This window comes from Pseudorasbora parva, chromosome 2 (assembly GCF_024679245.1).
Source record: "Pseudorasbora parva isolate DD20220531a chromosome 2, ASM2467924v1, whole genome shotgun sequence".
NCBI classification, from domain to species: Eukaryota; Metazoa; Chordata; class Actinopteri; order Cypriniformes; family Gobionidae; genus Pseudorasbora; species Pseudorasbora parva.
Window position 1 is genome coordinate 17,642,407 of NC_090173.1, and position 125,594 is coordinate 17,768,000.

Below are 125,594 nucleotides of genomic sequence, written 5' to 3' on the forward strand. Positions count from 1 at the left end.
CTATGTATGTATGCAATATTCTGTGTTATAGATCAGCGTTGAGAATGGACATCCTGATGAGTGGACTTGTTGTTCTGGGCAAGCTGGTGGCTGCTCCAGACCTGGAAGGTCACTACGGGCCTAATTCCAGGGTGAAAGCTTCAACAAGTGACACTTCTATGGAGACGTGCATCAGATTAACTGACAATTTGTGGAAATTTACCATGATTGTGCATCTTCTCTGAGCCAATCAGAATCATCCACATTGCAGTAATGACGTGGATAGACCCTGAAAACAGTATAACTGTTGTATGTACGATAGGGCGGGGAAACGAGACAGGGAGAGAGGGAGCGCAGCCTACAAACTCCTTGTGAGACTTAAAGCTGGCTTCTGCTGTTGAAACTGCAAAATATTCTTCAGTAAAAAAATGTTTTGAATTAATTACACTCCTGGCTCTTTGTCTTCATTTTGCACTACTGGTCTTGAGGTCATAAACTGTTAACCCATAACAGAAAGTTTTCCAAAGAAGAACACTGATAAAGTACATATACTTGAAAAATAAAATACTTGGAAAGTAAAAATAGTTCTCTATACTGTCCACCTCTGCTCCTGAAGATGTTAGCAGCAGATCTTTTAAGTCCTGTAAGTTGTGACGTGGGGCCTCCATGGATTGGACTTGTTTGTTCAGCACATCCCACAGATGCTCGACTGGATTGAGATCTGAAGAATTTGGAGGCCAAGTCAACACTTCAAGCTTCTTCTTGTGCTCCTTAAACCATTCCTGAACCATTTTTGCTTCTAGCAGGGCACTAGGGTTTACATGAAAGGGTGTACATGGTCTGCAAAGATGCTTAATTATGGCAGGACCCAAGGTTTCCCAGCAGAACATTACTTAAAGCATCACACTTCCTCTGCCGGCTTGCCTTGCATTCTTCCCATAGTGCATTCTGGTGCCATGTGTTCCCCAGGTAAGTGACGCACACGCACCGGGCCATCCACGTGATGTTAAAGAAAACATGATTCATCTTCTATTGCTCATTGATCCAGTTCTGATACCCATGTGCCACTGTTGGCACTTTCAGCTGTGGACAGGGGTCAGCATGGGCACCCTGACTGGTTTGTGGCTATGCAGCCCCATATGCAACAAACTGCGATGCACTGTGTATTCTGACACCTTTCAATTTAACTTCTTAAGCAATTTGAGCTACAGTAGTTCATCTGTTTGCCCGGACCACATGGGCCAGCCTTCATTCCTACGTGCATCAATGAGCCTTGGCCGCCCCCATGACCCTGTCGCCGGTTCTCTACTGTTCCTTCCTTGGAGCACTTTTGATAGATGCTGACCACTGCAGACGTGAAACACCCCACAAGAGTTGCAGTTTTGGAGATGTTAATCTAGCAATCAAAATTTGGCCCTTGCCAAACTCACTCAAATCCTTACACTTGCCCATTTTTTACTGCTTCTAACACATTAACTTTGAGAACAAAATGTTCCCTTTCTGCCTAATATATCCCACTCACTTACAGCCAGGTGCCGTGGTGAAGAGACAATCAGTGTTATTCACTTCACCTGTCATAATGTTATGCCTGATCGGTGTATATAATTTTGTACCAATATATTATTAATAAGAAGATTAAACAGCAACAGTCTGTTATGAAATGTGTGTTTGTATACTCAAACAAAGCCTGAAGAATTTGTGAAACTCTCAATTAAAAGGAACATTTAAACTGTTCTTTATATTTTGGGCTTGAACTTTAATCAAGAAGAAAATCTGATGAGTTTGACATTTGTTTATATGTTTAAAGGAATAATGACAAAGATATTATACAATTTTGTATTATTTTGGGACAATGAAAGAAGAAATAGTCCGAATCCACGTCAAATTTAGAGTTCCAAGCAACCCCATACAATTAACACAGTTTAGTAATCACATTAATACAAAAGCGAAGAAAACATTTAATGTGTTATACACTTTGGCTATTTGTTTAGGCCAATATGGTTGTATAGTAGGCTAGGCCTATGAATAAAATAAAAAAATAATTGGTTTGTTGTTGTTGTTGTTTTTTAAGTTTGTTATTTTTATCATTACAGCCCTCAAGAGTTCTAGATGTTCCCCTTTTCCATTGTTGCACTTTGAGATTCTTGAATGAAAAGTGCGTTATAAATAAAATCTATTATTATTATTATTACATGTATCGCTCTCCGCTCTCACGTGCACTGCCGATGATGCTGCCACTGGATCAGCTGCTAAGCAACCAAAGACGCCGCCACTCACAACAGAAAGCAATTTCTGTTGACCGACAGAGACTTTATCCAATGAGGATGGAGAGCGCTAGTGACGCACAGCATTTTGACCAATCAGCATCTTCGAGAGGCGGGGAGAGTGTAAATAGATAGCAAACTTGACACAATTTACCAAAGCAACGCTGCCGGTAACGTGCGACTTAAATGATGACCGAGAGGCGACACACAAGTAACGGATTTAGTGTAACTCTACCTTGCTCACAGACATGAGAAAGCAGTTTAGATCGTTATAATCCGGTGATAATGTTCGAAAACAGACTAAACCGGGACTTGCGCACTTGTTTAGAGATAATAATAATAATTATCATTCAAACGAGCAGATCTGTGATTGACAGCATCTTATTCGTTTAAACTAACACAGTCGACGACCATGTCGACAGACATAAGCCTGCACGAGCTGGTGGATCTCTCCATCGGGACGCCTGATGTCGGATCTGTCCATTTCGGCGCTCTGCACACTTTACTACACGCCATCCTGGGACACCTGAAGATCGAGAGGGTCACAACTACCTGGAAGGAGGCGGACAACGACCATGACAGCCCGACACAGACTAAAGCCTTGCAGCTGGACAAGGCGAGCCCCTATCGAGTGATGGAGGAGAAGGTGCGGCGGATGGAGGAGCAGATGCGCGCGTTGGAGGCTCTGCCCAGCGCCTCTGAGCTCATGGGCTCCTCCGACACGGCGCTCGGCGACATGTGGACGCTCATGCAGCTCCGCAGAAAGGCGCAGGGAAACGAGGACGGGGTGTCCAAGGTAAGCCACTGCTCCGCAGGCAGGATGCAACTTACAATAGGTAAGTTACTATGGAGGGCCAAATTACTCAAAATGAAATAATTACATAAATAATGAATTCAATAAAACAACAATTAAATGTACAACGTTTATTCTGAAATAATTCAATAATTTATTAAATTATTAATTTAATAATTAAATAATTAATTCAATTAAATATTAATTTAATAATTTAATACATAAATGTATCTATTTATTTTGTAAAACTACATGAAATTGTTTAATATATCTCACAATTAGGCCTACCTCTTCCGCACACACTATTGTTATATTTAAAAATCTATTTTTTCATTATTTAATATTCTTTTTCAAAAAGACGTTTTTTCATAATAATTTGCTGCATTGACGCCTATTTGATGGATCATGCATTTCCAAAGGACGATTTTCCCAAAGATTTTGTTCATAATAATAGAGGACATTTCACAAATGCCAATCAACAGGCAGTGGGCGGAGCTTGGCGGTGATTGGTTTGAAGGCAACCTCCAGTAATCTCTCTTGAAGCCAATAAGGAAGTAATGTGAACTGTAATTCCTTAACTAGGGACAGGCTCCAGAAGGGAGCAGAATCTCATTGAGCCCCATGTTAAAATGCCCAACTTTACAGCTGAAAAAACATGTTTACAGCTGGTTCAAATTGTGGTTTTGGCCTATACAGCTCATTTTGACCTTCATGACAACTGTAAGGAGGGTGAATTTATATAAAGCCATAAAGTTCTGCATAATTAAGGGCGTGGTTACTTTGAGTGACAGGTGGATAGCCATTTATCCGCCTTCTATAGTCCGCCCACATCCCGCCTTTTTGCCCATTTTCTGTTATCCGGGAGTGACACGCGATGACTCGCTCGCAAGATGGCAACGCCCCCCTCCACCCTACTTTAAGCTTCAGAACAGCTGGAATCCTATGGGTGACGTCATGGACACTACGTACATTTTTTTTTTTTTACAGTCTATGGTTTGAAGTTGAAGAGTCGACAGACATGACATATCGATTTTTGTGTGGTGTGGTGACATCACGGAACACCAAGGGTGCTTCTCATTTCTTATTTGTGACTGAAAGTGTATTTTTACTCTATTGAATTTTCTAAAAACCTGAAAACTATGAGAACTGTGACTGTGTTTAAGGCAGTGCGTTGTTATCTTGATCAATTCCTGCCGCCACATTAATTTCCAATCAATTCCTCTATTTCCTTTTGCCACTTGCCAGACCCAGACAGAAAAAAGTAATCACAACCTCACAATCTGAACGGATTATCCAATCAACGCCAAGTTCCGCCCACTGCCTGTTGATTGGCAAATGTGAAATGTCTTCTAGTATCATGAAAAAAATCTTTGGGAAAATCGTGCTTTGGAAATGCATGATTGGTCAAATAGTTCGTAAATGCAGCATATTATTATGAAAAACAGCTTTTTGAAAAAGCGCTTTTAATAATTAAAAAATCATGATGTTATCATCATAATAATAAGCAGGGTAAAGCCTACTCGGTTCTGTGGTAGAAGTGTTGTGCCAGTCGGCTAGTACATTAGCCTGACAAGCCAGACCCACATCAAGATGTTTGGTCTGGAAACTCACCATTGACAGGGCTCAATCCGAGGGGCGGGATAAACGGTTGTCTTTCAAACTCCCTCTGCACGCGATAGGATAGAGCTACAACCAACCAGAGCAACGAAGGTTAAACAGAGCTCGTTGACAGATTAAACATTCGCCGTATCCGGTCGGCTAAACTCCGAACACATCTTCCCTTCTTAAGAATGACTTCAGTGCCGTTCTTTGTTCTTTTCTCTGAGAAAAGCTTAACTCCTAGTCTTCCAGAATCGCAGTCAAAGCTGATTCGAAAGACCGCCGTTTTCCAGCTTCTGTGTTTACTAGAAGCACGCAAGCGCAACTCGGCCGTCGTCATTATGGCCCCGTTCGCCGACTCTATACACGAAGTGATTGGCCCGTCCAGATTGAGAGGAATACAGCTCAGGAGGGTATTGAGAGTGCCTAGACGACACTTGCGGGCAGATTAAATTTGCTGCCGCTAGGGTGCGTCTAGATTTCTAGGCTACTAGTCCATGGTACTTGTACAAATACCACAGGACATAGTAGTAACTTATTGAGGACCAAATTACTCAAAATGAAGTAATTAAATAAATAACTCAATAAAACAACAATTAAAATGTACCTATTTATTCTGAAATAATTAAATAATGAATTATTTTAATAATTAAATATTAACAATTTTGGATTCCCCAAAAAAACTTTGAGCAAACAGCTCTAAAAAAAACAACAACACAACGTTACTAAAAACGAAAACGTTATTCCTTTGCGTTTATATATATATATATATATATATATATATATATATATATATATATATATATATATATATATATATATATATATATATATATATATATATTAGTGCTGTCAAACGATTAATTGCATCCAAAATAAAAGTTTGTGTTTACATAATATATTTGTGTGTATAATATGTATAATTATTATACGAATACAGTCATGCTTGTATATATTTAAGAAAAACTAAAATATCACATGGTCCTAAGTATTCAGACCCTTTGCTGTGACACTCAGCAAACTCTCAGTTTGCTGTGATATTTAACTCAGCAGATGCTGTCCATTTCTTCTGATCATCCTTGAGATGGTTCTACACCTTCATTTGAGTCCAGCTGAGTTTGATTATACTGATTGGACTTGATGAGGAAAGCCACACGCCTGTCTATATACAACCTTACAGCTCACAGTGCATGTCAGAGCAAATGAGAATCATGAGGTCAAAGGATCTGCCTGAAGAGCTCAGAGACAGAAGTGTGGAAAGGCACAGATCTGGCCAAGCTTACAAAAATTGTCTGCTGCACTTAAGGTTCCTAAGAGCACTGTGGCCACCATAATCCTTAAATGGAAGACGTTTGGGACAACCAGAAACCTTCCTAGAGTTGGCCGTCTGACCAAACTGAGCTATCAGGGGAGAAGAGCCTTGGTGAGAGAGGTAAAGAAGAACCAATAGATCACTGTGGCTGAGCTCCAGAGATACAGTCAGGAGATGGGAGAAAGTTGTAGAAAGTCAACCATCACTGCAGCCCTCCACCAGTCGAGGCTTTATGACAGAGTGGCCCGACAGAAGTTTCTCCTCAGTGCAAGACACATGAAAGTTTGCTAAAAAACACCTGAAGGACTCCAAGATGGTGAAAAATAAGATTCTCTGGTCTGATGAGACCAAGATAGAACACGTTGACCTTAATTATAAGCGGTATGTGTGGAGAAAACTAGGTACTGCTCATCACCGGTCCAATACAGTCCCAACAGTGAAGCATGGTGATGGCAGCATCATGCTGTGGGTTTTTTTTTTTTAGCTGCAGAGACAGGACGACTGGTTGCAATCGAGGGAAAGATGAATGCGGCCAAGTACAACCAGAATGCTCGACCTCAGACTGGGCCGAAGGTTCACATTCCAACAAGACAATGACCATAAGCACATATCTAAAATAATGAAGGAGTGGCTTCATGACTGTGTGGCTTCAACTCCGTGACTGTTCTTGAATGGCCCAGTCAGAGCCCTGACTTAAACCCAATTGAGCATCTCTGGAGAGACCTGAAAATGGCTGTCCACCAACGTTTACCATCCAACCTGACAGAACTAGAGAGGATCTGCAAGGAGGAATGGTAGAGGATCCCCAAATCCAGGAGTGTGAAAAACTTGTTGCATCTTTCCCAAAAAGACTCATGGCTGTATTAGATCAAAAGGGTGCTACTAAATAAATCTGCAAAAATGTCAACAATTCTGTGTTTTTCTGTCAATATGCTGTGTGTCTATTAATGAGAATTTTTTTTAACTTTAAGGATTTTAGCAAATGGCTGTAATATAACAAAGAGTGAAAAATGTAAGGGTGTCTGAATACTTTCCGTACCCACTGTATATTTATAATTTATATTATTATATTATTATATTATATAAAAATATAAATATTTTATATATAAATATAACAAACATATTTTCTTGAACAAACAAAATTCACATTGGAGGTAGAGTTTTAAACAGTGAAAGGCGTTCTGAGTTGAGTAATGATGTACAGAGCCCGGGGCCGGTGAGCTGCTGCTCTGCTGGGGGTCTGCAGGAGGCTGAATGTTTCATCAGCGTGTCTCAGCTGTAGATGACTGATGACAGACCACAGAACAATGAGCCACAGACACTGAGCTCCATTCTCAAATAACACCATCTGTGTCTCGTGTTCCACAAACTACATGTTTGTCACACTCCCCAAACCCCTGTTTCTGAGATACTGAGAGACTTAAATATCAGTGATGAATGTCAAATAACACTTCCTATTTACCATATTTCACCACTGCTGAGGGTTTATTTGAGTCAGAACACAGTTCTGCTCAGCACAGCTTGTTAACATACACACTAAATGAGGCATCATGAAATAGAGGGTAAACACTTTTTGCTTTAGGGCACAACGGGGCTAAAGATACACTTAAAGAAAAATGTACTTTTCATTACTTCCATAGTGTATGATTGCTGAAAAAATGTTTTGGAATATTTAACATTTATGAAGCAACAAATTTTGTGTTATATATTAAAATAATAGTGGAATATAATTTTAAATATTTATAATAAAATAATAAAACTAAATGAAACTATTTTCCCATCATTGACGTAATTTTCCAGCTTTCCGGGTTTTCACTGTTGGACTCTAGGGGGTGCTATCACGTATCTTCTGAAAGAGTACAGAATCTCCTCATCAAAACACAGGCGAAGAAGAAGCAGAAACAACCAATGAATGCATTGATTATGCACATTGTAGTTTTTTGGGGAAAACAAATAGATTTTCTCAGGTTTTTTCTAAATATTGCTTTTTTATGAAAGTGTGCAAAAAAAAATGCATTAAGCTAGAATAAAAAATGTTTAAAAGCAGATGATCTGATCTTTCTTTTGATATATTGCATGTTCAGATATTCATACAACAAAAATATTTGGGGGGCCATGAAAAAAAAAACACTGTCAGGAAAAGTGTTAAAGGTGCACTATGTAGTATTTTTGCAGTACAATATCCAAAAACCACTAGGCCAGTGTTATATATTTTGATCAGTTGAGTACCTACAATATCCCAAATGTTTCCAACTACCAGGACGTTTCAGCATAGCGTTTGAGGGAGTCGCCTGTCAATTGCGTCATATCTGCGTTACCCTCGGTTTCAGGTTTTATTTGGTAGGAGCGCTTTACTCTTAGCAGTGTGTGAACGCATGGAGTTACGTCATAACATCATTTTAAACACACTTAAATGTATCTAATATGATAAACAGAGCTCCATTACCTCATAATCATAACCGGAAGAGCGGATTAGTGCAGGCGCCCGGTGAATGTGTCCCGTCCCGTCATAATAAAAGTCCCGGTGTTTGCGAGGCGGGTGTTTGTTTAAAGGTGCACTATGCAACTTTGCGTCCACTGGAGGGCGCCTATTCTAAATGGCTCGTGAGTACCGGGACTTTTATTATGACGGGACGGGACACAGTTGCTGGGCGGCCGCACTTCCGCTTTTTCCGGTCAGGTAAAAATAGCTATTTTTATCATATCAGATACATTTAAGGGGCCAAGGGCTTCGGCCATCCGTCCGCTCTCTTCCCTGAACTGAAATGAAGTAGTGAAATGAAATCTGCTTTACACTACAGTAACGTTAATAACCGCATGCATGAATGTGATTTCTGCCCGAGTCCTATTTTCCACCGGCTGTGTGGTGAAGACCACATCTCCCAAGATGCTGCGCTCACACTTTGCGTCATCAAACTACGCATTTGTTTTGAATAGGCGCCCTCCAGTGGACGGAAAGTTGCATAGTGCACCTTTAAATGAGCACTAGGTAACTTTTCAACCTTCATAATATATTTTCAAGACTCTTGTGATGATACATCGACTTACAATAGGTTGATTGACACGTCTGCCAAAGCTTGATGGGGTCTATATCGTTTTAAGCTTCGGGTTTCGGGTAGTAACCCAAGAACAAAAAGAACTACATCAACTGGCCTTGGATCAACATTGGGCCAGCGTTTGCTCGTTGGCGTGAATCTGAAGGATTGCCCGACCAATGCTGACTTGGCTGTCATGCTTGTTATGGTTATTATTACCTACCAGTCAAAAATTGAATTGAAGTAGCATATTGATTCTGTAAAACGGTAATCAATACTAGACTACTATAATGACGCTGGCTTATAAACGTGAGCATCACGATCATTTGGCGTTTGAAAAAATGAAAACCCATGAAATTATATTCATGACATGCTGAAACATGCCACTGTACCTGGGATGAAGACATTTCACACGCGACGCCAGAAGAACACCTGCATGGGAAGTAAACTCCTCCTGCAGTGTTCAGGGGAACTGTTAGTGATGTGTGGGCCAGCTTTTTTTCCAACCCGTGGGTCCTGCTTTTATGAAATTATTTGGCCTGCCCCGCACCACTGTATATATTTTTACAACCCGCACCAATGTACATATTTTTACAACCCGCCCCACACCCGCGACCATTAAATAGACATACGGGGTCCACGGGTTATGAGACGACCCGCTCATCACTAGTTCAGGACTATCATGGTTGTCATGTCAACAAATGCACGCGCGCATCCCCTGATGTAGGATGACTGAGTTTACGGCAATAGTAGAGAACAATATTTTTTCCCAACTGTAGGGGGACCCCGAGAGCAAAAGTTACCCAGTGCCGCTTTAAAGGTGCACTGTGTAATTTTTAGCGGCATCTAGTGGTGAGGTTGTGAATTGCAACCGTCCATCGCTCACCCCTCCCTTTCAAAGCAAAAAGAGAAGCTATGGACACAGGACAAAGATGTCCAGTGTTGCCAAATCTGCAGTTTTCCTGTGTAATTTAACACTGTTGCTGCTGGCTGTTTTTCAAGTCCACGGGTTGAAGCGACTCCAATAATGAAATATTTATCCCTGGTAATGTACATTTTAGCTGGGGAACTCGACCAAAAAATGCAGATTTATTACTTTTTACTGGGTTACCATTTGTTTGGTTGTGAGTGATTTTCAGGTTTACATAAAACTTTATATTTACCCATCTATCTGTACATGTCTATAGTAGCACTAATAGCACCTAATGACATCCACGTCTCGCATGACACTAAGTTTGGCTTGAGCTGCGATCGCTTCTTCTCCACGTCTCTCTCCATCCACCGATAAGCCGACAGTAATTAACCTCCCGCAGAGCCGGCGCTTGTTTCACAAACACTCCGGTGACGCGGGTGCACGGGGAGGTCCTGCTCATCTTCTTAATCATTAATGTTTTGTTTGGACATGTTTGGAGTCACCCATGGTTATCCGCCGGTGCCCTCAGTAGACCCCCCCCCCCCCCCCCCCCCCCCGGACTAAATCCAGGGAAGCTGAACAGGAATGAGAAGCACGGGTGATTGCGCGGGTTCAGGAGCGGAGCCAGCGGGACACTCAGGCAATGCTGGCGTCAAAACTTGTGATCCTCACTGGGGAAACGCTGGCTCACTGGAGTGATGCGTTCAGTGAGGAACGTCAATGGGGGGTCTGGGTGGTAATGATTGACCGGTGTTTTAGAGCTGGCTGTGTGTTTGCATAAACCGACAGATCCGATGCAGGCCGCTCATCACATGAAAGAGAAGGTATTTCACACTCTTTCTCAGGTCTGATGAGGTTTGGGTGTTCCCTATTATTTTCACCTCTGTTGTTTTGACCATCAGATACTCGTAGCGACCAGTCGGAGGGTGTGGACTAGAGATGGGCTCTGTGCCCTGATACCGTGTCATGGTTACATGGTGATAAGCCGTGACGGTTTGAACTTTCCTGTGGAGATGATTCATGTCGTTAAAGAACAAACGATGGACTAAACGATGGACTAATCGCTTATATTCGCTGTGAACAGCTGGACTAGATTCTTATCATATCTAATTACCATAAACAAATGGGCTGTCGGACAAAATTTCCCTTGCATAAAGGACTGTGGCAGGATTATGGTAGCTGATGTGTTTTCTGATTATACACTCTAAACGTGTATGAATCAGAACCCATTGGATAAGGATTTTCCTCCAATAAATATGTGCTGGCCAACAAATGTATGCAATGAAATGTAATTGAGTTGGTCCAACTCAATTTGATCAAAAACTGTTTAAATGAAATTGATACATTTATAAAATAACATTTTTATGCTTGTCAAACATGTAACATTTAATTGGAAAATCAATTTTAAGCAGTTTTATTAATTATAATATATAATGTTCCAAGCGACACATAATGAGTACCTTACAAAGCAAAACCTTTCAAATAAATTAGGTTGATTAAACACAATTAAATTAAGTTGTGACAAAAAAATCATGTTACTTTAACTGATTTTTTAATGTTTTTTAAAATACATTAGAAGCAGTCACATTCAATTTGTGAAGTATTATTACGATTTACAATTTTTACGATTTGATTCTGTTTTACTACTCCCGAGTGTCACATGATTCTTCAGAAATCATTCTAATATGCTGATTTGATGCTCAAGAAACATTTTTGGATTTATTATTATCAATGTTGAAAACAGTTTAATATTTTGGAATATTAAGGAAACTGTTACATTATAAATGTCTTTACTGACACTTTTGAATGAATGAATGAGGCATTTATATAGCGCTTTCAAATGTACTACTGTACACCCAAAGCGCTTCACACTCATGTCAGGGGTCTCTCCTCAACCACCACCAGTGTGCAGCATCCACTTGGATGATGCGACGGCAGCCACAGTACAACGGCGCCAGTGCGCTCTCCACACACCAGCGATAGGTGGAGAGGAGAGAGGGGGATAGAGCCAATTCAGTGGATGAGGATTATTAGGAGGCCATGATTGGTAAGGGCCAATCGAGGGAATTTGGCCAGGACACCGGGGTTACACCCCTTCTCTTTTACGAGAAGTGCCATGGGATTTTTAATGACCACAGAGAGTCAGGACCTCTGTTTAACGTCTCATCCGAAGGACGGTGCTCTTTGTCAGTATAGTGTCCCCATCACTACACTGGGGTGTTAGGACCCACACAGACCACAGGGTGAGCACCCCCTGCTGGCCTCACTAACACCTCTACCAGCAGCTACCTGGTTTTCTCAGTTGGTCTCCCATCCAGGTACTGACCAGGCTCAGCCCTGCTTAGCTTCAGTGGGAAACCAGTCTTGGGCTACAGGGTGATATGGCTGCTGGCATCACTTTTGATTCATTTAATGCATACGTACTGAATAAAATTATTACTTTCTTAAATTTTTTTCCTCAAACTTGTAAACTATACACTGATAATAACAACTTGTAGGACTTACTTGATAAAATCTTTGTAACAATTTGCACTCTTAGTTTTCTTAGTAAATTTTACTGCTGTGAAATCAAGTACATATTACTTACCAGTATCAAGTAATATGTACTTAACTATAAATGTAACATTTGCAAAGACATTAAGTAAATGTTACTTAATTATATTTAACTTAGCAGGTTGTATTTATTAAAAGTAATCAAGTAAATTTAATTTTAAAAGGTGACATGCTTCATGCCACAATGCATTCTCGGAGCCATGGATGAGTTTTGCACAATCTAAAAAATTATTGGTAAAAAACAACCCAATGTTGGGTCAAATACGGACTGACCCAGCAACTGGGTTGTTTTAACCCAGCGATTGGGTTGTCTTAAGCAAATATTTAACCCAAATGCAGGGTGAAAACAACTCAATTGCTGGGCTAGTCCATATTTGACCCAACATTGGGTTAAAACAACCCAGCATTTTTTAGAGTGCACGATGCACCCAGAATGAGATGAAGCATGTCACCATTGTTGAGATTCATAGGCTGATTCTTAATGTCTGTGTGTGAGTAAAGCTCGCAGGAGTTCAAAGTGCTAAGTCTACAATCTGTTATAAAACATATTCAACTTCTCTGGTTAAAACCATGCTGGATCCTTTCTAGAAAAAAACAAAGTTAATAGTATATTACTCATACTCAGTCATAAGATTGGTGAATTAAGCCACTACACAATGATCATATTCTGATCATCAAGCAGCCAACAGCATCTGATTGTGTTTTCTCTTGCTTTTCTTGCCACAGCAAACCCAGATACAGCAGCCAGAGAAACACTAACGTTAAAAAGTCGTCAAACTGCCCAACTAAACAAAACACTGATCACCATAATGGTGACATAAAAAAACTCTATTAATTATCAATAAGAGCTTATGTACACGTATAAGATATAGACGTATAAGATTCTGCTTCTTATAAGATCCCTCTATCATCGGGTATCAGCTTATTAACAGCAGGTGTGCATCATAAATGCTCAATCATCACTTAATTATCTCATTAACTCCAACACTGATTCGGTGTTACCTTTTAACACTCTGAGTGTGGACTCATATGAACACCAGCAGTGTTCATTTAACACTGAGGATTTTGCTGTATATATATATCCCAATCCAATAGTTTTATGACCTGTCAAAAATACATGCATTTAGTTTGCATTTAGGCGAAGGGGCTTGCCGCCCATTGATTGCATTCAAAAGTTATCTGTTCCTGCTTTAGCTCCTAGACTGATGCACATGGTTGAAGCTACTGGTGCTAACGTCACTTTAGCCGTGAAAGGCTGTGGTCTAACGTTAGGTTTTAAAAACATTACATTTTATTTTCATTAAAAATGTGACCAGACTTTCATATCGTTAGCGCACTAAAAATAAAATGGCTGACATCATACATGCACTTGCTGCTAACGTTAAACATGAATGTTTATTTAGTATCCAAGTTCTCCTGCCATCCAAACTTTCCTTCTTTGGTGCAGACTAGCTTTGATAAATTAATTGCTGCAAAATTTTCAGTGGATATAAAAGCGACTAAACGTTTTTAAATAAGGCTAACATTAGCTAGAGGACACACACAGGCAGCCAGCCCTTAATCACGGCCATCTTAAATTATTTTGAAGTGAACCAGATTGGGTGAGTTTTTCTACAAGAATGTGGCTAACTACATTTAATCCCCTCTATATTTGACTAACTTAACCACCAGTCTCAACTTTAGAGAAGTGGATAATGCCGGCGCTTTAGCTACCGTTATTGTGATTAAAACTCACATTCAGTTAAAAGTCAAAACTTATTGAGAATAAGTCAGCCACATAAAAGAACGACCGCTGAACAAGCGGGATATTTTTGTAAAAAACAAACAAACAAACAAACAAACAAACTTTTGTGCATATTCAAACGCACTTTGCTTTTCAGATTAAAATTTACTTCATATTTTTTGGTGAATGTGCTGTGACTATAAAACATTAAAAAGTATTTGTAAATATATGATAAAATGTACTCTTTCTTCTCAGTTAATTTATTAAATGAATAAATAGTGTAAATTTACAATATAGAGTACAATTCTGACTTGTTATTCTGACTTTTTATCTTACAATTCTGACTTTCTTTTAATTGCAGGTTTATAAATCTTTTTGCAAATCTTACTTTTTTCCTTAGGATTACAGGATATAAAATTGCAATTATGTGTTATAAAGTAAGGATTGCAAGATATAAACTTGCAATTCTAATTTTCTTGCAATTGCAAGTTTATTTCTCGCAATTCTGAGAAGAAATGTCAGACACATGAGATAAAAAGTCACTATTAACTTTTTTATTTTTTTATTCTGTGGCTTTATTCCTGAGAAAAAAGTTTGAATTGCCAGTTATAAAGTCGGAATTGTGTGTTTATATCTTGCAATTCTTTATAACACACAATTGCAAGTTTATGTCCTGTAATCCTGAGCGAAAAAGTCAGAATTGCAAGAAAAAAAGTTTGTTTTATCTCAATCTTAAATCTGAATTGTGAGATAAAAAGTGACAATTATTTTTAAATTATTTTTATTCTGTGGTGGAAACAAGCTTCTTACTCTGCACACTAGTCATCCCTTCAGTCTAATAACGGTACATCCAAGATAAATTTGTTAATCTAACAGAGCCTCACAGGGAAGCAAACAGCACTAAAAGTAACACAGGTTTGACATCAGGGGTTACGCAAACATATCAGAAAGTGGGCGGACAGCAATGCCACATCCTGTTTGATTCAAGGGTGATTCCCAGGCCTGTGTATCGTCATGGCAACCTCTGTTGGGGTTAAAGGTCAGAAGTTCAGAGAGTATATTACCTACCTTTCAAAGAAAGAGACACAGAGGATGTGCTTAACTGATTCAGCTGTGCTCTTGTAGAGTTTTATCCCTCTTCAAAGTTCAGGCAAAACGGATTATGAGCTTTTTCTCTGAAGAGCATGCTGATTTCCCAGTTACTGTTGCCCAGTAGGAGGGGTATGAAATGAAACCAAGTCTATCTTCAAAGTTATTTCAAATCCTGTTTCTTTCTCAGTGTATGGACTTAATTCAAGACCTGCTGAAGGAAGTCCAGGCGCTCAAAGAGTCCAGAGATGTCCTGAGACAGGAAGTTCATGCTCTGAATGGTCAGCTCAGCCAGGTGAATGCACACTCCCACCAGTATCACTCATCAAACATTTCTGCTCATATATATCAACGCTTGATAACATGTTGTCATCTTCAGCTGAACATGAATGAGCTGGCTGACCATTTTGTGGCTATGGAGCAGTATTGCCACCGAGTGGAAGATCTGGACAACACCACGGTGAGTAAGGAACGGTCTATTGTCAAAAGTGTACCAATGTATGAAGCCCCTTGACACAGATATCACTTTACATCCAAGCAGCTTTCTGTCGGTCAGCACGCTGAATTCAAGCCAAATTTGCATAAGAATTTTTTTTATCCTCACATACAGGTCATGCAGATTCCTATTGAAATTCCGAAAATAATGCATGTATGTGTAAAATAATAAGTTGTTCAGATGTGTTTTGGTTTGGTTATTTTTTTGTTTCCCTGTCAAGTGGACAGGGAAACACAGATGTGAACAGATGTGTTCCCTGACCTAGGCTGTGTCCGAAATCGCCCCATACGCCATTTGTAGTGGTGTCCGAGACTATAGTGGACTGTAGTGCACTCATTCAATCCCACAATGCACCACAACAACAAGTCTACAATCGATGTACGTTTAACGACTAGAGAATTCCCACAATGCACTGTGAATTATTTATTGCGTTTTGCAACCTTCCGCAGTCTCTCTTGAAGTCAACATGGAAGTGACTTAAACTGCAATTCTTCGACTGTCCTCTAGAGACAGGCTCCAGAGGGGAGTCAAATCTGTGTCTCCCCCATGTTAAAATGGCCATCTTTACAGCAGAAAAAAAAACATGTTTACAGCCTGGTACAAAAAAAGTGGTTTTGGTCTACACAGCTAATTTTGCCCTTCATGACAACTGTGAGGAGGGTGAATTTTTTTATAGCTTTATTTAATTATATTAAGCCTTAAAGTTCTGCATATTATACATGACAGAGGTCAAGATCACTCTTTTCATCTTACAATGAGAGCTGCCAGTTTGCAAACAGCAAAGCACAAACTATGCAAAAGCGGCAGCCTTTCCGTCACACTCAGTGTCTGAATTCCCTCGCTCATTTTCATTCACTCCTTTAAGTGAACTATATTAGTAGGGCTTAGTAAATGAGGAGCGATTTAGAACACAGCTCTAGTTTCCTAGGCTGTGTCTGAAATCTCATACTCTCTTGAGTAGTTTCTTATTTTGAGTAAGCATTTACTTCACGTTTGGATTTGTGTAGTACGAGTATAGTCCGAACGTACTACATCTGCTATGTTCATGTAACCTGCCAGCTTGTGTTGCGCCACTTCACCTCCATTTATAAATCCTCGCCCATGGCCTCATGGGATAGTAAATCGAATGCACTCTTGAATCTCACCTGAAGTAGTAGGTCATACCGGGGCTGTTTTTCGAATACTATTTGTTTAGACATTCTACTCGGCTGGCGCACTGCTGGCGTGCTGACGTAAAGTATGCACAGCCCCAATTCACTTTTAATGTATGGAGAAGAGCAGCGTCAACATTCTGCAAAATGTCACCTTTCTTGTTCCACAGAAAAAATAAATAAAGTCATGGGTCTGGATGACTAGCCTGATGTCGTCATACTGAATTCTAGTCAGAATATGAGTCTGAAACTGCTCCACTGGGCTGTGATTATGGGGCGTGTTTCAACCGAACCAGGAAAGACATCAATTGGATAGACCTACAACCAATCAGAGCAACGAAGCGACGCATAACGTTAGTTGTCAAATGTCAACAGAACTCAACTGAGCTGTGTTGCCAAGTTTGCGGTTTTCCCGCAGGTTGTTTTCCATGTCCACGGGTTGAAGCGACCTCAATTTTGTGATATATAGACCCAGGAATGCACATTTTAGCAGGCAACCATGCCAAAATAACACACATTTTACCCCCCAAACGCCATTTTTTCTCGGAGGAACCACCCCGAAAAGCTATTGAGCTTGTTTAGGGCTAGTAGTTGGCAGGTTTTGTTGTAAGAACTTGGCAACCCTGTAATAAGTAACATTATAAAAAAAGATGAGTTTTAATGATCTTTGCCGGTGTTGTAAAAAAAAGAATTTAAGGATACACAGTTACTTACCAACACAATCATCACTTCTGAGAGAAATAGTGAAGGTGATGCATATACGAACAAGTTTTCTGTTTTAGATTAGAACAAATTCAACCCAAGCGCCTTTGATGATGTGCATGATGAAGCCCGCCCTGATGATTTCATTGGTCCGAACAGTTTCTAATGATTCCTCTATGGATCAAGTCCAGACCGAACCGCCCGAGTTCAAATGTTGTGGGCGGGGCTGAGTTCTGCTGGCATCTAGGCTACAAGATGACATGACTATTAGTAAATATAGTCAAAAGCAGAATGTTGCCTTTTATGGTAACTGTTCTTTTAAAATTATCCAATTTGTGCTAAAACCATAACAAGGACTTTAGAGACTATGTTGCCAGAGAAGGATTGTTACGTTTACCTGATCACATTGACCTGAAAACCCGAATTATATTCTTCCTCTCTCTCAGAAAGAGCTGAAGGACAAGATGGCCCTGTACCCTGTTCCAGAGGAGCTCACACAGTGTGTCACATGGGAAGTGATGCAGGCTGCGCTCATCAGCGAGAGGCAAAAGATCCAGGAGGCATGTCCAGCTGTAATCACTCAATACACAGCATGAAGTCAATTTAGTGTGTCCTGTAACCTTTCACAACCATCCTAAATCTCACAGGTTCTTATCACAGTCATTGTTTGGTTAGAGCAGGCGGCAGCTGCAGTTGAGGCAAACATTGACCTGAATGACTGATTTGCTAAATGTAAATGCATAACCAAACATCTACAAACACAAACTGAGGCCAAAAACGAAGACATTCATCTCAGCCTCAGATGGCATGAGCTGTGCTTTGTAAATTACTTTCCCTCTTACATTCCCAGGGGTTGCAGAGCACCATCTCCAACGTTAAGGACACTGTACCCGTCCACCCTTTGAACCTTGGTAGCCCGATTAAGGATGACAGACCAGGTACAGGTGGCACAGCTGGTGTAGATCTCTCTCATCAGGTTTCTACTCCACGTCAGTCCCTGTCTGACGAGGCTCTGTCCACTGCGATGAGCCGCCCTCTGTCCCGGGTCAGCATGGGGGCTGAGCGCTACCCGGAGACCGTAGAGGCTCTGAAGGAGGTGGGCCGACTGCGAGACCGGCACGAGAGTCTGGAGGCTCGCGTTGGCCAGCTGGAAGCAAACAAGGCTGATAAGACCCAGCTTCGACATCTCCTCGCTGCAATGGGTACGACATAGACATCAGGGTCACAACTGACAACATGCTTTATATGCATTATTTCTATTATTCATTGATAATTCTAATCACAGTTATTATTCATGACCACACAAAGTGGCACAGCCTCAAGAGGCTCATTGCCTTAAAAGATGCTGATGTTAAAATTAAAGAGTTAGTTAACCCATACATTTGTCGTTCGACACCCGTAAGACCTCCGTTCATCTTTGGAACACAAATGAAGATATTTTTGTTGAAATCCGATGGCTCAGAAAGGCCTTCATTGACACCAATGTCATTTCCTCTCTCAAGACCCATAAAGGCGCTAAAGACGTCGATACAAAGTCCATCTCACTACAGTGGCTCTACAATCATTTTATGAAGCGACGAGAATAGTTTTTGTGCACAAAAAAACTAAATAACGACTTGTATAGTGTTGGGCCGATTGCAAAACAAAGCTTCGAATGGTTATGAATCAGTGAATCGATTCATGATTCGGATCACGTGTCAAATTGCTGAAATCACGTGACATTGGCGAATCTGAATCCTGAAGCGATACACTGATTCATAACGTGCAAAACTTTGTTTTGAAATCGGCCCATCAATATAAGTCGTTATTTTGTATTTTTTGCGCACAAAAACTATTCTCGCCGCTTCATAAAATGATTGTAGAGCCACTGTAGTGAGATGGGCTTTGTAAAGATGTCTTTAGTGCCGTTATGGGTCTTGTAATTATTGACAGAATTTTAATTTTTGGGTGAACTAACCCTTTAAAGGTGTAGGGTAGGTAAGAATTGGTTAAAAATGTTTTTTCCAAATTTGTTTAAACTTTCTTTATATATCAATACATAATTAAAATGTAAGTACTCTGAAAAAGAAAGTATAAAAATTGAGTGTCTGTAGACCTCTCAGGACTGTTTTAAAGACAGCTCATTATTTCCATTCACTCCACCTTCTCCCTTCTGGGCTCTTTCCAAAGCCACGCCCCCAAAACACATGAACGCGCAGAAGACGCATTATTTACCTGAGACAAGCGGAGAAGAAGGAGTGGAGTGCATGTAATGCACGTAATAAAAAATCTAACTTTATCAGTATGAATATAAACAAATAAGATGTCTTTTAGTACTCACTATCAAGCTAGAATACCGATACTGGTAAAGTTTAAAATATATTTTTGTTTGATTTGGTAACGAGCTAGTGATATTTATAAGGCAAAGAAAACGGGTTGATACATGTTTTTACAATAACATCAGTTATACTGTGATATAGATGAATTTCATGTAAGATTCATAACATATACTGTGTTTTGCATGTAAGAGTTTCCATGATGAATATAAAAACAAATCAAAGGCGGAAACAAACGTGCAGGTAAAGTTCCCGGTGAACATGGTAAAAGAGTTGAGACAGCGGGTAGCTTAAGCTAACTTAGTTTTAAAAAAACGTCCTGGATGCGGTGTACTAGCTTTTACACATGCATTTTGTTATCTAAAGTAAAATTTTGCGAAATTCAACACAACAGCGATCAACTTGAACTAAGCATATTGAGTTTTTATCATCTCTACTAATTGCTAAGTGTATAACATTGTAACTTTATCCTAAGTAATGTTATGTTATGGGTCCTGTACACTGTGCGATTTTTCAAAATCCTTTGCGAATGTCCCTTGTCAGACTGTACGAAGATGATCGCTGCTGTAAGCCGTGTCACACTGTAAGATCTCAGTTGTCATTAATGTCAGACTGCACGATAGTGAAGGCGCGCTAAAAACGGACGCGCACAAGAAAACTCGTCCGGAGTTTTATATCATCAATAAATGACGTGTTTGGTGACAGTGAGCTGCATTACACGCGGGACTGAAATGCTGGCTACAAAGAAATCTCTAGTACTCGTTTTGGTCATAGTTTGTCTTGAAAAACAGAGATATAAACAGATAAAAACAGAGTCGTAGTAGGAGAAGTCACACTGCAGGATTGTGCGCCAAATCTTCTGACACTGCCAGAATTTCGTCTGAGGTTAAATTTGATCGCAGCGCTCATTAATCGGCTGCCGGTGAACATGTCAAACTAACGACCAAAGACGTCAGATTTTAGCCTAGGATCAGAGGAATCTTTTAGGATTTGCTAAATTTGTCTCAGACAACCAAATCGTGGCCAACATCGCACAGTGTGCACCCGGCTTTATCTATATTAGGCAGCTACATGTGCTCTAGTGATACATGCTTCATGAAAACATAAACCAAAAAAATGAAAGATTACCTGTCCAGCAGAAATACAGCCATCAAGGAGTCGCTTTTCAGCCCCTTTAGGTCCCTCAGTTCTCGACATCGTTGGAAAGCCGCACTGATATTTGCTCACATTTGATTTCTTTGTTTATCCAAAGACTTTTTTTGCATTGCCTTTTCTTGAACTGTCTTCCTTTTTTTTGTATTGTTTACCTTCACTGACTGCAAAACCCAGCACTGTGAATTTTGAATGCTCTTTCTCTGCCATTATTATCTCTGCCAGTATTAGTAGACTGTCTGCCTAATATCCCCTAACTCTTTTATTGTGATGGTCCTCCAGTTCTACTGACTACAAGTGACTTTTGCAACTATATGTCAACTTATCCTAACCCTAACCCTCTCTAATGAGAGTTAGTACACATGTGGGTGCAACGTTACTTATTTGACATTACTTGTCAATTGTTATTTGTCAATTGAATGGGCCCTATCATATACCTGGTATAATGCAACGGCTCGTGTTTTTTGCTAGTTTTAGCCCAACGCAGTTATCATTATCACATCCAGCACCACGTTGTTTAAATAGCAAATGCACTCGCGCCCATCTGTTCACCCCTGGGCGTGCTGGTCTGAAAACCAGGTGTGTTCAGAAGCATTGTTGGCGTGTTGCTATTTTGAGGAACTGAAAATGACCGCCATTGACCAACAAAAACCTGGCCTAAAGTCAATAGTGCAGTATTTTAGTGTTATTTAAAGGGTGTGCTAGTAATGTGCGCCTATAGGCGGGTGCACAACGCTTGTACACTCTGCTTATTACACACACATGGACGCACATCGCATTCTGGAGAAGCGTTCAGTCTTTCCGCTCGCAAATTCCTCCATGTAAATAGTGAATCCGCCATGGTGCGATCTCAACTGGCTTTTCGCAACTGGAATGGGAGATGAGACTCTGATTCGTTTATTGCACATTTCGCCCAAAAGACACCCATGACTCATAAAGAGACTAGGTACAACCCTTTAGGATCATGCGCCTGGCGCACCAATCGTTTTTTCCATCATTAAACTAGCAAAAGTGGATTCGGACATGCCTATTTCAGACCATGTGCTCAGATTGTTAAAATAGGGCCCAATGTGTTATAGGGACCATCAAAATCAAGTGAAACCAAACGGATAGTTCTGTCATTATTTACTCACCATTTCATTCCAAATGCTTGACTTTCTATATCAGTGGAACACAAGTATGTTTTGCTTGATGTTTTTTGCAGAAGAGAAGCAGATTCCCGACCACATCCCAGAGCAGCTGAATCATCTGAGGACTCTTGTGGACAGTCTTCTAGCTGATAAAGAGAAGGTATGAGAGAAAAATAATTAAACCAATTATAATTCCTACACCCTAACACATTTAAGCGTTATCCGATTAAATGAAAATCAAGTTCCTGAAAAGGTTGTTTTCATCGTTACACTTTATGTAATTAACTAAACAGAACTTCCTCTAGACTTCTATTGTTGTTAAAGGTGAAGTGTGTCATTTGTGTCAGTCAAACAGATAGTCTAACCCTAAACTCGTGCCGGTGACTGAGCAACCAATGTTGGGCTGGTCGAGATGCTCAAACAAACAATTGTATAAACGAGCAATGCATTGATTGTGCCACAACAACACAGTTTACACTTTTCAACGCAATCAATCTAACCGGAATAGTAGAATATATTCAAAGGTACATTAGGTAACTTATTATTTGTTCAAAACTAACAACATTTAAGCCAATACATCATCAATTCTTCTTCCAAAACATGTGAAGCCTATTTAAAGTGTTTATATTTTAGACCTGTCAGGATGGTTTTCGAGGGGAATTAATATTTCATAATATTACTGTTTTTACTGCATAACTGTGATCAAATAAACATAGCCTTGGTGAGCAGAAGAGATTTCTTTCAAAAACTTTACATAACCAAATTTTTTATTTTTTTATTTCTTATTTTTAGAACAGTCATGTCAGTCATGCAAATGGTAAACAAATATTAAAGGTGGCATTTCCAAATATGATTTGGAAAATTTGGTAAGTTCTGTTCCAGATTGTTGTTTTCAAGAAAATTAATACTCAATTCAATTCTGAATGACACACAGCCCATGGTTTTGTCTGATTTAGCTTACTTCTGGCCATATTTATCCATTTTATGTTGGTCAAATCCACACTCAAACTTGTTTTATATCATGTACTTATATTATATAGACATAATATTTCCACAGACATAATGGTATGTATATTGAATAAACTGTATATTCTATCCCCTAACCATAAACCCTAAACTTTCTGCATTTTTACATTTTCAAAAAAACATAATTTCTAAGTTGTCTTCCTCATTGGGACCAAAAACTGTCGGCCGTCCAAAAATGTTTTAACCCCCATAACATAGGGTTTAGCAGGAACACACACACACACACACACACACACACACACACACACACACACACACACACACACACACACACACACACACACACACACACACACACACACACACACACACAAACACACAAACACACACAGACACACAAACGTCTGGTTCACTATCTACACCGTACAAACCGTATTTTCTATTCCCCTACACTGCCTCGACCCCTAAACCTACCCATCACAGGAAACATTCTGCATTTTTACTTTCTCAAAAAAACTCATCCTGTATGATTTATAAGCCTTTTGAAAAGTGGGGACCGCTGACTGGTTCCCACAATGTAATATAAACAAGGGCACACACACACACACAGAAGCAGAAGCAGCATGTGACAGTGTAGATGACTCCTGTAGGTGTCAGAGGTGGAGAGTGTGTTGATGAACATGAGCTCAGACTCTGCAGGACGGAGCACAGGTTCAGCCAGCGATCAGGACACAGACGCCTCACAGATAGAGCAGACAACCATGCAGACATCTCACATCAGGTACTAATGATCACAATGAACCAGTCACTCATCATAGGCAATTCGTGTCCCACAATTTCACTTGGCATCAGTTTTTGAAACAGCAACATTTGCATTTGGCGGTCAAAATTGGTAATTAAAACCATGTAGGATCAGAGTACAGTGCTGGAAACCAGGTGTACAGATACAGTGGATATAAAAAGTACCCACCCTTCGGGAACCCATCTTTTCTAAACCCGGATGTAGAGACAACTGAATAGATTCAAATTAGTATTATGATTGAGAGACAAATTATCATGGGATTAACGTCACAAGGTTCGTCATTTTTCCAAGAATATGTTTCAGAATTGGGCAAAGTTTGCTCATATGAGGGAATGGCATACAGATTACTTAAAAAAAAGAGGTTTATAGGAGAAATATCTGACACTTATTGAGGGTACAGGATGATGACCTGGTGGAGAGACGCAATATAAGAGTCACTTTAATGTAGTTGATTAATAACCCTTTCACATTGTTTTTTTAATTATTCCTTTTTTGTACTTTTATTTATTTACTTATTATTTATGAATTGTTAGTTTCATCCAGATGTATTCTAGCCATCGTCATGCAATTGTAACTGACACGTGTTGGATGGGTGGCTAATATCAAAGTCTATAGATATAGAAAGACGGTTCACTCCTATTACTTTTGAATGGGAGAAACTGCAACGTCCAATATGGTGGAATATCTGTGACTGTGTTGATGTTGATGGAATAAATTCAGCAGAGAATCAGGTGGATGGTCACCAAAGGTTTATTTTATTGGCCTGAGAAAACACACGGCCAAAATGGCTGATTAGAGGCACTGCATCACCGTTGCATGAATAATCAGCAGAGAAGCATCATGAAACTGCTGGTGAATACGGAGCACCCCCCTCGATATAACGTACATGCGTACAAGTGATGCAACATCCAATGGCGAGTTTTCCCAATTTGTGCATGAATTTATCTAACATTATTTAAACCCTGTCACATATGTCCTGCCTTTAAAATAGAAGAGCCAATCACTGATTGATAAAGTCATTGCGTCACTGCAGCTGCTGTTAGAAGCTCCGGTTCCTATAGAAACCTGAGACTCGTGCTTAGGACTGCAGATGTGCATTGGCTTTTCTAGCCTGAGAAAAAAAAATGTTTTAGCACTATTTGAGCAAAATAAAAAACATTTTAGGGACAGTTCATGTTATATTTTGTTGCTGATTTGAAATATGTTATTTAATTGTGAGTTTGCCAAACAGTTTTTGAGATTTCAGGACTTCCCCATTCCTAGACTTGGATGGCCGAAATAGCTGGCCGGAGGCGTAGCAAATATGGCCTCTAAGTAACAGACTTTCCTTGAAAGAGACTTTGGTAATATGGAAGGGGTGTGACAAGATCGTGTACCATGAGATCTTGCGATATTAAAAGGTGACAAGATTTCTTGTCGAGTGAAAAGCTGTCTTGCAATATCGGGTGAAATTATCATAGAATAAGTCACCACTATGTTTACATTACATCCTCCACTGTCGTTTTGTCTCCATTATCACAGATATCTTAGGCTGTGTAGTTGTAACCACCTCTTAGCTCTGCTCTGCTCTGTTTGAATTTTGGATATTGAGAGAGTACTTTGATGATGTTTGCACTTAATTAGACTAAATAAGATAAAAAATATATTTATTTTTGTTATTTATACTGTTTTTATTGCCATGTTCAGTTCGTGGAAAGGAGTTGAATTAGGTCACACAGCCTCAGTCAGAAGTTCTGGAAGCTCATAATTCATGTACAGTAAGGTCTGAAGAGACTCGTGTGAAATCATACAGGAGAAAAGCCAGTCAGTTGAGTTTCTGGAAAAACCTTTTACAGTGCTTGTATATTGTTGTCATTCAATGCATTTGATAATTCATTCTCAGAAGTATGTACAAGATGATTAATTAAAACTAGGGCTGTCAACCGATTACATTTTTTTATATAATTAATTACACAATGTGGCGATGAATTAATCGAAATTACTCCCAGAAATAATTTAAATTAAAGTAGCTTCAGAAAGAAATATTGTGGTTGATCTATAACCTAAATGTTTGTTTTTATTAATATGGAAAAATGAAATAATTTTCACAGAAATTCTAAATAAGAAACTAAAACGGCCAGTAAATATCTTATGGAGTAAGTCATTGAGTCATTCAGGAGTGAAGTAAATGGTTTTCACTTGTTTATTTTATTAAACTGTTGTATGAGATCAGGATCGCATTTGCACTGTTTGCTATTCTGGACAGAAACTTGTGTGATATTTATTATTCTGTATATCAGTGTTAATGTAAAGTGCGTTCTTCTTCTTCTTTCGGCTGTTCCCTTCAGGGGTCACCACAGCGAATCATCTGCCTCCATCTATTTCTGTCCTCTGTATCCTCTTCTCTCAGACCAACTACCTTCATGTCCTCCTTCACTACATCCATAAACCTCCTCTTTGGTCTTCCTCTTGACCTCCTGCCTGGCAGCTCTAACCTCAGTATCCTTTTACCGATATATTCACTCTCCCTCCTCTGAACATGTCCAAACCATCTCAACCTGGCCTCTCTAACTTTGTCTCCAAAACATCTCACATGTGATGTCCCTCTGATGTACTCATTCCTGATCCTATCCATCCTCGTCACTCCCAAAGAGAACCTCAACATCTTCAGCTCTGCTACCTCTAGCTCTTCCTCCGGTCTTTTCCTCAGTGCAACTGTCTCCAACCCATACATCATCGCTGGTCTCACTACTGTCCTGTACACCTTTCCTTTCATTCTTGCTGGTACACTTTTATCACACAACAGACCTGACATTTTTCTGCACCCATTCCAACCTGCCTGCACATGCTTCTTCACCTCTTTTCCACACTCCCCATTGCTCTGGACTGTTGACCCTAAATACTTAAAATTCTGCACCTTTACCTCTTCTCCCTGTAACCTCACTGTTCCACTCGGTTCCCTCTCATTCACACACATGTATTCTGTCTTGCTGCGACTAACCTTCCTTCCTCTTTTCTCCAGAGCAAACCTCCACCTCTCTAGACTTTCCTCCACCTGCTCGCTGCTCTCACTACAGATCACAATGTCATCCGCAAACATCATAGTCTATAGAGATTCCTGTCTGACCTCATCTGTCATCCTGTCCATCACCACCGCAAACAAGAAGGGGCTCAGAGATGATCCTTGATGCAGTCCCCCCTTCACCATGAAGTCCTCTGTCTCACCTATGGCTACTGCTCTCATACATATCCTGTACCACTCTAACATACTTCTCTGCCACTCCAGACCTCCTCATACAGTATTACAGATCCTCTCTTGGCACTCTGTCATATGCTTTCTCTAAATCTACAAAGACACAATGCAGCTCTTTCTGACCCTCTCTGTACTTCTCCATTAACATTGTCAAAGCAAATAATGAATCTATAGTGCTCTTTCTTGGCATGAAACCATACTGCTGCTCACAAATGTCCACTTCTTCCCTTAGCCTTGCTTCCACTACTCTTTCCCACAACTTCATTGTATGGCTCATCAGCTTAATATCTCTGTAGTTTCCACAACTCTGCACATCTCCCTTGTTCTTAAAAATCGGCACCAAAACACTTCTCTTCCATTCCTCAGGCATCCTCTCACTCTATAAAACCTTGTTGAACAACCTACCTAGTTAAAAACTCTACTGCCATTTCTCCTAGACACTTCCATACCTCCAATGATCATCTGGATCAACTGCCTTCCTCTCTTCATCCTCTTCAAAGTTCCACGTATTTTACCCTTGCTAATACTTTTACTTCCTGGTCAACAATATTTGCATCTACAACTCTTCTCTCCCTGTCATTTTCCTCATTCATCAGTTCCTCAAAGTACTCCTTCCATCTTTCCCTCACCCTACTGTCACCTGTTAAAACATTTCCATCTCTATCTTTAATCACTCTAACCTGCTGCACCTCCTTTCCATCTCTATCCCTCTGCCTCGCCAACCGATACACGTCCCTCTGACCTTCCTTACTATCTAACCTTGCATCATGTCCTCATACGTTTTCTGTTTGGCCTTTGCTGCCTCTATCTACCTCACGCTGCATCACCCTATATTCCTGTCTACTTTCCTCCGTCTTCTCACTGTCCCACTTCTTCCTAGCTAACCTCTTCCTCTGGATACTCTCCTGGACTTCCTCATTCCATCACCAAGTCTCCTTGTCTTCTTTCCTCCATCCAGATGACACACCTAGCACCTTTCTACCAGTCTCCCTGATCGCTTTGGCTGTAGTAGTCTAGTCATCCGGAAGCCCTTCTTGACCACCTAAAGCTTATCTCAACTCCTCCCTGAAAACCACACTGCACTCGTCCTTTTCCAACTTCCACCACTTTGCCTTCTGCTCTGCCTTAACTCTCCTCATCTTCCTCACCACCAGAGTCATCTTACACACAAACATCCTATGCTGTCTAGCTACACTCTCACCTACCACTACTTTACAATCGCTAATTTCCATCAGATTACAGTGTCTACATAAGATAAAGTCCACTTGTGTGCTCCTGCCACCACTCTTATATGTCACCCTGTGTTCCTACCTCTCCTGAAAGTACGTGTTCACCACAGCCATCTCCATACTTTTAGCAAAGTCTACCAACCTCTGTCCTTCTGGGTTCCTTTCCTGAAGACCAAACCTACCCATCACTTCCTCGTCTCCACTATTCCCTTCCCCAACATGTCCATTCAAATCTGCCCCTATCACTACCCGCTCACCTCTGGGAACAGTCTGCATCACTTCCTCAAACTCACTCCAGAATCTGTCTTTCTCATCTTGCTTACAACCTACTTGTGGAGCATAGGCACTAACAACATTCAACATCACACCTTCAATTTCCAGCTTTAGACTCATCAACCTATCTGACACTCTCTTTACCTCCAGAACATTCTTCACAAACTCCTCCTTCAGGATCACGCCAACTCCCTTTTTCTTCCTGTTCACACCATTATAAAACAGTTTAAACCCTGTTCCAATGCTTCTAGCCTTGCTCCCTTTCCACCTGGTCTCCTGGACACACAGAATGTCAACTTTCCGCCTTTGCATTATATCTACCAGTTCTCTGCCTTTACCTGTCATTGTACTAACATTTAAAGTCCCTACTTTCAGTCCTAAACTCTTCTCTTTCTGCCTACGGACACGCCTTCCTCCTCTAACACACTTTCATCCTTTCCTTCTTTGACTAACAGTAGCCCAATTTCCACCAGTGCCCTGTAGGTCCATGGCACTGAAGGTGGTCGTTGTTAACCCGGGACCCAACCGATCTGGTATGGAAGTCATATTCCTGATTCGCATAATGAATTTGGCAAAAAAAATACGTCAGATGCCCTTCCTGTCACACCCCTCTCTCTTTATCAGGCTTGGGACCGGCACAAGGTACACTGGCGTGTGACCTCCTGTGGCTAGATTGTTAATGTAAAGTGCATTAAATGTGTTAATAATTTTTACCCAAACGGATTAATCTAATGAATGTGTTAAATCGACAGCCCTAGTTATAACATTTCAAAATGCACCTGCAGACTATTTTTCCAGTCATGAATTTTGTCATTTAGGATTTATTAAATGATAAGCAAAAATCTCACCTAGTCTCTCTCATTCTCATGAACCCAATCTAATGTCTCGTCTCATGAGCTAAATGTCTCGTCACACCCCTAGTTGGCATTTTCCAAATGTGTTACAAACCTACATAGGTTTGAGCAGGAAGTAAGATTTAATTTACAGGAACTACGGGTGGAAAATAGCAATTTGCTAAAACCCGGTGCAATGCATCTCTCCTTGTTATAAACAAGGCTAATGTTTTTATTGTGCACTGTCCCTGTCTCAAATAAAAGTAATAATAATAATAATTCAGGCAGTTCAGAATTGGCTCTTTCTTTCGGTTGACAGTAACTCCATTTATCTGCATTTTGATCTTTGAAATTTTGCAACCCTTTTACATTCACAAACAGCTATATTAGGCCTACACCCTTCATGCAAGATAATAGCCGAAAAAGCATAATAGGTTTGCTTTAAAATAATCCAACTGCATCAGTACTCACACCCTTTTATAATTGGGTATGTGGCTTTGTTCTACTCTATGGAATTCCAGAGCTGACATAATAATAAATAAATACATAAATAATTAAAAGAAGACGTAAAAGAAACAAAAATACGTAATATATACATAAATACATATGCAAAGAAATGTAAAAATAGATAAATATTTAAACATTTTATGTATAATTGTATGTTTTAATTTATTTATGTATATTTGTATTTGTCTACATTTATAATGCATAGCAATTGAGCTCAGAGAGGCTGTGCTAAAGCTTTGAGGCTACAGGGACACCTTGTGGTGCGACCAAGCGAAACGCAACCCGTTGCAAGTCACACAGGGAACGAATGACTTAGAGATGGGCAATATGGCCAAAATCTTACATCACGGATGAAGTCATTTAATATCACCCTACTACATGTATATTAGCCGACCATACATACTCTTTATCCTGGACATGGCGGTAAAACATCGTTTGGCCATGATTTCTAAAATGTTCTGGCATACATGAACAGAAATCACATCTTCAACAGATCTGATAACAGATACTTTGACACGGAAACGCATGAAATGATCAGCCTTGGGATTCCATACTTCTCCTCAAGCGTGAAATGGTACACATCGGTCTCAACCTGAAGATCAGCTGAGTACTGAAATTAAAATAAAGTGTCTTTAGTATTAGTTCAGGGGTGTGCGCACTTATGCAGTTAGTTATCCCACATTTTTTATGTTTTTTTTATTTTTATTTTTTTATATGCAATTGCAAAAGTTATTTTTTACATTAAAGACTTTTTATATCCACTGTACAATTATAACACTTTAAATATTTTCTTCCTTTGTGAGGATATTCTCATAGAAGCTGGGCATAATTATGCTATATCCAAATCAATTTGCTCCTCGATTTTCTGGGGGAAGTCATCCCAATGCAGCAGTTAAATTAATCCGAACCTGATTTAACTGGAAAAGAAAGCGCAATTTCCTTTCACTAGTGGACATTTTGAGCTCTCTGTACTTCACACACACTCATACAGGATTGCAGTACTGAAGCTGGATGAGAAAGTGCAGGTGCTGATGAGAGAGAAGCATGACAGAGCGGAAGAGAGAAGCAGCCAAGACAGACTCATACAAGAGCAGGTCAGACAGACAGAACTCCTTCATCCATAGAGCTGGGCCATATATCAAACCCTATATAGTTCACCCAACAATGAAACTTATCCCATAATTTAAACCCCCTCAAGTCATCCACATTTAACTAGATATTTATAAAGTAAAATATCTAGTTTCCGGTTGACCACCTTCATCGTCATCATCGTACCATTTACACTTTAAAAAAAAAAGTTGAATACGGAAGGCGGTCGGTCGAAAGCTAGATATTTTTCTTTATAAGGTGTTAAATATGGATTTTTTTCTTACACAAACCCATCGATTCCCTTCAAAAGGTCTTTATTAAGGCCAGGACATTTTTAATATAATGATGATTGTATTCGTCTAAAAAAGAAGAATGTTATATACAAATAGGATGGCTTGAGGGTGAGTAAATCATGGGGTCATTTCATTTTTTGGGTGAACTATCCCTTTAAGAGAGCATATGAAATACAAAGGGTTACAATTCATCGCAATAATCTATATATCGCCCAGCCCTGATGGTTTGATACTCTACCATTGTGTTATTCATTAACATTCTTTTAATTTATTTACGGTTCACCTGTAGTTAAACAGCCTCAGGGTTAAGATGGAGGATATGATGTCCTCATCCTCCTCCTTTCCCATCTCAAAAAGTCAACTGAAGAAGGCAGAGCTCCAAAGCTCAGGTTCAGGTCAGGGTGAGAGTTCAGGTCAGGATCAGGTTCAACAGCAGAAAGAAGCTCACAAGCTAGTCCAGGAGGTCAGTCAGTTGCCCAAGAAGGACAAGACCACTCCCCTCATGAAACGGGAACACAAGAATAAGGTACATGACAGACAGGGACAGAGAGTCTTCTTCTTCTTAAGGAATTTTAGGAAACATTCGAGACAAATTTTGCACTGAAATGAAGCTGAGTCTCCTGCGCTCCGACAGATCAGTGAAATGTTCCTTTGTGTGTGTGTGATGTTGCGAAACGTGTGATTTGTGCTAGAGCATTGATGTGGCGAGTGATGTGGAGGGAGCCTTACTGCAGCTGCAGGCCGACTGCGAGAGACTCCACGGCACATCCAGACGCCTGATGGAGGAACACAGCGAGAAACAGACCCACATCGATGTGAGTGAGAGCATCGCAGCTGGTGTCCATCAAGAAGCTATTCTACTGTCTCCCAGTGGCATTTACAGTTTATTCAGATTCAGTGACTGAATTTAATACGCAGTTATAGCAAATTATGACTTTTGAAAAGTACACTTTAGCATACTTGAAAAAACTCTTTACAGAAATAACATACTTAATATAATACTAAATTTAATGTTTTCAGACACTTAATATTTAAATTTAAAAGCAGTAATAGTAGACACTAACTAAGGTTAAAAAAGTTGAAGACTCCTTGAAACACCTCTGATATGTTTGTGATTGGCTGCATTGCTCAACGCTGCAAAGCACGCTGTAATAGAAACCTTTGATTCTTTAAAAAGCGCAAACACCAAATCTGTTTCGCAAATATGCTTTTATTATTATTAAATATGCTATATGAGGAGAAAACTGATCCTAGACTTTCCTTAACTCTCTTTAAAAGCAATCAGAAGCAGCAGCAGACATTAGCGAGCAAATTTAGTGAATCTGTGGCCTTAAATTGCAAGCCTTAAAGGAACACTCCACTTTTTTGAAAATAGCCTAATTTTCCAACTCCCCTAGAGTAATATAGGTTTCGAATCCATTCAGACAATCTCCAGGTCTGGCGGTAGCACTTTTAGCACAGCTTAGCATAAATCATTGATTCTGATTAGACTATTAGCATCTCCCCCCCAAAAAAACGACTAGAGTTTCCATATTTTTCCTATTTAGACTTTTCTGTAGTTGCATCGTGTACTAAGACCAACAGAAAATCAAAAGTTTTGATTTTCTAGGCTGATATGGCTCATGATCAAGGACCTTTGCTGCCGTACCATGGGTGCAGTGGCATAAATATATTACGCATGCCGGAAAATAGTCCCCAGCATGCTCTCTGTGTAAGCCAAGTATAGCAGGTTGTCACACTGGTTATGTTGGAGGAAGTTAGCCTGTTTTCAGGCGCTGTGTAATATCATTACATTTTAAATGGAAAAAATATCGAAACTCTTTGGTAATTGTTTGAGCGAGATGCTAATGGTCTAATCAGATTCAATGATGTATGCTGAGCTATGCTAAAAGTGAAAACCTAGAAATCTAGACGCACCCTAGCGGCAGCAAATCTAATCTGCCCGCGAGTGTCGTCTAGCAACTCTCAATACCCTTCTGAGCTGTAATCCCCAAACTCTTGTCGGGTTAATCACATCATGTATAGAGTCAGTGGGCGAGGCCATAATGACGACGGCGGAGTTGCGTTTGCGTGCTTCTAGTAAACACAGAAACTGGCGAACGGCGGTCTTTCGAATCAGCTTTGACCGCGACTCTGGAAGACTTGGAGTTAAGCTTTTCTCTGAGAAAAGAACAAAGAACGGCACTGAAGTCATTCTTAAAAAGGGAAGATGTGTTCAGAGTTTTGCCGACCGGATACGGCGAATGTTTAATCTACCAACAAGCTCTGTTTCACCTTTGTTGCTCTGGTTGGTGTAGCGCTATCCTATCGCGTGCAGAGGGAGTTTGAAAGACAAACGTTTATCCCGCCCCTCGGATTGAGCCCTGTCAATGGTGAGTTTCCAGACCAAACATCTTGATGTGGGTCTGGCTTGTCAGGCTAGGAGATCAGCTGAATTGATTCGAAACCATCAAAACTCAACTGTTTAACACACAAAAAAAGTGGAGCGTTACTTTAAGGTGAAGCCTTGCCTTACCTGAGGTCTGCCTATGACCTCAACGACGCAACATGCTATTGTTGAAGGTAAAAGGTAAAAAGTACTTACACAGAGACACATGTCATGGTAGGGACTTCCTGTTGAGCTAGATATAATTATCACACCCTTGCCCAACTCAAAAACTGTGAAAGTTTTCTGTAAAGGCACATAGACTTAAGTTGTGGCTTTTCCAGCGTCTGTACAAGGTTTTGGAGGAACTGGAAGATAAGAAAGCCGACAAGGAACTGGTGGAGATGAAGATTGAAATGGTGAGTTGTTTCTTTATAATATTTCATAAATATTTCAAGTGCATCAGCTCTCTGTGGTCCCCATCGGGCCACCACAGTCACTTTTAGTCAGTGGACATTGTCTCTTTGCTCCTCAGAAAGCAGACAAAAGGGCTCTGGAGAGCCAGGTGAGCCGCATGCAGTTTGACAGCATGACCGAGCAGCTCAATGCCATGTTACAGGAGCTGCTCAGCAAGATCAGCGGTCACGAGAAGGACTGGAACAAGGTCATCGAGAAGATCTCCAATGAAATGGACTGCAAGGTGAGAGAAGGATTGGCAGAAGCCATGATATCAGTACAATACTTCATTTAACATCTCTATGGTGTAAGAAATATTTTTAGGAACCTGTACGTCTTAAATTTCTCATGGATAGAATTGTTCTAAACCTTCCATTAATATAACAGCTTTTTTTTTTTATAAGTTCAGAGATAAGTGTGACATTATGGTCGTTTTTTTCTCATCACAGAAAGTACAGAAACAGGTATGTTTTGTAATATGTATGTAGATGAACCGGATTGAGCTGGATGCTCTGAAGAAACAGCTGGATGATCTCTGGAGGACCATCCACAAGAATCTGCAGACAATGTCGCTCCCAGACCAGGACGACGCCGCTGGACTCAGGAAGTAAGAGACCAGATTCACTTTTTCTAAAATATATAGACTTTATGTGTATAGCCACCTTTATCATTCTTCTGTTTTTGCAGAAGTTCTGTATAGTTCTATGGCATCTCTGTCAAAGAGTAATTAGCTGGTGAAGTGTATTTACGTATTGTAGGGTTAAGGAAAGTTATCTAGTGTACTGTTTGAAGCATAGACTGTAAAAAAAAGATGGATGAGGGGCTTTCACTCTCTTCTGCTGTAAGTAAGTCAACCCACCAGTGTCCAAATCATGACCATCTAGGGTCTCGGTCTGACCATCTAGGGTCTGCGCAGTAGTGAGCGCAAAGTGGAGCCGAGATATCAATTTTTGTGAAATAAGCAGTTATGGATATGTAGAGATTGAAGAGGCTATCAATCATAACGCCACACCCCCGTTTTTATAGCATCAAATAACTAAAGCAAACTTATTTAAAGAATTAACTTTTCTTCTTCTTTGGAAAACATTTATTTGAAGTGTAATTTGATTTAGTTTGTCTACATCTCATTACATTAAATGGAGAGGGCGGGGCTTATTACCTATACTAGGACCAGCCACCTGGGGGCGATCGAGGTGCTTTGGCTTCACTTTTCAGCACTTGTGTGGCACACTTGGTTTGCCGATGTCATAGCAAATGCCAGTAGCCCGGGAAAATTTCAAAATGAGCGGTTCATTCATAAGTCTACAAGATCTTACCTTCAAGCTGTGAAAAAAAAAACAACGACCCAAGGTTTTCCAGCAGAACATTGCCCAAAGCTTGCCTCCTTCCCATAGTGCATCCCATAGCTTGTTTGTTTGATCGGACCACTCGGGTCAGCCTTCGCTCCCCAGTTAAATAAGTTGCGACACCATAATTTTTTAGTCTATGTTCCTGACAAAGCGAGTGGTTATTGACCAGAATAAGCTGCAATGTGTATTTGCATCCTTGTGCATGTTTCTGAAATGTGCATGGAAACAAAGCTCACTCTTTTTCACTTTGTCAAAGACAATTAGTGGCCCGGTTTCACTGCATCTCCTGTGATCGTCCAGTGGATATGCCGACGCCAGGACAGTACGTAAACACTACACAGGACACCTGACATGACACACATGACAAATTTTTTGCCACAATCCAGTACCGGTAATTAAATTGGTTATTTAAAAATATATTACATTGTTCATACAGGTTATGACTTGAATACACATCTTCTATAATGAGATTGCTTCATTTTCTGAATAAAAAAGTAAATAAAAAAGTAATAAAAAAATCAAATAAATGTATTAATTAACTTAGTATAAATGAAATAAAAATACAAATCAAATACTAAGAAATAAAATTAATATTAGTAGAGAAAAACAAATTTGGGTTGAGTTATTATTATTATAGGATTTTGTTGTTGTTATGCAGTGTTTGGTAAGTTACTGTAAAAAAGTGATTCATTACTAGCTACTTATTTCATCTTCAACAGTGTAATTAAGTTACTGTACTAATTACTTTCTTTATAAAGTATTGCATTACTTATTACTTCCTTTCAAATCCCACATACCACATAATGTATAGTCATGCTATAGTACAGTTTTTCATGCAATAACATCAGAGGTAACTGTAATAAAATTACAGAAAAATGTATCCCTTACTTTTTCAAGGAAAAGGTATAAAAAATCATAAAAAATTAATATATATATATATATATATATATATATATATATATATATATATATATATATATATATATATATATATATATATATATATATTAATGCTGTAAAAATTGGTGATAACACATGCAATTTATTTTTTCAATTTAACACGTGAAAAATATTTAACGCAGCATCCGTTTTTTTTTTTGACAGCTGGCCACAAGTAAATATGACTTTTATTATAATGGGTTTTTTTTAAAAGATTTTTTATTTATTTACTTGAAATGTATATAGCTTTTAATAATGCTGTAATGTTGAATGTCTGCCATTAATGTTTAAAAAAAATCTATTTCAGAGACATCAATAGCAGTATCACTGATACTAGCTTTCATAAAAAGATGCCATTACAACAAACTTTCCAAATATATACTTAATTTAAGTTGTTTCTACATTCATTTGAAGAGTAACTGTGATATCATTATAATATAAAAATACTAAAAACGCAGATGTTTTAATTGCAATTAATTACTGAACATTTATTTATTTATTTATTTAAATAAGTGCTGGTCATATTATTAGAATATAATCAAAAAGTTGATTTATTTCACTAATTCCATTCAAAAATTGAAACTTGTATATTATATTCATTCATTACACACAGACTGATATGTTTCAAATGTTTATTTCTTTTAATTTTGATGATTATAACTGACAACTAAGGAAAATCCCAAATTCAGTATCTCAGAACATTAGAATATTACTTAAGACTTAATATTTACTTTTGTGACCTAGTCACTTGTTATTTTAAATAGATACTGAAAACATTTCTGCTTGTCATATTCTCAAGACATCTTTGTTTTCTGGCTGTGAACGTCTCTGAAATGTTTGCAGGCACTTGGCCACCCTGCCCTCTGCCCCAGGACTGCCCTCTCACAAGTCCAACCGGCCCTACTCCGTGTACGAGCTGGAGCAGATGCGGCAGCACTGCAGGAGGTGAGACAGACAGCTCATATCCTCACAGCTTTACCAGTGTGTGTCCAGAAGGGGGACTCAAAACCCAGACGTAAACATTCCACACAGTAAACCTGACATGAACCTCATTCATCTGCACAGCAACTTCCTGCATTCTAGGACAGTATTTGTGGAAAAGTTAGTGTTAGTGTAATATAACAAAATATCAAACCAGTGCCATTTATTTGAAAGAAAATAACATACCAACATTTCTGTGAAATGTTTTGCTGGGAAGGTGTACACCTTCCCAGCAAAACATTTCACAGAAATGTTGGTTTAAAATAATTCAAAGCTTCCACAACAAAAAGTATTCAAGTGTGCTATTAGTACTGTCTGCACAAGAGGCGTGATCAACGAGCATAGTTTAAATGACTGTATACACAATTGGATAGTCCTTCAACCAGTCAGACCAACGATCTATCGCTTCTCTGTCCATAATCGTGTTAAACCTGCCAATAGCATGCCAGGTGGATAAAGCGGTTTGTGATTGGTCCCTGCAAATTTGTAATGGAAGCAAGATTTTTAGGCAGTTTAACAATTTTTCACCTTTCATGAAAAAAGGTAAAAACTTTCACAAAAAAATTCTTTATAGTATTGTTTGTCAACTATGTTATGGTTACATTGTGCCGGCATTGTTACTCTACCTTTTTTTTTTTTTAAATGAATGCCTAAACTTATAAGTATACATAACTTGAAAAAATGTATTATTATGTTAAGTCTCAGTAAAACTACTAGAGAGTATATTATAAAGTGTACTTTTATATGTTAAAAAAGTGGACTAGAAGTATACAGGCAAGTACACTAACAGTTAAGTTGTCTTGTAGTATAGTTTACAGTATAATTGAAATACAAATACAAAAGATGCAAACTAGTTATGTACACAACGTTTTATACTGATACACTTAAAATATACTTTTATAAACCAAAAAGTGAGGCAATGTTGTCTCAAGAAGTGTTGAAATAGTACACTTACAAGTATATTACAAGCACATTTATATTAGTATGCTTACTACATTAAGTATACTAGCAAAATATACTTTATTTAATACAATTAACTCGAAGGATACTTTTTTTTATTAGGGGTTCTTTTATAGTTAAATAATGAAACAACATATTTAATTGTAGTGTACATCTCCCGATATTTGTAATCCCAGTGTAAAATACAATTGACATTACCGTATGTAAAGAAATTCTGACCACATGAGCAGTAGTCTCAGCCTGATACCAGTCACTAACCAGGATAACTTGAGGATGGTTTGTTTTGAGGCACAGGATGAGCGCAGACATGTTTTAATGTGCAGGCAGATAGATCAAGAGCCCAGTCAGATTCCTACAACAAGGACACCCAAGCTCACTTACAGCCAGGGTCTGCCAGAACTTTCATTGACCCGCTACCGGCCCACCCCGGGCCCAGGAAAGAGGATCAACCGTTCCCTGAACAAGCAGTGAGTTAGACTCGTGACACAGAGACAAGGTTTCTTAGGCAGAAGTCAGTTTACAGAACAGGTGCAGATATCTTTTTCCAGGAAATGTATCTAGTCTATAACTCTTCTGCCGTTACTCTGTTACATGTTCTGTGCACTTTCACTCTTAAAAATACCTTTAACAGCCATGGAACCTTTTCATTCCACAAAAGACTGACAGCATGAACATAATCTTAAAACAGTGGCTCCGTGTTTTTTTCTAGGCTTGGTTGTGTTTATGGGGCGCAGTATAACATGTCTTAACACTTCTTTTTTTTTTAAATGCCGTATTTTTCTTATATTTTACCTTTATTCCACACCGCTGTCTCCACTGTCCTTTGAACGGCTCGTCTGCTTCCTGCTTCTATGAAGCCCATCCCTCTGAAAAGCGCAATGGTCTTAGATTGGTTAGATGGCCAAATGTAGTTTCCTGTATTTTATTGGCTGAAGTGCCAAGCACAGGTTGTCCAGAAACGCCACGAACCTTACCATTACGGGCAGAAGTCACATCTGCGGTGACTAGTAAGAGTTTATGATGTCACCAACCCAGGAAGAAGCTCGTTTTCGTCCAAACCGGCTGTTTTTGTAGCCAATAAACTGCCATAGATTTAAAAAACAATATCTCCGTTTGCATTGAACTTTCAGCGCTGTAACTTTGCAGATACTGTTTATGCTCAAGCAGCATCATTACACACTAACTAAAGTCAAAAAAGTCAAATCGCATGCAACCACTCCTTTAAGAGTTGAATGTTGTATTCAGTGAGAGGATCCCAGAAATGGCGGATTACAGTTACCTGGCCCGTAGCTGCGGGGGCAGCCACACCCTCACCTACCCCAACCGCCGCTACACCCGCATTCAGCACATCACCCATCTGATCCAGAGTGAAGAGGAGAGTCGGCCTGTGTCCTCTGGAGCCTCCGCACAGGTCTGACACGTGACGCTCACAGAGTCATTTTCAGCTTTGAGTGTGTGTTAACCGTGAGCTCTGTTCCTCCAGGCAGAAGAAACGAACATCATGGGTTTTGACGGACAGGTCTATAAGGGCCGAAAGAACAACAGAGCAGTGAGGCTCTCCGAAACCAGATTACCCACCATCTCTCCTCGAGAAGGCAAGATCACATGTCAAAACCTCACAAATGTACATTTCAACAGCATACACTAGTGGCCAGAGGGGAAATTTACACAAAATTTGCCTTTAATAACCCTACAAGTTTAATTAAACCATCTAAATATAAGTAACATGTCACATCGGGATAAAGAAAACACTACATTTGGTTAAAGGGTTAGTTCACCCAAAAATGAAATGTATGTAATTAATGGCTTACCCTAATGTCGTTCCACACCAGTAAGACCTCCGTTCATCTTCAGACACACACTGTAAAAAATTATTTAGAAAAAAAGTTACCTGGTTGCCTTAAAATTTTGAATTCATTGAAATTAAAATTTTAAGTTAATACAATGAAAAAAATGTTGAGATTCGACAACCTTTATTAAAATATTAATAAAAGATTTTGTAAGCATATTGGGTAATTGTGTGTGTTTTATTTCTGATGACGCAGTGAAACATTTAGTTATCAAAAGTTTAACAAAAGTTATCATTTTTTTTATGTGGTTTTTGAGTTTTTATTTAAACAAATTTCCTTCATTGTATCAACTCAAACTTTTAATTTCAATAAACTCAAAATTTTAAGGCAACCAGGTTACTTACTTTTTTAAGTTAAACCAACAAAAAAAATTTTTTTTTTTACAGTGCAGTTTAAGATATTTTATTTTTAGTCTGAGAGCGTATGCAAGTGTATGCACACTATACTGTCCATGTCCAGAAAGGGAATAAAAACATCATCAAAGTAGTCCATATGTGACATCAGTTAGTTCATTAGAATCTCTTGAAGCATCGAAAATACATTTTAGCCCAAAAATAACAAAAACTACGACTTTATTCAGCATTGTCTTCTCTTCCGCATTTGTTTTCAATCCTCAAATAAAGATTCAAACAGTTATGAATCAGCGGATTGGTTCATGATTCAGATTGCATGTCAAACTGCTGAAATCACGTGAGATTGGCGATCCTAATCATGAATCAATACGCTGATTCATGACCGTTTGAATCTTTATTTGAGGAAAGAAATTATACATTGACTAAAATATGACCAGTTATCAATATTTAATTGGTTCTGCCTTGTTTTTCATTCTCCAATAAGCTTTGTGCATGTGCCATTTTCACTAAAAACCACAAAATAATGACCAGAGCTTACACTTGCCACAGTGATTGGTTGAATCGTTTAGTGGGAATTAGGGGTGTTTTATTGGTGATTACAGCTGGAAGGCAGCAGCATTTATAGTGCAAACAAAATGTAGGGCATTGTCCATCCTTTTCCAATGAGCTACTGTCATAGATGACAGAATACCTAATTCCAAGTGTAAATGTATTGTCATAAGGCGGCAGTACACACACACACACACACACACACACACACACACACACACACACACACACAGCAGCAGCAGCATCACAGTCAAACAGCACGAGTCAATTGGAAGCAAAGTTTTTTAAAAAAGTAGCCTTGGTATAGTGTTTTCTCTGCAAATCTTATGTAAAATTATAACATATCTCCCTAACATTTAAGTTTAACAACAACTAAAGTAATTTATGCCATCGTCTGTCTGAATACTCGATTCTGATTGGCTGGAAGGCATGCAATCATTTAATGCACAGGTAGTTCCAAGTCAGTTGAGTCACCATTCTACATCAATGTGTTGTTTTCATTAAAGTGTGCGCGCACACACACACACACACACACACACACACACACACACACACGTCACTCGCATACAGGGTGCGGAGATTGTCTTCCTCCAATCTTATTCTTTTCCCATTTATGTCAGCTCTCTAGATCTGGAACCGCATTGACATGAGAACAGTTGAGCGCATTAATGATTGATTCTTGTGTTGGAAACTGTTCATTGATGGTAGAAGCTTCTGTTGTGTTTGGGACAGTGTCCATACTCCTTACGGGGGCTCATACTGCACCTCCCGACTTATGTATTGTAACACATCTTAAAATGAACCCATCTGTACGCTTGGAATTGAAAATTGAGGTGAAAGGGTGAAAGGAGGGCAGTAGGGCTTGAGGCTGGATTCGGATGGGGGAAGGGGTTTTATGTTTCCTGGCTTAATAGCAGAACTGTAATGAGATAACATCTGGAAGTGACAACAGACCTGGAGAAAAAATTGTCTCAAATCTTTGCCCTTCAATGTGTTGCTGAATCAAGAAATGGCGGTTGAAAGTCAAATGAAAGACTCCAGCTTGGCAGAAGAGCCATGTCATGCTTGCCAGAGCAAAAGTTTGGCAGCTTGTCCATGTCACGCAGTAAAGAGGCGAGTCAAGTTTAAGGCCAGAAATTGTTTTCTTTTTCTTCCAACAAATCAGAAGTCACATTCTTGAAAATTCATAGAGATCAATCATATATAAACCTTCTAAGATCCACCTTTCATGAAACGGAGTGAGGTTAATTCTCGTGTTACGCAGCACGCTTGAGCTTCAGCAAACCAATGAGGTTCATTCTCGTGTTACGCAGCACGTTTGAGCTTCAGCAAGAACCAATGAGGTTCATTCTCGTGTTACGCAGCACGTTTGAGCTTCAGCAAGAACCAATGAGGTTCATTCTCGTGTTACGCAGCACGTTTGAGCTTCAGCAAGAACCAATGAGGTTCATTCTCGTGTTACGCAGCACGATTGAGCTTCAGCAAGAACCAATGAGGTTCATTGGCGTTCTGCAAGAAGTGAAAGCAGGCAGTCTTTTTTTTTGACTGGATGTAAGTTTTGTTTCTAATCAAGGTTTGTAATATCTGCAAAAGAAAAGAAAATATTACTTTTATTATATATAATTAAAATAATTATTTTTCAATTAGAAATTAAAAACAGATCATCATAAAAGAGATGTATGTGCTTTAAGTCATTGCATGTGTGAATTTAAAATGGATTTTTGAACAAATTAACAGATCCAGAAAAAAGACTTTGTGTCAGTTTCTGACTGACATCAGAAACAAAGACGACTGATAAATGTCAGGGTTGCTGTCACAGCCCTTGTGCCTAACATTTGGATTGTTGATGCTGTTGCAGGCAACTGGAAGAGCAAAGACAAGGTGAGCCGCTCGCAGTCCCAGAGGTCCAGTGGAGTGGATGCTGGCCGTGGAAGTGCCAAGAATCAGCGCAGCCGCTCAGGTGGGTTACGAGGAGCGACACACGCAAATACATGCAGAGCAGTGAAGAGCGAAACCGTTAAAGTTGGCTGTAAATGAACACAAACTATTTTAGTTACAAGGCTAACAGTGTTTAAGTGCTGGTAACACTGATGTGCTGTTCTTGACATTTGAACTTTAAATACCCTGCCTGTAGAAGCTCACAAGGTTATGGCCTGTGTGAATATCTTATCCATGCCTGAACTAACAGAGAAGTCAAAATAGTTGATGGTAAAGAAAGACACTGGGCACCAAGTCCCAGCAGCAGCATGTGTGAAATGATCAGTGGCACTTTATTTTAAATTATAATATCAGAAAGTACAGCTTTTAAAAATATACATTTCAGATCTGAAGTACACTACAAGTGCACATGCAATACAATTAAGCACACTTCTTTTTCACAAGGACCTGTTTAGTAGTTAAGTCAGTCTTACAATTTTAGGCTGGTGAACAATCAAAGAATCGTTCAATCATTCCATCAGAGAAGAGGGGAAAAAAATCATACATTTACATTGACATAATACATATCCTCAGACCAGAATATAGGCATTTAAAGGTAAGAATCAGCTAACATATATACACTATGTTGCCAAAAGTATTGGGACACCCATCCAAACAATTGAATTGAGGTGTTCAAATCACTTCCATGACCACAGGTGTGTAAATTCAAGCACCTAGGCATGCAGACGCTTCTACAAACATTTGTGAAAGAATGGGTCGCTCTCAGGAGCTCAGTGAATGCAAGCGTGGTACCGGGATCGGTCACCACCTGTGCAGTAAGTCCATTTGTGAAATGTCCTCACCACTAAATATTCCACAGTCAACTGTTAGTGGTGTTATAACAAAGTGGAAGCAATTGGGAAAACCAGTAACTCAACCACAGAAGTGGTAGGCCATGGAAAATCACAGAGTGGGGTCAGCACATGTTGATGTGCACATTGCGCAGAAGTCACCAACTTTCTGCAGAGTAAATAGCTACAGACCTCCACACTTTGCATGGCCTTCAGATTAGCTCAAGAACAGTGTGTAGAGAGCTTCGTGGAATGGGTTTCAATGGCCGAGCAGCTGCATTTCGTCTTTCAGAGGTTTGGGCTTGGCCCCTTAGTTCCAGTGAAAGGAACTCTTAATACTTCTGCATACCAAGATACTTTGGACGATTTTATGCCCCCAACTTTGTGGCAACAGTTTGGGGATGGCCCCTTCCTGTTCCAACATGACTGTGCTCCAGTGCACAAAGCAAGGTCCATTAAGACATGGATGAGCGAGATTGGTGTGGAGGAACTTGACTGGTCTGCACAGAGTCCTGACCTCAACCCGATAGAGCATCTTTGGAGAGAATTAGAGCGGAGACTGAGAGCTCGGCCTTCCCGTCCAACATCACTGCCTGAGCTCACAAATGAGTTTCTAGAAGAATGGTCAAAAATGACCATGAACACACTCCTAAACCTTGTGGAAAGCCTTCCCAGAAGAGCTGAAGCTGTTATAGCTGCAAAACAAAATAGTAAACCCTACGGATTAAGAATGGGATGCCATTAAAGTTAATTTGCAATTAAAGGCAGGCGCCCTAAAACTTTTGGCAATAGTAGTGTATTTTCTGAAAACATTTTGCCAAATTTTCCCATTCAGTAATGATTTCTGAACATTCAAATACAGGTCCTTCTAAACAAATTAGCATATTGTGATAAAGTTCATTATTTTCCATAATGTAATGATAAAAATTAAACTTTCATATATTTTAGATTCATTGCACACCAACTGAAATATTTCAGGTCTTTTATTGTTTTAATACTGATGATTTTGGCATACAGCTCATGAAAACCCAAAATTCCTGTTTCAAAAATGTAGCATATCATGAAAAGTTTCTCTAAACGAGCTATTAACCTAATCATCTGAATCAACTAATTAACTCTTAACACCTGCAAAAGATTCCTGAGGCTTTTTAAAACTCCCAGCCTGGTTCATTACTCAAAACCGCAATCATGGGTAAGACTGCCGACCTGACTGCTGTCCAGAAGGCCATCATTGACACCCTCAAGTGAGAGGGTAAGACACAGAAAGAAATTTCTGAACGAATAGGCTGTTCCCAGAGTGCTGTATCAAGGCACCTCAGTGGGAAGTCTGTGGGAAGGAAAAAGTGTGGCAAAAAATGCTGCACAACAAAAAGAGGTGATCGGACCCTGAGGAAGATTGTGGAGAAGGACCGATTCCAGACCTTGGGGGACCTGCGGAAGCAGTGGACTGAGTCTGGAGTAGAAACATCCAGAGCCACCGTGCACAGGCGTGTGCAGGAAATGGGCTACAGGTGCCACATTCCCCAGGTCAAGACACTTGGCTACAGAGAAGCAGCACTGGACTGTTTCTCAGTGGTCCAAAGTGCTTTTTTCGGATGAAAGCAAATTTTTCATGTCATTCGGAAATCAAGGTGCCAGAGTCTCGAGGAAGACTGGGGAGAAGGAAATGCCAAAATGCCTGAAGTCCAGTGTCAAGTACCCACAGTCAGTGATGGTCTGGGGTGCCATGTCAGCTGCTGGTGTTGGTCCACTGTGTTTTATCAAGGGCAGGGTCAATGCAGCTAGCTATCAGCAGATTTTGGAGCCCTTCATGCTTCCATCTGCTGAAAAGCTTTATGGAGATGAAGATTTGGTTTCTCAGCACGACCTGGCACCTGCTCACAGTGCCAAAACCACTGGTAAATGGTTTACTGACCATGGTATTACTGTGCTCAATTGGCCTGCCAACTCTCCTGACCTGAACCCCATAGAGAATCTGTGGGATATTGTGAAGAGAAAGTTGAGAGACACAAGACCCAACACTCTGGATGAGCTTAAGGCCGCTATCGAAGCATCCTGGGCCTCCGTAACACCTCAGCAGTGCCACAGGCTGATCGCCTCCATGCCACGCCGCACTGAAGCAGTCATTTCTGCAAAAGGATTCCCCACCAAGTATTGAGTGCATAACTGAACATAATTATTTGAAGGTTGACTTTTTTGTATTAAAAACACTTTTCTTTTATTGGTCGGATGAAATATGCTAATTTTTTGAGATAGGAATTTTTGGTTTTCATGAGCTGTATGCCAAAATCATCAGTATTAAAACAATAAAAGACCTGAAATATTTCAGTTGTTGTGCAATGAATCTAAAATATATGAAAGTTACATTTTTATCATTACATTATGGAAAATAATGAACTTTATCGCAATAAACGCTAATTTTTTAATAAATTTTTTTTAAACACTTAATTTCATTTTATAATTTTGAAACATCATGGGAATGTTACTTTTTAATGGTTTCAGAATGTTCTGAAAGATAACTTTGAACAAACGTTCTGTTAACGTTACTAAAAGAATGTTTGCTCATAACTTTGAGAGAAACTTGCTAGAACGTTAGACAACATTCAGAGAACATTCAACCACATAAAAATCCTTATATCATGGCGGTGACTTTACTGCACAGAAGTACAAATCTTATATATATATATAAAAATTTTTTTTTTTTTTTTTTTACGTCAGTCTGACAGATGCCTTACACGTTTGTCAGTTTACGACTTCCAGTTGTACCCGAAACAGTTGAGTGGTCTTTAACCTTTCACCTCTGCCCTCCACTCCCATAGCTTCCAGTATCTCAGTGAGAGATCGACCCCTGTCCTCCACGGACTGCCTGTCCCAGGACGTCCCGCTCCAGTCCTCATTCCATGACACCACCACAGAGCTCAACAAAGACCTCAACCAATCAGAAGATGAGCCAGTGACATCACTATAGAGCTCCTCCAATAGGAGCTGCTCCATTGTTTGAATGAAACGTTTACAGCAGGGCGAGACACAAGCTCTGTTTGTGTACAGAGTATTTATCTGTTATGTCAAGAATATGTAAAGATTTAATAAACGGTTTTATGCATACGCATTAGTCATATTGAATACATAAAATATCGTTGGTCATCCCATTATTAATAACGCTCTTACCCATTCTTAACTTTGTCGCCATGTTTATCTGAATCCGACCCAGTACTTCCAGTCGGGTCAAACCAGTATAGAGTATCTGGAGTGTCTTGTTTCACCACTGATCTACCTCTTGAAACGTCATAAAACAACACTTCTATCAGTCTGTATTACCCCTCAGTTTTAGCTGTTTATGATAATCTGTCCCACTATTGCACCAGTGTTGAAAATATGTTTCTATATGCAGTGAGTCATTGCACTGAACGTCACACATGTATAAAAATGTAAATTCAGTAAACATGCCTTATAAATATAATTGAGGTCTTGTGTTGAATTAAATGTAAAAGCTTTTTTAAGTTTTGTTTGACTAATTTGATTACCATTTGTATTTACTTTTGCTTTCAGATACATACACAGATACATATTATATTTATATATATAATCCTGGTTCTGATAGAAAGCTGTCACAATATACAGTGCATCGCAGTTTGTGTCTTATGGGGCGGCATAACCGCAGACCAGACAGGGTGCCCATGCTGACCCCTGTCCACCGCCGGAAGCGGCTACAGTGGCACGTGAAAATCAGAACTGGACAATGGAGCAATGGAAGAAGGTGGCCTGGTCTGATTAATAATTTTTATATATATATCACGTGTGCGTCGCTTACCTGGGGAACACATGGCATTAGGATGCACTATGAGAAGAAGGCAAGCCAGTGGAGGCAGTGATGCTTTGGGCAATGTTCTGCTGGGAAACCTTGGGTCCTGCCATCCACATGGATGTACTTTGACATGTACCACCTACCTAAGCGTTGTTGCAGACCATGTACACCCTTTCATGGAAACGGTATTCCCTGGTGGCTGTGGCCTCTTTCAGCAGATAATGCTCCTGCCACAAAGTAAAAATAGCGAAACCAATTGGATCATTATCATTATACAATGGGTACGGAAAGTATTCAGACACCCTTCAATTTTTCACTCTTTGTTATATTGCAACCATTTGCTTAAGTGAATTATTTTCTGATTAATTTGTTGCAGCCCATATTGACAGAAAAACACAGAATTGTTGACATTTTTGCATTTATTAAGAAAGGAAAACTGAAATATCACAAGGTCCTAAATAGTCAGACCCTTTTGCATTTCTTCTGATCATCCTTGAGATGCTTCTACACCTTCATTTACATATATATATATATATATATATATATATATATATATATATATATATATATATATATATATATATGTGTGTGTGTGTGTGTGTTTGTATGTTTGTATGTATGTGTGTGTGTATATATATATAATGATGTTTTTATATAAAGTGAATACTGCCACCAAAGAGCTGGAAAAGAACAACTTGAACGTTCCTCAAAACATCTCCTTTTGTGTTGATAAAGAGTCATGTTTGGGTGAACTAACATGATACATCAGGCTTACATCATCATATTTAACTTGCTTGCATGTGAAGTTGTGCAAGCATGTCCTAGTTTCAGTCACATGTGATAGCTGAGAGATCAGCTTGAGTGCGTTAACATACCGAGACGCTTACAGAACAAGTGTTATTATCGGAAACGGTTGCACACACTTGGTCATTTGTTAGACTTTCAAGACAAATAACACAAATCACAATAGTCATTAAATCATTTATTATGACCTTAATATAAACACAATGACCTCCAAAATGGTTTCAGATCATAGCTTTTTTTGTCAGACATATAAATACAAATCTCAACAAGGGAAAAGAACAGATAGTACAGGAGGGAAATCAATACAAAAGGTTGTTTGCCAATTAATTGGTTCTCTCTTGATGAAGGAATTGCTCATGACTCACTGTGTCTGTTGTTTATCACAGCACACAAACACAAACTGACTCATCGGCCAGTGGTGTCAGTGACATCCCGACGCTCTGAGATCTACGGCAGCCCAACTGTTCAAACAGTCAATGCTTGACTGGAGAGGATGACATTTGAGAGTACTGGCCCTGTTGCTACGAGATTTCGACAGAGCAACAGCTGAATAAAATGGAGAGCGTTTTGAACCTCAAGGCACTCGAGACACTGACATCAGAGCCACTGCCGTTGGACACTCGCATTCCTCTAAGCAGGAAATGACCTACTCTCTAGATGGCCATAGCACGTATCTTCACCGTTTGGAGACCAATATTTTAGGTTTCTTTCTACTTAGCAAACAACAGCGAAACCAATTGGAAGCCCAAACAATTATCTGCCACATCAATCTACCCATGCTTTCCAAAAACAAAGGGACTTTTCGCATTTCACATGCATTTTCTGGGCCGAAATGCAGAGGCTGGCTGATCAGCCCTCGATGATTAAATGAAAAATGGCTAATGCTCAAAATCATTCCTCAGTGGAACCAGAAAGTCAGAATTAGACACAAATGCAAATGAAGACAAAGCTGTGAGGCGAGCTGATTCACACGACAATTTAGCCATGAATGCATTTACGTACGTATACACACAACAATTTAGCCGCAAATGGATTCAAGCGCATGTATACACACACGACAGTTTAACCACGAATGGATTTAAGCTTTATGTATGCACAACAATTTAACCATGATTGCATTTGCGCATGTATACACAATTTAGCCGCAAATGGATTTACGTGCGTGTATACATACGAAAATTTAGCCGCAAATGGATTTACGTGCGTGTATACATACGAAAATTTAGCCGCAAATGGATTTACGTGCGTGTGTACATACGAAAATTTTGCCGCAAATGGATTCAACCGCGTGTATACACAAGACAATTTAGCCGCAAATGCATAACACGTGTATACGCACAAAATTTTTGCCGCAAATGGATTCAAGCACGTGTATACGCACGAAAATTTAGCCGCAGATGGATTTATGCGCATGTATACACACAACAATTTAACCATGATTGCATTTGCGCATGTATAACAATTTAGCCGCAAATGGATTCAAGCACGTGTATACACACGAAATTTTTGCCGCAAATGGATTCAAGCGCGTGTATACACACAAAATTTTTGCCGCAAATGGATTCAAGCGCATGTATACACAACACAATTTAGCCACAAATGGATTCGTGCGCATGTATACACAAGACAATTTAGCCGCAAATGCATAACACGTGTATACACAAAAAATTTTTTGCCGCAAATGGATTGAAGCGTGTATACGCACAAAATTTTTGCCGCAAATGGATTCAAGCAAGTATACAGACGAAAATTTAGCCGCAGATGGATTCAAGCGCGTGTATACACACAACAATTTAGCCGCAAATGGATTCGTGCGCATGTATACACAAGACAATTTAGCCGCAAATGGATTAAAGAGCTTGTATACAAACGAAAATGTTGCCGCAAATGGATTCAAACGCATGTATACACACAACAATTTAGCCGCAAATGGATTCAAGTGTGTATACACACAACAATTTAGCCGCAAATGGATTCAAGCGCGTGTATACACACAACAATTTAGCCGCGCAGGTATACACACAACAATTAAGCCGCAAATGGATTTACACACAACACGACAATTTAGCCGCAAATCCATTTGTTACGTACATTTTCCGCCTCACAGCCTTGTTTTCAGTCGCTTCAAATTAAACGAATGAACGAGGTTGTACTAAACCACAAATTCAAACGGCAAAAGTGATTGTCTAAGATGAACGAATGAAGGGAAGGTGACGTTCACGTGAAACTAAAGAAACAGGTCATCTCAGAATACCGCTGCCAATCAACGTTCTGATCTAAGGTCAGCCTTCCCGCTCTATGACTTTACGACACAAATGCCAATAAGTGATACTAGACCAGTCAGAGCCAAGCCGGATCGGTTTCACACAGCGCGTTCAGCAAAGAGCGTGAGGTATTCGAGGCCTCCGGCGTCGCCCTCCTCGTCCAGAGGTAGCAGGAGCTGAGCTTCACTGCGCCGGCTGTGTGGACCTCCAAACATCAGGCCGCTCATTACAAGTCAAACAGTAGTGCTAGTATTTTTAGTTTTCTGCGGGTAAAAAAAAAAAAAGACTTTTTTTTTTTTAAAGCTTGAGTCTGTATTTCTCCAGCACAGTTTTAGTTTAAACACAATAAGCTTTCCTGATTTAACTGTGTACAAGATAAAAGTTGGGAATTTACCAAACAAAAAATAACTTTGCATTTAAAGTCATCATTACTGAAAAATAAAATCAAGCGTATGTGTCATTTGAAACAATTCTGACCGGGATTATTGCAAACCGTTCCCGGTCATTTCCTGGTTTATCTTGAACAAAAAGGTTGTTTGTTTGTTTTTTTAATGATGATTCACAATAAATTCAACTCAGCATCTCAGTCCGAGGCCATATGCACTTGAAAATGTGCGTTTTGAACAAACCGTCGGTAGTCATGAAACGCAACAGAAAACTATGCCTACAGAAACGGCCTCGCGCTGCTTTCTCCCGGGATGCAGAACAGCACGCCCACCATGATATGCCGCTCAGTCTTACTGTCCGTCGGCCGTTTTATTGCCAGTGTGTGTTGCCGACACAGCGCTACAGAGGAGGAGAGAGTCCGAAGATTCACACACGACTCCGTGGCTTCCCTCCGCTGTTGGGAGAGTGAACTTCTTTGGGACTCCTTTTATTACTTCCATAATTTGTTTTCATAGTGGTTCTTCCCAGGTTTCGGCCAGAAATGAAATCGACAATAGATAAAAGAACTAAACCAGATCTCCGAGAGAAGGGAGATTGTTCATCTTTAGAAAACTGAAAGAAAGAGTACCATGTCTTTCCCCCTTGGCCATCCAAAGTCTCAGTGAGTATTCCCACCCCGTAAAACCCCAATTTACACCCTCTCTGCTTCACCACCCCCGCCCCCCTCTGCAGAGTCTCATCTCTGGCCGTGCAGGGCTGAAATGACGGGAGTCTGCTGGCCGCTGGCGGGCTGGGAGACGGGCGGCCACGTGAGCGGCTGGTGCATGTGATGGTGGTGGTGATGGAGCGCGTGGTGGCCGGTGGGAGAGGACGGGGGCAGCCAAACGGGCTGGTGGTTGGGCGGCGAGGAGGCCCAGAAAGAGCCGAAGCCCTGTGCGGAGGAGTGGGGAGGAGGAGGAGAGCAGGCCATAGACACCTGTGCAGAAGCGCCGGCTCCGCTGCCGCCACTGCCGCCGCATTCGGACGTCCGCAGCTTGGAGAACATGGTGATGGCGTCGGGGAAGTTGGGTGGCGTGGCTGGAGTGTTGCGTGGAGTGCACATCTAAACACACACACACACACACAAACAATCATCAGCTCAGTTTGTGTGCTGGGCAATCAGTCTACATGGCAAAAAGGAAGAATACGGTTTAAAAACATGCAGGGTTATTATAACTAATTGTTTTTTATAATTTCAGCTAGTTTCCAAAGGAACATTGCTCATTTTCATTTAGTTTAACTTGATGTACCAAAACTCAACAAAATTAAATGACTAAAACTTTTAAATTAGAATGAAAGTAAAATGAATCATTTAAAATATTGAAACTTTTCATGAAACATTTTAATTTATTGACTCTAGAAATGTCATATGGCGTAACCATCAAATAAAAGCAAATCATTTTCCTTGCACCATACTACCAAGATAAGAACGTTACAGGATTTACACGAACAAATATCATGAATTATAAATTTAAAGATATCACTTAAGTATTTGAACCACATTTTATTTTACAGTCTGAACTAACCTTGACTTGATATCAACAGGACAAATTCTCTGAGATTTTAAGACACTTACTGAACTTCAAATGCAGTCAAGAATTTCTGCAAGGGTCCTTTATAAAATCCTTTCCTGTTTTACGTTTCTTAACTCATGCTGGTCGCACAACATGACTGACTTTGTGGATAAACTAATAAGCAGTTTTGTTCAAATATGATAGATTTTTGTTTGAAAAATAAACTTCTTATAATCTTATTTTCCCTAAATAATTATATAAATAGTAAAATTGGTATAATTTCTAAGAAGTAGTCTCTATATCCGTCCGTCCATCTCACTGGCTGTCTATCCATTCATCCATCTCACCGACTGTCTATAAATCCATCTTTCTGTCTATCCAATCATCTCTCTCTCTTCCCATCCATCCATCCATCCGTCTATCAATCCGTCTATCCATCCATCTATCATCCATCTCACTGGCTGTCTATCCATTCATCCATCTCACCGACTGTCTATAAATCCATCTTTCTGTCTATCCAATCATCTCTCTCTCTTCCCATCCATCCATCCATCCGTCTATCCATCCATCTATCATCCATATCACTGTCTGTCTATCCATTCATCCATCTCACCGACTGTCTATAAATCCATCTTTCTGTCTATCCAATCATCTCTCTCTTCCCATCCATCCATCCATCCATCCATCCATCCATCTATCAATCCGTCTATCCATCCATCTATCATCCATATCACTGTCTGTCTATCCATTCATCCATCTCACCGACTGTCTATAAATCCATCTTTCTGTCTATCCAATCATCTCTCTCTCTTCCCATCCATCCATCCATCCATCCATCCATCTCACTGTCTGTCTATCCATTCATCCATCTCACCGACTGTCTATAAATCCATCTTTCTGTCTATCCAATCATCTCTCTCTTCCCATCCATCCATCCATCCGTCTATCAATCCGTCTATCATCCATATCACTGTCTGTCTATCCATTTATCCATCTCACCAACTGTCTATAAATCCATCTTTCTGTCTATCCCATCATCTCCCTCTTCCCATCCATCCATCCATCCATCCATCCATCAATCCGTCTATCCATCCATCTCACTGTCTGTCTGTCTATCCATTCGTCCATCTCACCAACTGTCTATAAATCCATCTTTCTGTCTATCCAATCATCTCTCTCTTCCCATCCATCCATCCATCCATCCATCCCACTGTCTATCCATCCATTAATCCCTCTGTCTGTCCATCTATCCACCCATCCCTATGCTCTCCATCTATTTTTCCGTCCATCCATCCATCACTCAAAGAAAAGGAGCATTCAAGTGAATGCAAGTATGAATTGCATTTATTTTGAATAAAATGAACAAACAAAAAAAGATTTATAAAAAAAAGTTATACTGTACCTAAGACTTCTATATATGCAAACAACCCCTATGATTGGCTATCCGTAGTATAGTGAAAGACATTTTCCCCAGCGGTCTGTAAAAGGAGGTGTGTGTTGCGTTTTAGTATGTGAACGACGTACTATATGCGGCTATGAGCCGTAAAGGCCTGATGTGAAGTTTGTAATCACATACGTCACAAATAGACGCACATGTCAGATACAGATGAGGCTTAAGGGACTCTTAAACAAAGGTATATGCTCAGTAAGCAGGGTCAGATGTTCAAACTGAACAACACTTTGCTGAGCATCAGTCCCATGATTCCCATAAAGCGTGAGTTTTGTTTGCACTGGTCTCTCTGCTGTCCCTGTGTTATAAAGAAAAGTAGGCCACATATAATCGACAGCAGTTTGAGCTCCTGATAACTGCTTCTTTAATAACCACAGAGAGAGAGAGAGAGAGAGAGAGAGAGAGAGAGAGAGAGAGAGAGAGAGAGAGAGAGAGAGAGAGAGAGAGAGAAGAGAGAGAAGAGAGAGGAGAGAGAGAGAGAGAGAGAGAGAGAGAGAGAGAGAGAGAGGAGAGAGAGAAGAGAGAGAGAGAGAAAGAGAGAGAGAGAGAGAGAGAGAGAGATCAAATGACTGATATAGAGGAAGGGTTTGTCAGCAGAGGAGTTTATGGAGTTTAATTTCAGTAGAGCAGCTATGATGAGGGTCAAAGGGACAAAAACACAGATCGGTCTGTTAAGTAGGTCATCAGTATGGACATAAACACTGAAAAAGGTCAAAACATCTTCACCCTCCTCAGGGTTCACATCAACTCTGCGAGTGGAAAAACACCGTACGGTTTTACTACACACCGATCTTACATTTTGTATTTTGCTTCATATTTTTGTCTCCAGCCATTTTCAAATTCACTCAAGTCACTAGCTAATTAGCATATTAACTGAAAGTTGTCCTGTATCTTTTTACACACTTTCAGATGGTCATTAAAGTTTATCTTGCGCTGTGACTGCTATTAAAGTGGAAGAGAAGATCAGTTAATGGGCGCTCCACTTGAGCTGCGCCAGTATAAGCCAGAGCGATCTCATGCCACAGCACCAAAGTGGTATTTATGTTTTTTAATTTTGTAATAAAATGGACGTAATTTGAAATCTGAGACTTTGTTTCATATCGAGAGAGAGAGAGAGAGACAAACTGTGTACGTTTACAGTCTCCAGTGAGTGGTTTGAACTGCGCAGGCCCGTGGAGGGTGGAGTGTTTTGCTATGAGACTCCCTTTCAAGGACAGTCATAACAGTGTGTGCCAGGCCCAGCGTAAACATGACCTGCAGACAGGATGTCAAAGGACCTGTTTGAGACCAGAGGGACTTTGTATGGGGCTCTGCACTGCCTCAAGAGAGATTCGAAGCCCTGGTGCTGCTGACAACTTACTATAATTTACAAAATATTTGTTGCTGGTAAGTCACAGGAAATGTTGGCTTAAGGAAAAATAAAAAAATCCACTTTACCATTACAGCAAATAGTTTATAGAAAACTGTACTTAATATGCACCATGTAGGATTTTTGCAGTATAATATCCCAAAACCACCAGGCCAGTGTTATATATTTTGTTCAGTTACACTATCCCAAATGTAAATTTGTAAATTGTGAGAAAATTGCCATTTTAACCAAGGAGCTGGGACGTCTGAGGGAGTCGCCTGTCAATTGCATCATATCTGCGTTACCTTCGGTTTCCGGTTTTTGAAGACCATATGTGCCAAGAGTCTGCTCTTAAACTTGACGTCATCAAACTACGCTTTTGTTTTGAATAGGCACCCTCTTAAAAAAAAAGTTACATAATGTAGCTTTAAGATAAAATGAAGTGCAAATTATTTCTTTATTTTTTTATTTTGAACAAAAACGGAAGCGATTCATAAGTACATCTGCAGCCCTCAGGAAATGAGTCCCGTGTGTTTATAAATGTCTTCTTTGTGTGACTGCATCTGTATCATATAGACACACTCACACACACTGAGCAGTAATGGCACAAACACACACAAATGCTTCTGATCCAATCAGAACCTGCTTTTGGCTTTGCTCCGCCCCTTTGTCCATATATGGTCTCCAGCTGCATGATGTAATGGCTGCTCTCAAAATAAAAACAAACACAGCTACACTTCCTGCCTCTGGCTCTCTTAAACACACTCCCTTCACATTCAGCCAGATTAAAAGAGGGAGAGAAACACACACACACACACACATATTCAGGCACGCACATGCCGTGGGTGGAGGCTGACGTTGATCTTTTAAAACGCAGCATGACTGCAAGAATCATATCGTGGCATGTCCACAGGGACTGGTTTTGTGAGAAGAAAAACTGATTGTGTAACCCTCGGCAGACTGAAGAACGGCGGTTGCAAGTCTGCTTTTGTCCGAGAGGAAACGGCTCGGCTCATGTTTCAGCCGTCTGATGAGGTTCAAAAACAGCTGCATCTGCGTGTACAGACACAGAAATCACCTCATCAATCCCCAGACCACATGCCTGATCAAACACTCAACGGCTGGCTGAGATCTGCTCCAATCGCTGAGGGTTGTGTCCAGCTCGTCTTTAAATCAGTGAGAAGACTACATCCAGGGATACGGACACATGAGGGGGAGTCACGGCCGGAAGATTTTCAGGCTGTATTAGATACTCTTTTAAAGTCACCATGAAATCATTAAAAATGGAGTATTGCTGTATTCATTATATATGACTTTATTTAAGGATCATGAGTCCTCGTAATCTTAAATCAAAATATTTTCCCCTCCCTATTGAAGCTCATCTCTTCTCTGATGATGCGTTTACTGGTGTGAGGGCGGGGCAACCTGCCACTCACATGAGATCCACCAATAGCAAACCCAAACCATCCAATCAATTCCCCATGGAGAAAAACAAGCCCCGCCCTACATTTACTCTACTCATATCCAGCAGAGAGGGAAGCGATAGTTTGTCTACTGAGACACTTAATGAAGAGTTTTTTTTATGCCGGTGCTTAAGCTAAATGTGCTTTATCTAAATGCCAAGTCTCACAGTAATCGTTAAAATCTTGATAAGTTTATCAAATACAATGGCTTGCTGTGCAGTTAATTGTACTAACAGACAGTCCAATAAGTCTGGGCTCCACTTTTTCTGGTTGAGTGAAATTCAAATATAAATGTTATTTATTCATTTTGATTAAACTTTACTGCACTCCAGAATGTGATTAGCTGTAGGATGAAACAAGCCGCCAATACCCCCGACTAGTAACCTCTATGCTACCAGTAGCATATACCATTGGCTCCTTAGCCTAAGCTAGCTTGATCACATTGAGCTAGGCGGGAGTGGTTTTAGCAACCAGGCACCTCAGCTTTACCCACATCCCGCCTCTATGCCCATATTCAGATGGGGACTAGACGTGCCGATTTTCAATAATGCGATATATCACGATAATGAATATGCACAATATGGTTATCGTGCGGACTTCAAAATACCGTGAATAATAATTTATTAACAATTACTACATTTTATATTTTTCATAATGCACTTAAGAATACTTTGCCCATCAACCGTATAAAATGCTCAACACCGCTGTATTCTGCGTACCCACGCGCTCAGATGCAAACAAGCCCGAAGGAGACGCGCTGCTGAATGAAGCGCGCGTTCACTGACAGCAGAGGGCGCTGATGAACTGCAGAATGCAGCGGTTACCCCGGAAACCCCGCAAACAAAAGCAACCTCGTCTGTGAAGTTTTTAAAACAGCCATTCGTTTTTTGTAATCACAATGTTGTTCATCACAGCACCAAATACTTAATACTAAGACTTAATAGGTTATTTATTTTCAAACTTAAACATTTTTATATTTTAATCTGGACTACATGCCCTAATGATTATACACTTTCTGATTATTTATTATTGTTCAGTAAAACTTTGAGCTTCATTTGTTAACATGTTAATTCATTATTACCAAACTGACAATGAAAAATAATTATAAAGAATTAATTATTCTAAGTAATGTTATTTTCTTAGTTACTGTTAACATTACTAAAATCAAAAGAATTTATTTAATAGACCTAAGATAAAACTAAGAATGATCAGTTGTATTTCTCAACTAACATTAACAAAAACATAACACTTTTTGTAACAAATGTTAGTTATCTTAGTTAATGCATTAAATAATCAGACCTTATTGTTATGCGGTACCTGTTGTTCTTTAATTCTTTTGCACTTTAATCTGTTTGAAATTTTGACTTTTATATATTTTTGGTGCATTGTATTATTGTATTTAAACATAAACAGAGTTATTTTTGTTATTACAAAGAGTTCTTAAAGCTGTTATACTATGACAACACTTTCTTTGCAAATTCATTGCAAAGATATCGTTTTAATATCGTGATAATAACCGTGATAAAAGCGAGACGAAACGCGCTGAAGGCGCACACAAGGAGAAGAACAGAAATTAATAATAATAATAATAATATGTATTCATAAAAAAATTATAATAAAGACCAATCCTGTAGAAACACACTAAGATTCACAACACAAAACTTCCTCCCTACTACACGCAGAACATCTAGCCTAATGAAGTGTATCTTTAATAATATTTGTGGCCCTCAGGAAGTCCAGACCCTCATTATTCTCTCAGATGCTATGTTGAGAACGGGCCGTCTGATGACAATGACAGGATGTTGAACACAGCACTGCTTTTTTCCCCTTCTCTCCCCATGCTAAACACACTTACCATCTGGTGATGACTGGGGATGTTGGATTCCTGGAAAAACGAGCTCAAAGCCGTCTGTGAAAAAAAGAGAGAGAGAAAGAGATGGGGATGAGACGGAGGAAGCGGTGTTACAACATGAATGGGCAGAGGAACTCTGGTTTGGAAGCGTCGCCCTCTCCTCCCTCCTCCCTGCCTGTGATGGCCACGGGTCAGTCAGTTCAAGCACTCTGTGATCTAAAAGAGGGTTTCTAAACCGTCACACGCAATCTGTGCAGGATTTTAAGAACTGATACACTATATGCGAGCTCAGAGCTCCAGAAAAATGTGAGATTGGAAAACACACAAACACCTTTTTTGCTTAGCAAGACAAGCATCACTATTACTACCTGTAATTGGAAATAAGTTATGTAATCAGATTACTTTTTTAAAGAAACTAGCAAAGTATTGCATCACTGTTAAATGTACAATAAAAATATCTGAGTTCCTTTTTCAAATAAGTAATGCAAGTTAGGCATTATTAATTTCACTTTTGGTATGAAATGGCCTTTACATTTGCCAAAAACAGAACTGGAAGCAACAATCAAGCCCTGCCTAGGTACTTTTCACAAAAAGTAACTAAGTAACACAAATAGTAACTTTTTTATTGTAACGCATTACTTTTAAAAGTAACTTTCCCCAACCTTGATTACACTTGAGTTTTGAAGAAAGTCTAGTGGATGATAAACGGAAAAAAAAGTTAAAGTGAAGGAGAGACCCAGGACATTCGTACCTCTTATGACTTATGACTGATAAAATGTAATTTAAAATCAGTAAATTTCCATCTTTATCAATATTTCCAAATGTATATTTTTATATGGATTTTAAAAAAAGATATTTCTCAAGATAAAAAAGTATTTAACAAATATAATTACTTATTAATTAATTAATAAATTGCAGTAAGTTGCACCATGATTTGCACCAAATCACATTTTACCTGAACTAATCATGAATTAATCATCTGATATTTTATATCGTTATCATACTCTGACATTCTTTCCTATTTAATGTTTTTTTTTCTTCTGCATGTTTCTCACATTTGATTATGCCAAAGGACTAACCAAGGTTTAAAAATGAAAGGGTTCACTCAAAAATTTAAATCCGTCATGTTCATCTTCAGAACACAAACCAAGATCTTTCCCCAAAAATAGTTACTTTACTTAATTTCTTCTCATCTGTGTCATTCTCCTACGTTGTGGACATTGTAAACGCAGTGCAGAGCTTCTGGGTTCTAGGTAAGAACGCGACTTACCATTGGCTGAAGCCAATGCATGCGTGAGATGCTGACGCAAAAGAGCCAGCCAATAGGGTTGGGCGATGTCTACAGTAAAACATCACGATAGACGATGACATGCGTTTGAGCGTTAAGCTCCGTTAATGTGGCTCGCGTATGGGGAAAGAGAGAACGCGCATAAAAGGGAGCTGACCGGGTTCGAATGAAGAGTGTTGGCTTTAGATAAAATACTATAGGATATATTGCTGAAATATCACTATTACAAACGATCATTAGCGCTTGTGGTGTGGATACTCTGCTCACTTCATTAGAAACAGGAAAATGGTGCTTCTGTTATGTTTCGCGGTTCGGATGAAAACATGTTGGGGTCCGGATGCGGACATTTAAATAGCACTGATTTAGTTACTGTAAAACATCCAGTATCCTATAATACGTTTGCACACTAAAATCTTTAGTGTTTAAATTGTGTGGATCATAAATTTATTTTTGTCTGTTTTTTGCATGATTATAACATTAAGGTTGAACCACTTAAGTCACATGGACTATTTTTTTTTACACTATTTATTTGTCTTTCCTTCCTTTCTGGGCCTTGAAAGTTGCAATGATGTTGTTGCCTATGAAGAGGGATTTAATCGAAAATATCTTCACTTGTTTTCCGAAGATGAATGAAGGTCTTACAGGTTTGGAACGACATGAGGGTGAGTAATTAATGACTGATATTTAATTTTTGGGTGAACTAACCCTTGAACCTTCTTACTTAATTATACCAAGAAAGTTGACTTATTCAAAAAGATGAATAAAAGAGAAGTCATTGGATATACAAATCTAGTTTGAATAAATGATTCATTTAGGGTGAAAACAATTATATAATGTCAAGAGTAGGGTCTTCATGTTGATGATAACTTAAATGATATGGCCTTCAAAATACTGCCCAACACGAGTGTCTGGCCTTCTCTCCCTCAACCCCTCGTTTGGTAACACTTCCCTCGCCGAGCGCCCTCTTCTCATCCCCCGCACGGCCCCTTCCCCCTCTCCAGTCTCTCTCCTGTTCTCTCGTTTTGTTTAACAACAGCCACGGCTAGTGCAGGAATGTCTGCGGCTTGACGTGACACACATATCAAGATGAACTCACCAATCCGCCATTGTTTCCGCTGCTACAGAACCACAGAGTTCTTTGTCATCAAATCTTATCCGTCCCTCCCCCAAACGCCATCATGTGTACAAAGATTGTTCTCATTTAAGTGCCGGACTATTGCTCATTTCCTACTGCACACACACGGTTACGGCTATAAACAATGCTCGCTTGTAACAGGGAGCATCTGTATTGTATTAACACTGGCACTGACTGCTAAAATAGGGTTCCTTAAATGTACAAACCTGGCATCCGAACTAGCAACACTGTCGAACACTGAGGTGAACGGCTAAATTAGATACACAGCCCAGCTAGTGATACTGGTGAGCTACCCATCCAAGATAGCATATTTGGCAGACGTGTCTGTAATCTGATTTGCTTGGATTTCTGGGAATTAGAGGTGGTAAAGGTTTTTTATTGGTCTTAAAAAATGGCTGTTACAATGAGCTTCCCAATGGAGAGGCTAATCACTGGATTTCGTATGAATGAATATTTGAAAGACATTCTGATATCAAGCTAATTTGCACATTATCTCTGCTACACCTGATTTCAGAGTTGTATAATAGTGATAAATATCACAATGCGCCAGTTGAATGGTTGGCAGCTCTTGACGAAAATGCAATGCAGACTAGGTTGAAAGGATTCATGTGTTAACCTGAATGCCTCAGCGTGCCTTAAGGCCAATTCACACTGCAATAGATGCTAACCTACGACAATAGACATGTTTGTTGGGCTGTCGGATCAGTGTGTTACCCCCTGTCGCAATCTGTTGCCATCATAGACCGTAAAAAAATAAGGACGACTCGGCATTCTCCATTTCCGCTTGCCAAATTTAAAGCTTTCAGGCGGCCTGCACGGCGCTGACATCTTGGGACCGGAGTTGCGCAGTAGAGCGCAGGAAGTAGAGCAGGAAGTACAGTCGCAATATCAAAAGCCCACCCACACTCTCGCGGCTGCAGAACAATGAATTACGTTGGTGTGAAATAAACGGTTATGGAAATGTAGAAATTAAAGCTAAAGCTCCAATCTGCTCCCAAAAATTCCAAAAAAAAAGTCTGTTACTGCCTCAGTGACAACTTCACTCAGAGAAGACATCGATCTCATCAATCATGATGTCACACCCCCTGTTTTTATAGCATCAAATAACTAACTAAAACTAAACTTATTTTAAAAACGAACACTTGAAATGAAATCATTGTGATGATAACTGCCTTCAGTGACATAAACTAACTTTGGGGAAAAAATATTTGAAGTGTAATTGTATTGTTTAGTTTGCCTCGCGGAGGGGCGGCTACACTGGGACCGGTCACCGGGGGGCGATCGAGGCGCGAAAGCTTCAGTGTCTGAGAGGGAGACTGCAGGCTTGGTTGCTATTGGTCAGTGCCTGATTTCCCCAATTAAACATGTTGAATTTGGATTTTTGTTGAGTCGTGAAATGTCTTAGAAGTGATGTACTGACTGTCTGCGTTGGTCGACATTTGTTGTGCAGTATGAATTGCCCTTAAAGGGATAGTTCACCCAAAAATGATAATTATTATATCCCCTAATAATCCCATAGCATTTAAAACTATATAAAGCAAAATATCTAGCTTCAGACAGGCCACCTTCTGTATTCAACTTACAAAAGTGTAATGCCTTTCGCAGTTCAAAATGCAACACTATGTTCATCGTCATGCGAGTTACACTTTTTCTGTAAGCTGAAAAGCCGGAAGCTAGATATTTTACTATCTAATGTGTTGTGTATATTTTTCATATATTATATATATATACTCTGATTATATTTGTCTCACAAAGAAGAAAGTCATATACACCTAGGATGGCTTGAGGGTGAGTAAAGAATGGGATAGTTTTACCTTTTGAGTGAACTATCCCTTTTAAGGCCGCCAAAAATGCTGTTTGGTTAGGTAGCAAAATTGAGATTAAGTTTAAAGCTACTATAACGCAAACTAATCGAGAAACTGTGCTGATTACAGCTTAAAGGTGCAGTCACATTTACTGTTGTTTGGCTCGAAATCCAGTCATTTCAATAGGAATCCAAGCAATTGGAAATTTGAAATAAGGACGAAAGATTTCCCAGAGTTCAAGTTGTGCACGTTTGTTTGCCACATTGGCTGACAGAAAGTTGCATGATTTGCTTCTGTGTTAGGTTGAGCCGAGCTTCATACAAATCGCTACACTTTTGACAATAGACAACGGGCTTTTTGGAATCTAAATTGAAATCATTATGAATTTGTTACACATCACATGCAAACTGCAAACAAGCGATGTGACAAATCTAGAACAATCTTGTTATAAACAATGTGGAGCAGATAACGCTCTTGTTCAAAACCAGAGAACACGAACAGTGTAAAGGCGCAATCATAAAGAAATATCACAAGCTATAAAGTCCATTTTCAAGTTTTCTGTTGGTCAGTGCTGTGAATTTGTGCGACCATCTTGAACCTGATGCAAAATCTGCGTGTGAAATTCCTTGGCCACAACAATTTGGGTATTTCGATAAATATCACTACAAAATAAGAAACTGTAAATGCCAGCACACCTGACCTTAATGGGACAGTTCACCCAAAAATCATTTACTCACCCTCATGTTGTTCCAAACCGGTATGAGTTTCTTTGTTCTGCTGAACATAAAAGATATCTTGAAGAATGTCGTTAACAAAACAGTGCCTTTTGAGTTTTTTTTTTTTGGTCTCCATTTTATTGGTTAAATTACATTTGTATTAATCAAAGAGCATGTCTAATTAATTAAAAACATAAAAAATAAAAATTTGAAATACAATTTTTAAAAAACTAACTTTTTTGTAAGGTTGCCATGAAGACCTTTGAGCCTTCATGCTTATGATGGAAGTTTTTTAAAGGATGGGCAAATTTCATGAAATTCCGCATTAGACAGTAAATTACATTTTTAGGACTGGATTCTGTCCGCGTTTTCTGCATTGCAGATATCAAAGGGCCCTACAATAATTTATACACATTTTCAATGGGGCCCAACAAATGTTTGGTTACCCATGTTCTTCAAAATATCTTCTTTTGTGTCCAATACAAGTAAAGTCATACAGGTTTGGAGCAACATTAGGGTGAGTAAAATACTTTTTTATTTGTGTGTGTTTGTGTGTGTGTGTGTGTGTGTGTGTGTGTGTGTGTGTGTGTGTGTGTCCTTTAAAGCCTGCAATCAGTGACGGCATCAGAGTAATCACAATTTTGTTGTATTTTCACGTTCCATGTATAATTTTAAGCGGAATAACTGTTTTGTAATTCATGCTAGCAGCGCCAACGCGAAGCTGTTTAGTCGTTGTCTTCCTTTACTGATGCATAAAACAGCAATAAACTAACTTAGGGTTATTCAACCAAAAAGGAAAATTCTGTCAATAATTACTCACCCTAATGTCGTTCGACAGCCGTAAGACCTCCGTTCATCTTCAGAACACAGTTAAAGATATTTTATTTTTAGACTGAGCACTTTCTGTTCCTTCACTGAATGTATAAACACTATACTGTACTTTTCCAGAAAGATAATAAAAACATCATCAAAGTAGTCCATATGTGACGTCAGTGTAGGCTTGGGTACCGAAACCCGGAGCTATACAACCGGCATGTACCGGACCAGATCAGAATGCAGATTTCGGTTCCTCATTTCGGTGCCATCAAACGCGCTTTCGCGGTTTGGCTGGCGCTTAGCCAGAGACAGACACACTCAGCGCTTGTCACATATCACAACTATTCAGTGTTTTCAACCACATTTATTTTAGCTTTCAGACATTTAAATGCACATTAGTAGCGGCAAAAGCACGCTGATGTCTATGCAAGTGGCAATAACAATCCTTTCTGACAGTTATAATTTAATGTGTTTTATTCATATCAGACACACATTATATAAGTTACAATAGTTTACTACTCTATTCTTCTCCGAGTTCACCAGTCACTTACTTTCATGTACTTCGTGAGACGAGGATGAATTTACATGATGTAAATCCGACAGATGCGATTTTTCTGAGGCGCAAACGAACATGGAGGCGCCCACCGCGCATTATAGATCAACTAACATGATCATTATGACAAAACACATTCACATACACATATTTGAACATCAGAATATCAGATAGCTCATGACATAGGTAACAACTTTGTGAATATTTTGAATAAAAAAGAAAACTAAATAAAACGATAAAGCCGAGCTGTCATACAGCACTGTGTCATGTGAGAAGCACGATGCGTTGCCATGGAAACAATAAGGCGATGCGTTCTAAACCAAAATAATGCTGAGCTGAAGCTGGTTTGGACTACAGACTATTTTACTGTTATTAGTGCTGTAATATCACTAGTATTATTGCTGTTATTTAGTGTTAAATTAGTCCTATTGTAGTTGGGTTATGTGGCTTTAGCTTTTACTGTGAATTTAAGTAAATTATGTTTTGTATCCATTTATATATTAAAGTATACTTTAAACTTTTAATAAACTGTTCAATTTAAAGAATGGAAAAAAAAAAATCAATAAAAAGCCATTATTTAATGTCATCCACCATCGTTTTGTGGCTCTTTAAAAAATAAAATAAAATAAAAAATCATATCAGTTCAGGCATCCGTACAATTTTAAAAGTACCCGTTTGGCATCAGAATCATAAAAAACCTAAACGATACCCAACCCTACATCAGTGGGTTAGTTAGAATCTCTTGAAGCATCGAAAATACCTTTTGGTCCAAAAATAACAAAAACCACGACTTTTTTTCTTCCGTGTTTGTTTTCAATCCTCGAATAAAGATTTGAACGGATATGAATCAGTGATTTGATTCATGATTCGGATCGCCAATGTCACATGATTTCAGCAGTTTGACACGCGATCCGAATCATGAATGATAAAAAGTTATTACCTTTCTGGAAAGGGACAGAGCATACCGTACATAAATTCAATGGAGGAACAGAAAAGCTCTCGGACTAAATCTAAAATATCCTAAACTGTGTTCTGAAGATGAACGGAGGTCTTACGGGTGTGGAACGACATTAGGGGGAGTCATTAATGACATCAATTTCATTTTTGGGTGAACTAACCCTTTAAATATGGTTTTTAGCTTGCTTTTGATGTGTATATCCTACATAAAGCAAACATTCTGGTAGCCCAAAAAAGTATTATAATGTAAATTGCAATCACGATTACAATTCGCACAGATATGAACATTTTTGCCGATACAGATATTTCTTTATATTTGTAAGCCAATAACCAATATATTGGCTGATAAATTTAAATCTGGATTTTTTTTATAATTTTTGAGAGCCTGATTACAAAAAACAAAAATATCCTTAAAATCCATGTCCCAAGCAGACATTTATAATGTTCTTATTATAATTTTATGTAGCTTATATGACATTTTGCACTTGTATTTTCCTTTTTTGGAGTGAATCCAATCATATTTTAAGCAAATCAAAACCAGCATGGTGAACAGTGTCCATCTGAAGTGTCTCAGCTGAAGGAAGTAATCCATTATTTATCAGCTTTAATATACCGGGGCGATAACGATATTAAAATTTAAAAATTAACACACATTGGCCAATAGCGATATGATGGCCAATATATCATGCATCCCTAATTACAATACCGAGGGAAACCATTGATAATCATGCTTACTGTCAGTTTCTAGTAGTGTCCTATCTGGTCTCTCTGCAAATGCTGCAGATTTCAGCTGTTACTCTGGTACGAAACATGCCCACGGAGAGCCATGTCACCAACGCACAGCATGCTCATCGTAATAAACCAGGTCAGTTGTGAACAGAAAGGGACAGAGACAAATAGAGAATCTACACACATGCTGCTAGAGCGACTCAAAATGCCGTCATGTGGACACTCGAAAATCTCAGGGATTCGACACTTGGTTTAATGGCTTGGCCCGAATCATACCTTAGATTTCGGTTCCAAACTTTAATACGTTTGCATGGTGAGTAACGCTGCAAATACAGATGTTTACCACTGTCGCTTGGTTATGGCTCATGGGGAGACGGCAACAGCCTCTCCGGTTTATTCAGGTTCATCCTTTGCCCTTTGGTTTTACTAACACAACACCACAGCACTTGCGTCCGCCAATGGTGCAAGAGACGCTGCGAATGTGAGATGCTCACCAAAATGAACTTTGAGGAGACACTGGGCAAGACTTTGCCCTGATATTCCTGAAACTAAAATACTTCTACAGCGTGTAAGCTTTAGCTGTCCCTGGCTGCTCTCCGCTCCTGATGTTATCACGGAACGAGATCAGAAGGTTAAGAGCAGATCTCTCTGACCCCTTCATCTGTCACCGAAGCTATACATCGTAAAAGAGCCATAGCGATCCAAAGGGGACACTTGTCCTAGACATGCACTTGGTACAATCAATCAAACCGCGACTACCCCACACCAGAGAGAGAGAGACCACCTGTTCAAACTACAGCAGCCACAACAGATTGCTCAGAAAGAGACGCGTTTGAGAAACCATCTGGACGCTGCCGATACTTCAGGAGAAATGGGGAACGTCACTGCTGAGAATGTAAACACAAGCATATCTGTTAGTGAAGGTGTGGTTGACTTCCTTTCTTTCACAATCAAAACACAGACCAGTAAAAGTTAACAAACACTAACCACAGTATATGAGGAAACCGTTATGACAACACCATGCCCTGACAAACAAGTTTAGTGTGCCCAACTATACACAGTATGCAAAGATTGTCACCCAAAATGAAAATGACTCCATGATTTACTCACCCTCAAGCCATCCTAGGTGTACATGGCTTTCTTCTTTCAGAAAAATACAATCAGTTATATTAAAAATGTTCTGGCTCTTCCCAGCTTCATAATGGGAGTGAATGGTAGCCCAAAATTTGAAGTGCCTAAAAGTGCATCCATCCATTATAAAAGTGCTCCACACAGCTCCCGGGCTTTCTGCATAAGTTGAATACAGAAGGCGGTCCGTCGGAAGCTAGATATTTTACTTTATAACGTGTTAAATATGGATATTTTTCTTACACAAATCCATTGATTCACTAAAGAAGGCCTTTATTAACCCTCGGAGCCGTGTGGAGAACTTTTATAATGGATGTAAGCACTTTTTTTGCGCAAATTTTGGGCTGCCAGTCTGAAAGAAGAAAGTCAAAAACACCTAGGATGACTTGGGGGTGAAAAAATCATGGGGTAATTTTCATTTTTGGTGAGCTATACCTTTAAGGCCAAGAAACATTAACTATAAAGACAACTACAACGATAACTATAGCTAAGTCTCAAGGTTGTGTTTGTAGGCTGCATGTCACTAAGGATGTCTTATTTAAGAAAAGTAACTAATAAAATTGACTGTTATTCCTCGATGTGTATAAAGCTTGGAAGAGGGACAAGACATTTTTATATCTCAGATTGTATTCGTTTGAAAGAAGAAAGTCATATACACCTATAGGATGACTTGAGGGTGAGTAAATCATGGAGTCAGTTTCATTTTTGGGTGATCTATCCCATTAATAGTCATACTCGTAATCTACTCAGAGAAAGTATGCAATGTTAGATGCAGTAAAACAAAGCACACTGCATGGAAACCTTTCCCACAATGCAGTGCACTCAACTTCTCAGGTCCAGTAGGATGAATGAATCGGCCCTCTTTTCTTTGCCTCCTTATTTGATTCGTCTGCCCAAAAAAAAGAAAAGAAAAAACTAGGCCTATATTATTTTTACATCAAGCAAAATAAACTGGACGCCACGTCCTAAATCAAATTTCCATGCAATAAGGTCATGTGACATCGACATAGTGTGCTAGTGTTTGTATGTTTACCGTTATCAATAAAAGCTGTTTTACATAAAAACAGGCAGCCTTCCAGTCCAAACACAGCTTGTTGTGACTAGAGTAAACTTTACCTTACTTACTAGGGTTGAGCTAAAGGGAACTGACTTGCTCATTGGCTTACAGCACGCATGTCTACTTTATAAACAATACCACATTAACTAGTCAAACCAGTGTGTGTGTGTCCTGTACTCGACCGTTCCGAACAATCAAAACAATGAACCTACTAACAAAACCCACAACAGGAACAAACACACATGTGAGAGGAAGTGAATGATTAAAGTGCGCTTGGGTTCATTTGGCTGAATTTTCTTTCACCAGGGAATGTAAATAAATAAAAAAATCTTCTCTCTCCATCTATGAGTGTGTTGCAACACTGCTGATGAGATCGTCTCTGAGGCATGTCCGTTTGTGGCAAACACTTCTTCCTTACAGGAAACACTCAAAAAAACCACACGGCACTTCAAATGTGAGCTGCCATAAAACGGTAACAATTATTACAAATAATAGATCAAAAATATAACAAATAGACATGAAATGCAACACTTATTTGTATGTACTAGGGGTGTAATGATACAAGTCACAATTTGCTTACAATGCGATACTCCAAGACGTCTGGTAAAAGGGATTTTTGTTTTGGTTTTTTTACAATTGATTAAAGAGGTGATCATTTGAGAAATACATTTTCCCTAGAGGGAAATATAAAATATATATTATCCATTTTACTTTTATGCCAAAAATCATTACGATATTAAGTAAATCTCATGTTCCATGAAGATATTTAGTAAATGTTCCTACTGTAAATACATCAAACATGTATTATTATTAGTAATATGCACTGCTAAGGACTTCATTTGAACAACTTTAAAGGTGATCTTCTGAATATGTTGATTTTTTTGCTCCCTCAGATTTTCACTATATTGTCCCATCCTAACAAACCATACATCAATGGAAAGCTTCATTATTCAGCTTTCAGGTGATGTATAGGCTACATCTCTATTTTTTTTTTTTTAATACGACCCTTATGGCTGGTTCTGTGGTCCAGGGTCACATTTGGCATTATCAGGATGCACATTATATTATTCCCCCATTGCAATACATTATATATAGTGGTTATGTTGTACTGACATATGATATACTTTTTTCCCCTCACAGTCATTTTTCATTTTGGGTAAATACTCAATATATACTGTCACTATCCACGATACATATTGTTGCCTTTTTGTGCTGTGATATATATTGTTATTGTTACACCCCTAGTATGTACCATTTTTGTACTGATCTTCCGTCATGGTTGTTTGGCAGTATTTTGACTGTTTTGCTTATCTTTGAAACAAACATCTCTGGGTGATTTTGTGTTCACGTATGCTCAGTAACTGAATGATGGTTATGTCTAGTGAGTCACATCTGTCTTATCTACCCATCTCTCTATCCATGTGTACAATCAACACCAAGGTCATCATGGGTTTGAATCCAAAAAAATGCATGGACTGATACAATGTGTATGCTGAATTCGTCCTCTAAAAGAATAAATGCAAATATATGCATCAATGTATGACCCCATCTATACATCCATTTATTCATCTCTGTACCTTCCACCCATCCACTTGCATGTTTGAATAAGTCGTCAAACCAGCACATTTCAACACTGCTTCCTCCCCGAGCACCTTTGCCTTCATTTACATAAGTATAAAACACACACATCGTGATGGTTTCCGTCAGGCAGTGTCTTTGGTCTGTATATTACACAGACAGCTAATCTCAGTGGCTTTAGTGTGGATTCAAACACAAAGCTGCTCTGCCTCAGACTGGCTATCAGGCTAACAGCCCTTAGAAAGCCATGAAAACATCACCGTATCGAGCGAGAAACGCTTTACTCATTGTTTACATGCAAACAAACGCGACGTGGCTTTCTGTAATGCGGTGAATGCATCCGGTGCGACGGGCGAACACACATAGAGAAACCAGGCGTTCATACACACTCACATAAGTGATCCGTGGTATAAAAGGCTGTTATAAAACGTTAATCTCGATTATTAATGAGCGGTTACCTCGAACTGCCAGTGCGCCGCCTGCAGAAGCTGCTTCGCCTGATCCGCCGCGCAGCCCGCAGTCAAAACAAACTGGTTAATCATCACTTGATGTCTCAGTTCGTCCATATTCACCGACATCGCCGCTATTCGCTCCTCCGCGACTCCCGTGAACGGATATCACCGTACGATGGGTGTATGTTCGTTGAAAGCGAGCGTCCCTGCCAGGCCCTTCCTTCACGCTCTCTTCTCGCTCTCCTTCCAGTAACAACAAATATTTTCATGTCATCATCATCATCATCACCAACAACAAACCCGAGCGCGGCCTCTGATTGGCCACAAAGCCAAAACAGCGAGTACACACGGGCGTCCCATTGGTCCATCGACAAATTACCAGTCGGCTAAAGTGACGTAATTTAAAGAAACGCGTCGCGCGTGGTTGGACACTGGCGATCGGCATGAGCTCCCTCATTGGTCAGAAAAGCAGGAAGGCAAAACGCAGTTATTGCTCAGATGAATACTTTCTGTTTACATTTTACTGGACACAGTCCATTACACTATAATGTGTCTTTTAAAGTCACTATGAAATCAACATAGGCAATTCTTATTTTAAAGGCACAATATGTAAGATTTGTTTGAATTAAAATATCCAAAAACCACTAGAACAATGTTATATATTTTGTTGACTTGTACACATTATCCCAAATGTTTCCAAGATTTTTTAAATCCAGAAAAATCACCAGTTTGAAACAGAACAAAGGACAAAATTATTTCAAACAAGAGCCAGAGCAAATACTTTACATTGTAGCTGCAATTTTAAATATAATCAATACAGGAACAAACTATCTGTGTAATAATGTAGTTACACTTCCATGTATATTCCGTATCATGACCATAGACTGTAGAGTCAGACCATAGTTTTCAAGAGTAGCAGTTTTGAAGAGTAAAGTCGGGTCGAGCTGGCCGTTGCCATCTTGGCAGCGCCTCATGCCCAGATAACAGAAAATGGGCAAAGAGGCGGGACCTGGGCGGAGCTGAGGTGACATGATGACTAACAGACAGTGGATAAATGGCTATCCACCTGTCACTCAAAGGGACCACGCCCTTACTTATGCAGAACTTTAAGGTTAAATATAATGTAAACGAATGAGTTCACGAAAAAATTCACCCAAATTCAAAATAAAATTAAATGAAAAGGGCAAAATTAGCCGTATAGGCCAAAACCAAAATTTGTACCAGGCTGTAAACGTGTTTTTTTTTTCGGCTGTAAAGTTGGGCATTTTAACATGGGGCTCAATGAGATTCTAGTGGCCAGTCGATTAATTGCAGTTTAAGTCATTTCCGTATTGGCTTCAACAGAAACTGGGGGACGTTGCTGCTTGATCATAACAATCAAAACTGGGGTGTGTGTGTGTGTGTGTGTGTGTGTGGGGGGGGGGGGGGGGGGGTGTTGGTGGGGGCTTTTTCACAGCAAGGCTTTTTCAGCAGCGCGCCTGGCGTTTTCAGCTGGATAAAAACGCTTTGAATAACACTGTGTTTCAAGGCACTTCAGTGGGCCTTTAAGGGAGCGTTCACACTTGTCGTTTGGTTCGTTTGGTCCGGACCAAAAAACAAAACATATAGTCCTGGTCCGCTTAGCGTTCACACTGGCAGTTTTAACAGCGAACCTAAAGTTACCGAACCAAAGGCACAGGGAGACGGTCACAACCTGATTGGTCGGCTTATATGACGTAGGAGCTTGCTTATCAAACATTCAAAACAATGCTGTGTGCGGATTAAACGCCATCATTTTATGCGTGTAAATATGGCATTATTTTTACCTGCTGAGAACTCATGAAGAGCTCATAAAATGTTCAAAACATTCAAAACAGCACCAGGATTTCCTCCGTTGTGCAGAAAAGAGGCGGCAGTTCTGTCGTCTGTACCGGATAACAATGGGCAACACAGGTCCTTTGATGAGAAGAACCAGGTATTATATATAGGTATAGAACCATCTTTTTAGCGATCCCGGTCCGCTGGTTTGGTGCGCACCAGGGTTCGGATGGCAATGTTCACATATGTTCAAATGAACCGCACTAACCGAGCAATCGCAACCAGGGAACACACCAATATCAAGTTTATAAAACCACAAGCCTAATAATAAAATCAATATTCAACTGCTAAATTTAAATGTAATAAATAAAGAAATTAATGCATCAGGTATAGCACACTTCACTGTCACAAGATCGCAAAGGCTTCAGCCAGGTGTAAATGGGGATGTCGTTAGCTGCTGCTTTAAAATGAATTCAGGAGTTTCAACCCACCCAGCAGAGAGTCTGAATAATTCAGAACGGGTGTCAGAGAAAGCCTGTTATGGAGAAGGCTATCTATAATGTAATGCAGCTGGTCGTTTCTTCTGTGATCTCTGTGTATTGAGTTGTAACAGTGGTCTGGATGCGAAAAGGGCTACAGTGACATTAGTATCAGCTGCATGCTACACATGGCCAATAGAAACCACGACACAACAGTCCGCAGACACATTAAGTCCTGCAATCCCACGAGGAGCTGAACACTGAGCTTAGTGAAGTTTCAATTATTACATAATAATTATACACATATTATAACACAAACTTTCATTTTGGAGGCGATTAATCATGATTAATTGTTTGAAGGCACTAATTGTGACGTATAGGCCTATCCCAGTGATTCGGCTTCTCAAAGAAGAGTGAATGTAGGGCGGGGCTTCCGTTTCTCCATGGGGAATTGATTGGATTGTTGTTTTGTTATTGGTGGATCTCAAGTGAGTGACAGGTTGCCCCGCCCTCATGCCAGTAAACGCATCATCAGAGATGAGATGAGCTTCAACAGGGAGGGGAAAATATTTCAATTAAAGTTTACGAAGACACATGAATAAAAAAAAAAAAATAATGTGCACATATAAATTACTTAGGCCTACTACACTGCAATATTATATCAAAAATAGGATTTGATAATGTCAAAATTCAATCACTACACCATGAGTCTACTTTCTAGGCTACTTTTTGTAATGATGATGTCATTGGTGTATCGAGAATATATGTGTCAAGAGCTATTTTCAATCCACTGTATTCTTCCTCGTGATTATCTTATTTGTGTTTTACTACTGAAAAGATAACAGATGCTGTACCTTTAGGATGATTTCTGAAGGATCTGTGACACTGCAGACTGGAGTAATGATGCTGAAAATACAGCTTTGATCCCAGGAATAAATTACATTTTGAGATATATTCAAATAGTAAACAGCTATTTTGAATTGGAATATTATTTCACGATATTACGTTTTTTTTTTTTTTACTGAATTTTATAGCCAATAAATGCAGCCTCAGTGAGAATAAGAGAACTTTTGATTGCCAGTCAGTATAGTTTTCAAACTGTATTGTTCTTGAGGCTTAAATAGATGATTCACCTGTTATTTTATATTAGCTACTTTACATATTAATTTTTTTAATGGTTTTTGTATAGTATTTTGGTCCTTTTTGAAGTCTGACGGATGTTAACTCATCACTGGCTGTCTCTGTTGTGTCTTCACTTCGCTAGAGGACCATGTTTGTACATCTTTTTATCTCCATGATCTTGACCTGTTTTGGGGACCTTGGGATGCACTTCATTGACTCCTGATTCATTTGTTTTTTCAGGAGCTTTTCACTCATCACTGTCTGTGAATGCTTGGTGGTCAAAGTGAAACCGAGGGGACGTTGGGTCTTCAGAGAGCTGATGCTCTTTCCTTGTCGTTTTTCTCCTGTGCACAGGCTTCATATTTACTGTATGGCCATTCAGAGCAGATGCTTTACAGTGGCCCCCAAAGTATCACAACATTTAAGCCACAATTTAAAAATCCACGGGGTCACCGCATTACAAAGTAGACTAGCAATGCATTTTAATTTTTAAGTAAAAGGACAAAGTTAGTTTACACATGATGTGCTATCTAGTGTAGTAAATAGTATGTTTATTTGGAATGAAAGATTTTTTTTTAACTATAAATGTTTTAACGTTCATTGTTTTAAATAAAACGCTATTTAGACTGATATAACGTAATGAGTTCCGAAATTTGTGTGTGCACAATAACCAATAGGCTATTAACCTTATACTAATTATTGTTAGCATCTATAAAAACAGAAAAGATAAGTATGATAGATTTAAGTAAATAGCCTAAATGAATCGTTTCAATCAGTAGATAAATATGACAACACGTGACTCAGTTGTGACCAGCTTTATGCTCGCGCCCTCTTGTGGTTAAAATCGATCTGAAAACATTAGCATTATTAGCATTTGGCATTTATACTAATAACATTAAGTATAAAGTTAAATTTAGATTTATATGTCAACGACGAATAGCAATTAGACACAGCTTTTGTTTTTAGGCAAAAAGAATGAAAAAAGAATAAAAAAAAGACAAAGAAAAATTGATTCAAGCAGACTAATAGTTAACTAAAATTAGAAACGACCACAACCATAACTGCAAAAAAATAAACTTATTTCTGACAGAAACAAGATTTAAAAAATAAACTATATTATTTTTCTTACCCAATTGGCATATATTTTGTTAGCTACTTGAAAAGAAGAGGATAAATAAAAAAAATAAAAAACGAATATTTAAAAAAAAAAAAAAAAAAATTCAGATAGTTACCAAAGCAGCATTTTACCAATGCATACAATCTTTATACATATTTTTTAAAAATCTTTTAATTTATAATATATTTTTTTATTGAAAACCATGTAAGATAACAAGAAAATACCCCAAAACTATTTTATTCAATACAATCTATAATAGTATCCACTAGTACAAACACACTCACAGAAATCCAGTTCTTGATATTAAAATAATTACATTTCTACTACTAAAACCTATTATTCTTGATAGCTGTAACTGCATTTCACCTGTAGAAATTGCCACTGATGTGTCATAAGCCACCTGTTGTATACTTGAAGAGGAAGAACAGGTGTAAAATTGTCTTGAACAATCAGATCAGACCAAAAACAAAAATGTCGGGGTCAAACAATAAGGAATGTGTTTAAAGTGATTTCACGCATGACTGGCACCGAGGCAAGAGAGGAAAGGGCTTCAGGAACTGACTCTTTACTCTCAATACAATGCCTGTTAATGGGAGCGGGACGGTCTGCAGCCTCTCCACAAGAGTTCAGGCGTCAGACTGCATTCAACAGCACTGTATGTATCACGTATTAGCATTGTTTCCACAGTCATTGATGTGGTTAAATGAACGCAACTGACAGTTAAAGGGATGAACCTCAAACTCGACTTGCTCCCAAGACAGATTTAAGGCGATAAGTGTTAGTTTGAGTGCATCTAAAGGGGTTGTTTTTTGAAGGAATGCACTTTTTGTTGGTAACATAGAGGGACTAAATGGAGGATAAAAAGATACAAGAGGGATTGTCCTCTTGAGCGCTCTGTTGGTGTGGCTGAGTGGCTTCCTGCAAAAGAAACTCCACAAAAGCAACCATAGCAATAAAAGCTTGAGCATCTCTTGAGCTCGGCACCTCTTCAAGCCCCTTCTACTTCACATGTGACAACTGCCAATCAGCAGGTCAGCAGATGGGCTCTGGATGAGAGAGAAAGAAGCAAATCACCATTATTAAAACAAATAGATCCTCACACATCAGACCGAACTCACCATGGTAATTCAAAAGCAGTGCTGAAACCTTAAAAAGGGTCAGGTGTTATAACCTTTCATGTGGTAACATCAAATGAACCAGTTTATTCATGTCAAAAATATTACGAATGAATGAGCCTGACAATATTCATGACTAAACAGTAAGCATGGTTCAACTATGATTTTTGCAGTTAACTACAAACCATGGTTTTACCACATTAGCCAATCATGGTTCAACCATGATTTTTGCAGATAAACTATAAAAAAATAATTTATTTAATGCAAAAACTATAGTTGAACCATGCTTAACCGGTTAGTTTATGGTTTAAAAGGAAAAATCATAGTTGAATCATGTGGTAAAACTGGTTATTTTTGTAACTATATGGTTATACTACAAAAGTAGCCTAATTGTTGAATGCTTACTGTGGTAGAACCATGGTTTATGGTTTTACTGCAAAAAAAGTTGAGTCATGCTTACTGTAGTAAAACCATGGTTATTTTTGTAGTTACTATATGGTTTTAGGGCAAAATTCATAGGTGAACCATGCTCAGTAAACCATAGCCCATAGTTGCTACAAAAATAACCAGTTTTACCACAGTATGACTCAACTATGACTTTTGCAGTAAAACCGTAATTTACCAAGTTTTACCACAGTAAGCATGGTTCAACTGGGATTTTTGCAGTAAAACCATAAACTAACCATGGTTTTACCATAGTAAACATGGTTTAAGTAGGCTATAATTTTTGCACTTAAACCATGAAACATGGTTTTGCCATAGGCTAGTTTTGCAGTAAAACCATATAATACCTAAAAAAATAACCATGTTTTTACTACAGTCATTCATTGTTACAGTTTTACTATAGTAAAACCATGATTAATGAGCTGACAATTACGAGAGACATTTTTTTTTTTAAATCAAATTTTTTTTGTGACGAACTGTAGCCAAATGAAAATTCACTTCTAGGCTTTAATCTCGACACCAACCCAGAATTTAAAAAGTAAAAATAAAATAAAAAAAATATTTACATATATGACATTATAGCCTACTTTACATTCATACATTTGACTTGAAATGCTATTATAAACTCTCAATAATTTGTATGTTATTAAAAGCTTACTACTAGGGGTAATTTTAGAAAAGTAGAAATAACTTTTTAAAATAACTACACATTTTATGTGTAACGTTAGCTATTATTATATATTTTTTAATGACATCAAACAATGAAAAAAACTAAAATAATAAAAACCCAAAATCATTCTGCACATTGTGTTCAAAAGTGTACAGGTGACTGAAATGTGCATTTCACTTTATTTTCGTTTGCCATTTCATTATTATTTCATGCAAGGAATTATTTATACAATCTCATTGTAAACGACATAATAATGTCGTGTTTTTCCTCGTTTCGCGCTTTCTCTCCGCCAGTCAGGACGAGAACTTACGTTCACGAACCTGTGCACTCGCGATTATTAGCCCAGTCACCATAACAACCGCCCGACCAATAGAAGAACGGGAAGCTGTTTACAAGGGGGGTGCGCGGTTGCTGGGGTGACCGGACAAACGTCCTGCAGCAGCAGGTATTAAACTGGCCCCGGAGCTTCTGCTGCCCTGGAGACCTTGAACTGAGACGCGCAGAGGCACATTCTCCAGCAGCTGCACGTCTGGAAGTCATTTCGACCTAATCGGATAAACTTTTCCTTTCTTGAGCTATTGGATGTTATTTCCCTGCCACTTAAGGCTCCTCTCGCTAACAGGTGAGTTGATGCAAGTTTACTTTACTTCGAGTAGACGTGACAAACGTTATCATCTCAAAAATATGTGGTCACACTTTATTTTAAGATGTCCGTGTTACAGTGTAAATATCAATTTAAGTAAGTTACTGAGCAATAACAACCAACTACATGTACTTACTATAGGGCAGGATTAGGGGGTTGGTTTAGGGTTAGTTGTATGTAATTATGCATCATTTATATATATAGGCTATATATATATATACAGAGCCGGCCCTAGACCTTTGGGGGCCCTAAGCAAAATTTGGTTGGAGGCCCTTGACCGTTTTAAGTAAGGCCTAAAGAAAAGCAATGACTACCTTATAACTATACTGTACATATATCTACTATGTTACTTTAGAATTTTGTAGTCTATTAAATTTGGTTTTAATTATTCTAATTAGCCTACTGTATGATAATTATCTTTTTTTTACGCTGCTGGTCCTGAGTACGTATTTCGTTCTTATGTGGTAACATGTACAGAACGTCAATAAAAGACCTTGAGTTCTTGAGTTAAGTTCCATGTTTGATGTCTAACAGGAAAATTATGATACCACTGAGCTGAATGGCAGCGCAGTGCAATGAACACACACGGATGAACTTGCTGAATAAAAAGACTGATAAAGTGATTTTCACTGACCATCAAAGAAACATTTTTAATTGACGCCAGAGTTTAAAAGGCAAAAACAGCACACAATAACAAATTTTGCTGGACAATAAATTGGTCAAGAAATTATTGCGATAAATGATAAGATTTTTCGTTCTAAACCCATTTTCATTTAAAATAATGATAATGGCATAATAATGCAGGTACACCTTTTTTAAAGATCAATAAACTTTTATCTCTAAAGACTCTGATACGGAAAACATTTTAAATATCCACAATAAATTAACAAAACAACCAAAAAACAAGAAAAGCAATGGACTCAGTCTGTTAACAAAAAATACACTTGAATAAATACCAAAAGCAATAAATAAAATGGATGAAAACTGCTTTAGGTACACATTAGGGGTGGCACGGTTCACAAAAGCCACGGTTCGGTTCGTATCACGGCTTTAGGGTCACGGTTTTTAAGTTCTGTACGGTTGTTGTTGTTGTTTTTGCTTTTACTTGTTAACACTCCAGAAATTTACTTCAGCATAATATGATATATAGCTTACTTATCCACAATTCAGGATATAGTATTAACACAATTGTTATATCATGTAATCATGCACAAACTGAACTTGACTATCTCTGAGGAAAGCTAGGTGAGATTTTGATACAGCAAGAGAAAGACATTGATGACATGCTTTCATTTATTTGGCAAAAAAAAAAAGAGGAGAATGTGTATTGCTATCTCTACAGGAACTTATGTGCCTTTTTTAGACACAAATATTGAACTGAAGAATTAACTTGCATTTATCAAACGGCCAACTTCAGTGTAGCTTTAAGCCTTGTTTATACTTGACGCGTCCGCACGTGCACGGCAAAAATTGCGTCAACGAGGAGTGCGCGAGACCCAATTTCGCTTGGCGGTGTGCACGTCAAATTTTGTAACTTTGCGTGCGGCCCCGCAACCGAAGAAGCTCGAGGCGAATCTGGCCGAGCATGACGTCTCATCACGCCTGCACCCAGTCTGCGCTTCGAGTATAATAAACACCTCCCCAAACAGATGAGGCGAGGTGCGTGCGCTCTCTAGGGGGCCCTCTGCAGGCCACGGGGCCCTTTGCAATTGCAAGGGTCGCTTAGTGGCTGGGCCGGCTCTGTATATATATATATATATATATATATATATATATATATATATATATATATATATATATATATATATATATATAGTAACACTGTAACAATGACACCTTAAAATAAAATGTAACCGGCTAGAGTTAGTTAGTTCACTTTATTTTAGTGTCCTTGTTACACGTTACACATAGTTACAAAATAAATAACTATAAATTATGCATAATTACATGCAACCAAACCAAACCCTAAATCCTACAGTAAAGTACATGTAATAATACAATTACAAATATTACACTGTAACAAATAAAGTGTAACCTTGCTGTTATTGTTAGATAGTTAGTACATGTAACGTGCCAACCATGCCAACAAAATATTTTGTGAGCGTCCTGATGCACCTGCCGTGCCGAGGAATGTTAGTGGTTTGGGATCTGCTCTATTGTGTATCCAGTTATGAGATGTCGTAAAGAGTGACCTGTGAAGTTTCCGGAAAGTTCTATGACCTCTATAAGCTGGAGAATCCAAATAAAGCACTACACTGTAAAATAGGGAACTAAAATAGGGAACACTGTTAACATTTTCTAGTGACTGATCACATCAAAATTTTTTAGTTGGCCAAACTGAATTTCTGTGAATTGATGCAATTTAATTCACAGAAATTCAATTTGGCCAATTAAAAAAATGTAGATGTGACCAGTCTCTAGAAAATGTTCAATTTTGGCCTGAATAGTTTTTTCCAGTGTATAATGGAAACAAACAGCTCTACTAAACGTTATTGTCTCCTCAGGATTTGGCTGGGAAAGGACCATGCTGTCCATGAGTTACGCGAACGACCCCTGGCCGGAGGGCTCGGTGGGGCTGGAGGAGGAGGTGGTTACGGCCGCTGCTCAGGCCGAGCATTTGGACCGCGGTTCAGTCGAGTGCAACAGCAGCAGCTGCAGCTCCGACAATCTGGACGACAGCCTGACCAGCCTCCAGTGGCTGCAGGAGTTCTCCATTCTCAACGCCAGCGCGTCCCAAACCAGCCACCACCAGGGCCAGTTTTTCGGGAGCCGAGTGGGCTCGGATGCTCCCGCGTCTCCTTTAGCCGGAGACCCGGCGTCCATGGGAATGCCGCTGACCCCGGGCAAACCCACGGCGGCGTCTTTCCACAGGGTGCTGTCCTTTTCGGGTCTACCCAGCCTGGTTGCCCACGGACACTGTCCAGATGAAGTCGATTACAAGACAAACCCTCATATCAAGCCACCGTACTCATACGCGACTCTCATCTGCATGGCCATGCAGGCTAGTAAGAAAACCAAAATCACCCTCTCATGCATCTACAAATGGATCACGGACAACTTCTGCTACTTCCGCCATGCAGACCCCACTTGGCAGGTAATACGCAATACCGTCAAACCTTACAGCTGTTACCAAATGCATTTACACTTAAAAGATGCACCTAATAAATGGCTCACCCCGAGACATGCATCATTTGCATAGCTGGCAGATGCCAAAGAGGGTGTTTTGCTATTGTTCGAGCAGACTGGAAAGAGAGAAAGCCTTCTTAGCACCTGCTGAAGGAGGTTGTGTATTGGAGAGAGACCCACAGAAACCTTTTTTGAGAGCTTTTGCTGAGAGTTGTGTATGGCTAATGTGCTCAGATGTAAGTGTAATCCTAGCTGACAACCGTAAGGTGTCCTGCAAAAAAGGATGCATTTGTCCCCTTTTGAAACATGTTCATTAGGCAAGGAGGAAGAATGAGCTCTTAAGTTGGATATTAACACACAAAAAGGGGGATTTCTAAAAAGATTGTTGTTGGTGAATTATTAATTAACCCCTTAGCCATAACCTCCTTTCTCTAAAGAAAACGCAGACATTCGCTCAGTTTTTAGATATTTTAACTCAAAGCAATGGTTAACCAGGGTTAGGAAGTCAGGGCTTCGTTTAAACATAATTAGATTGTGGTGGCTGGCCAAAATATAGACACACAATGGAGGTCTATAAAATTGGACATTTGTGGTCATTAGTGGCTAGTTTTATTATATTTGCGGTCCTGCAATACTTAAAGCTGGCAGAATTTTCAAATAGTTCTGCAGTTTTGCTCTTCTAGGAAAAAGTTCACAAAAATCAGTGAGGCATTTTGAACTCATTTGCATAGCTAAATATTTGTCCAATCAAATGTTCTCCAGAATGTCCCTCCCTGTAATACCACCTAGCAAATGAGGTGACACTTTACAGAGTGGTTCAGTTTGTTAACATAGTTAATGCATTAGTTATTAAGAAATATATTTTTTAAAGAATTTATTACTTTTATATTTATTAACTCTTTGCCCGCCAGCGTTTTTTTTTTTACGAAATATGTGTACATTTCTCTAAAAAACAACATTTTGAGCAAAAAGCTGAGAAAATTTTCAAAATTGGATCTGATTCAGAATGATGATCAAAACACAGATTGAGTAGATGAAGTCTATCAACACCCCCAAAGCTTCACAGTCCTAGAGCTTGGCAAGTGTGCATGAAAATCTTAAACTGGATGCGAAAAGTGGAAATTTTTCGCCCTTTCACAAATTCCCGTTTCGCAGATGTTTATTGAAATTACTAGATTTTGCCTGCAACATTTGGTTTAGTAACAGTAAATGTGTAAATGTAAATGCACCTTTAATACATTTATACTAGTGCTATCAAACAATTAATCGCAATTAATCACGATTAATCACATCAAAAATAAAAGTTTGTTTATGTAATATATGTGTATAATTATTATGCATATTTAAATACACACACGCATGTATATATTTAAGAAACATATATATATATATATATATATATATATATATATATATATATATATAAATTATATATTAACTTAAATTATATAAATATATATGCAGTATATACATGCAAATATTACATGAATAAGTGTGTATTCAAATATACATAATAATTATACACAGTATACACACATATATTATGTAAACACAAACTTATAGCCGATATTTATTTTTTGATGTGATTAATCGTTTGACAGCCCTAATTTTTACTAATTGCACTTTTTGTATACATGTTAAAAGTGTTCAAATATTAAAACATTTATTAGTATTTGTAGAAATTAACATAACCTAGAATGATAAAGTATGTAAAAGTATTGTTTGCTGTTTGATACAATGTAAACATTTTATTAAAAAATTAATAATAAAAAAATATTATTTAAGTATGATTATTTACTATTTTAGTCTTTCTACTTTAAGATTTCATATTTAATTTTGATGTGTTAAAGCCCATTCACACCAAGGACGATAACTATAACAATATTGTTAGAGCTATAACAGCATAGTATAGAATAAAACAGGACGCAAAGTGGGAGAGAGAAGAGGACATGATCAGGAAAGGTAGTATAGTATGCTAGTCACCATAGTTCTCCTTATTTCAGTTTCTTTGTAAATATTTGTAAAATATAGTTAAAATTTCTGATACCAATATTCAGTGTACTTAATGGATTAACTAAGATTAACAAATTGAACCTTCTTGTAAAGTTTAAGGCCCTTTCACACTGGACGCGATTTTGATGGGTGAATATTTCGATGGTTTTATATTTTGATCAGCTGTTTGTGTAATGAATGCTTCCACACCGAACGTGAATGTGCTGAGGCGAAAAAACAACATTTATTTTTTCCGATTCAATGTCGATTTTTTTTTTTTACTCTAGCGGCGACAGAAACGGCTTCAACCAAAGGAAACAAAGGTGACGAAATGTCCTGTTGATGTCACGAGCTATTCACTCAACATTAACCTTTGCCAAGTGTGGCGTTTCTCATGAGATTACAGCTGTAGGTCTAGTAATAGCTGTAAAGCTGTAACTGTGTTTACTAATGTGTTTACAGACAGCACAACTTAATAAATCGTTGATTTTTTTATTTCTAAACCTTGTGTCCGTGATTATGGAAAGTATATATGTTGCCCTCAGTCTGTGGCACTTAAATGTTTCAATTGTGACTCAACTGGACACATCTGCTCCGGATCGATCAATTGATTCCCTGAAGTGTGTGTTAGCCTCGTCAGATGCACTGCTATTCTGTCTCTGGAGGAGATCCTCAAATTGTCCCACAGACTTCAGAAAGTAAATGCAGAACCGGCCATGATAAAGTTTTAGCTACTGTACATGATTAGCAGACTCCCCTTTAGACTCTCTGTTCTTTTACGACTGGCTGCACCCAAAACCTTCTTTTCGGTCTTTTAAATAAAATGAAAAGCTCGTCTTCACTGAATGATGAAGTGTCCGTGTTTTCTCAGCTGTCATTGCGAATGTTTTGGAATTTTGGAGCTCTAAAACGTCGCAAATTCGTGTCATGGCTGATGAATGGTTTTGACGTTAAATATTTGCATGCAAAATATTCGCTTATTCGCTTCGCTTTTTCGTTACGCGTCCGGTGTGAAAGGGCCTTTACATGGAAACTAAAGCCTATAATCAGAAAAACCCTACGATATGTCCCTCCCAAAGTTCTTGTTTCAATAAGAAACACGTCCACACTGCGCTGTTTATTTTTAGTTCACCCAAGAATTTCAAATTCAAATTAATTCGAAATTACAAATTAGTAGTAATTTAAATTAAAGTCAATAATTACTTACCCTAATGTTGTTTGACACCCGTAAGACCTCCGTTCATCTTTGGAACACAAATGAAGATATTTTTGTTGAAATCTGATGGCTCAGAAAGGCCTTCATTGACACCAATGTCATTTCCTCTCTCAAGACCCATAAAGGCACTAAAGACGTCGTTACAAAGTCCATCTCACTACAGTGGCTCTACAATCATTTTATGAAGTGACGAGAATAGTTTTTATGTGCAAAAAAAACTAAATAACGACTTGTGGAGTGATGGGCCTATTTCAAAACAAAGTTTCGAACGTTATGAATCAGCGTATCATCACTATATCAGGGCCCATCAGTATATAAGTCATTATTTAGTTTTTTTGAGCACAAAAAGATTCTCGTCGCTTCATAAAATGATTGTAGAGCCACTGTAGTGAGATGGACTTTGTATCGACGTCTTTAGTGCCTTTATGGGTCTTGAGAGAGGAAATGACATTGGTGTCAATGAAGGCCTTTCTGAGCCATCGGATTTCAACACAAATATCTTCATCAGTGTTCTGAAGATGAACGAAGGTCTTACTGGTGTCGAACGACATAGGGTAAGTAATAAATGACAGAAATTTCATTTTTGGGGGAACTAACCCTTTAATGCTCGACTTCCATGTGTTTAAGTGCATCATGCCAGCACACAAGTGAACTATAGATTAGTAATTGAATACTTTCTTTTAAATTCATCATTGCAGAATTCCATCCGCCACAATCTGTCGTTGAACAAATGCTTCATAAAGGTCCCGAGACAAAAGGATGAGCCAGGCAAAGGTGGGTTCTGGAAGATCGACCCCCAGTACGCAGAGCGTCTCCTCAACGGTGCCTACAAGAAGCGCAGGATGCCTCCCGTGCAAATCAACCCAGCTCTTCAGAATCGCCTCAGGATGAGCTCTCACGTCGGACAGGCAGTAGCCAATGCAGGAATGGCCAGAAGCCTTTGCGTGAGTCCCGAGTCCCAGCAACTCCTGAAAGAGTTTGAGGAGGCCACAGGAGCAGATCAGAACTGGGACCCTCGTTTGGCTGAAGCCACCATGTTGAGTTGTTGGGTTTCAGGGAAGGGCGCCAAGAGGAAACCGCCGTACAACCACAGGACTGGCGGGAGCAAACCTCCACGACGCTCAAGCTCCCCATTGCTGGCCATGGAGGAGCACGAGGACTTAAGCTCCCTGAAAGGCAACTTTGATTGGGACGCCCTGCTGGACTCGGCCCTGAATGGAGAATTGAGCTTGAACGAAGGGGGTCCGTTGAGCCCCATACCACAAGATGAGGACTTGATGGTTAGGGGCACCCATATCAGCCCCCTAGAAGCTCCTGGAGGTGTCGTTGAGAGCCACGTGTTGATGGAAACCCAGAGGAGCAGCGAAGTAGACTTTGATGAGGAAACCTTCCTGGCCACGGCGTTTCTGCAGAGTCCCTGGTCTGAGGTGGACGAGGGCAACCGTCCCGACTTCCTCTGTAGCTCGACGGTCAGCATTGATCAACTCTTTGACCTGGGAGACTCTCTCGGAGGGGACTTAAGCAGTAAGATTGAGTCTCTCCTTTGAAGAGCCACCTGAGATACATTCGGTCCTTTGGAGACACAAACAAGTCACAGAACAAAGAGGGTTTGGACTGTTTAGCCCCAAAGATTTCATACTGGATTCCATGAACTCCACGTGAAGATGTATTTTTAAAAGCATATCTATTTCTAATACTGATTTTTATGATTATGTTTTTTTTTTTTTTTGTATTTGACATGTTATCTACCTGCATTAAAGTTAATCTAATCAAGTTCCTTAGCGAGTCCTTAAAATCATGTGGATTCGGTGACCGGACGCCAACCATGAACTGGAAGTAAGAACGTGCGCAAGGTTGTTGTTTACAAAAGAAAGAGTTTCATTTAAGAAATGAACTGTTGCATCATGTCCAAACAAATTCTGTTGTACAAAATCAAATGTGCAAATTAAATTACACACAAACAATGTGCTTTCAGTGAATCTAACGCTGTTTTAGAGCAGTTGTTCTCAGGAAGTCCCCATGTAGGGCGACACATTTTGGAAGTCCCACCTGATTTGTATCCATCATCTCACTGGCGGAGCCTCCAAGACCTGAACTGGAAGTGTCAGATAAAGCAGTGCCGGACGGCGATTGAAGACCATTGCTTTAAAATCTTTTGGTTGAACTGGAATTGTTTAGGTTTATAGTCACAACATGAGCTGTTTTTTTGCTGATGTGATGGAACCAGTGTATTCTGTAATTTAATGAATGGGATCTAGGGGTTCCTGACCGTGTCGGATTATTTGGTAGGTGAAATGTATGTGCCAAATGTTCTCTTTTGCAGCTGAATTCTAGCTCTGATGCACATCTAACCACTTTCATCCACATATTGTGTTAAGAGTGTTATGCAGACATCATACAAACGATATTTTACACCAAGACTACTTTTATCTTCTTATTTAGATTGTTAGTACTAAGTAAATTTAAATGGGATGAGTTAATCACTTGGGAAGAAATGTCATTAAAGCAAATAATAAAAAGGCACTAATATAACTTTTTTGGGGTTTGTTGGTTTTTGGGAATGTGAGAGAATACACCTTAAAACTCATCTGGTTTCAGTCTAACCTTTGTGTTGTAAGTGTGAAGGGAAATGAGGGAGCACTTTATTTTAAGGTAAGAGTTATATACTTAATATAGTGATAATAGTAAATTATGCATTATTAAAGAAACTAACCCTAAACCAATTTCTAACCCTAACCCTGTATTAAATGGATAGTTCACCTAAAAGTGAAAATTACCTCATGATTTACTCACCCTCAAGTCATCCTAGGTGTATATGACTTTCTTCTTACGGACAAATATAATAAGTTAAAATGTCCTGGCTCTTCCAAGATTCACAATGGCAGTGAATGACAGCCCAATATTGGAATCCCATAAAAGTGCATCCAGCCATTATAAAAGTCCTCCACAGGGCTCCGAGGGCTAATAAAGGCCTGCTGAAGTGGGGAAAAAAGTTTTATTTGTAAGGAAAATATAATTATTTAACATATAAGTAAAATATAGTAAAATATCTAGCTTCTTGCAGACCGCCTTCCGCATTCAACTTGGAAAAGCGTAACTACCGCGACAATGATGTAGGATGTAAAGGGTGTTACACTTTTTTTGTAAGATGAATTCGGAAAGTGGTCCGCCGGAAGCTATATTTTACTTTATAAAGTTTTTAATGGATATTTTTCTTCAAATGGCTTAACAATTTCACCTGCAATAATAATCCTTGGATTAGCCAGGACATTCTTTTTAATATAACTCTATGATTGTATTTGTTTGACAGAAGAAAGTCATATACATGTGCGAGTCATTTTTGGGTGAACTATCCCTTTAAGTACTAGTAGTTTATTACTTTGTGTAATTACACTGTAACAATGTGATCATAAAGTGTAACCAAAAATATTTAGCTGAACAGTAATATTGTTGTGAGCAAATGCGTTGTCAAGTTACCTGTTTGTGTTCAAATTTTGGTAATGCACCTTTATGTATATACACTCACCTAAAGGATTATTAGGAACACCATACTAATACTGTGTTTGACCCCTTTCTCCTTCAGAACTGCTTTAATTCTATGTGGCATTGATTCAACAAGGTGCTGAAAGCATTCTTTAGAAATGTTGGCCCATATTGATAGGATAGCATCTTGCAGTTGATGGAGATTTTTGGTATGCACATCCAGGGCACGAAGCTCCCTTTCCACCACATCCCGAAGATGCTCTATTGGGTTGAGATCTGGTGACTGTGGGGGCCATTTTAGTACAGTGAACTCATTGTCATGTTCAAGAAACCAATTTGAAATGATTTGAGCTTTGTGACATGGTGCATTATCCTGCTGGAAGTAGCCATCAGAGGATGGGTTCATGGTGGTCATAAAGGAATGGACATGGTCAGAAACAATGCTCAGATAGGCCGTGGCATTTAAACGATGCCCAATTGGCATAAGGGGCCTAAAGTGTGCCAAAAACATCCCCCACACCATTACACCACCACCACCAGCCTGTACAGTGGTAACAAGGCATGATGGATCCATGTTCTCATTCTGTTTACGCCAAATTCTGAATCTATCATATTCGAGAAATCGAGACTCATCAGACTAGGCAACATTTTTCCAGTCTTCAACTGTCCAATTTTGGTGAGCTCATGCAAATTGTAGCCTGTTTTTCCTACTTGTAGTGGAGATGAGTGGTAGCCGGTGGGGTCTTCTGCTGTTGTAGCCCATCCGCCTCAAGGTTGTGCGTGTTGTGACTTCAAAAATGCTTTGCTGCATACCTCGGTTGTAACGAGTGGTTATTTCAGTCAAAGTTGCTCTTCTATCGGCTTGAATCAGTCGGCCCATTCTCCTCTGACCTCTAGCATCAACAAGGCATTTTCGCCCACAGGACTGCTGCATACTGGATGTTTTTCCCTTTTCACACCATTCTTTGCAAACCATAGAAATGGTTGTGTGTGAAAATCCCAGTAACTGAGCAGATTGTGAAATACTCAGACCGGCCCGTCTGGCACCAACAACCATGCCACGCTCAAAATTGCTTAAATCACTTTTCTTTCCCATTCTGACATTCAGATTGGAGTTCAGGAGATTGTCTTTACCAGGACCACACCCCTAAAGGCATTGAAGCAACTGCCATGTGATTAGTTGATTAGATAATTGTATTAATGAGAAATTGAACAGGTGTTCCTAATAATCATTTATGTGAGTGTAAATCAAATAACTGATTATTAACAAAACTTTTTTTGTAAAAGATACTAGTGGGTCAGTTTTTGTTCTGTAGGTTTTACATATTTAATTTGGTCTCTGACTGTTGCTTAAAAGGATAGTACACCCCAAAATTAAAATTCTGTCATCATTTACTCACCCTCATGTTTGGGACAAATTGTGGATGAATAAAGAATGAAAGATTTTTTATTTTTGGGTGAACTATCCCTTTTTTCCTTCATTGACAAGGGTACAAAATTAGTCCCGCACCGCACCTGTTTTCCTTCCTTCATAGATTGACACCTTAACCTCACCCATCATACTTTTAATGGGCATATTGTACAAATTAATATACAATATAGATATCTGATTTTGTGTGTGTGTTATGTAAAAGGCCTATCTAAAACCGATTCACCCTCTCAAAGCAACATCTCTAACTCAGTTCATGCTTGATTCCGCTCCATTTGTGCTCTTGCTTTTCTTATGCGGTGGGAGGGACGTCAAATAGAGCAGGACAGTGTGTGTGTGTGATTTACACAAGCCTCTCTGCTTGTCTTATTTTGGGGGTGACACTCTCTCTGTGTGTGGGGGGTGTGTTAGGGCTTTGTTTGTGCTCAGTGAGATTCTCGTACCCCCCAGAGTTCCAGTCAGGCCTGCCCTCACTCGGCCCATGTGGGGTCTGACGGGGACGACGTCCCACGCCCTCATATATCACTGTGGAATACTGGGAAGCACTTGGTTTGTACCTCATAAAATGTTAAAATGTCATTTGTTAGGAGAATCTCACAAAACCTGTCAACAACACGGATTTGATCAAATTCCACAAAAAGGAGAACAAATTAATATTTTGCACTTTTACTTTTTTTTTTTTTTTTATTCGGATGAATGTGACCTGGGTATTATTTCATGATAATGAAATTTTGGCAGTTTTGTACAATTATTATTTACTCACCTGCAATACAAAATTTATCACCACCTCTCTGTTAAAAGAATATTCCGGATCAAATGCTGTAAAAAATATTTTAATAAATACATATGTTTAAAAAATATGTTATAATATAAATAACTAAAATGTAAAAATGTTCAGTCTCAGTAAGAATCTCCAGTCACGTCACTGTTGCATGTCACTTTTGCACTACATTTCCCACAATCTCTCCTGGCTCCCACCTGCACACACTTAGAGCTGTCCTCTGTGGTATATCTTGATAATGAACTACTACTAGGGCTGGGTATTGTTAGGAATTTCACAATTCGATTTGATTTCGATTCTTGAGGCTTCGATTCGATCCGATATTGATTTATTAGCTTCGATATTGATTCATTAATATAAATACACAAGTTATTAAGTACCTGAATATATTTTTAAATAATGTTTGCAGTATTACCAATGTTTAAGAACAAAATGACCACAGCATGTTTCCTGTCATGGTTTTTTTAGCAGAACAAACTGTACAATACTGTACATGTGTACAGTACTGTACAGTACAAACCACAAAATAGGTAAGCACAAAATGTGCATACTCATAAAAAAAATTACAACCATTGATATTATAACATTACAAAGTGCTATTTTGTCAACACAATACAGTGTTTCCCACAGATTCGAAAGCAAATAACTTTATAGTGAAGTGAAGCTGTTGTCTGTCTGCTTAGGCCATTCAAAAGTGTTTTACAACTATTGAGAGCGCCATGATCTACGTGACCGTGCGTGCTGCCGATGCACCGTGTGTGTGTGTGTGCGTGCGTGAGACTGTTTTCTAGCTCTGAAAACAGTGTGAGGGGGATAGAAAACATGGTTTGTACGGTATAAAAACCATTATGTCTATGGAGAGTCCCTGAAAACCACATAGACCAACGTGTGTGTGTGTGTGTGTGTGTGTGTGTGTGTGTGTGTGTGTGTGTGTGTGTGTGTGTGTGTGTGTGTGTGTGTGTGAACGAATACGCTGCATATGTGTTTTAAAAAGTGTTTAAAAAAATAATGACGAAATGCTGCCCACAGCGTCGCTACTGTATAATTGATATAACAGAAACAAATAATTCCAATGCATTGATAAATCGATATTTTTACCCAGCCCTAACTACTACTAATTATTTTTCATGGAGGCTTATTAGCCACTGTACTGATGCCAAGATCTGCACTTTGTAGCGATGGATTCTCTATGCTCACCTGCAAGTCAATCCACTTCCAAAACCCCCCTTCTCCTTCCTGTAGTTCCCTAACCTATTCCTGAGAATAACATTTCTGAATGTGTTCCTGATGCCAAAGTTTCCGAGCCAGTTCCTGAAAATATAATCTCCAAATCTGTTCTATTCCAAGGAGTAATTTCCCTGTGTCTGTTCCAGAGAATATAATCCCTGATTCTGTTCCAGGGAGGAAAAAACCCAAGTCAGTTCCAAAGAGTGAAATCCCCAAATCTTGAGTTAATTTCAGTAAATGAAATTCCAGAGTCCGTGCCAGAGAATTAAATTCCAGAGCCTGTTCCAGTGAGGGAAATTCAAAGAGCCTGACCCAGAGAAAGCTGTTTCAGAGTCTGCTCTTCCTTTCTATTCTGATGTGACAGAGGAGGTGGTCCTTTCTTTATACAGTTCTGCTTCCATTTGTGTCTGGGCCACACACACAACCAGCCCCCTCCAGTCCATGAGTTTGTTCCAGAGTCAGTTCAAGCCCCAGAGCTTAGTCATGAGCCCCCTCCAGCCCATGAGTGTGTTCCAGAATAGTTCAATCCCCAGAGCTTAGTCATGAGCCCCCTCCAGTCCACGAGTGTGTTCCAGAATAGTTCAATCCAGAGAGCTTAGTCATGAGCCCCCTCCAGCCCATGAGTGGGTTCCAGAGTCAGTTCAATCCCCAGAGCTTAGTCACGAGCCCCCTCCAGTCCATGAGTTTGTTCCAGAGTCAGTTCAAGCCCCAGAGCTTAGTCATGAGCCCCCTCCAGCCCATGAGTGTGTTCCAGAATAGTTCAATCCCCAGAGCTTAGTCATGAGCCCCCTCCAGTCCACGAGTGTGTTCCAGAATAGTTCAATCCAGAGAGCTTAGTCATGAGCCCCCTCCAGCCCATGAGTGGGTTCCAGAGTCAGTTCAATCCCCAGAGCTTAGCCACATGCCCACTACAGTCCATGAGTGTGTTCCAGAGTCAGTTCAAGCCCCAGAGCTTAGCCACATGCCCACTACAGTCCATGAGTGTGTTCCAGAGTCAGTTCAAGCCCCAGAGCTTAGCCACATGCCCACTACAGTCCATGAGTGGGTTCCAGAGTCAGTTCAAGCCCCAGAGCTTAGCCACATGCCCGCTACAGTCCATGAGTGTGTTCCAGAGTCAGTTCAAGCCCCAGAGCTTAGCCACATGCCCACTACAGTCCATGAGTGGGTTCCAGAGTCAGTTCAAGCCCCAGAGCTTAGCCACATGCCCACTACAGTCCATGAGTGGGTTCCAGAGTCAGTTCAATCCCCAGAGCTTAGCCACATGCCCACTACAGTCCATGAGTGGGTTCCAGAGTCAGTTCAATCCCCAGAGCTTAGCCACATGCCCACTACAGTCCATGAGTGGGTTCCAGAGTCAGTTCAAGCCCCAGAGCTTAGCCACATGCCCACTACAGTCCATGAGTGGGTTCCAGAGTCAGTTCAATCCCCAGAGCTTAGCCACATGCCCACTACAGTCCATGAGTGGGTTCCAGAGTCAGTTCAAGCCCCAGAGCTTAGCCGCATGCCCACTACAGTCCATGAGTGGGTTCCATTGTCAGTTTAAGCCCCAGAGCTTAGTCACGAGCCCCCTCCAGTCCATGAGTGTGTTCCAGAGTCAGTTCAAGACCCAGAGCTTAGTCACGAGCCCCCTCCAGTCCACGAGTGTGTTCCAGAGTCAGTTCAAGCCCCAGAGCTTAGCCACATGCCCGCTACAGTCCATGAGTGTGTTCCAGAGTCAGTTCAAGCCCCAGAGCTTAGCCACATGCCCACTACAGTCCATGAGTGTGTTCCAGAGTCAGTTCAAGCCCCAGAGCTTAGTCATGAGCCCGCTCCAGTCCATGAGTGGGTTCCAGAGTCAGTTCAATCCCCAGAGCTTAGCCGCATGCCCACTACAGTCCATGAGTGTGTTCCAGAGTCAGTTCAAGCCCCAGAGCTTAGCCACATGCCCACTACAGTCCATGAGTGGGTTCCAGAGTCAGTTCAAGCCCCAGAGCTTAGCCACATGCCCACTACAGTCCATGAGTGGGTTCCAGAGTCAGTTCAAGCCCCAGAGCTTAGCCGCATGCCCACTACAGTCCATGAGTGGGTTCCATTGTCAGTTTAAGCCCCAGAGCTTAGCCACATGCCCGCTCCAGAGTCCTCTCCAGCCTCAGAAGTCAGTTGTGGGCCCGCTCTAGCCCCAAAGCTCAGTCACAAGCCCCCTCCAGCAATTGAGTCTGCTCCAGAGTCCTCTCCAGCCTCTCGAAGTGCATAACCCTGCAGCTGCTCCCAAATAAATACTTTTTGGGGGGGCTGGCATGACCATGAAAGATGTTCCTAGCCCCAGTGATTTAAGCTTCAGTGCCCACCCTCGTCATGGATGGAGAGACTTCTCCTTCCTGGCTTTCTGCACCACCTGCATCTCCCTGGCTCCCTGTATCGCCGGTGCCACCCTGAAGACCCTGGTCACCTGTCCTCTGCCTGTCACTCTCCCTTCTCAGATTGGACTCAGTTTGGCACTACATTTCCCACAATCCCCCTTGGCTCTCACCTGTACACACTCCGCAAACATCCACACCTGCCATCATTAACCCTCATCAGCTCCCCTCCATTTAGGCCTGCTCCACACACTCATCAGGTTCTGACCTACGACCAGGACTCTGCCAAACACTGCAAGGGTTACTTACCTGAAGTTACCTACCCGAGTGTGTTCCCTCGTCTCCACATTCTCCGGGTATCATCTCCTGTCTCCAATTCCTCCAGTGTTCTTCTCCCACGACCTGTAAGACTTTCATTTAAAAAAATACAGCAACAATCACCACTAAGTGTGTGCAACTTACCAGGCCTATTGACCATATCATCATCTGCTCAATTGTCTGCAAAAGCCTTTAACTCACGTTTGTTCAGTAATAAACCTCAACCTTGTGTTTTACCGTATTTCTATGAGTCTGTGTTTCCTGACACATACATGCTGACAAATATAGAACATGGATTAGATAGATAGATAGATAGATAGATAGATAGATAGATAGATAGATAGATAGATAGATAGATAGATAGATAGATAGATAGATAGATAGATAGATAGATAGATAGATAGATAGATAGATAGATAGATAGATAGATAGATAGATGGGTTCGTAGACAGACACGTGTATTTTGTTATCACCCCTGGGATAACCAATCCATGCTGCAATAGTCTTTTCAGGTGAAGTGTACTCGTAATTATAATGTGGTGGCTTGGTCAGATGAGAGGCCCTGTAACCAGATACAGGTATTATCCTGCAGTCTTGCTGATAGCTACAGGTAAGGAGAGCACACTGATGAAATGCTAAACCTCTCGCTTGTTTTCTTTCACTCTAACAATGTTCAAAACTAAAAGTGTCAAATAAGCAAGAGCCAATGTAACCCAAAAAAACCACAACTAAGCAGCAATCTTTAGGGGGGAAAAACAGGGCCTTGTTGTTTAGTATCAGGGTTGTAGTTCAAACTGAGCTGAGAATGCACGTCTTAAAGAAGTGGACTTAAAATGGAACGAAATTAAGAAATATTAATTTTTCATTATAAATTACCTGCAAACATCATAAAACATGGCATATTTCCAGAAATATTTCCATATGCTATTAATTTATACACAACCGTTCAAAAGTTTGGGGTCAGCATTAAATGTTCAAAGAAATGAATACTTTTATTCAGCAAAGTTGCATTAAATTGGACAAAACAGTAAAGACTTTTACACAAAAACGTATCCGAAATAAATTTTGAACTGTCACAGTTGCCAGAACTTGCCAAACATGAATATATGAAAATATGATGCAGCGCAACTGTGTACAACATTGATAATAATAATAAATGTTTAGTGAGCATCGAATTATAAAATATTAATAAGAATGGTTTATGAAGGAGTATGTGACAGTGAAGACTGGAGTGGTGATGCTGAACATTCAGCTTTGATCACAGGAATAAATTACGTTTGACAATATATTCAAAATGGAAAACAGTTATTTTGAATTGTAATAATATTCATAAAATTACTGTTTTTTCTCTATTTTTTCATAAAATAAATGCATATAAATGTTTTTGCAATAACAAAAAAATCTTACAAGGTCAATATAATATATGCATATTATAGTTTTCATTAAATGTAATATTTTTTTGTTTAAAAATAAATAAATAAAAATAGTAGTATCTGTAAAATGTTGTATTGCATTTCATATATGTAGTTTATCATTATTTGTCTTTATTTATTTTAACTATTTTCAACTGCAGTTCAACATCCAGTGTGTCATGCACCATGGTGACCTAAAAATGGCATCTAAATAAATTGGTTTATTCAAGCTAAACATTTCATTTAACATCACTGAATCAACTTAAATACATCAATGTATACCAACAAAACGTATTTCAATGGGTTAAATCAGGTAGCAAGAGGGCTTTGTCCAATTCAAATTCACACTGATTGAAATGGAGCCAATTCTCAAATTCTGCATTTCTCTCAAGCCCGTTTGACGTCACATCAGCAAAGTGTTGTTCAATTAAAGAAAGCACTGAGAAAGGAGAGTAAATATCAAAGAGGTCAGTCTTTTACTGTAATGGGAGGCCGTTTATCAGGCAGTCGAGTCAGACGTCAGACTCTGGGATGAGGCGGGCGGTCCTACTACATTCATGTGAATATGAGCCATTGGGCAAGCTGTGGCTTCAGGATGGGGTTTGCACCGTTTCCCGCACAACTCCATTGGTATTCTGCCTCTGTGTCCCACAAGAAGAGCCGAAAGCTACTAATGTCTCAGACAGCCCTCATGTGCTTAACCGATCCCCATGATCCAGACACAAGAGATGAGGGTGGAGCGTTAAGGAAAGGGGGAGAGGAGCAGGGAATACATCTTTTTTATCACACGGGCTGTGAAAGGCCAGTCTCCTGGGTAACTACTGGTGCTATTGTCATGAGGGCCGAGGACAAAATGGGCAAGGGTCCATAACAGTGTCTGCAGCCAGAGGTGGGGGTTTGATTAGGGAAGGCTAGCAGGATGCATTAGAGGGGGTCTGGCGGCCACTGAGATTTATTAAGGTGATGGCGTATGTCTTTGTGAAAGTGCACTTACCTTCCAAAAGTAAAGCCTAAAAAGGGAAACATGTTATTTCTTTCTCTCCAGGGGTTTAAGGCCCTGATATACTCACAGTGAAGTTTTCTGTATTCTTTGCTTAGGGGTAAAAAGAAGTTGAAAATACCTTTGCAGCGATATACTGTTAAAGCAACATGTCCTCCAACCAATACACCTATATAGCTCGTTTGTCACTTCCTTGAAATACGACCCATAGGAGCATTTACTAAAGTTGCGCCCCTATCGACAATATTTTAATTAATTAAATACGACGCACAGGAGCGTTTTCTTAAACTATGCTACTATTGACAGAAGGACACTTTCATTTTAAAGCATTTTCCCCTTTTATCTGCTTAACATTTTAGATTTTGCATAGCTCAGTTGGTAAAGCATTGCACTATACAACAACAACAACAACATGTGATCATGCGATTGTGAAGTTCGATCCCAGGAAACACGTGCTCATAAAATGTGTATGCACTATAATAGGGATGGGGTGGGTGTAGTTGTAAATTAAAAAAATATCTTTGCTAAATGGAAATATGACAAATGGTGGTAAAAAGTCCAGACATTGCATTAAACTTACCATTTTGGTTGGTTGGTAACGACAGTTAGATGTAACACGACACTGTCATTATTTTTACGCCAGCTAGAGGGCGCATGACTTTAAAACGTAAATATAGGTCGTAATAAGGTGCTTGAAAAACAACCTATAGAGTCGTATTTTTTTGGAGGACAGGTTGTGTTAAAGGGTTAGTTCACCCAAAAATGAAATTTCTTAAATTAATGACTTACCCTAATGTCGTTCCACACCCGTAAGACCTCCGTTCATCTTCAGAACACAGTTTAAGATATTTTAGATTTAGTCCGAGGGCTTTCTGTCCTTTGAATGTAAGTGTATACACACTTTGCTGTCCACGTCCAGAGAGGTAATGAAAACATCATCAATTTAGTCCATATGTGACATCAGTTGGTTAGTGAGACTCTTTTGAAGCATCGGAAATATATTTTGGTCTAAAATTAACAAAAACTACGACTTTATTCAGCATTGTCTTCTCTTCGGTGTTCCTCAAATAAAGAATCAAACGGTTCATGAATCAGCATATTGATTCATGATTTGGATCGTGTGTCAAACTGGCAAACTGCTGAAATCACGTGACATTGGGTGAGTCATTAATGAAAGAAATTTCATTTTTGGGTGAACTAACCCTTTAACGGACATCCCAACGCTGTCCACGCAACTGACGTTTAGATGAATATGTAAATATTTGCTGTGCTCTTTCCACTCAATAATAAAATAAACACACAAAACTGACAGCGGTGAGAAAGCAGTAGCATCTGATTATTGCGAAATGGATATGTTTGCATGAGCTCTGCAATTCGGACCCTCCAGTTAAAGTGTATTTATTTATATAGAGCTTTATACAATGGAATGCTTTAAAGCGAGCAGCTAAAGTAAGTTAAAGGTGCTGTATGTCATTGTGGCGAGGTGGAGCAAGCGAGACGGGCGTCTCGAGTCTTCTTATAAGGGAGCTTGGAGGCATATGAGGATGAGAGACACAGTGAAAGACGAGAGAGGACCAGGCCTGGACTTTACATTATGTTGTGCGATTTACAGTGAAAGAGTAACCCCTGATGTAATGTATGATGTAGGATGTTGGAGTAGTGTAAGCTTTGATGCCTCTCGTCGTTTAAACAAATAGGGCTGGGCAACAAATTCAACCTTCTCTTCACCTATATCGGAATCCTCCAATTTTGTCTTTAGAAATGATCATTTTAGACTTCTAATTTGTGACTGGTGTTTTGTCCTGTATCTTCTGCACTTCCCATTCTTCCATAAGCCATGCATCAGGTCAGAGGTCACTCTTTCACCGTAAATCGATACTTAAGGCCGTCACCAGAAGCCAGAGATTATAGTTTATAAATATGGATTTTTTTATGGATTCAAGCTGATAGAAGAGCAACTTTGACTGAAATAACTACTCGTTACAACCGAGGTGTGCAGCAAAGCATTTGTGAAACCACAACACGCACAACATTGAGGCGGATGGGCTACAAAAGCAGAAGACCCCACCGGGTACCACTCATCTCCACTACAAGTAGGAAAAAGAGGCTACAATTTGCACAAGCTCACCAAAATTGGACGGTTGAAGACTGGAAAAATGTTGTCTAGTCTGATGGGTCTTGATTTCTGTTGAGACATTCAGATGGTAGAGTCAGAATTTGGCGTAAACAGAACAAGAACATGGATCCATCATGCCTTGTTACCACTGTGCAGGCTGGTGGTGGTGGTGGTGTGATGGTGTGGGGGATGTTTTTTTGGCACACTTTAGGTCCCTTAGTGCCAGTTGGACATCGTTTAAATGCCACGGCCTATCTGATCATTGTTTCTGACCATGTCCATCCCTTTATGACCACCATGTACCCATCCTCTAATGGCTACTTCCAGCAGGATAATGCACCATGTCACAAAGCTCAAATCCTTTCAAATTGGTTTCTTGAACATGTCAATAAGTTCACTGAACTAAAATGGCCGCCACGGTCACCAGATCTCAACCCAATAGAGCATCTTTGGGATGTGGTGGAACGGGAGCTTCATGCCCTGGATGTGCATCCCACAAATCTCCATCAACTGCAAGATGCTATCCTATCAATATGGGCCAACATTTTTTTTAAAGAATGCTTTCAGCACCTTGAATCAATGCCATGTAGAATTAAGGCAGGACTAAAGGAGAAAGGGCGTCAAATACAGTATTAATATGGTGTTTCTAATAATCCTTTAGGTGAGTATACATAAAGGTGCATTACCAAAACCCAAACCCAAACAGAACCCAAACAGGTCACTTGACTACGCATTTGCTCACAACAGTATTACTGTTCTCCTAGTATGGTGTTACTTATAATCCTTTAGGTGAGTGTATATATATATATATATATATATATATATATATATATATATATATAAATAAATAAAATAAAGTCCTTACAGAATACACTGAAAAATATATTATGTAAATAAAATGGTTGGTGTTTTATGTCGACTTTACTTTGATTTACATTACATGGAAATAGAGCCATGTGACATGTTGTTTCTGATAATAAGTAATAATGTCACGGCCAATAAACCATCAGCTCACTGTGTGTTCGGTTTTATTAATATAAATGATGTACTGTTGCACAGTAGACAGGGGGTATTGCAGTTATTCTTCAGAAATCATCAAGTCTACACAATGAAAGCGCAGGCCGCATGATTAGCACATGAGCGCTGATATCAGAGATGTGGAGGTCAGGGAAGCAGTGGGCCATGGCATGCTGGGCTGTATCTGGACGGTGTGTGTGTGTGTGTGTGTGTGGTGTGTGTTCTCAGAGCCAGCGTCTCTTTGTTAGTGAGACACTAGTGGCTGAGTAATCCGACATCCATCACCAGCTTAGAGAGCAATACACACAGTGAGCGAGCATAGGGAAAACAATACGTAGTGAAACGGTGGGAGGCCCTTTGTTCATTACACAGGCCTGTGATGCTCTTTTTTAGGTGTTTGGGGGTGGAGGTGAGCCTGCAAAAGAGCCCCATGACAAAGCCATTTCCTGCTGTTTGGACTGCTCATTGTAATCATCTCTAATAATGCTGTTTATCGTGTTGCTAATGAGTAGAGATGCTAATGTGTCAGCAAGCCGAGTTTGATTGAAGTTTTTATTTTAAAGAACAGAAAGGAATTTTTAGAAACATTGTTTGTTGTAAAAGACATGCATTTTTCTGATCTTTGGACACATTACAAACTGACATTACGTCCTATGTTAAAGATCTGAGCGCATGTATGAAGCGCATGGTGCAGGTGCTCTAAGGGCGAGTCCTAATCCACTTTTACTTGTTTAACGATGGGGAATGTGGTCTGTGTGCCAGGCACATTGTCTCTTGTATCTTAATGAGTCATGGGTGTGTTTTGGGCGTAACATGCAATAAACCAATCAGAGTCTCATCTCCCTTTCCCTTTAAAAGCCAGTTGCGCTCACACCATGGAGGATTCACTATTTACATGGCGTAATATAGACACCCTCAACCTGACAAGTAAGTTATATACACGTTTATATAGCCATGATTGGTTAAATAAGTAGCCAATTTCATTCGTCATTACTGCAAATAGATAATTCTGATACATGTAATGACTATCCATTATGGCATTTTTATCTTTATGTACACGATAATAATCTTTAACATTTTATTTTGTGTGTGTATTAATGTTAAAATGAGTGTACTCAAGCCAATAGGCACATATTACTAACAAACCCTTTACATTTTTTTGTACAAATATTGACTTTAGACCCAAGTTTTTGGTGGTCAATGGCGCAGTCTTTGTCAGTTCCTGAATATAGCAATGCGCCAACAATGCGCCTGAACAGAAAAGGCTTTTAAAATGACTGACAATAAAAAAATTAAAAAATTCTAAACACCATGTAGGTTTGTATGTGCATATGTATGTATATTTTGTAACTGACCTGAACATCCAAAACAAAGCTGGGCTCTGGGCTAAATGCGCTCGCTCTATGTTCGTAGCTACATATGATGGTATTTTGACCAGCTGAGAACTCATATAGAGATTATAAAATGTGTAAAGGAGTCAAAACATCGTCAGGAATCCCTCCGTCACACACAAATCGGGATCTGACTGAGGAGACGCGGTTCTGACGCCTGTAGCAGTTGGCGAATCTTAGGGATGCATCTTATAACATAATGTCTTGTTTTTTGTTTGTTTTTTACTTTTATGTATTTGCTTCGTCTTGCATTCATATTTTAGTCAAACTGCACCAGAGTTTGTTTAGAAGTGGACTGAGACCATCTTTTCAGTGGTCTCAGTCCTCATGTTTGATGCACACCAGGGTTCAGACCATATACTGTAAAAATGGCAGTGTTCACACTTATTCAAATGAACCGCACTAACAGAGCAATCACATCAGTGTTCGTTTTAATCCAACCACACATGCCAAGTGTGACCACATCCTAAAATTGTGAATTTTACCTGTCCGGCCAAGTCATGTCTTGAGCCTGTATCCTTTTCCTGTATCCAACAATAAAAATCTCAGAATCTATTTAACTGATATTGAATTACATGTACCAAAAGCTTTTATTGTCACGGGCTGTTGCAAGGAAGCACATGACGAAGAAGAATAACAGGAAATAGACTTTAATCTAACAATGAAAGCAAAACACAGCGAAACAATCTCTTAGTACTTAGACAGGACAAAGAATGGAACAAATCAGGGGAACTAATGAGTTAATTAATGAATAACAGGTGAACTAAATGACACTGACAAAGACTAGAAAGTATAAGTCAAAACAGGAACAAACACAACCAAACAGAGCATACTCTGTCCTGACAATTACAGGCTGTGTTATATTTTACAGTATGTTTAGTTACAGTTAACTTATACAATAGTTAAAATAAACTTACCCAAAAGTTAACATCATGGACTTACCATGGGTTAAGGTTAGGATTAGTTGTTACTATTTATAACCTAGTTATTTCACAGTTATTATAATTACTATAGTCATGCAGCCTTCGGGTCATATTGTGTTCATCAGAGTGTTCATCGGAGTTGTCCAAGACCGTAGGACTTTATTTTGCACTTAAAGGTGCAGTGTGTAGTATTTATGAGGATCTATTGACAGAAATGCAAAACAAGACACATAACTATGTTTTCAGTGGTGTATAAAGACCTTCAGTGGTGAAAAAAGAAAAAAAGCATACGTACTGTTACTTGTCTAAAAATGTAGTTCTACTAGAGTAAAAGTACCTGTCCTAAATACGACTCAAAGTAGGAGTAAAAAGTAGCCCTTTTAAAAGTACTCAAGAGAAGTGAGTATTATGCTATGAATGTTATACCACTTTATACCCTGCACATTAAAAATGTAGCTTACTCTTTTATGGATGATTCTCACTAAGAACAAACGTTTCATTGACTTTTTAATTTTGGCTGCTAGCACTAAAAATGCAGCCATGTTAAATTTGAGAAAGCTACCTGGTAACATTTATGACAACCCTTCTGTAGAGGTTTACTAAAAAGAATACACTTAAGAAATCAGAATTGAGTTACTCACAGTTTTCACCACTGATTATTTTTGCTTGCAATTAAAAAAAATATACCTTATTTAAATATACAGCTGATGTTTTACGAAAGTTATTTGCTATAGGCCTATACATGGACTACAATTTAAAATCGTCACATGAGAACACATTACATTAAAATGTCCACTTTAATATACTGACAGAAAGCAGGTTTATGCGTTTACATTGTTAAAGGGGGGATGAAACACTCAGTTTCAGTCAATCTCATGTCAATCTTGAGTACCTATAGAGTAGTATTGCATCCTTCATAGCTCCGAAAAGTCTTTCGTTTTATTATATTTTTATAATAAATATGGGCTGTACCGAGTCTTTCCGGAAAAAACCGAGCGCCTGGAGGCGTATCGTGTGGGCGGAGCTAAAGAATGACATATGCGCAAAGCGGTGACGTCCTCAAGCGTGGAGAAACCCATCTATCTCAGCTAATAGATATATGATCCAGAATCTAATTCGGAGGCTGAAATAGAAACAGCAACAGCAGGACGTCCGTCTCTGTGGTAAGTACTGTATTTAGAGGCCTGTCAACATGACATGATTCGGTTTATGGACTATTGTATGCGACCAAACCTTAGTAGCAAGCAAAACGGTTTTGCACGTCAGAGTAGTGTAACGTTATAAGTTACATAGAACAGCAATGAAGTCCGTTAGTGCATTTGAATGACGAAGCACGCGATCGTGTCGTTTACTGATGTTTACATACACGACGATAAGCACAGCACAGACATTTGAAGCAGTTTTACTTACCGGCTGCTTCCAAATCAGGATCGAACCTTTATCGCTGGGACGGCTCCGTCAAAAACACACTTCTTGGAGTGTGGAGATCCACTTTGCGATGCGACTGAAGCATTTCTGCGTTCAAATCGGTTCAAATGCAGCGCTGCCTTCCCGGAATGCTGTGCTGAAGCGTTGAAGTCGCTTAATGTCAAAGTGGAGGAATGAAGTGGAGCGCGGCGCGGACTATAACCGACATTAGTGTTCACGGACGACTGGATCTGCAGCTGAGAGCAGTTTACTGTTTACAGCGTGCATGTCCTCTCTCTCGCTCTAGTGACGCGCGCGCGCACCCTACCGGGAGAAGAGCCCGTACGGCCCATACAAGGACCTTCCGATCTATTTAACGTCAAGTAGACCCATACTCGAAAAAAACTCTCCGAAACTTGTGAGAAACCGGAAGGAGTATTTTTGACACAGAAATACTCCATCAAACGTCCAACATTAGTTTTTGAAACTTTGTCTATGTTTAGGATGGGAATCCAAGTCTTTAACAGCGTAAAAAGCTCAGTATGCATGAAACAGCATTTCACCCCCCCTTTAAACGATATCGACGTAAGGGACAAAAATCTAGCAGTGATGATCGGTTAATGCCTAATGCACGCTGAAGCCTGGCAAACAATCAAACTAATTGAAGTGTTTCCAGCAGATGGCACCGCGAGCTTGAGCAGCGCTAACAGAATACGGACCATGTGTGCGTGAATTAGAAAATGTAATATTCTGCGGTCAATTTTTTGTAACTTGTTCAGGCAATTTTCCGATTTCAGTCATTATACAGTAACCAGCAACCCAATTTCATAAAGTGCATGTGCTCTCACTCTGGGGTGGTCGCTATGGTTGATTTGACGTGAGTCACGCATAACGCATGGAGACTCAGGACTGATTCATAGCCAATCACGTTGACAGGAGAAGAAAAAAACATAATATAGCGACGGCAGGTTTGGGGAAAATAGCGCAGTATTTTTCCGTACCGATACAGCACGTACTCAAGTAGTAAAAGTACACAGTTTTTAAACTACTTAAAAAAGTAAAATTCCTGAGAAAATCTACTCAATTACAGTAACAAGATTATTTGTAATTCGTTACCTTACACCACTGAAGACCTTAAATAATGAACGAAATAATGAACCTTAAATTATGTTTTTATTAATATAACGCATAATATTAGAATAAGCCATATCTATCTTCACACACTGTGTGTCTCCTTACAGTTAAGTCGCCGTTTTGTGCTGTCACGTTTCTACAGTAGCCCTAAATGGACAAACTGCTCTCATCAGTGCTAGCTACTCTCTGCTGTCTCAGACGACCACAACACATTTGTGGACAGTGGGTGGTTGCAATTCACAACCTCACCACTAGATGCTGCTAAAATATTTTCACATTACACCTTTAAACCACGAATATGCACACACACATACAACAACAACAAAAATACCAAAAAAATTCTGGATCCAAAGTTTATGTGGTTGAAAATAAAATAAAAATATTTTCCTCGCAGGTCAATTTGACCCCTGTGGGAATGAATGTAATGCTTCAGTACATAGAAAAACCTAAAAAAGGCACCAAATTAAAACTTAACTTTAAAGTTAATATCTACATGTGTATCTGAATGCAACCTGAAGGGAAATTACTCTAGGACCCAAAGGAACATCTCATTTGCTCCATATAGAGGTCATCTAGATGGCAAGAGTCATGAAATATGTTTTTTGTTTTTTTTTCACAAAAAATTTCTGAGCTGAGTTAAGAGGGCTATGCATGAAATGTTGAGTTATTTTGAATTTTGAATGTGAAGAATGTAAATCGATAAAATCTAGTAATTTAAAGGTAAATTACATTTTTTAAAATATATATTATAAATATTATATAAGGTAAAAAAGGGGGCTTGATCAGTCGAGGTACTGATTTGTTATAAGTGAGAGAGACGAATGAGCGTTAATTACTGGAATTTATCAATAACTAAACACTTGGTCCTTGTTAATACATTTATGTTTATTTATTTATTTATTTAGATAGGGACAGTGCACATTAATGAACATAATTACAAGTTCACAATATAAATATGCCAGTTAGCACCACAGAAAATGTTCATCTATATGTCATCATTGAGTGACAACCTAATTTAACAAAAAAAAAAGTATGAATAGCATAATAATTTATGAGGAAATTTTGGATTTTCTTGTTTTTCTTTAAAAATTGTGTAGATTAAACATTAAAAATAAAAGATCTTTATTAGCATTGATGATACCACGAAGAGTATTTAACAGCCATGTAATCTTTTCATTCCACAAAGATTATTTATAGTGAAAAAAGCTTCTTTAGTTTATTTAAATATTCTTCACACTAAGAAAAAAAAGAACCCTTTTGGAACCTTTACTATTATGATATTGGAGCATTTATGCTACATTTTGTGTTGTTAAGTTATTATGTATTGCATTATTTTAATGTCATGTACTTTATCTTACACGGACGGTAAACTTGAATTGTCTTAATATTTACAGAAACCTTTCAATTGGTCAAGTTGGATACTGAGATGGAGTATATTAAATGGTATTTACATACACAGTTTCACCAGTTTGATGAAATAAACCTGGAATTATTGCTATTTCTTATTATTTTGGACTATAAGGTCACCTCCCATGAATTCACAGGGATTATGAAGTAATTAAATGTGTTGTAAAACTAAATTAGCCTGTAGGGTATTGTTTTCTAAGAACATTCCTAGCCTGTGTGACTACCGTAGTCACAAAGGTACCGTGCTTTCATTTTCTACAAGAGAACTATGCATCTCATTCATTTTGCATTGTACTAGTCTAACCTTCCCATCGCGACAATAGCAACAATCAGTCACACGTAAGCAAGGGTAGCTTAAATGAAATGAGCAATTTGTGGCAGTTCGTGCTCTGAATGGCACCTTCAAGTACGGGTTTGTCAGCTCGAGGTTATCCAATCTCAAAGGTGTCAAGGATGAAGCTTCTGTTGTGGCGACCATGAAACAATATAGCCGCTAAACGGGACGAGTTTATCACATACAAAAGCCGGAAGAGGAGAGCTCACCTGACACCTGATCTCAAGAGAGACCTGAAGAGTGTCCCTGAGAGAGGGAATTACAGTGACAGCGCGAAAAAAACAAACATAAACAAGGCCCACGGTAGCCAGGGAAAGACTGGCGGACGCGGCTCGACCTTCAACTGGCAAGTCCGGACCTGCCTTTGAATGCTGGGTGGGAGACGCACCAAGCCGACTGCAGGACTTGGCTACACTCAATGAAAATGAAAAAAGCCTACTTTAAGCAAACAAGAGCATAGTAAACTCTTTCACCCTACTCCATTTTCGCATTTATTTATTTATTTCCCTGCCGCCTCTTCATTGGCGTCCCGCACATGGCTCTGCCAGGGTCTTTTACTATGGCTACTCATGGAAGATACTCTTTTTTTCCCCCTTGTTTTTTTCCCAGAATAAACCTTGATTTGATTTCTTTATTTCTTTGTTTGTTTCCCAGTGGAGCAAAGACTTCAAAACGATGCTGCTTTACATATCTGAGGCGCTCCCTTCAATAGGTGAGCTGCCGTGGTGACAAAATCCTGACAAAAGCCCCAATGCTGGATCCAAATTGGGACCCCCTCATAGACTGGCTCGGCCAAGGCTTTCTCCAATGCCACTCTCAGTTTTCCACCCCCAGCAATGGGACCCGCCGTTAGTGGCTGCCTCTCCCATTAAATGACTTGATTGGAACAGATGGAGGATGAAGTGAAACACAGACTTCTCAAGCAATTTCCCACAGCCCTTCCTTTTCCAATCAACACTGATACTGTTTTTGAAAGGCGAAGTGTGTAATTCTTTTACTACTAGTGGCTCTAAGCGGGATTGCGTCTGTTTGTTTGAGAGGCCAGACTGGGTCAGACATAACAACACTGGGACGTGCTTAGAATAGCACACAATTTCTGCAATATATAGTGTTGTGTATAGCAATGTTGGAGAAAGTTACTTTCAAAAGGATTGTGTTATACTCCCTAAAAAGTAACTAACTGAATTACCAAGTTACTTTTAAAGGAAAGTAATGGATTACAATTAGGTTTTGACATAAACACCCGACAAGTTGATTTGTATAATACAAACATTTTTAATTTAATGAAATAGGCAAGTCATTTAAGTGCATGTCGTGTTGTCAAAAATATAGATTTTTCGATACTTATCGATACTGAAATATTTGAAACACTTCCAATACTAATTTTCCACAGAATAGACACTGTGGCAAGCAGCGTGGCGAGGGACCATGAGAGCGGGCCGGTGACGAGTGCTAATGAGTGCCAGCTGCGCGCCACACCGGCCTCGTCTCGCGGCCGAGTGACGGGAGCATAAAAGGAGGAGCGAAGGCAGCGGAAGACGAGAGAGGACCAGGCCTGGACTTTACGTTGTTTTGTTTACGTTTTGCTGCGTGTGCGCGGGCAGTCGTCCGTGAGGGGCTGCCCGCGTTTTATTATGTGTGTGTGGGCAGTCATCCGTGAGGGGCTGCCTGTGTTACTTTCGTTTTGTTTATTTATTTAAATTAAAGTTTGTTGAATGTTCGCCGGTTCCCACCTCCTTCCTTCCATCAAAGAACCTTGTTACAGACACATACCAGATGCTCTCTCTCTCTCTCTCTCTCTCTCTCTCTCTCTCTCTCTCTCTCTCTCTCTCTCTCTCTCTCTCTCTCTCTCTCTCTCTCTCTCTCTCTCTCTCTCTCTCTCTCTCTCTCTCTCTCTCTCTCTCTCTCTCTCTCTCTCTCTCCAGATTTTGTTCCCACACATAAAGCCGCCTTTCTTGGAATTCACAGATCATCGCCCTCTAGCGGAGAACTATTGAAATTTCAAAAAGTTTCGAAACAGTTATGATGCAACAAAGCCTCGTTTACTGAAATCACGTACGACTTTTGCATTTTCGCTCCGAACCACTGATTCGAATCAAGAGAATCACATTTTTGCTGCTTATTTCGCTTAAACAGGCATTTAGACACAATGTAATACATAATGTGTGACACGTTATGTGACACGTTATGTAACACAGTGTAACACTTAATGCTGTTCATTTAAACAGTCAGGTCGGTTTTACGTGAATGTAAACAGTTGAAAAAGAAAACGAAGCCTAAAATACCTGCTGCCAAATTATGAGTTAATATTAAAATATCTGTCTTTTTCCCATGGTATCAATGTCAAAATTGTGGCCAGTAAAAATGCTGAGTGGCCAGTAACTTTGGAAAACCACTAACTACAGTAGCTGGTGAGTAAAAACGTTAATAGTAGGCTAAGCCCTGGTTACGTTACTTTTGCATTACTTTTTCCTCATCTGTGCTGGGTCTAATTGTTTTTTAATAAGAAAAAAATTCTACTTTTGTAAAGGCCCTTTCAGCCTCAGGCTGTAGGAAATGCAAATTCATACCTGTCCAGTAGAGGGCGCCGCTCACACAAACCATTCAGCTGTGTTGCCATTCTGGATCGCAGAAGAATAGGACACCATCAATAAATGGGGGGGGGGGGGTACTTTTTCTTACTTGGAAAAAGTAACTGATATTTTGTTGTAAATATAAAAGTACTGTGCTACTAATTAGAAAAGTAATCTGATTACTTAACTCACGTTATTTGTAATGTTGTACCCCCAACAGTTTTTGAATGTTCCCTGGTACTTTAACCAAAATGTGCAGCTTATAACGTTAGGATTATGTGAGGATGTATCCCACAATGCAATGTACTCCATTGAAAAGAAAAAAAAAGAATAAAAAACCTACATGGATGCCAAATAAATGGATTAAACATGCAAATGATGAGGTCATGTAACAAATGTAGTGACAACTAGGCCTATGTATCATACATTGTTTTAAACTCTTGGCAGTATATACTCTATGCTGTGCTTAATGCTTGTTTGGTGCCAGTTTAGGTAGAACATGTTTTTAAAGTCTCCATACACGAGAGTCACAAGTCAAGAAACTTGTGGAGACCGAAACACAACATACAGTAAGCTGGCCTTTTGAACAGGGTTGGAAGCTGAACGTACAGTCAAAGTGAACGCATGTGTGTGTGTGTGTGTGTGCTGGCATGCAGACAGGTCACGTGACCCTCTGCGGTAGATCTGATCTGTGCGGGTCCCCCGGATATTATCATGGTTAATGGATGAGCTGAAGCTCCATGAAATTTATGACACTCATTAGCTTAGCGTCCCTCTCGCTGGCTCTTTCACAGCGAGGCGTGGGAGGGGCCGTGTGTTTTCGTGGGGTGATCTTTAGCCCCTGCTCTGGGATCAGACAAACACTTATTAACTGAGAGGAATGCAAACAAGCCAAGACTTTCAGGCTGAACACACCGGAGAGAGAGGGGAAGAATCTACCCCCATCCACACACACACACACCTCATACATAACAAAATTAGCCATGCAGGGAATCAGCTAGAACATTCGAGAAGCGTGGAATCTCCCCGAGGGTGAATGAGGAGAACACTGTGACCTTGAGGAGGAAAGTAAGGAGTGTGCTGCCCATATGCCACACACACACACACACACACACACACACACACACACACACACACACACACACACACACACACACACACACACACACACACACACACACACACACACACACACACACAAATCAGCTCATATCTGTAGTCACTAGAAGTTTATGAACACTGACTACAACAATAATCGTTCTGCCTTGACAAAGCCCGCATAATGTTGTTGCACAAATGTGACTTTCTGACTACAACCCCTGCTAGAGCTTACAAGTTGTATTGTATCAACCAAACATTTCACTTTATTTTAAGGTGTCCGTTTTACAGTCTAATCATATATTTAACTACTGAGTAATAATAATTAACTTACTACACAAGTAAATGTTACTACACATACTAACAGATGTAATTACTATAGGGTTAGAGTTAAGGGTAAAATGAAGTTACTACATGTACTTACTATAGGATTAGGATAGGGTTAGTTGCATGTAATTATTCATCATTTACTGTTACTACTATGGTATAACATATGCAACAAGACCACTGTAAAATAAAGTGTAACAAAATAAAGAGTAACCGAATATACTTCAAATCAGTGTCATTTTTCCATTCACTTAATTGTACGTTAATTGCAATTAAATAAAAATGTATTAGTTAAAATGTTAATAAATTAAGTAGGACTTAAATTATAAGTAATAAATTAAGTACATCTGTATATGTAATTTGCATATTTTACTTGTCTTTGAAATACGGTTAGTTACTGCTGAATGAACTGACAAGCATTTATGGTAAACTAAAATATAGAATATATTTTTATTGACACATGGGATGTGTATAAATGTAATTACATTTATAATGATAAAGTTACATGTTTAAAAGATTCATTGATTTGTAAATGTGGTATTAAGTTGAAATTATAATCAAGCACCTAACATGTGCTTTAGTATGTTAGTCAAGACATCAAAATAAGTGCACTTCTTTAAATCACGACAAAAGATTAATATAACATAGATTTAAAATGTACTTTGAAGTAAAACTTTAAATGTGACATTATTACAAAGTGCATTTTTTTAAACTGTACTTAAGTGTCATGTCATGAAACTGATCTGCAAGTAGTTTTTTAAATAGACAATCAATATTTGAAGAACACTACAAGTGCACATTCAGTACAATGAAGCGAGGCGTGTGAGTGGACCTCTTTTTCACAATTGATTGAATTGATAAAATTTTCTTGATTTTGAATCTGTCTGTCAATGCTCAAACTGCCGGCCATAGCAATAACCTCAAAACATCACACAGCTTACAACCTCTAATATTCTGTCTTATTAAAACATTAATAAGATTATTAAAAACTTCTACACATATCTTTATCATACAAGTCTTCTTTTGTTTAGTAGACTTGATCAGCTGGACTGAAACTCATTTTTTTTATCATACAGTAGCACACTAGAGGCTCCGGAAACATATTTTTCGGGGGTGTTTGAGTAGGACTACTGGTTACATGTGGCATTATTGCGCCGAGTGGCATCCCTGAAAGTGCAGGAGTGTAAACGAAGAACTTAAGGCAGATTAACAGTTTAGTGCTGAAGGAAGCAAAGCTACCGGATGAGTCTGTGATGCTATGAAGGTAAATGATTTGTCCTCAGCGTGGCTTTGTTTGCTAATAGTTTCAATGGTGTCAGCTTCTGCACCGCAGACCTGTTTGCACAGGATCGACCCTTTAAAGGGACTGACTACTCTTTGATTTTCACAACTGAGAGGTTTCCTTTGCCGCCTTTCAACTTTTTGTGTTGAAAAAGATGGAGGAAACTCACAGAAATAAACAAGAGGTCAACTATATTATTTGTTTTAAATTGATATAGATTCAGCCCCATCAGATGGCAGCAGTATTTGAATCACTGACTGTTTGTTTTTGTACCCAGAGAGCTTGCAAAAATAGGCAAGAATAATCCAGAATGAAGTGGATATTTTTTCCCCTTAAACTTGAGATATAAACTCGTAATTGAAAGAAAAAGGTTAAAAGCGAAAAAAATAAAGTCAGAATTGTGAGATATAAAGTCAGAATTGCAAGATATAAAGTCAGAAATGTGAGATATAAAGTCAGAATTGTGAGATATAAAGTCAGAATTGAGAGATATTAAGTCAGAATTGAGAGATATAAAGTCAGAATTGTGAGATATAAAGTCAGAATTGAGAGATATAAAGTCAGAAATGTGAGATATAAAGTCAGAATTGTGAGATATAAAGTCAGAATTGAGAGATATTAAGTCAGAATTGAGAGATATAAAGTCAGAATTGTGTGTTATAAAGTCAGAATTGAGAGATATAAAGTCAGAAATGTGAGATATAAAGTCAGAATTGTGTGATATAAAGTCAGAAATGTGCGAAATAAAGTCAGAATTGAGAGATATAAAGTCAGAATTGTGAGATATAAAGTCAGAATTGAGAGATATAAAGTCAGAAATGTGAGATATAAAGTCAGAATTGTGTGATATAAAGTCAGAAATGTGCGAAATAAAGTCAGAATTATGAGTTAAAGTCACAATTGAGAGATAAAGTCAGAAATGTGCGATATTAAGTCAGAAATGTGCGATATTAAGTCAGAAATGTGCGAAATAAAGTCAGATATGTGCGAAATAAAGTCAGAATTGTGAGTTACAGTCAGAATTGTGAGATATAAAGTCAGAATTGTGAGATATAAAGGCAGAATTGCGAGATATAAAGTAAGAATTGTGAGATATAAAGTCTGAATTGTGTGATTTAAAGTCAGAATTGTGAAATATAGTCAGAATTGAGATATATAAAGTCAGAATTGTGAGATATAAAGTCAGAATTGAGAGATATAAAGTCAGAATTGTGAGTTATAAAGTCAGAATTGTGAGTTAAAGTCAGAATTGTGATATAAAGTCAGAATTGTGAGATATAAAGTCAGAATTGTGAGTTATAAAGTCAGAATTGTGTGATATAAAGTCAGAATTGTGAGTTAAAGTCAGAATTGTGAGATATAAAGTCAGAATTGTGAGATATAAAGTCAGAATTGTGAGTTATAAAGTCAGAATTGTGAGTTATAAAGTCAGAATTGTGAGTTAAAGTCAGAATTGTGAGTTATAAAGTCAGAATTGTGAGTTAAAGTCAGAATTGAGAGATATTAAGTCAGAATTGTGAGTTATAAAGTCAGAATTGTGAGATATAAAGTCAGAATTGTGAGTTAAAGTCAGAATTGTGAGATATAAAGTCAGAATTGTGAGATATAAAGTCAGAATTGTGAGTTATAAAGTCAGAATTGTGAGTTAAAGTCAGAATTGTGAGTTATAAAGTCAGAATTGTGAGTTAAAGTCAGAATTGTGAGTTATAAAGTCAGAATTGTGAGTTAAAGTCAGAATTGTGAGTTATAAAGTCAGAATTGTGAGTTAAAGTCAGAATTGTGAGTTATAAAGTCAGAATTGTGAGTTAAAGTCAGAATTGAGATATATAAAGTCAGAATTGTGAGTTAAAGTCAGAATTGTGAGATATAAAGTCAGAATTGTGAGTTATAAAGTCAGAATTGTGTGATATAAAGTCAGAATTGTGAGTTATAAAGTCAGAATTGTGAGTTATAAAGTCAGAATTGTGAGTTATAAAGTCAGAATTGTGAGTTATAAAGTCAGAATTGAGAGATATAAAGTCAGAATTGTGAGTTATAAAGTCAGAATTGTGAGTTAAAGTCAGAATTGTGAGATATAAAGTCAGAATTGTGAGATATAAAGTCAGAATTGTGTGATATAAAGTCAGAATTGTGAGTTATAAAGTCAGAATTGTGTGATATAAAGTCAGAATTGTGTGATATAAAGTCAGAATTGTGAGTTATAAAGTCAGAATTGTGAGTTAAAGTCAGAATTGTGAGTTATAAAGTCAGAATTGTGAGTTAAAGTCAGAATTGTGAGTTATAAAGTCAGAATTGTGATATAAAGTCAGAATTGTGAGATATAAAGTCAGAATTGTGAGTTATAAAGTCAGAATTGTGATATAAAGTCAGAATTGTGAGTTATAAAGTCAGAATTGTGAGTTAAAGTCAGAATTGTGAGTTATAAAGTCAGAATTGTGAGTTAAAGTCAGAATTGTGTGATATAAAGTCTGAATTGTGAGATATAAAGTCAGAATTGTGAGTTATAAAGTCAGAATTGTGATATAAAGTCAGAATTGTGAGTTATAAAGTCAGAATTGTGAGTTAAAGTCAGAATTGTGAGTTATAAAGTCAGAATTGTGAGTTAAAGTCAGAATTGTGAGATATAAAGTCAGAATTGTGAGTTAAAGTCAGAATTGTGAGATATAAAGTCTGTATTGTGAAATATAGTCAGAATTGAGATATATAAAGTCAGAATTGTGAGATATAAAGTCAGAATTGTGAGATATAAAGTCTGAATTGTGAAATATAGTCAGAATTGAGATATATAAAGTCAGAATTGTGAGATATAAAGTCAGAATTGAGAGATATAAAGTCAGAATTGTGAGTTAAAGTCAGAATTGTGAGTTAAAGTCAGAATTGTGAGATATAAAGTCAGAATTGTGAGTTAAAGTCAGAATTGTGAGATATAAAGTCAGAATTGTGAGTTAAAGTCAGAATTGTGAGATATAAAGTCAGAATTGTGAGTTAAAGTCAGAATTGCGTGATATAAAGTCTGAATTGTGAAATATAGTCAGAATTGAGATATATAAAGTCAGAATTGTGAGATATAAAGTCAGAATTGTGAGTTAAAGTCAGAATTGTGAGTTAAAGTCAGAATTGTGAGATATAAAGTCAGAATTGAGAGATATAAAGTCAGAATTGAGAGATATAAAGTCTGAATTGAGAGATATAAAGTCAGAATTGTGAGATATAAAGTCAGAATTGTGAGATATAAAGCCAGAATTGTGAGATATAAAGTCAGAATTGAGAGATATAAAGTCAGAATTGAGAGATATAAAGTCTGAATTGAGAGATATAAAGTCAGAATTGTGAGATATAAAGTCAGAATTGTGAGACATAAAGTCAGAATTGTGAGATATAAAGTCAGAATTGTGAGATATAAAGTCAGAATTGTGAGATATAAAGTCAGAATTGTGAGACATAAAGTCAGAATTGTGAGATATAAAGTCAGAATTGTGAGATATAAAGTCAGAATTGTGAGACATAAAGTCAGAATTGAGAGATATAAAGTCAGAATTGTGAGAAATAAAGTCAGAATTGTGAGATATAAAGTCAGAATTGTGAGACATAAAGTCAGAATTGTGAGACATAAAGTCAGAATTGTGAGACAAAGTCAGAATTGAGAGATATAAAGTCAGAATTGTGAGACAAAGTCAGAATTGTGAGATATAAAGTCAGAATTGTGAGATATAAAGTCAGAATTGTGAGACATAAAGTCAGAATTGAGATATATAAAGTCAGAATTGTGTGACATAAAGTCAGAATTGTGAGATATAAAGTCAGAATTGTGAGATATAAAGTCAGAATTGTGAGACATAAAGTCAGAATTGTGAGATATAAAGTCAGAATTGTGAGATATAAAGTCAGAATTGTGAGATATAAAGTCAGAATTGTGAGACATAAAGTCAGAATTGTGAGATATAAAGTCAGAATTGAGAGATATAAAGTCAGAATTGAGAGATATAAAGTCAGAATTGTGAGACATAAAGTCAGAATTGTGAGACATAAAGTCAGAATTGTGAGATATAAAGTCAGAATTGTGAGACATAAAGTCAGAATTGAGATATATAAAGTCAGAATTGTGTGACATAAAGTCAGAATTGTGAGTTATAAAGTCAGAATTGAGAGATATAAAGTCAGAATTGTGAGATATAAAGTCAGAATTGTGCGAAATAAAGTTAGAATTGTGAGATATAAAGTCAGAATTGTGTGATATAAAGTCAGAATTGTGAGATATAAAGTCAGAATTGTGGGAAATAAAGTTAGAATTGTGAGATATAAAGTCAGAATTGTGTGATATAAAGTCAGAAATGTGAGATATAAAGTTAGAATTGTGAGATATAAAGTCAGAATTGTGAGATATAAAGTCAGAATTGAGAGATATAAAGTCAGAATTGTGTGATATAAAGTCAGAATTGTGTGATATAAAGTCAGAATTGAGATATAAAGTCAGAATTGTGTGATATAAAGTCAGAATTGTGAGATATAAAGTCAGAATTGTGAGATATAAAGTCAGAATTGAGAGATATAAAGTCAGAGTTGCGAGATATAAAGTCTGAATTGAGAGATATAAAGTCAGAATTGTGAGATATAAAGTCAGAATTGTGAGATATAAAGTCAGAATTGTGAGATATAAAGTCAGAATTGAGATATATAAAGTCAGAATTGTGTGACATAAAGTCAGAATTGTGAGATATAAAGTCAGAATTGTGAGACATAAAGTCAGAATTGTGAGATATAAAGTCAGAATTGTGAAATATAAAGTCAGAATTGTGAGATATAAAGTCAGAATTGTGAGACATAAAGTCAGAATTGTGAGATATAGAGTCAGAATTGTGAGATATAAAGTCAGAATTGTGAGACATAAAGTCAGAATTGAGAGATATAAAGTCAGAATTGTGAGAAATAAAGTCAGAATTGTGAGACATAAAGTCAGAATTGTGAGACATAAAGTCAGAATTGTGAGACATAAAGTCAGAATTGTGACACATAAAGTCAGAATTGTGAGACATAAAGTCAGAATTGAGAGATATAAAGTCAGAATTGTGAGATATAAAGTCAGAATTGAGATATATAAAGTCAGAATTGTGTGACATAAAGTCAGAATTGTGAGATATAAAGTCAGAATTGTGAGATATAAAGTCAGAATTGTTAGAAATAAAGTCAGAATTGTGTGATATAAAGTCAGAATTGTGTGATATAAAGTCAGAATTGAGAGATATAAAGTCAGAATTGTGTGATATAAAGTCAGAATTGAGATATAAAGTCAGAATTGTGTGATATAAAGTCAGAATTGTGTGATATAAAGTCAGAATTGAGAGATATAAAGTCAGAATTGTGTGATATAAAGTCAGAATTGTGTGATATAAAGTCAGAATTGTGTGATATAAAGTCAGAATTGTGTGATTTAAAGTCAGAATTGTGTGATATAAAGTCAGAATTGTGTGATATAAAGTCAGAATTGTGAGATATAAAGTCAGAATTGTGTGATATAAAGTCAGAATTGTGTGATATAAAGTCAGATTTGTGTGATATAAAGTCAGAATTGAGAGATATAAAGTAAGAATTGTGTGATATAAAGTCAGAATTGTGAGATATAAAGTCTGAATTGTGAGATATAAAGTTAGAATTGAGATATATAAAGTCAGAATTGTGTGATATAAAGTTAGAATTGAGATATATAAAGTCAGAATTGTGTGATATAAAGTCAGAATTGTGAGATATAAAGTTAGAATTGAGAGATATAAAGTCAGAATTGTGTGATATAAAGTTAGAATTGAGAGATATAAAGTCAGAATTGTGTGATATAAAGTCAGAATTTTGAGATATAAAGTTAGAATTGAGAGATATAAAGTCAGAATTGTGTGATATAAAGTTAGAATTGAGAGATATAAAGTCAGAATTGTGTGATATAAAGTCAGAATTGTGTGATATAAAGTCAGAATTGTGTGATATAAAGTCAGAATTGTGTGATATAAAGTCAGAATTGTGTGATATAAAGTTAGAATTGAGATATATAAAGTCAGAATTGTGTGATATAAAGTCAGAATTGTGAGATATAAAGTCAGAATTGTGAGATATAAAGTCAAAATTGAGAGATATAAAGTCAGAATTGTGTGATATAAAGTCAGAATTGTGAGATATAAAGTCAGAATTGTGTGATATAAAGTCAGATTTGTGTGATATAAAGTCAGATTTGTGTGATATAAAGTCAGAATTGAGAGATATAAAGTCAGAATTGTGTGATATAAAGTCAGAATTGTGTGATATAAAGTCAGAATTGTGTGATATAAAGTCTGAATTGTGTGATATAAAGTCAGAATTGTGTGATATAAAGCCTGAATTGTGAGATATAAAGTCAGAATTGTGAGACATAAAGTCTGAATTGTGTGATATAAAGTCAGAATTGTGTGATATAAAGTCAGAATTGTGAGATATAAAGTCAGAATTGTGAGATATAAAGTCAGAAATGTGTGATATAAAGTCAGAATTGTGAGATATAAAGTCAGAATTGTGTGATATAAAGTCAGAATTGTGTGATATAAAGTCAGAATTGTGTGATATAAAGCCTGAATTGTGAGATATAAAGTCAGAATTGTGAGACATAAAGTCTGAATTGTGTGATATAAAGTCAGAATTGTGTGATATAAAGTCAGAATTGTGTGATAAAGTCTGAATTGTGTGATATAAAGTCAGAATTGTGAGTTATAAAGTCAGAATTGTGTTATAAAGTCAGAATTGTGAGATATAAAGTCAGAATTGTGTGATATAAAGTCAGAATTGTGAGATATAAAGTCAGAATTGTGAGATATAAAGTCAGAATTGTGAGATATAAAGTCAGAATTGTGTGATATAAAGTCAGAATTGTGAGATATAAAGTCAGAATTGTGTGATATAAAGTCAGAATTGAGTGATATAAAGTCAGAATTGTGAGATATAAAGTCAGAATTGTGTGATATAAAGTCAGAATTGTGTGATATAAAGTCAGAATTGTGAGATATAAAGTCAGAATTGTGAGATATAAAGTCAGAATTGTGAGATATAAAGTCAGAATTGTGAGATATAAAGTCAGATTTGTGAGTTAAAGTCAGAATTGAGAGATATAAAGTCAGAATTGAGAGATATAAAGTCAGAATTGAGAGATATAAAGTCAGAAGTATGAGATAGTCACAATTATCTTTTAAACTGTTTTATTCCATAGCGGAATCAAGCTTCCATTATCATTTTTACTCAGATTGTGTAAGAAAAAACAACAACAGACGTGCTTGATTTGGAAAGGATTGAAATAAAGTAAGTCTGAGAAACACAAGTTTACCTAACCTTCTCAAAGAAAGTTAGTCTTTTCTTAACAAGACTAGAGTTGATAATCAGGTTGACCTTTTAAGATGACCTCTCTGGCAATCTGCTTCACCACAGCGTTTTGCAAACCAACGGTCTAGACAAAAGTGGGGGAAAAAACCCAATTCAGTGCATTAACCAGCGGATTAGAGAGTCACACATACTCTGAAAGACCTTCACACATCCCAGAACCGGCAGTTAAGCGTTCCTGAATGGGATGAAGAGAATCACACACAAAGCTTCAGCGTCACTTTTGGATCGGTGCAGGCGTTGTTTGACGTAACTGACAACAAATCTGTAAAGAACTGTATAATGAACCATATAAAATCTTTTACAATGCCCATTCAAGGCTTTCACACAGCCGTAAATGATTGGATATCATTTAAGCATTGTACTTTAAAAGAATATGCTTACATGGGAAGCGAATGTAATGTTTTTAGACATAAATAACTGCATTATAATTGCAATGAAATGAAAATGTGTCATGGTTTTACATTTATAAGTATATTAGTTAAACTTTTTTGTTTTTGAGTGTTTTTTGACCCAGTTAAGTACCGAAGTACATCTGTATGTAATTTCATAATCACTTAAAATCACTGAATGGCAAGCATTTATGGTCAACTAAAATATATTGTAATGTAATTTTTATTGAAACCTGTGTCATGTAACTGTGTGACAATTTAGCATATTTAAAAAATATTAACTTGAGATGTATTATCAAATAACACACTACCTTACTTTATAAAACACAACAAAAGATTATTAAAGCGATGATTTAAAATGTACAGTAAAAGTAACACTTTTAATTTGATGTTATTACCGCCAGGCTAACACATTACAAGTAACGCGAGTTAAGTAATCAGATTGCTTTTTCAAGTAACTAGTAAAGTAACGCATTACTTTTTCAAATAAGTAACACAAGTTACTGTTTTCCCACTTATTGACAGCTCTCCAGAGTCCATGATGTGTGCTGTGTGAACATGATGTTTATTGTGTTTCTAGACTAAATGTGAACATGCATGAATAAAAACAGCAAAATTCTGAATATTGTACAAACCTGCAATGATTAAATGTGTCAAATTACACAAATATACTTTATGTATTTCATCTTACTATATTAGACAATGTCTTTGCTGCTGATATCCAATGATCCAATTCAACCTAATAAGTAAAAAATGACTTTAGATAAACATCAAATTTGTGTTTCTTTTTGTTGTTGTTGTTGTTATTTTATTGCTGAAGAGATCTTCAGCAGCACAGCTGAAAGGTTGATTTGAGTTGGGTTTTCCATTGTGTCTTAATGAGTCATGGGTGTGTTTTGGGCGTAACATGCAATAAACCAATCAGAGTCTCATCTCCCTTTCCCTTTAAAATCCAGTTGCACTTGCACCGTGGCGGATTCGCTAGAAAGGAATTTGCGAGTGGAAAGACCAGAGAGGAATCCTTTTTTTAATATTTAAAAATGTTTGTGTGCCCTGTGTGTGTAATAATCAGAGTGTACAAGCTTTGTGCACCCGCCAATAGGTGCATATTACTAACACACCCTTTAAATAACACTAAAATACTGCACTATTGACTTTAGTCCAGGTTTTTGTTGGTCAATGGCAGTCGTTGTCAGTTCCTCAAAATAGCAACACGCCAACAGTGCTCCTGAACACACCTGGTTTTCAGACCAGCACGCCCAGGGGTGAATTTGCTATCTAAACAATGTGGCGCTGGACGTGAAAATGATAACTGCGTCGGGCTAAAACTAGCAAAAATTACTTGTTGTGTGTCTGCCGTTACATTGCGCCAGGTGCATGATAGGGCCTTATGTTTGAAAAAGCCTTTACAATACCAAATGAAATTAGTTACCACAATATTAACACAATATTGTTACGTATTACTTTTAAAAGTAACTTTCCCCAACACTGATTATTACAGAGTGCACTTGTTAAAAGGCTACTAAAGTGTGTCACAGTCATGGATGGCTGCATCCGAAATCACATTCTTCCTATAGTATATAGTGAGGTGAAAAACAGCATGTGACTACAGATGTAGGCTAGAACTTCAACACTGTAGAAATCTAGACGCACCCTAGCAACAGCAAATCTAATCAACATCTTGATGTGGGTCTGGTTTGTCAGGCTAAGATTCTGAAGTGTGCATAAGATGGACACTTTACTATCCAACGGGGGGGATGATCCCACGGGAGATGATTTATGAATGCCAGTGAAGTGACGTATAATTGACAACATGATAATGACAACATTGCGAATGTAGTAAATCCAGATTACATTCATACAACACACATTCTTACTTTTTTAGTGGTCATGAAGTAATTACTCAAAATCACTGTAAAAATATTTTAAAAATAAGTTACCTGGTTACCTTAAATTTTGAGTTAATTGAAATTAAAAATTTGAGTTAAAGGTCCCGTTCTTCGTGATTCCATCTTTCAAACTTTGAAAGAGTTAGTGTGTAATGTTGCTGTTAGAGCATAAATAATACCTGTAAATTTATAAAGCTCAAAGTTCAATGCCAAGCGAGATATTTTATTTAACAGAAGTTCCCTTTCAAAGCCTACAGCGAATGGCCGGTTTGGACTACAGCAGGAAGTGCAGGGATGTAATGACGTTGACTAGCCCTCCGCCCACATAAGAACACGCAAAATAGGGGGCGTGGTCTTGTTGCTCTCCCACGTGGAGAAGAGCGCGCATTCAGCGCTTGCATCTCCCCGTTATGGTAAGAGGCGGGACCTTTCCGGGCAAAGTGCGCTAAGCTGCTGTCCAATCACAACACGGGAAGCGCTGGCCCAATCAGAACTCGTTACGTGTTTCTGATGGAGGGACTTCATAGAACAAGGAAATCATCAGGCCGTTTTTAGGACAGAGGAAACAGCGCTGTACAGATAAGTCAATTGTGTGAAAAATACTGTGTTTTTTTACACGAGAAACATGAAATGTTATATTGAACACTGTAAACTCAATCAAAGCTTCGAAAACATGCGAAGACCGGGACCTTTAATACAATTGACATTTTCGAGAATCGAGAACCGTTATTCAAATATTATTTAAAGATTTTGTAAGCATTTTGGGTAATTGTGTGTTTGATTTGTGATGATGCAATGAAGCATGCCTAGTTGTGCTATTTTCATGATTTATCGTTTTTTTTCTGGTTTAGATACAATAATATTTGGAATTTCTATTTATTAAACAAATTACCTTCATTGTATCAACTCAATTTTTTTTATTTCAATAAACTCAAAATTTGAAGGCAACCAGGTTACTTACTTTTTTAAGTTAAACCAACAATATTTTTTACAGTGTAGCTACTCAGGAGAGTGTGCGATTTCGTACGCAGCCAAAGTGCACTTAAGTGGCCTTTTATTTTATTAATATCCTAACCAGGACATATAAACGGCAAGTTATAAATACACTACTTTTAAGATTTGAAGTACATGACAAGTGCACATTAAAGGTGCACTATGCAACTTTCCATCCGCTAGAAGGCGCCTATTCAAAACAAAGGCGTAGTTTGAAGACGCCAAGTGTGAGCGCAGTATCTTGGGACATGTGGTCTTCACCTCACAGCCGGTGGAACATAGGACTCGGGCAGAAATCATATAATGCGGTTATTAACGTTACTGTAGTGTGAAGCAGAGCAGGACCGAGTGTTGTGGAGCTGAGCACGGCCGCTGGAGCGATTGTTACACAAACACATGGCTCACGAGCACCGGGACTTTTATTATGATGTGACGGGACACATTCGCCGGGCGCCTGCAGTATTTCCGCTCTTCCGGTTATGATTATGAGGTAATGCAGCTCTGTTTATCATATAAGATACATTTAAGTGTGTTGAAAATGATGTTATGACGTTTCTCTGTGCGTTCGCTGCTAAGAGTAAAGCGCTCCTGCCAAATAAAACCCGAAACCGAGGGTACCGCAGATATGACACAATTGACAGGCGACTTCCTCAGACGCTATGCTGAAACGTCCCTGTCCTTAGTTAAAATAACAATTTTCTCACAAATTTACAAATAGTTGGAAACATTTGGGATATTGTAGGTACTCAACTGAACAAAATATATAACACCGGCCTAGTGCTTTTTGGATATTTTACTGCAAAAATACTACATAGTGCACCTTTAAAGTCCAGCAAAAAATAAGAAACAACTTGAATATTTATTTATAAATATTCATCTAAAGCAGTTTTTCATGTTCAAATAAAAAAAATTAAAAAAAAGTATTTAACATTCACCAGATATAAATATAATTGTGATATGGTCATAAAAGAAAACGTTATATGAAAAAAGATTTTTATTCAACATTTGAAGCATAGCAGTGATGACACACTAACAGTATCCCGAAACACAAGAGCAGAATGTGATGCATTAGAAACTCTCATATATGAACAGTATATATACGTACAGAACGCGTCATGCTGAGCTATGCATTTCTCTGCATGGGTGGCCTCGTTTGGTCAAGAGAGACACCACTGTCAGCTTAAGGCGTTTGTTTCCATGGCAAAGGGTAGGACTTGAGCAGCTATCTGGCTTACTGGAAGCGTGGTTTATTGTGGACTTTCAGGAAGGGGGTGGAGGAGCTGCGGTGCGGTGCGGCTGCAGAGGCAGTGTTTTGGTTTGTGAGGTGTCTGTCTCAGGTGCCTGAGCTGTGTGACCATTCAGGTCAAACAAAAGAGAGCTGGATGTGTGATACGGACAAACACACGTCACCCTTCACACCTTTCACCTGATACCCCTGACAACACAGCCAGAGCGCTTCTTCGAAGAATCAAACTCTAGACATATATATGAACAGACCAACAAAAATCAAGAGCTTAAATAGTTCACCTAAGAATGTGTTCATCCTCATGTTGCATTCTCTGGTGTTTAATAATGTTTCTTTTAGCACAAAAACGCCATGCCATTATATTTACAAAATGGAATGTTCTCTTAACGTTCACATAACCAAGAAAAAACTTTTTAAAACATTTAAAAAATGTTTGTGTACTGGGAATGTTAGAAAAACGTTCATAACAGATCATTTGTAAGCTGGGTTTTTGACCCACTTAAAGGCACAATATGTATTTTTTTACTACTAAAGGTCGCTTTTTAAAACAATGGTGTAGCTTGATTTTGTGGAACCATAGTTGTTGTCTTTACCTCTACACCCGGTGGAAAAGAATCCTGACAGAATTCATATTCATGGATGAGCTAATGTATTAAATATTTATTAAAGTTACTGTAGTATGAAGCAAGGTCGGGCTGAATGAAGCCAGTGGAGCGATTGCTCATGAGAAACAAGCACGACACACGGCTCGAGAGCAGTAGAGCTTATATTATGTGGCTAACGCAGCTCTGTTTTATCATATTAGACACATTTGAGTGTGTTGATGGTTATATTATAATGCTACTCTGTGCGTTCACTCGGCGGCTGCTACGAGACGTGTGTTCACACTGCAGCTTGATCAATGTTAGGCATGGTAAAACATGGTACTCGCAGAAAATCAAGAAAATTTGAGACTAACTGTGTTGCGCTATAGCAAATAGTTTTCTGTCAATGAATGTATCCAAAAAGTTGCTCACCTGATCCCCACAGAAATCAAGGGTAGCATGGGTATGATGTCGCTGATTCCGTTCCGTGTCCTGGGTAAAAGGACTTATTTCTCTGCATTTAAACATTCTTGGAAACATTTGGGATAAAGCAAGTACACAAGTCAACAAAATATATAACATTGTTCAAGTGGTCTTACATAATTACTTCTATATTGTCTGTTGAAATATGGTGAAAGTTACTGCTGAATGTACTGACAACAAGCATTTATGATCATCTAAAACTCAATAGTCCCCCCCCCCCATTGGCTGTTATTGCAAAAAGTTTCAGATTCTTACGTTTTGTCCATCGTAATCTTCACATGTGAACACAACTTGTGTTAAGCCTAAATTCTGTCGTAGCTAGGCTATAAATGAAAGTAGGCCTACATCAAGGTCACATGACTTCAACATCACCATCAACACCCAAAAATGAAAATTAGCCCATGATTTACTCACCCTTAAGCCATCCTAGTGTATATGACATTCTTCTTTCTAATGAATACAATCAGTTATATTAAAAATGTCCTGGCTCTTCCAAGCTTTATAATGGGAGTTAATTGTTGCTTCATTTTTGAAGTCAATAAAAGGGCAATTTCGTCAGACGTAGAGTAAGCGTAAGTTGAATACGGAAGTCAGTCTGTTGGAAGCTAACTTACTTTATATAATAAGTTTTAATTATGGATATTTTTCTTACACAAAAGCACCACTTCGCTTCAGAAGGCAACCCCTGTAGCCGTGTGGAGAAGTTATATGATGGATAGATGCACTTTCATGGACTTCAAAAACGAAGCAACAATTCAGTGC

At 38.7% G+C, this 125,594-nt stretch overlaps 3 protein-coding genes across 5 annotated transcripts; 2 read left to right on the top strand and 1 right to left on the bottom strand.

Moving 5' to 3' along the window:
• Nucleotides 1–2,595: 2,595 nt before the first annotated feature.
• Nucleotides 2,596–47,460, top strand: LOC137051119 (glutamine-rich protein 2). 3 transcript variants are annotated; one of them, XM_067428798.1, is made up of 20 exons: nucleotides 2,596–3,039; nucleotides 15,451–15,555; nucleotides 15,640–15,720; nucleotides 18,056–18,169; nucleotides 18,460–18,811; nucleotides 22,281–22,366; nucleotides 23,823–23,953; nucleotides 31,040–31,142; nucleotides 31,720–31,956; nucleotides 32,123–32,245; nucleotides 34,140–34,214; nucleotides 34,331–34,495; nucleotides 34,740–34,858; nucleotides 35,857–35,922; nucleotides 37,383–37,484; nucleotides 38,804–38,947; nucleotides 39,726–39,891; nucleotides 39,964–40,075; nucleotides 43,091–43,192; nucleotides 46,820–47,460. In XM_067428798.1, the coding sequence occupies exons 1-20, from the start codon at nucleotides 2,656–2,658 to the stop codon at nucleotides 46,966–46,968; spliced, it is 2,916 nt and encodes a 971-aa protein (XP_067284899.1). In that variant the 5' UTR covers nucleotides 2,596–2,655; the 3' UTR covers nucleotides 46,969–47,460. The 3 variants fall into 3 exon arrangements, with proteins under 3 accessions (XP_067284899.1, XP_067284900.1, XP_067284901.1); XM_067428799.1 differs by lacking the exon at nucleotides 38,804–38,947; XM_067428800.1 differs by lacking the exons at nucleotides 23,823–23,953; nucleotides 31,040–31,142; nucleotides 31,720–31,956.
• Nucleotides 47,461–50,118: 2,658 nt separating this feature from the next.
• ubald2 (UBA-like domain containing 2) lies at nucleotides 50,119–71,461 on the bottom strand. Its single transcript, XM_067457718.1, has 3 exons — nucleotides 71,147–71,461; nucleotides 58,930–58,983; nucleotides 50,119–52,362 (listed from the first exon to the last, which is right to left on the bottom strand). Exons 1-3 carry the CDS (start codon nucleotides 71,264–71,266, stop codon nucleotides 51,997–51,999), a joined length of 540 nt encoding a protein of 179 aa, XP_067313819.1. The 5' UTR covers nucleotides 71,267–71,461; the 3' UTR covers nucleotides 50,119–51,996.
• Nucleotides 71,462–78,293: 6,832 nt separating this feature from the next.
• On the top strand, nucleotides 78,294–87,386 carry foxj1a (forkhead box J1a). Its single transcript, XM_067428801.1, has 3 exons — nucleotides 78,294–78,506; nucleotides 81,032–81,621; nucleotides 85,560–87,386. Exons 1-3 carry the CDS (start codon nucleotides 78,467–78,469, stop codon nucleotides 86,406–86,408), a joined length of 1,479 nt encoding a protein of 492 aa, XP_067284902.1. The 5' UTR covers nucleotides 78,294–78,466; the 3' UTR covers nucleotides 86,409–87,386.
• The last annotated feature ends 38,208 nt before the right edge of the window (nucleotides 87,387–125,594 follow it).

Excerpts from the sequence above, each read along its gene's own strand:
- LOC137051119 (XM_067428798.1), top strand. The coding sequence starts at position 2,656 with ATGTCGACAGACATAAGCCTGCACGAGCTGGTGGATCTCTCCATCGGG. Across the intron at positions 3,040-15,450 it reads ACGAGGACGGGGTGTCCAAG|TGTATGGACTTAATTCAAGA; the intron begins GTAAGCCACTGC and ends TTTCTTTCTCAG. Across the intron at positions 39,892-39,963 it reads CCTCTGGAGCCTCCGCACAG|GCAGAAGAAACGAACATCAT; the intron begins GTCTGACACGTG and ends CTGTTCCTCCAG.
- ubald2 (XM_067457718.1), bottom strand. The coding sequence starts at position 71,266 with ATGTCGGTGAATATGGACGAACTGAGACATCAAGTGATGATTAACCAG. Across the intron at positions 58,984-71,146 it reads CGGCGCACTGGCAGTTCGAG|ACGGCTTTGAGCTCGTTTTT; the intron begins GTAACCGCTCAT and ends TTTTTTTCACAG. Across the intron at positions 52,363-58,929 it reads TCCCCAGTCATCACCAGATG|ATGTGCACTCCACGCAACAC; the intron begins GTAAGTGTGTTT and ends GTGTGTGTTTAG.
- foxj1a (XM_067428801.1), top strand. The coding sequence starts at position 78,467 with ATGTTATTTCCCTGCCACTTAAGGCTCCTCTCGCTAACAG. Across the intron at positions 78,507-81,031 it reads AAGGCTCCTCTCGCTAACAG|GATTTGGCTGGGAAAGGACC; the intron begins GTGAGTTGATGC and ends TTGTCTCCTCAG. Across the intron at positions 81,622-85,559 it reads ATGCAGACCCCACTTGGCAG|AATTCCATCCGCCACAATCT; the intron begins GTAATACGCAAT and ends TCATCATTGCAG.